This window comes from Arvicola amphibius, chromosome 4, assembly GCF_903992535.2.
Source record: "Arvicola amphibius chromosome 4, mArvAmp1.2, whole genome shotgun sequence".
NCBI lineage: Eukaryota > Metazoa > Chordata > Mammalia > Rodentia > Cricetidae > Arvicola > Arvicola amphibius.
The window spans coordinates 37705139-37827034 of record NC_052050.1 but is presented as its reverse complement, the minus strand read 5'-3'; the positions used below and the strand labels follow the sequence as shown (position 1 = coordinate 37827034).

The window sequence follows — 121896 nt, the reverse complement described above, 5'->3', positions numbered from 1 at the left end:
ACAAGGGCTCGCTGGGCAGTGGTGGCGCACGCCTTTAATTCCAGCACTCGGGAGGCAGAAGCAGGTGGATCTCTGTGAGTTCGAGACCAGCCTGGTCTACAAAAGCTAGTTTCAGTACAGGCACCAAAAACTACAGAGAAACTCTGTCTCGAAAATCAAAAACAAACAAACAAAAAACCCAAAACATACAAACACACAAAACAAGTGCAAGGGCTCTTAATGACCGAGCCATCTCATCAGTCCTCACCCCCCCACACACATTAAAATTCCATAAACCCCAGAATTACCCCAAGAAAAATGAAGGACAAAGAACTGTTGGGTAGATTGGGCCTGGGGAGGCAAGTAAGATTGGAACATTTGTGTCTTAGTAAGATGTTGCCTAAGTCACAGGCTGGGTTTGTTGGTTTGGGTGTGCCCACCAAGGGATACTGGGGCTTAGAGAATGACTCAAGGAGCTAACTCCTGGTGCCCACATGTAGGTGTCGCCCCCAGCAATGGCCTGTTAAAATGGTTTTTGCTGAAGGTCTGACAGGTTTTATATTTATGTAGTAGAGCTGGGATTTGAACCCAGTCAATCTGGGGCCAAAGCCATTCTCTATTCTCCATTGGACTCCTCCTTAAACAAGGTAGGGAACATGAGGGTTTTGAGTCTGGAGATTCTGGAAAAGGCATCGGTCCCTAAGCAGAGCTGAGGTTCTAACCCCACCCCCCTATGATCCAACAGAGGCCCTGGAAACCATATGGAGTTCTATAGGTACTGGGTGTCCCTTACATCCCAGTCCCTGACCAGAGGGAACAGACAGTAACTCCATTACCAAGAATGGATAAGCATGGTGAGTGGGGCTAGAAAGGGTGCACACCAAGATAGGACCACTTGATCCATCTTAGACCAACTAGCCCATCACCATGGTGACATTAGAAAAACCTGAACCTTTTCTCAGTTCCTCATTCATGTTGTTTTGCTACAAGCCCTCTGCTTTGTCCTTCCTAAATATTCTTATTCTCTTATCTTCACTTGTTCCTGTTCAGACCTCGCTTCCCCTTCTCTTCTCTGGCTTTGATGTAAGTGGAAGCGTCGTTGCAGCATCTTGGCTGCCAGCTTGTATTCAGGGTGGGTCTTCCCACAGCAGTTAAACCAGCCTAGAAACTCCTTCACACAAACTCTCTTAGGTGGTTTTTGATCGTTTCAGTTTAACAGTTAAGATTAACCAACACAGGGCTGGAGAGATGGCTCAGCGGTTAAGAGCATTGCCTGTTCTTCCAAAGGTCCTGAGTTCAATTCCCAGCAACCACATGGTGTCTCACAACCATCTGTAATGGGTCTGGTGCCCTCTTCTGGCCTGTAGGCATATACACAGACAGAATATTGTATACATAATAAATAAATAAATAAATACATGAATAAATAAATATAAAAAAGATTAACCAGGCCGGGCGGTGGTGGCGCACGCCTTTAATCCCAGCACTCGGGAGGCAGAGGCAGGCGGATCTCTGAGTTCGAGGCCAGCCTGGTCTACAAGAGCTAGCTCCAGGACAGGGTCTAGAAACTACAGGAAAACCCTGTCTCGAAAAAAAAAAAAAAAGATTAACCAACACAGTGCCCAACACACACACACACACACACACACACACACACACACCCCTTCTTGCCCATTGTTATCATTCTATTCCATTCCTAACTTGGGGGAAAAGATGGACAGTGGTCTATAGAAATTGTCCTTTCACCTTTCCAGGGCAAACCCCAAGTGCTGCTCTCTTCTTTGCGATGTAAATCTAGCTGTCTTGGGGCTGCCTGTGTGCTAATGGATATCTCCCGGAGAAGACCTGCTTAGTTTCAGCTGAGGAACTTGCTTCAGGTCCTGAATTACTTGCAGTTATGATGTCTGTCTGTCAATTAGAAAGGGGGTCATGTGGCTGAAATCCACTTGCAATCGGCCAAGCTTGAGACCGGTTTCTGGTTGAGTTAGTTATGCCTACCCAGTGGGTCTCCAGTGACACTGGGCTTCGACCCCCAGGGAAAGTCAAAATCTGGCGGCAGAGGCAGGCAGGTATTTGTGAGTTCCAGGTCAGCCTGGTTTATATGGTGAGTTTCCTTGTCAGATAGAGCTACGTAGTGAGACCGTATCTCAATAATAATGTTAATATTAATAATAATAGATTATGATAATTGTTTAAACGACCATAAACGACCACCTATTGAAATGACAACTGATGTTTATTAACGTTGGGTAACCCTCCTCCTTCCGTGTTGGTAATACGTGTTCGCTGATTCCTTGCACAACGGCAAGCAGGAAACTGTGTGCTTTACCCAGATATTATCTAGAGTCAGCCTCACAACCACTCTTGAGGTAGGGGCTACTTTTCCCACTTCAGAGACGGAAAAGGGAACATGATGGAAGCGAGGTGACTTGCTTGGAATCCTCAGCAAGGAAGCTCAGGAGGGCGAGAACTCGGCAGCAGTCCGGGAATCTGGGACTCCGAAGCCCTTTGGCAGGCAGCATCTGTCCAGCGGCATCTCCCCCACGTAAGCTGGATTCAGGCTCCTGCAGCAAGCAGCCAGGACAGCCGGCTGCACTGACTCCCTCCCCGCCTACAGGCGTGAAGACCCCTTTGTGGAGGAAGGAGGTGGAGGAGCCCGAGGCCAGGGAGGAGGAGCTGGAGGACGAGACGTCGTCGTCGTCGTCGTCTTCGTCGTCGTCGTCGGAGGTGGAGAGGACGGACCCCGAGAGCACGGCGGAGGTCGAGGAGGATGGCGACTCGGGGGAGCGCGAGGCCCGCTCGGTGTCCTACAGCCCTCTGCGCCAGGAGCCGAGCAGCCAGCAGGTGGCGCTGCTGCGACGCTCGGACAGCAGCTTCTGGGGCTGGCTCAGCCCGTTTGCGCTTCTGGGTGGCCTTGCGACCCCCGCGGAGAGGTGAGATGCAGGCACCCGGGGCCGAGCTTTAGGGAGGAGGGCCGCAGGGCCACTGAGCACTCACGTCCTCGGCCCGTAGGAAGCGTGGTGCCCCGGAAGAACCGTGCGTGTTGGAGACGCGGCGGCGGCCACCGCGCCGCGGGGGCTGTGCGCGCTGCGAGATCCTTTTCTGCAAGAAATGCAAGAGCCTGCATAGCCACCCAGCTTACATTGAGCACTGTATTCTGGAGCACCCTGACCCGGGTAAGGCGGAGGCCGCCGAGAGCTCTGAGCGCATCCACTCCCAGCCTCTGCGCCCGCAAAGCTCCAAACTCTTCTATCTCTAGTGCGTTTCACAGAACTGTCCTTTCAAGCCGCCGTCCTTAGCGCCTCCTTCCAGTGAGATGGCCCACTGTCGGTTCACGGTCCCACCTGTTGTCTCTCTGAACTACAGCAGGCACTACTCCCCAGACTGTGTCCAGCACCTACAGCCCTCCTGACCCACGCCTTCAATACAGCCTCACCCGCATCTTTTTAGGTCCTTCTGGCCAGGCGAACAGAGGCATCGCTTGAAGAGAAATAGCTTCGGGGTTCCATCAGCCCTCGAAGAAATAGCCTCTTTCCCTCTAACCCCCCAATAAAGTTTCTAATCAGAGTCTCCTGAAGTGGAGTGGAGTGATAAAAATGGGACCCTCCTTTCTCTCTCCTGGGTACAACCCAAAAAGCAGGGCCTAGCAGGGAGGTTCTTCTGTGGTCTACCCAGGACCGGGCAGTACAAAGCACTTGCATCTAAGGGCAGTCAAAGGCCATTTTGTCCACTGCACAGAGAAGAAAGGAGGGCACAGGGCCAGCAATGCCTCTGGGGAACTGCAGGCTGCTCCCCTGCCAAATCATTCTCCAGTCCCTGAGAGCTGGCTCGTGGTGGTCACCGTGTGTGCGCAGCAGCGGCATTGGTAGGTGGAGGAGGAGACAGGGTGGGATGGAGATCCAGATGCTAAAATTAATACCGAGACTGGCTCCGACAAAAGGGGTAAGCTGGGGAGCTGGTTCCTTCTCCAGGAATCCCAGCTATTCTTGGCTAGACAGAATGGGCTTCGGAATGCTGCTGCGTGTGTGGCCTGGAGAATGGGGCCATTGAGAGCAAACAGGCCTCACCCAATCTGCGGAGCTGCATGGAGGCTGCATTCCCAGTGCCTGCAATGGGCAGACCCCGAAGGACCCTCGGCCATTTTCCTGCTGCACAAGTCCGGTCATCTGGAAGGCAAACTGGGTGAAGATGGCCGGCATTTCGAAGAGAGGTGCACCCCCTCTCTCCATGACAACCATACACACACAGCCGGCTGTCCCTTAGTTGGATGTGAGAGCATGGTCTCTGTGTCTCAAGTACCCCGTACCCATCTGCTTCTACTGAGAAGGGTGGAAGGTTCTGCCCAAGGAAGGCTGCTACACCTCTAGGCTGACCAGCTGGGGGCGCTTCTTCGTCACCCCAGACAAAAAGTCAGGTCCGGAGGACCACGTTCCTTTTTGCTCGGCCTCTTGATCCAACAAAGGGCCTCTGACAGTGGAGAGGAGCCTTCACCGCACCCCAACTTGCTAGTGGTGGGAGGTAGGGTGAAGTCTCTGATGGAATAATCCGTGATTTCCCAAGAAAGGAGCCTGAAAGGCCTAGAAAGGGCGGTTCCTGCAGAGTAGTCCTCCCACCCGGTTGAGCGTTGCATCCTCTTTGGTGGGACTCAGCCCTATGGGCTTGGGACTGCACCTTCTTCGGAACAGAATCCCCTCAGGGGTGGGAAGGAAAGAGGTCCTTGTAGGAAAAGGGCTCTGGGAACCCTGTTTTTGTTTCTCCTTCGACCACGGGAATAAAGGCAGATTTCCTGCTGGAGGCAGTGCTACTGGGAAGTTCCTGCGAGGTTCAAGGGCTTCCTAGACAGGCCCCGCCCCTCAGGTGGGGGTGGGGCGAGTAACCACGGTTCAGCTGTACATTCAGTACCCGGAGCCTTCAGAAGAGGGCACCTCCTGAGTTGGCATTCCAACAGCCCATCCAGGGCAGCTCTGTGGCCCAGCGGCCAGAGCTGGTTACCCGCAGTTTGGCTTGATCTAGGTGCCAGTAGTGGTCATCTCTGAAGAAGACGACGGAGCCATCCGGCCTTGGCAGGGCGCCACTGACCTCCTCAGGGACCCCGGCCCAGTCTCTCAGGCTGCGGGGATAGTAGGGCTCCACTTGCATCGCCCCTCGAGCCAGCACGTAGTAGCGGGCGCCCTTGAAGAGGACAAGGCGGCGCAGAGGCGGGAAGAAGAGAGCTGCGTCCGGGTGACGGGGCAGACCTCTAGCCCGGCACAGCTGTGAGTTACCCCCCACAGACTTCGTGCCCTGGAACCTCCAACATCGACTCCCTGTGGGGCATTGAGAGAAGCAGAGTGAGCTGGAGGCGCTCACTCATTGGCCTTCCATCCCATCACTGTCTCCTTGTTTTTTTCTCTTTCTGAGGGCCCCAGATCATTAGTTACCCTTGGAGTCAAAATGTGGCTAAGAACTAGGGAGTACACGGTAGAGGGGAACCGGTTATGGCCTAGACTCCCAGCAGGTGCCAGCAGAGAGCAGACGTTGCTGGGGAGCGTAGGAGGGTGTTAGGGAAAAGGGTAGGGGCGGGGTGGCAGGAGACAGGATTCCCTGCCTCGGGAGTGAAACGGAAGATTGAATAGATCGTGTGCTGTCCACCCTTCAGCCACTGCCTTTTATCCGGCTTCCTCACACCTGAGCATTGCTTTCCCTATCCAAGAAATGCAAGTTCCAAAAGCTAAGCGGCATGCCAGCCTCACACAGCCAGGATGGCAGGGCAGACACCTCCAGACTTTATGCTGACCTGCGGACTGGAGAGCAATCCTCCCCCTACAGTTTCTATACCGGCGACCACCGGGACACTTGCTGCTACCAGCAGCTCCATCCCTGAAAGGAGTCCTTCCTGGGCCACAGGTTTAACAATGAGTTCCTCCAGGGACTCATTGCTGGGGATCCTCCCCTCTCTTCACTTCTGGTAGGACCTCCCACATCGCAATCTCAGCTGACTCAGGGATGATACCTTTGAAGAAGTAGAAGTCTCCATCTTCCAGGGACACTGCAGCAGCCTCAATATTGGGGGGCAGCCCAGGCCACCTTTTCTGTAGTGCACGGGGCTCTGAAACATTGCCATCCGCTGTGACTTCCCAGAAGTGGCTCCCTTTAAAGACGTGCAGCCGCCATTGCCCATCTGTCCCCAGACAAGAGATGACAGGAAAGGGCATTGGCCTCTTGCTGACTTTGGGAGAGGGTGCTGCCCTAGACCCGGTTTTCCAGACAAGCCGAAGGTGGGTCGCACAAGGGGGCTGAGGGAAGTAGGAGTTCTAAGGTGGGCCTGAGCTTGACACCCCCCCCCCCACCACCAGGACAGCACGTGTTTCCAGATACTTCCATTCCCTAGTCATTCAGCTATGGGAGCCCTAGAGATGCGGAGAAGGGAAAAAAGACCCCAGACATGGTTGGAATCATCTTACCTACAGTGATAGCATCAAAGGAAGAATAGCAGTATTTAGGACCTCTGGTTTCGGGGCGTATCATTCGGGAACTGTGAGGGTCCCAGGCTTCAAAGTCAGTGTATAGCTTTCCGGGGAGTTGAGTGGCCACTGAGCGACCCAGAGGCTTTCCTTAAGATTCAAGAAGAGAGATAGCAGACATGGGTGGACATACATACATAGAGGGCTCAGGACCCTTCGTCTGCTCTGCCCATGATCTGAGACTCAAGGAGGGAGAAGGGAGAGGTGAGTGCAACCCTGGTTCTTTGTTTTCACCGAGAGTGCACTAATCCAGGAATCTCCTCTCCCACCCGACAGCCCAGAAAAGAGATAACACGAGACTGGAAGACCAAAGGGTTCTGAGCTAAGGGCAGAGGTTTGCACTCATGAATTGCTTGAAACTGATGGGGAAATGGGGAAAAGCAGAGTCTGCGGATATTCAGATCTCAAGCGTGCCTGAGGTTTTAAGACAGAGAATATTGGAGCAAGGAAGTGACGGGAATGGGGGGAATCCTGTTTGAGGAGCCAGAGACTGGAGACCATAGGGGACAAGCGCAGAGTCAGGACCGGGCTGGGGGCTCACCATACAGGTTCTGCACTGCTAGCACGTCGTCCCAACTGAGCAGGGCGTCGCGGCCCAGCTTCTTGTAGTAGGGCGCCATGAGCGCGCGTGGCGCGGGCGAGTGCGCGAGGCCGAGCGTGTGACCAATCTCGTGCGCAAGCACGACGAACAGGTTGCGCCCGCGGCGGCGGCTCAGAGTCCAGCGTTCATCCCTGTCGAAATGAGCTTCGCCCCGGCGGGGCAGGAAAGCGTGGGCCAGGGCGCCCCCTGCGAGCGGCAGGGAAGAGGCACGGTGAGCCGGCACCAGGGGCTCCCTCGCGCAGACACCAGGCTCCTACGTGGGGTGTGTGTGTGTCATTTTCTAACTTCCCTTTCTAGTCTGATAGGCGCGGGAGTGCCAGCAGATGAGCAGATGTCTACGGGATCTTAAGGAAAGATCACTGTAGACTCAGCTAGGGGCCAAACTGCCTGGGCTTCGAAGATGCTAGATTTACCATTTACTGTGTGATCTTGGGCAGACAGCTTAATCTCTCGTAAGGAGCGTGTGTCGCTTGATTCTTAGAAGAGTGCCTATCCTAGGCACTACTGATATCGGTTACCCCTAGAAGGAGGATGGTAAAGCTTTGTGCTGTTTCCTGACCTGGCCCCTTCGTGGGTTATGTTCAGGAGTCGGCAGACTGAACACAGTGTGCTTCTATGTGCATGCACATTTTCTTTCTTAAAAAAAAGTTTTTCTTTTTGAGTCAGGCAGCGGTGGCCTAGGCCTTTAATCCTAGCTCTTGGGAGGCAGAGGCAGGTGGATCTTTGTGAGTTCGAGGCCAAACTGGTCTACAGTGTGAGTTCTAACCTCCAGGACTCAGGAGGCAAAGGCAGATGGATCTATCTCTTCAAGTTCCAGGCCAGTCTGGTCTACAAAGAGAGTTCAAGGCCATCCTGAACTACAGAGTGGGACCCTGTTTTTGTTTGGTTTTTGTTTTTTGCTCAAGGTGTGTGTGTGTCCAGTGTGTCATGTAGAAGACACCTTGAGGGGCACAATTCTCATCTTCCACCACGTGGGTTCTGGGGATCAGTCTGCACGCAGGCTTGAGAGTGAGGGCAATGTCTTCATCCACTGAGCCATCTCACCCCACTTCTTTTGGACAGGGTCTTATTTGCAGCCTGCTCTCTCTCTCTCTCTCTCTCTCTCTCTCTCTCTCTCTCTCTCTCTCTCTCTCTCTCTCTCTCTGTGTGTGTGTGTGTGTGTGTGTGTTGCAGGTGTGCTCACCTGTACAGGCCAGAGGTTGATGTTGGGATGTCTTTCCTAGTCACTTTTTTTTTTTTTTACCTTTAACACGTTTACATTATTTTTTGAAAGAGTGTCTCTATGTAGCCCTGCCTGTCCTGGAACACATTATGTAAACCAGGCTGGCTTCTGCCTATCTCTGTCTCCCAAGTGCTGGAATTAAAGGTGTGCATCACTACCACCCAGCTAAATCGTTATTCTACTATGAGTATTAAACCAGCATGTATGTCTTTGTACCATGTGTGCCTAGTACCCTCAAATGCCAGAAGGGGGCACCAGAGCCCCAGGAACTGAGGTTACAAGTTGAGCAGCCTTGAAATGATGAAAACCAAACTCAGGTCCTTTGGAAGAGCAGCCAGTGCTCTTAACCATTGAGCCATCTCTTCAGCTTCTCCACCTATTTTTTTTTTTTTGAGAGGGGCCTCTCACTGAACATAAAGCTTGTATTTTGGCTAGATTGCTAGATTGGCTGGCCACTGAGCCCCCGAGATTTTTCTGTCTCTGCCCTCCCACTCCCCCACCCCCTCCCCCGTGCTGAGCATCTGAACTCAGGCCCTCACAACTATGCAGCACTGAGTCATCCCTCCAGTCTCATGGCCACCAGAGTGCTGGGGTTGCAGGTGTGTGCACCACACCTGGCTGATGTGTATGTTTTTTTTATAAACATATATATCCTTGTGTTCCTGTCTTCTATCAGGGCTCTGCTGTGGGCCTTCTCCCTGCTATGGTAGGAGTGAGAAGGAGTTAAGGGCCTCAGTGATTCTCACAGGTGAACAGCCCATCCAGAAATGATTACATATGTAGCTTCCAGGTCCTCCCGGTCACACACACCTGCGCTAAGGTTAGCACACCGCACTGTGATGATGTTAGCCTAGAAGGCTCATCATGGGTCCTTCCAGCCTTGCAGCTCGGCAGGGACTGACAAAGGCGGAGTCAGAGCCTGGCAAATGCAGGAGGAATTCACATTTCCTGAATGTGCTTCAGCCGCCTCCAGCGCTAGCCACTCTGCTTAGCTCTCATTGGAGGGCTCAAATGGTCCTTATTCAGATTCTCAAGGTCAGTGCTGAGCACAATGGAAGAATGTGCTCATTCTTTAGAACTTTTACATTATTATACTGCAGAGGAAGCAGCAGGCTGGGGACAAATGGAAGCAGCTGTGGCTGGGATCTGTGAAGCACTTCTGTGAATGCCAGGATGAAGGCCTCTTGCGCTGGCTGTCTCAGGGCAGGGGAGGGAAGGGCTGATGGTGGCGTCTAGACACCTTGTAAGTCTGCTCTGGAGAACAATAGAAACATGGGCCTGTCTAGAAGCCGGGGTAGACAGAATCACAGACTGTTCTCCAAAAATCCAGCATGCTCTAGGGTTACCAAAAGTGCTCTCCACACCAAACCTTATCTGGCTGTCCTTTCAGCCATCAGGTACATTTTGGACAGAGCCTGTTGTTCCCATTTTACAGATGAGGGGATGGAGGGTCCTTTAGGGGAGAACCTGGCTTGGCCATGGTTTCAAGGACAATGGAAACGCACTGCACCCGCAGGCTGCCTCTCCTAGCCAGTGGCCCCTACTACTGTGTGGAAAGAGACTTTGTGGCAGCACCTGGGCCATCGAAGGCATTGGCCAGCCCATCATTGTGGTCCCCTTGGAAGAAGGTGAGGCGGATGTCAGCAGGGCCCGTGGCCGGGGCCTCCCAGAACTCCAGCGCTGACACGTTGCTCCACAACTGAAAGGCAGCTCGCACTGCCCCTCGCACAGCTGGCTCAGGCAGGCGTTCAGGCCAGTTCACCAGGCGATAGGAGAGATGCTGCTTGTACCACTTGTTACCTGTCACCCAGAAAGGCTGCATGAGTCACATCTGCTGCGGTGGAGACTGGTCCCCACAGGCCCAGTAGGATGGGTTGGCCTGGCCCCAGGGAGCGGCTGACCTGGCTGATCTGACAGGGAACACTCAGCCCTGGCCTTGGGCAGCCTCCTATTTGATAGGAGGGAAAATATGTCTCTGCTGAAGGGAGAGCGCACCTTGGGCAGATGACACTTCTGGAGAGTCTCCAATCTAGTGGCCTAAGAGATACCATCTGATGGGAAAGATGTAGCTCCTGGCCAGAAAAGAACCCCCTCAAGGATCAGTCTGAACCCCTGGTTTCAGGTCTCATTCCTTCCCACAGCCCAGGCTGAGCCTGAGAACAGTGCCTCTTGCTGACAATCACTCTGAGGCCGGTATCTTAGTGGTCCGTGGGGCCACTAAGGTCACAGCTGAGCCTGCCCCAGGCTCTCCCTCCACCCTCATGGTCTCCTGTCACCTCCCTGAGGCTGTACTCTGCAATTGCCAGAACCTAGGGCCTGTGGCTGGCCAACAACCAAAATAACCATATATTTGAGGTCTTTCCCTACCCCTTGCCCTCCTCCCTGCTTCCTTAGGGACTCTAGAGACCTCTGAGTTAAAGACAAATAAGAACAAAGGGTGTGCTTTGTCACAGGCCCAGGAAACTTTTCCATCTCTTCTTACTTAAGCTTCTTTCCCTTTGCCCCAAACCTCAGTTCCTCCCCAAGGGCTGAGACTCTGGTCTCTACCATAGCACCAGGTCATTCATTACATGGGGGGGGGGGGGGGAGAGGATCTGCCATTTGCTGTGCGGCCAGGAACAGAGCCGCCAGAAAATCTGGCTTCTGAGTTTGTTGGGGATGGCCTCAGAGCCCTGTAGCTCAGAGACTAAAATTCCAAATGGAAGCCTCAGAGCTTGCAGGCCAGATTCTCTAGGCCCAGACTTGGATGACTGGGACCCAGGGGAAGGCGCCTGCCCCCAGCTGCAGAGTGCCCGAGAAACTGAGCTGGGCCTGACCCCTGGCCCAAGTGCTGCTCCTACAGTCCACACAAAGAAGCAGTCCACCCTGCAGAGATGCCAGGACTATAAAGCTGCCTAAACATTAGGGTCAAAGCTTAGCAAGGGCTGAGATTCCCCAGATGGGAGGGAGGTTCACTCTGGCCCTCTCCACCCATAGAAGTGGGGGTGGGGTGTGCCCCACTCCATTCAAGGCAATGCATCTCCTTGGGCTTGTTTGGTCTGGCAGCCACCCAACCACTGCCTCTCAGCCAGTGACCAGTCCTCAGGGAGTGAAGAGGGAACTATTTTGAGGAAGGGAGGGAGACAGGGAAGGTGGAGACAAGGCTGAGGGTCCAGAGGTGTTCCCAGGATGGTTCATCCTTTACCAAGAACACTCTGCGGCTTGCTGTGAATCTTCACAGGGCACAGAGCAGCATGCACTTGGCTCTCCTACATCCTGTTGTGAGGGACCCGACTTCAGACTCTTCCTGAATAACATCACCAAACCTTTAACCCTCTAGCAAATGGTAGGGGGTGCTTCCTTCTGCAGTTATGACCTGTCATTTCCCTCACCCCCCAGGCGAGAAAGAAGGAGGGTGGTAGCCATTTGAGTAGCCAGGAAAGGTGACAGGTCTCAAGAAAAAAAAATCCTTTGTGAAGTGAGGTGGGGGAAGGGTAGGGAGAATGAATAGGAACAAAATTGAAATGAAAAAAAATTTAAAAAGAGTGTTTTCGCCGGGCGGTGGTGGCGCACGCCTTTAATCCCAGCACTCGGGAGGCAGAGGCAGGCGGATCTCTGTGAGTTCGAGACCAGCCTGGTCTACAAGAGCTAGCTCTAGGACAGGCTCTAAAGCTGCAGAGAAACCCTGTCTCAAAAAACCAAAAAAAAAAAAAAAAGAGTGTTTTCCTTGGGAGGGACCAGGAAGTAAGGAACTGCCTGTGTGTTGGGGTAGGGGCAGCACTTGCCCTCTACCTTGGCACCCCAGGAGCAGGCGGGCTGTTTCTGGCCCTCATCCCAAGTCCAGCCTGTGCAGGGCTGCTTTCCATAGTAACCGAAGGCGCCCAGCATGTGGTTTCCATAGTAATCGAAGGCCCCCAGCAGTGGTATTGCCCTCTATGTCCTCTCTTCTGGGTCCCAGTGGGAAGAGGCAAGGGAAGGCACTAAGGAGGATAGGGACAGAAAAGCTAGAAGCGTGGGCTAGAAGGACTACGGAGCCCTGACGCCCAGCAGGGAACTGATGATAGCACAGGGTGGAGGCTGAAATCTCAGTCCTGAACGTACAAGCTCGCAGGAATTGTGGAATCTCTCCAAGCCTCGGTTACCCCTCTGTATAGTGGAGTCGATGAGGCTCACCTTTCGGAATAACATTGTGAAGTTGCCTGGGATGTGCTGGGGGTTGAGAACCTGCACATTTGCTTTCATCTCCTTTTTCAACTCAGGTGCACCACCCAGCCCCCCCCACACCCACCAGCTCTATGCAGGAACAGGGGGCTGAGAAATCAGCCCTGCAGGCACAGAGAGGATCAGGTGCTTGACCTGAGGTTGGCTGGTGCACACATATGAATCCGGGATGCCCAGTCAAATTTGAAAAGAAAATATAAATATAATTCTTATTTATCTGACATTCAAATTTATCTGGCAGTCAGGTGCTCCACACTGCTAGCTACGAATGCACTCAGTTAGATGCTCCCTTGGGGCAGAAGATGAGCTGCAGCCAGAAGCCAGAAGGAGGTATCCCCAGCGCTCAGGCTCAAGTGTTTCTGGGCCTGCCCACTTCCCACCAAAGTCTCACAGGCTTCTTGCATTCGGTAGTCCCAGAGAGCTCTCCTGTGCAACCTGAGAGGGTCTGACTCCTCCATGAGGGAGGATGAGGGATGAGAACCAAGGTGACACGACTTGCTCCCGGGTAGTGTTCCTTCTGTTCCAGCCTGTCCCGTGTCCCTCCCCTTTCCTACCTCCCTCTTAACGCAATGGGGTGGACAGCATGCTGACACCAAGGACACTTTGACCCCAGAGCTGACTGTGGATGAACACGGTCATTCAGAAGAGGGCATTCGGATGGATGGACAAGTGAATGCAGCAGAAATGGCCTAGCATCTGCTTGGGAACGGCCACCCTGCAGCTGCCACAAGTTCCTTACCCATCAACTAAGAAATGAGAGCAAATTCTGGGCATTCAATCGTGTGTTCAGTGAGCGAGGTCGGGATCAGCAGCACAAATAAAAGTGGCCACCACCCAACATGCGCGCAATAAAATTAATTATACTTGAAAATCTGACAGGAAAAGCTTATGAGCAACCTTGCAAGCTGCAAAAATTGAGCAAAGAAAAACTGACTTAATCAAGGCAATCATGGTACCAAAGTTTCACATAGCAAAACTATTATTTGTGGGGCTGGAGAGATGGCTCAGAGGTTAAGAGCACTGACTGCTCTTCCAGAGGTCCTGAGTTCAATTCCCAGCAACTACATGGTGGCTCACAACCATCTGTAATGACCTCTTTTGGCCAGCAAGCATACAGAAAGCATACAGACAGACAGAACACTGTATACGTAATAAATAAATCTTAAAAAAACTTATCTGTGGAAAACTGACAGAAGCATCAAATGTTCATGATAGTAATTCATAATTGTAGACAGGGAGCAATGGTGGAATATTTGAGGGGGAGAGAAGAAGGAAGAAGAAGAGAGGGAGGGAGGGAGGGGAGAAAAGAGGGAGAGCAGGAGAAGGGAGAAGAGGAGGGAGGCAAGGGAGAGGGAGAGGAGAAATTTTTTGATGTAGGACAGTGGCATTCTCCTTGGCTCTGGGTTCCAATCCCAGCACTGGAGAGAAAGGAGCAAGAAGGGAGAAGAGGGGAGGGAAAGAGAAGACAAGGAAAAACTCCAACAGGAGAAACTGTGCAGCCATACAGTGGACTGTGATGAGCTGTTCGGTATGGACAGATCCCCTGAGACACAAAGCAGATTAGTGGCGGCCAGGACTGGGAGCAGGGTGCAACGGGGAGCTAACTGATTACAGGCATGGGGTTTCTTCAGAGGATAATGGAAATGTTCTGGAAAGAGGAATTAGCTTGTGGCAACGTTGCACAATTCTACAAATAAAATAAACCCCTCCGAATTGGATACTCTAAGTTGTAAATTGCACGGCAAGTGAATTCCATCTAAATAAAACTGTTTTTTTTTTAAAGGTGCTATGAACAAAATAAAACTCATCAACAGGTCACATCTTGGTTGAATAAGTGTTATAAAAAGTCTAGATTCTTATGGTAATAACGTCAATAAAATATGAACAAGAGCCATTGACAACTGTTTAACTGCCCTGAGTAGAATATTGATCAGAGAATTAAGTGGGCTTGATGGGGCTTAATCTGGAGAATACATGTACAATGAAAATTCATCAATGCAGATATCTAGAGTTAAATATCCGTATTCATGATTATGATCCTTAGCCAAAAGATCTGCCCCTCTTCTGCCAGAGGCAAGAGAGGATTCTCTCAGAGTCCCCGCTCAATTTGGTCACATTTCTTGGCCAGGGGCTCTCCTGGGCACCAGGGAATCCCAGCCTAATTGCATTTCAGTGCACTCACCTGGCTTTGCAAAGCGTTTCTTACGTCTCAGTTTGGCCCGGTGCCCAGCAAACAGGGCACTGATCCTCTCTGCCCAAGCTGCATGACTGTCAGTGTCTGCAACCCCACAGCGCGGACGTGTCATCTGACGCAGTGTGGCCTGGTCCAGCACACCACTGATGGGCAGGTGCGACACCCACTGGAACTCTCTGCCAGGAAAAAAGGAAAGGACTACAGAGGAGGGGGGACAAAGCTGGAGCTACGTATCTTGCACCCCTTCACATCCCTCCCTCATACCTGATGGCATTACTGAACTTAGCGGAGGCTGCAGCTTTGGAATCCTGCTCGCTGAAGTATCCGTACTTCTTCAGGAATGCCTGAAGGAGAGAGGAACATGCGGCATCCTTGTACCCAAAGGACTGAGGCACTTACATCCTGGCCAGTTTCCCCTTCTGTCCCGAGAATGTAAACTTATAGCAGAAAAAAAAATTCTGGGATTAAAGTCAAAAGGCCAGCCGGGCGGTGGTGGCGCACGCCTTTAATCCCAGCACTCGGGAGGCAGAGGCAGGCGATCTCTGAGTTCGAGGCCAGCCTGGTCTACAAGAGCTAGTTCCAGGACAGACTCTAGAAACTACAGGGAAACCCTGTCTCGAAAAACCAAAAAAAATAAAATAAAATAAAATAAAGTCAAAAGGCCATCAGGACTAGCTGGAGGCTTGCAGGCAAGCTCCTCAATATATCCCAACATCTGGCTTTCTTATACTCTTCTGGTATTGCCAGAAATCCAACAGTGTGCTGGACAGTGATGGGCGTTGGAGGGGGGCTGTTCTAGATTTTATTTATTTATTTATTTATTTATTTATTTATTTATTTATTTATTTATTATGTATACAATATTCTGTCTGTGTGTATGCCTGAAGTCCAGAAGAGGGCACCAGACCTCATTACAGATGGTTGTGAGCCACCATGTGGTTGCTGGGAATTGAACTCAGGACCTTTGGAAGAGCAGGCAATGCTCTTAACCTCTGAGCCATCTCTCCAGCCCTCAAGTTACTTCCTACCTACATAGGGAGTTCAAGGCCAGCCTGGAATGAATGAGACCCAAAAAGGAAGAAAATGAGGGAGTGAGGAGGGAAGGAGGGATTTTATTTTCACACCCAAGGTGTTGTTTGTGGGACTTTCTCAATGCTTTATCACCTCACCAAGTGAGCCTCATCCTCTGTGGGTCAGCTGCTTGACCTTCAGCTGCCCGTTTTTCAGCTACAGAGTAGTTATTAAGAACTATTATGAGGACTAGCCCAAAGCACTTAAAAGGCACCTGCCACACCGGAGAACCGCCCCCCCCCACACACAGAGCAGCTAGGGTGTGCGTTGTGCATGTGTACACCGTCCACAATGCGCCACACTGGAGGACCCACCCACACACCCCCCCCACACACACACACCCACACCCACACACACAGAGCAGTGAGGGTGTGCGTTGTGCTTGTGTACACCGTCCACATGCATCGCATTTGCTCTGAAACATCTGAGAGCTCTAGGAGCTGTAGACTGGCTCTGCCCTTTTGGTCTTGCATAAAATTTTCCCTCTGATTTTAGCTTCTTTTTAATTCTCCTCTCCCAAAGGTAAGGACGCTAATGTCCCTTTGATATCAAATATACTCACCATCAACCATATTTTGAATTAGAAATCTGCAACTTCCCCAGAGGCAAAATGAACATAACTGGATAATGTCCCATGATCCCCTGGCCTTTTATTGTCTGCATGCCCTCACATACACAGAAGACGGTCTCCCAGTGACCAAGTTATTGGTGCCAGTTGAGAGAAGAGGGTGACTCACTATCCTCACCCACCGCTAGTTCTATCTTTTGGGGAGCTGGTACACTTGGCTTCCTGCTTGCCCAGAGCATTGATGAACCCCATAAACCAATACCTTAGATATGAAAAACAAGTCCCTCCTTCTTCTCTCATTTTCTTCCTTCTTGAGTCTCATTTATCCAAGTCTGGCCTTGAACTTTTCCTGTCGGCCAGAATGACCTTGAATGAAGATTCAATGACCTGTCTTCCTTCCTTCACCTCCCGAGTGCGGGGATTACGGACACACAGCACCACAGCTAGTGTCTGTAGTGTTAGGATTGAATACAGGTTGTTGTTCATGCTAGGCAAGCATTCTACCAACTGAGCCTCAACCCCAGACTTTCATCTTCTTGACTCTAATGTACAGTGTCTTCAATTTTTGTTTGTTTTGGGTCAGGGTCTCACTCTGCCTAGCTCTGCCTCACCCAGAGCTTACTGTAGACCAGACTGACCTTGAACTCACACAAGTCTGGCCTGGTCTCTCTGCCTTTTGTGTGCTAGGATTAATATCTTTTTTGTTGGCTTATCTATACAGAAAGAATTTTCTGATTTCCTTGTTCTCTTATCCTCACCTTTCTTTGCTGTATTTACTAACTCGAACTAATTCCAGTCATCGCGGCTGCCTCAGGTCAAACACAGCTGGAAGAGACCAGACTCTCAAAGGACTGGCAAGCTTCCTCAATGGATTTCATTTACATTCATTTTGCATTTTCCACAGCAGTGTGTCCCAGCAATCCGAGCACTTGGGAAACAAGGGAACCATCAGAAGTTCAGGGCCAGCCTCACCTACAGAGCAAGTTTGAGGTCAACATGGGCTGTACGAGACCCTGTTTCAAAAAACAAAGCAGGAGCTGGAGAGATGGCTCAGCAGTAAGAGAACTTATTACTCTTGCAGAGGACTGAGGTTCTGTTCTCAGTGCCCACATGGTGGTCCATACCACCTATAACTCCAGTTCCAGGGAACCTGGTGCCCCTTGCAGACCTCTGGGAGCTTCTCCAGGCTTGTGGTGAACAGGCACATGTGTGCCTATACATAAAAGAAATGTTTTTTAGAAACCCAAACAAACCAGGTGGTAGTGCATGTCTTTAATCCCCGCACTCAAGAGGCAGAGGCAGGCAGAGTTCTCTGAGTTTAAGGCCAGCCTGGTCTACAGAGTGAGTTCCAGGACAGCCAGGGCTACACAGAGAAACCCTGTCTCAAAAAACAATAACAAAATAAAACAAAGAAATCTACAATATAAATAAAAATGAGATAAAAATAATTTAAGAAGGCCGGGCGGTGGTGGCGCACGCCTTTAATCCCAGCACTCGGGAGGCAGAGGCAGGCGGATCTCTGTGAGTTCGAGACCAGCCTGGTCTACAAGAGCTAGTTCCAGGACAGGCTCCAAAGCCACAGAGAAACCCTGTCTCGAAAAACCAAAAAAAAAAAAAAAAAAAAAAAAAAAAAAAAAAAAAAAAAAAAAAAAAAATTTAAGAAAACCAACAAAGCAAAGCAAGCAAACTAAACATTTGCATCCACCTTCAGCGACCTCAACTGTAAGTCTTTAATAAACAGACGCTTTCTGTAAGGAGCCCTGGTTCTGGACAGCTGACCCCTTCCCAAACCAGCCTTGCTGTTTCTCTGCTGGTGTATTAGCATCAGAACTCTGGTTTTCTCCTTTGCCTTTGTAAATGCATGTCGTTTTCAGACACATACGGGATGCAAGGGGTTCGAGTGTCTCAATCAAGAAAATCATGTGTTTGCAGAGAAACCCTGTCTCGAAAAACCAAAAAAACAAAAACAAAAACAAAAAAAAAAAAAAAAGAAAATCATGTGTTGCTCACAGGACTTGAGCTAGAGGATATTTCTAACCCTGATCCTGCTTGGTGACAGACACAGAACATCTTTGAGCCTTGGTTTGTTTGTTTGTTGTTGTTTTCCCCACAGGATCCCCAGAAGGACTACAGGCAAATTCGTTCAGAGTGTGGTAGAACACGCCTGTGATCCCAGCACTCGGGAGGATGAGGCCGGAAGGCCTTTGGCTCAAGACCAGCTTGGGTAGTGAGTTCAAGGCCATCTAGAGCTACAGTGTAAGACACTAGCTCACAAATAAATATAAATAAAGCACTGCACATCTGGCTCAGTGCCAGGCATGTTGTAAATGCCCAGCAAGCACTGGTTTCATTGGTGAGCAGGGAAAATTAGCCACAGGTTTTTGGCATACAGCCCACCTGTGCCTCTGTGTCTTCTCAAGGGCTGCTCCCTGGTATTGGCCTCACCTCAGCAAAGTTCAGGTTCTCTTCCTTGCTGCTTCCATTTCCCTCGGTGAGGCTGGAAAGAGGACTTTAGAGGGAAGCCCTTTAACTGCACCAGTGACTTTCAAGAGACCAGGTCACAGGTCAGCCCTGCTGGCGCTCCCTTGTTTCTTTCCCCATAAACCCGCCCAGACTTTATCAGGGAGTTGGCTGAGGTTCTGGGACAGCGGAGAGGAGGGGAAGTTGTATGGCTGGGGCCCCTGTTTCCTGGCTGGGCAGTATTGCCTGGTACTCTGGCAACAAGTTGAGGCAGAGGCAGGTTCAGGGGTCATCAGAGGGGAAGTTCTGGCCTCTGCAGCAGCTTAGCAGATCTAAATTCCCAGTGAGCAGAAAGAACACCCCGCCCAGGCCACCAGCACCAGAGAATGAGAAAAAGGCATTTTAAGAATTTGACATTTCATATTTCCAGAACAGAACTCAAATATTACAATGTGGATCATCTAGATTTATGAACTTTCATGCTTATGTATAATATTGCATATTTAAGCATTTAAAATGACACACAGGAAGGGCCTCCTTGCTACTGTTAGCACTCAGAAATTCTGGGCAGTAGAGGAGTGAGGAGGTAACCAGGTTCGAATCCTGCCTCTGGGACTGTCCTTAACCCTTTGCTATTTTTCTGTCCCTCAGACTCTCTGCCAAGATGACAGAAATGACCCACCTTGAATGTGAAGAAGAGCAGGAGTGGGGGGGGAGGGGACACAGGAATCTTACAAGACTCAGACTAGTGGAAGAGCACCAGACTTCCATTTCTGCCCATCACCTGCCCCTTTGAGGGTGGCATTTCTCCTCTGGCTTCCATTTTATGAGGCTAGGCTCGTGTGTCTTAGGGACTCACACTATTCAAGGTCATACCTTTTCCGCTTTCCTGAAGGTGGTGCCAGGCAGTTCCTCCCTACCCTGAAATACAAGCAAGTGGCTGTCTCTCTTCCCTGGTCTCTCTCTACCTGCCAGTTCTTTCTCCTGGGAATCCCAAGGCTATGTCTAAAGGGAGAGGAAGCTAAGGACCTTGCCCTTTAGGTGAATCACCCTGCTTTGACCTAAAAACCTGTGCCAACATGCCTTGCCCATCTTGAGTAAGGATGGGGCCATGTTTCTGGGGAATCATCTCTGAAAGTCCCGGGAGTGGCTGTGGTGTCTGAGAGAAGTGAGCATGCTTGCAGGATCAGCCAGCTGGGTGGAATGGCTTCTCTACAGGACGTCATCCAGCATGGGTCCCTACTTGTCATGAGAGGGTGTGTGTCTAGTTCAGTCTGTTTAGTGCCGGAGGGAAGGGAAAATTCTGGCCATTTCTGAGCAGGGTAACTGGGCAGAGTGAAGAACTGAGTCACTGGGCTGAGAATCGGGTGAATCCCTGTTCTGTTGCTGCTGCTGCTGTGGTCTCAGGCCTGCTATTCTCTGGGCCTCGGGTTCTTCTTCTATAAAATGGGGGACTGGGTTAGATCCCCAGGCCTCGCTGTCGTTGTAGATAAATGACCAGTGTATGTACTCTGACAGAGTTGCCTGACCAGGTGGAAGACCACACTGCCTGACCTCACCACAGCATCCCCAGGTTCAGTAAGATGCACTGGGAAAGCTTCCGGGAAGCCATCCTGCTAAGAATGTCATTTTAACTTTGGCAGTCACAGGGGTGACTCTATCAACAGGCCTTTTAAACACTCTCTGCATCAGTTTCAGAAGCAAAAATAAGGCAAAGAGGTTGGTGAGATGGCTCAATGGGTAAAGGCACTTGTCACCAAACGGGACAGCCTAAATTTGATCCCCATGGTGGAAGGAGAGAATCAACTCCTGCAGGTTGTCCTCTGACCTTCACAGGTGCATAGTGGCACACATTGGCTGAACACACATACACGTGCACACACAACAACAACAACAACAACAACAAAAGTAATACAGCATTTAAAAAATTGCAAAACGACAAACTCATGCAGAAACCATGTTGTTTTGCCCACGCTACAGCCCATCTTTTTTTCCCTTTCCTTTCTCTTGTCATTTCCTTCCTTTTTTACCTTCCCACCTTCCTACTATACCCTCCCTTTTAATTTGGTTTTTGAGGTGCTGGCTGTCATGAAACTTGCAGTAATCTTCCCGCCTCCGTCTCCTGGTGCTGGGACCACAGATGTGCATCGCCACACCGGGCTCCATCTCATATCCTATCTCATGGTTTCTGTCTCTGCATAGACACACTGGGGGTTCCACTTACCCCTCAAATACACATTTAGCTAGTAGCCAAGTTAAGATGCGAGGGACAGCAGCTGGTGTCCTGCCTTGACCTGCTCTCTGTGTAAAGAGGTTTCCATGGTGACCAGGAGCACAAGCAGTCCTTGAAATCTGTGGAGCTTTCCAGACATGATGCCTCTTTTGAATGTTACAACCATTTTGCAAGAAGACAGCCAGAGCAGGTGAACTTATTCCCATGTTAAAGGACAGTCAGTGCCAGGGGAGCACAGTGGCCTGCAGAAGTGTCCCAGTGAGGGGTAGAACCAGTGATTGAATCCAGACCCCCTTACAACTAGTCCAGTTGTTTTGCTGACATCTGCATTAGCGATTCTGCAGTTTTCATGCAGAGGAGGGGTGGGGGAGGGGCGGACAAGCTCTTCTCCCAACCCGAACCTGGGAGCAGTGGCTCTCAGCTACACCAGAGATGAAGCTGGGGTTTTTCCTTTGCAGGAAGTGAGGGTACCTTGCTTAGTGGGCTCCATGGTTGTCAGACAGAGCCCAGAATGGCTTTTTTTTCTCTTCACATCCTAACAGACTATCTGACAGGCCATAGGTTCCCAACTGCACTGAACCCTGTTCCTGCAAAAAGGCCAACATCTGGTGGATAAAGGCTTTTACACCAACTTGTGGTTGTCTGTGAGCCCCGGGACTGCTCCTTATACTTCTATCCACTCTCTACTCATGAGTCACTATGCTGAACTCCTGGGAATGGCTTCCATGCCCAGGCTTCTGGTTTCTGATTCACAAAAAGTCTAATGAATGGCCCTGGGGTATGAGAAAGAGACCCTACCTACATTTTGGCGTGGATTCTCCACAGAAGCCCGAGAGAGTCTCTGGAGAAGTAAAACAGTTCAGTTTCTGGTACTGCACACTGCGGGTGGCTGTGCAGATATGGGTAGGTCACTGAGTGGAAGGCAGGTCCTGGAACCACTTAGTCGTCTGGTTGTTGTAAAAAGACTCAAACAGGGCTGGAGAGATGGCTCAGAGGTTAAGAGCACTGCCTGCTCTTCCAAAGGTCCTGAGTTCAATTCCCAGCAACCACATGGTGGCTCACAGCCATCTGTAATGGGTCTGGTGCCCTCTTCTGGCCTGCAGGCATACACACAGACAGAATATTGTATACATAATAAATAAGTATTTTTTAAAAAAGACTCAAACAAAGCTAAGGGTAGATAGACAGATCCCTTGGGACAGTTTGTCGCCTAACATAGGACAGAACCTGGCTTGAAATGGGGGCCAGGATGGTGATGTCATTCATTAATCCAATCTTGCAATGCAGTGCTGGGGGCTCTTCCTACTTTGGAGTGTTGTGAGTGGCTCCCATTTGCCTAAGTGGACAACAATGAACTTGCTCATAATGCTTTGGAAGCAGTAAATCTTTTCCCAGACAAAACCCACTCTGGAAAGCCCTCAACGTTATCACTCTGCACACAAAGGAAACATAGGCCCGAGCACACTGGGTATAGGAACACATGTGACAATCTGAGAACACAGACATGCCCAGATGGACATGACCTACAATCCCAGCACTAGGGAGGCTAAGGCAGGAGGATCACAAGCTTGAGGCCAGTCTGGACTCCAAAGCAAGATTCTGTCTCAACAAAAAAATCAAAACTTTAAAGTAAACAAAGCTACAGACACAGATATAGCCATACAGGCAGATGCTTGTATACACACACACACACACACACACACACACACACACACACAGATGCACAGCCACATAGGCACAAACACCAAAGCAAAACAACATTTTAGCTAGAGAGAATCTTAGAAGTCTTTCAAACCTCTTATCTCCTGATTTCACGGCAGCCCGTGATCATGTAGCTTGTTTTGTTCTTTCCTTCCCTCCTGTAGCTTTCCTATCATCTCTAGACTGTAAATCTAGATCTCCCATCTAAAACCCTTCCTCCTAGACTGGGCATGGCGATGTACATCTTTAATCCCAGCCCTTGAGAGGCAGGGGCAGGTGGATTTCTGTGAGTTCATGGCCAGCCTGGTCTACAGAATGAGGTCCAGGATAGCTAGGGCTACATGGAAAGACCCAGTCTCAACACCCCCTCCAAAGGTTTTCTTGTACTCTGTAGGCATTTAAAGCTTTTTTTAAAATTTATTTATTATGTATATAGTGTTCTGGGCACCAGATCTCATTATAGATGGGTGTGAGCCACCATGTGGTTGGTGGGAATTGAACTCAGGACCTCCAGAACAGCAGTCAGTTCTCTTAACCTCTGAACCACCTCTCCAGCCCACATTTAAAGCTTTGAATTTCACTAAATGAATATTGCTTTAGCTGTATCCATAAATAATGCTGTGCCATGTGTTTTCCAGTTTTTCTTATGATTTCATTCACTTGTGGGTAATTCAGAAGTGTGTTGTCTAATTTCTAAATGTTTAGAGCTTTGTTGGGTATCTTGTTCCCAATTCCTAATTTAGTTCTGCTTTCGTCAGAAGGCATAACCTGCACTACTCCTGCTTGGAGTCTACTTGGACTTCCTTTATGACACAGTGTATGGGCGACGTTGGTAAGTAATGCACATGCACTTGAAAAGAATTCGTATTCTGGGATTTACAGAGGGCATTTTCCCAACAGTACCAATTAGGTCAATACAGTTAACATGGTTGCTCAAGCCTTCTACAACCTTAAGCATTTCTTTATCTTTTTAACTTATTGTTTGTGAGTGTGTGTGTATGCGTGTGTGTACACGCATGTGTACAGTGGCATTGGCATGCATGTGTGGAGGTCAGAGAACAACCTTCTAAAGTTGTTTCCTTTCACTGGGGGTTTTGGGGATTGAACTGTCGTAGCCAGGCTGTCAGGCTTGCTCAGCGAGTGCCTCCATCTCAACCTCCTGATATATAGCACCTGTGCTGGAAATCAAACCCCGGACCTACACATGCCACCAGCACTTCACCACTGCTCCAAATGCCCAGTTTTTTGATTTTATATACTTATTTTATTTTTGAGACTTATTTTATTTTTTAGAGTCTCTTGTAGCCTTGGCTGTTCTAGAACTTGCTAGGTAGCCTCAAACTCACAGAGATACACATGCCTCTCTGCCTACCAAGTGCTGGGAATAAAGATGGGTGACACCATGAGGCCATTGGTTCTTTGCTTGTTTTAAAAGTTTTATAGTTTTATTTATTCTTTCTTTGCTCTTTTGGGTTTTTTGTTGTTTTTGTTTTGTTTTGTTTTGTTTTTGACAGGATTTCCCTGTGTAGTCCCGGGTGTCAGGCCAGCTTTGAACTCAGAGATCCGCCTGCCTCTGAGTGCTTGGATTTTATGCGTGCACCACATTTGCATTGTTCTGCTCTTTATTGGGTTAGAGACGTTCAAAATCCCCCACTCTCCACAAAATACCACATTTTAGAGAGGGAATACTGGTTTATGCCTGTAATCCCAGCCTCGGGGGAGACAAAGGCCGAAGGGTCACCATAAATCTGAAGCCTGAGCTACACGGGGAATCTGAAGGCAGCCTGGAGCTACACAGTGAGACTTTGTCTTAGAAAGCAAAGCAAAATTTAAAAAGCGGATGCTCACCTTCCTAGACCTGGATGGAGGGAGGAGGAACTTGGACTTTCCACAGGGCAGGGATCCCTTTACTGCTCTCTGGACAGGAGAGGGAGGGGGAGTGGAGAGGGGTAAATGGGAGGCGGGGAGGAGGCAGAAATTTTTAATAAAAAAAATTAAAAAGCCCCAACTCCCCCCACAAAAGAAAATAATCCCACCACATTTTATACGAGTCCACTCATACAGAATGTCCAGAATATGCCAATATGTGGAGGTAGATAGATCTTTGCAAGGCTTTGTTTTGCTTTCTGGGGGGGGGGGGGCGGGGACGTATGGATGACTGACTTCCTTAACCTATTTTAGCCTATTTGCAGTTACTATGACACCAATATCGCACTTCCCACTTGACGTATCCCATTTTCTGTTTCACACCAGATACTTCCAGTTCACAAATCTATGAATCCATGACAGTAAAATTCCATCTTCCTACCCCTTCACGTCCTGCGCAACTGTCAGACATCTTGAATGTGGTACACAGACCAGCACATAGGGTATTTTCCTTTAGTTGGCTGTCTTTTAAAGAAGTTCCAGCAGGAGACAACACATTCTATGTGTGCTCATTCCTAAGCTTTGTTCTCACGGAGACCATTTTCAACCCTGAAGCATGGCATCACTGTAGGCTCTCATGGACACTTGGGGTATTCAGTCTTTGAACATTTTTAGGGGGTCTGGGTCAGACCTTTCACATCTTCCAGACCTGCTCCAGAGTCACATAGCAGTTGTTCTCCGTGAGCCCCACGTCCTCTCGACTTGCACACGCCAGGGAAGTCATCCCCACACAGGCTATGGCATACCCTTGAGCCTACTCCCTTGTCAGTGGTACAGTGCGCCAATCATTCAGGCCACTTCGACAGCCCCAAACTCTGGATTTTGCCCCCTCAATTCAGCAGGACTCGGCTCTGCTTTTGGTCCACTTCCCTTCGCTGCACGCCAGGGAAGTCATCCCCACACAGGCTATGGCATACCCTTGAGCCTACTCCCTTGTCAGCGGTACAGTGTGCCAATCATTCAGGCCACTTCGACAGCCCCAAACTCTGGATTTTGCCCCCTCAATTCAGCAGGACTCGGCTCTGCTTTTGGTCCACTTCCCTTCGCTGCAGTCATGGAACTGTGTCCAAATCAAGAGCTGGGGAGGTGGTGGGCTCACCCTCAGAACTCCCGTTCTTGATGACTGTATTTCCCCCAGTGACCCAATGTTCTGGTTGAGAGCCAGGGTCCACTGCCAGTTATGTCAGAGAACAGCCCCAGGCGTTCTAGAGTGCAGAGAAGCTACCCAGATAGGCCTTATCTGAAATTTTGACCCACAGTATCTGTGAACTTAATAAAGTGTTGCTTTATTTCACCAAATCTTGGAGGTAGGTTTCTTTCTTTATTTCTTTTTCTTTTTTGGTTTTTTTTTTTTTTTTTTTGGTTTTTCGAGACAGGGTTTCTCTGCAGCTTTAGAGCCTGTCCTGGAGCTAGCTCTTGTAGACCAGGCTGGTCTCGAACTCACAGAGATCCGCCTGCCTCTGCCTCCCAAGTGCTGGGATTAAAGGCGTGCGCCACCACCGCCCGGCCTCTTTTTTGGTTGTTTTTGTTTGGTTTGGTTTTGATTTTTTGATACAGGGTCTCATGTATCCCAGGCTGGCCTCAACTTCACTATGCTGCCAAAGATGACCTGAACTTGTGATCCTCCTGCATAGACCTCCCAAGTGTGGGGATTACAGGTGTGTGCCATGGTGCCTGCTTTTATGAGACATAATTTGTCATAGCCATAGTCACTGCAGAACTATTAGGAGTGGCAGTCCTCTGTTGCCTGCTGGCCGGGGCTGGAAATAAATGCTTTACACGTTCTGTCCTGTGCTATTGTTGGAGAGCTAGACTCCTGGCCAGGAGTTCTAAATCTGCAGCTCGGTGCTTTAAGATAACGATGCAGACAATACCAGCATCAACAGTAGAAGAACTTCTTTGGACAGACTGTTTTCTATGCACTAGGTACCAGGCTGAGTGTTTTAGATACGTAATTTCAGTGAAACCATACAAGAATCTTGTGAAACAGACATTACGAGTGCCCACTGATTAAGCGACTTGCCCTGGTGTCCATGCAGCTCTGGAAGCCCATGTAAACAATGGACATTGTGACCATGCCCAGAAACACAGATAGACTCTCACACACAACTATGTACCCACATGTGCTCCTGCATAGACACACGGAGATGTACACCCACTACACATTTCCAGAGCATTTACGCATTTAAAACAGTTTTAATGCCCAGAGTTTAAAATCCCCCTCCCCCAATTTATGTTAAACACATTAAGTCCCTACTCAATCTGCTAGATATTAAGTTTCCCAAGCATACCCCAAGATGAAATTCTCTCCATCTGGGGCCACCACAGGCATGGGCGGCAGAGATACTGCCTCTATTCCTCTGCCAGGGATTGCCTAGGGGGAGGTGGGGGGGGACCTCTTAGCAAGACTTGGCCTTGTAGGCAGAAGCCTTCTCCTGGGACCTCAAGATTGCACTTGACGTTGTAAGAGCAAATCCAGAGAGACAAGCGAATCCTTATATGCGAAAGCAGAGAGTCCCTCCTCTGTTGCAAAGGGAAGGGCTGACTGAGTTGGAGGGCAGATTGCCTGTTAAGACAAGGTCCTTTCCAGATATCCCCAAACTGTGGTGGGAACTAGGGAATGGAAGGAGTCAGGGCAGGGGAGCAAGGACTGGCATAGAACCTGGACTCAAGTGTTGAAAGTTTATTTCATCTTTTCTTACAATAGTGCTATTCTTGAGAGGTGAAAAGAACAGAGAGATGCTTTCGTGTGTGTGTGTGTGTGTGTGTGTGTGTGTGTGAAATTGGTATTAGTACAAAGTGGAAAACAGACCCCTTACACTAATCCTCATTCCACCTCACTAAGGTTCTCCATTGTGCTACCAGCGCCAGGAGTTGAGAAAAGTGAAATGAGAAATCTTTTGAGAAATCTCTGCCCTTTTCTCACTTTCGATCCTAAAGCACTATTTTTTTTTAAAGATTTATTTATTTATTATCTATACAGCATTCTGTCTGCATGGATGTCTGCAGGTCAGAAGAGGGCACCAGACCTCATTACAGATGGTTGTGAGCCACCATGTGGTTGTTGGGAATTGAACTCAGGACCTTTGGAAGAACAGCCAGTGCTCTTAACCTCTGAGCCATCTCTCCAGCCCCCCCCCCCCCAAAGCACTATTTAAAGCTCCCTAATACCGGCCTCTTCAGACTGTCCCCGTTTGGCCTATTAAACTAGTTTTTGAGCAGTTTAAAAGGCTTGCTTTCACTAGGCAAGCCAGGAGGCCACGGTTGCTCTGGCCAGTCAGCAGTACCCATTGCACTAAACCCAAAGTGCGTGACATTGTATGGGTGAGCGGCTTAGTCTCCCCAGCTTAGCAGTAAGGTGGAGTTCTCTCTAGGCTCTAGCCAGCCCGACCATCCCGTCTGGTGGCTGTCTCTTGACCCTGCTAGTCAGTACAGGATCGCAGGCCTGTGTGGTCCCACACAGCTCTGGCACAGGGAGAAATCCTGTCCTGTCTCTTTGTGTGCAAGTTATCAGAGCGAGGGCACGCAGTTGGTCGCTCAGAAGGGACCGCGGTTGGCATTCCCCTCTCCGCCAGGCACACACCGTACCTCTGCCTCCTGGCGCAGCTCCGGGTATCCTAGCCGGGCGGGCTGTGCATCCCGGCAGCCCCACAACACCAGCGGCAGGACGCGCAGCAGGAGGCTCACGCCAGTCACCATCGCCGAGAGCCGAGGGTCGCTAGTGGTCAGCTGTGCCCGACTCTCGCGAATGCCAGCTTGTCGTGGTCCACGGGCGGACCTGCCAGCTCCCGGGGCTCTCGAGAGCCCTGCTCCTCCGCCGGCTGAGATCGTCCTGCACCCGCGATGCCTGCCCGCGGGTCGGCCGACCGGAGGACCGAGAGGGCGGAGGGGAGGGAGTGCCGGGCGCTGCCCCACCCACCAGCCCAACAGCTCGCCCAGGACTCTTCCGCCCGCGGCGCAGCCTCGCCCGGCGCCTGCTGCCACTCTCCTCCTTGATCCCGGTCTCTCCAGGAAGGACCCGAGCGGATAGATCTCCTAGTCCTTTAGTTACCTAGGACTTTGGTAAAGAAGGGTCCTGGCTTGCGCAGGGCTTGTGTTTCAGGCAGGTGCGGGTCGAGTTCACTGAGGAAAGAGAAGCCATGGCTGGAGTCAGGGAGCTGGGGGCTTGAAGTTTGAGACCGACTCCTTTGGAAATGCTCTGAGTTTCGCCCCAGCCACTAGCAGGCTGTGTAGTCTTGGGCTACTCACCCTTTCTGAACATCTTCTCATGGGGAAATAGGGATAAGGATGCATAGATTTTGGGGTCTGGGGGAAGATTCGATGATAATGCCTGCGCATAAGCAAGCATGATGCCTGGTATTACGCGGAACACAATAAATGGCAGGATGCAGTGGTGACACCTTTGGCAAAGGACCATATACTTCAAGTGTCGCTTTCTTCATGAGTAGAAAGAGAGTATATGACATTTAGTTCCCAGAATAGCATGAAAATGAAGGGCATACATCCCCAAAGCCTCCATTTAACCTACACAGTTTGTGAGAAAGGAACGGAAAGATTTCTCTGGCAGCCTTTGCTACACATATACTGAGCGAAAGTGAACTCCATCGTATCTACCACTGACAGTGAGCGCAGGCGCTGTGTCAGTCCACTCGTCTATAAAATGTAAATGGGACCAAGAGGCGCCCTTCTGGGATTAGGTGAGAGTTGCAAAAATAATCTGTAATCTATTAAATGCTAAGCAAAAGTAACTCAGTGTTCTGAACCCTGAGGCTCAGGGCTTCAATCGCTCTCAAAGTTTTGTGCTATTAGAAAAAGACACTACTGGGGTAGAGGAGTTGGAAGAAGGTTCTTGAATATACGTCTTATAAACAGGCATTCCCTGTGTGGCACTAATTGGAAACAGCACCCTCTTCCACCATACCTTCCAACGAACTGGTGAAAAGGGGGCACCCATTTCTGGGGAGATCAATTAGAAACAAGCACTTCTCTGGGAAGACCCTTCCCTGGGGCAGAGAGTTCCTATGCCAGGGAGCAGCTGGGGGCAGAGTTGAGATGGGTTTCTTTGCTTAACTATCCAGCCGGGGTGGGGGGATGGGGGGTGGGGGTGGGGAATCCTCCTGAGAGGTGCTGCCTGAGGCCTGGGCGGGCCTTGTCCTCTGAGAGCTTCCAGTCTACCTACGTGGTCTACAGTGTAAATTCTCAGTTAAGAACAAAACAAACGGTGGACAAGCTTTGGTGGCCTGCAGGAGAGGTTCTGAAGGACAGTGGGACAGAGCTGCTAAAGACAGAAAATAAAACCTCAATTCTCAGTTAAACTTCAATATTACATTAATAGTTGTCTAATATAGATGAGTGTCATGTGGCATTTGGGACGGGCATATGAAAATGAATAGACAAAGTTCAACTGGGCATCTTATAATTTAACTGGCAACTGCAGGAGATATGTATGAATTATAGGTATGACAAGGGCAGATAGTAGTTTTGACTAATGGGTGGATTCTAACAGGCCTGGAAGCGCTTTTTAGAACAGGGAGCTTTGGGAAGTATCAGTAAGGGACACCTATGTGAGAGTAGACTCCGAGTGGAAGTCCAGTCTGAGCTGGTTCTTTCTCCACCTAGATTCTTCCCATCTAGCACATTCTCTCCATTCTAGCACACCCAGAGTCCATTTCAGCTGCACTATTGAGAAAGGGAAAGAGGGAGCTGTGGATCTCTAGATAACCAAGCATCTGGAAGAATACAGGCTTGGCCACACAGACAGCTGATTCTCTTTCTATGAATCCCAGGACAATCCCATCCACACTAGTACCACTGCTGAGTTTGGGAGCTACCTTGTTCCATTTTACCTTGTCTCCTTTGTGCTATTATGGGAACAAACAAACAACCGCAACAAGATCCCCCCCCCCCCACATCAGTGCCTAGAGTAATGGCTCAGTGGTTAAGAGCACTTAACTGCCCTTGTAAAGGATAGTAGTTCAACTTGCCGCACCCACATTGGGTGGTGCTCACAACTATCTATAACTAGAGTTCCAGGGGATCTGACACCCTCTTCTGACCTTTGAGGGCATTAGCATCCATGTGCACACAGCCACATGTACACACATAATTAAAATTAAATATTTTAAAATGAAGATCTTTAACTTTTTATATATATGGTTTACCTGTACTTATGTATGTATGTCCATCACATGTGTGCAGTGTTTTTGGAGGGCAAACGAGGGCATGAGATTGAGTAGAACTGGAGTTACAAACGGTTGTTAGCTGCCATGTAGGTGCTGGAAATGAAACCCAGCCCTCTGCAAGACAAACCAGTGCTTTTAACTGTGGAGCCATTTCTCCAGCCCCTAAAAGAAATCTCTTCTGGTGGAGAGCCAAGTGTGGTGGCATATGCCTTTAATCCCAGCACTTGGTAGGCTGAGGCAGGTGGGTATCTGTGAGTTCAAAACCAGGCTGGTCCACAGAGCCAGTTCCACACAGTTGGGGCTACACAGAAAGACCCTGTGACTTCTTTAGGAGAAAGCTACTATCCCACGTATTCTTACTTTAAAGGATGAGGAAAATGAGGCTCAGAGAGTCTATCATTTGCCCAAGGTTATAGTTCTAGTAATGGAGGCAGGATTCAAACCTGAATGGTGTAACTCTAGAACACAGCACTATCATACATCAAGTGAAATGCATGAAATATGGTTCTTCGGTCCCTCACAGAAACACTTACTAAAAATTCTGATTCCTGGGCTGGGCTATAGCTTAGAGGTTAAGTATTTGCCCAACAAGCACAAGGCCCTGGGTTCAGTCTCCATAACACAACCCCCCTTTTCCCTTCCAGAAACATTCAGATTCCTGAGGCTTACTGCAGACTTAAAGAATCACTAAACACCTGGGCGGTGGTGGCGCACGCCTTTAATCCCAGCACTTGGGAGGCAGAGGCAGGCGGATTTCTGTGAGTTCGAGACCAGCCTGGTCTACAAGAGCTAGCTCCAGGACAGGCTCTAAAGCTGCAGAGAAACCCTGTCTCGAAAAACCAAAAAAAAAAAAAAAAAAAAAAAAAAAAAAAAATCACTAAACACTAAATACCAGCAGTGCCCAAGAGGAAATCAGCTCTGAGTTTTTCCAATGGTTTTGTTTTTGTCTTCCTTCCTACCCCGTCTTTGCTGGGTGGTTTCTGATTCTGACCCAGCAGTGTTGGTAGCATTTACCACGTGTCCTCTTCAAAGAGAGCTGCCTCCCCCTTCCCTTCCTCCTGCAGAACTTGGGGTTTGGCTCAGCTCCTTAGAGCCTCCCAATCCTCCCAGAGTGGACAGAACTCTGGAATTCATGCCAGGCCTGGGCCTGCTGTGTGCCAAGGGGAGTAGCTGTCAGTGGCCATTCCTCCTGTTCTGGCAGAGGGTCACAGCAGGTCCCTTGAACCAGGCAAGATGTATAAACCAGGACATGGGACCTTTAGGCCTCAGTTTCTCTCTGCATGACAACAAGAACAGCCAGCGTTGTCTTTGCACTTTCTTCCTCCCCAGGAAGTGTGCAGAACACAATGTAGATTCTATCAGAAGGGATGGATTCAGAGCTCCCAAGTAAGTCAGCCACAGGAGGACCAGCCTCAAGGAGTCTCAAAACCAGCAAAACCTGAGGACTAGTGAGAACAGGAGAGGAGCTGGAGGGAGCTGGCAAGACTTCCCTTGGGTGGTGCGGGCTTTGGTGGAAAAATGACTTACCACTGGCTGAGCTTTTAGCGATGCAATTCCCCACTTTCTAGCAATCACCTCTGCCTATAACAGAGGGAAGCCCCCCTATCCAGCACAGTGGGCATGGCCTTCTCAGTCTAGGCACCTTCACAAGTGCACCTGCCTATGTACTTTTGGATCTCTCTCTCTCTCTCTCTGATCAGGGAAAAGCAAGACATGAGGCAGACCTGGCTTTGAATCTTGGCTATTTTTCACATTGTGTGAAAAATTAACAACTCTTGAGCTTCTACCATTCCTCAAGGGGGACGAAGAGAATTCTTGTCTTTTTCTTCCCCAAGCCCCTGACAAGCAATGAGTGAGCAGGATCATTAGTAACCTGAATCCTGCCAAGTACTGGTGATGGGTTGCAGAGACACAAGTGTTCACCCCAACCCTGTGCAGTTTCCATACCCGGGTCCGCTCACAGCCCAGACGACATACTGCAGAACAATCACAGCACTTCTTCCCAGCAGTGCTCAGTTCAGAGCAGCCCCACTGCCCCATCCCTCATCACAGCTAGTAAAAGCCTAGGCCTCTTCTTGGTTTGTTTTTTACTCACACCAGGACCCTGGGGACTTGCGAGGAACACAATAAAAGCTGGGCCAGTCTGGCATTGTGCCCCACTTCCCTTCCACATAAAGGCTGTCTGCCCGCCAGGCATCTGGCCGGCAAGACTGGGCCAGTCACTTGCTAGCAGCTGCTGCTTTGCTTAAGAGACCGGCTAACAGGAAAGTGTCTGGTTCCTTTCCACCCTAAACAGGAAGCGCCTGCCATGGTGGGAGGACTGGGTAGCCGCCTGCTGCAGCTGGAAGGCCTGCTCTCGAGGAAGGCTGCAGGAGGGTCCCAGGGACACCTCCCTTGCAAGGGGTAGAGTGCCAACAATGGGTACACACTGCCTGTGGCACTTGGCACGGAGCAGCTGTCCTTTCAGCAAACACTCATGAGACACTCACTTGTGCCTCCTGGGAGCCATAGGACAGTTCTTGATAAGCTCTTCAAGTTGGAGGAGTTCACACACAAGCCAGAAAGGCAGGCCATTTCTGTGTGGTGCTACTCCTATTTATGCATTCATTGCACACAGCCTTCCACCCCCACTTCCTTTTAAAAAATGCATACTGTCAGAGCTGGGAGAGAGAGTTGGCTTTAGTTGCTAAGACTATTGCTCTTCCAGAGGACCCAGGTTCAGTTCTCAGCACCCACATGGTGGCTCACAATCGTCTAGAACTCCCCAGTTCCAGGGGATCTAATGCCCTCTTCTGACCTCTGAAGGCACCAGGCATGCATGTGATGCACATGCATGCATGTAGGCACAATACTCAATACACATAAAGTCAAAATAAATAAGCTTTTTAAAAAATGCCTACTGTTTTAGGTATTGTGATGGGGTGCTTTAGGTTCAGAGAGAAGTATGCTACATATCACAGAACAAACTAAAAAAATTGGAAAGCCTCGAATCCTGTGACTGCCACAGGATCACACTGCGGCCTCCGTGTGACTCTTCTGAGCAATTACTTCATTTGGCTTCTACTTGTGTGTCCTGTAGTTGACTGTATTTTGAAAAAAGCAGCCAGAGAAATCCTGGCCAAACAGGTCACACCTCTGCTCAAATAGCTCTCTCTGACAGCTTCTCCTCTCACCCTGCTTAAATCTCCAGTCCTTAAAAATGTCCTTGCAAGGCTTGCATCAATGATGGAAGAGTTGGGGAGCTAACCTGGCAGCAGAGGCAACATAGAAATTATCAGTGGTAATAAGACTATAGTAGCCATGAACTGGAAGGACAAAGGGACGGGGTGGGTTTTGAAGCCAGGGATCAGGGCTCTGAACATTTCCCTTCCTCCAGTGGAACCTGAAGCTCAGCTAACTCCCCGTGGAGTGACCTCCATTTCTCCTTGTGTTTCGTCTCCAGTCTGATTTCTTATCAGTTTCCCATTGACAAATGCTATGTTTTGTGTGTGTGTGTGTGTGTGTGTGTGTGTGTATTTGGTATATGTATTAAGTGTGTGTGCACAGGTGCACATGCATATGCAGAGGTATGATGTGACAAACTTTTCCTGGAAAGATAAACACACACACTTGTTCACTCTAGAAAGGGGAATACAGACCAATGTATGGATACACCAAAGTACAACTTGGTGAGCCAATGAGTTCCACTGGGGTTGTTTACATTTACAGAAAGTATGGAGGTGGGGTTATGACTTATAGGAACAGAAATCACTTGAAGACAGCTACATCACCAAAACCCACTCTAGCAGGGGTGCCAGCTCACAAAAGCTGGAAACCTGGTGTACACTGCACAGCCTGCAGGCAGCTCAACAGGCTGGAATGTGTCTTTTCCTAGTGCCTCAGATAGTTTGAGCCTCTTCCAGGAAGCTGGGCTTGTCTGAGAATCCTCTTTGCAGCTTGGCTTGCCTGAGAGCAACACTCAAGAGTCACTTACAAAGTCTTAAGGAAAAAAAAGCCTGGTGAATCTGGCCAGTTTCCAGGACTTCTAGAAGTTGTCTGGAATTATTTACCTCCTATCTTTTTTTTTTTTGTTTTTTAATTTTTCGAGACAGGGTTTCTCTGTGGCTTTGGAGCCTGTCCTGGAACTAGCTCTTGTAGATCAGGCTGGCCTCGAACTCACAGAGATCCGCCTGCTTCTGCCTCCTGAGTGCTGGGATTAAAGGCATGCGCCACCACCGCCCGGCTTTTACCTCCTATCTTAAGAAGAGTTTCTGCAGGTAGAATGTTGAGAAAATTGCCACATAAAGAGGCCAGAGGTTAAAGTCCAATTTTTTTTTCCATTGCTCTACATTTTATTTACTGAAGCAGGGTCTCTCTCTGAAACTGGAACACATTTGATTTGACTACTCTAGCTAGTCAGCTTGCCCTGGGCTCTGGGTCTGCTTCCCAAATGCTGGATTCCAGGCAGACCATCGTAATGGCCCAGCATTTACATGGGTCCTGGGGATCTTTTTTTTTTTTTTTTTTTTTTTTTTTTGGTTTTTCGAGACAGGGTTTCCCTGTAGTTTCTAGAGCCTGTCCTGGAACTAGCTCTTGTAGACCAGGCTGGCCTCGAACTCACAGATCTGCCTGCCTCTGCCTCCCGAGTGCTGGGATTAAAGGCGTGCGCCACCACCACCCGGCTGGGTCCTGGGGATCTTAACACTGATCTTTGTACTTTTCTCCCCAGCCTCTTACGTACCAATTCCAGTGGTAGTAATTACACAATATTTAACTTAAAGTAATTTTTTGCAAGGTTGAGGATTAAACCTAGTGCCTATATCTTGCTGGGCATACAGCCAACCCAACACCCACCCATTATGGGGTGGGTGAGGGGGTTGCAGAGGGCAGGACCTTCTGTGAGGCCATGGGGAATAGATCAGGGGCAAACAGGCCCAGAAATGAGACTTCCCAGAAACATTGTGCTGAAGCCGTTGTTCTCTCCTCTCAGTGTGTAGACAAAGCCAGGCGAGTGGATGTCACTAGAGAAGGGAAAGTCACCATGAAGCATTAAATGGGTGAAGATGAAAGCTTGCTGTAGATATCATCAGGGCCCACTCAATTCGTCTATGGGGCAAATGCTTGGAAGGCAGAAAGGCACAGGGCTTCATCTGTGGTAGAGAAGGTCCTGGAACAGAGTAGACATGGGAGGAGTTTCGAGTTTGGAGAACAGGGACATTGCACAGATCACTGACCTCAGTTCAAAGGCTGGCAGGAGCTCTGCTTCTATTCCTAATTGGCCATGTGATCTTGATCAACATGTTCACCTCTCTGAGTTTCAGTGTTATCATCTACAAAATACAAATTCCTATTTCACAAGTCTGTCCTGAAAATGAGATAATGAATACAGAAAACTGTCACTCCTAAGTTAACTTCCTCAGAAGCTCCCACTTTTCTTCTTTAATTAATTAACTGATCATTATTTAATGCATGCAGAGGTCGGAGGACAATATGCAAGAGTCGGTTCTCTCCTTCTACCATGCAGGTTCCAAGGAAAAAGCTTACAGTGTCAGGTCTGGTGGTAAGTGGCTCCCCGAGGAGCCACTTCACTGGCCCTCAAGTTTCTCCCTTCTTACACTGTGATGCCCAAAGTCAACCGTAAAGCATACAAGGCCTTTCAGAGCAGCTTCTGCCTGCCCCTTCTTTTGAGACACTGTCTTTGTTGTCCAAGTTGGCCTCAAACTTAGGATCCTCCTGCAGCAGTTTCCCGTGTGCTGGGATTATACACATGTATCTCCATGTCTACATGGTGCCCACTTCTGACACGGCATTTCTTCTCATCCCCCATCCCTACAACCCCAGTGACAAGCCAATCAGGGCTCTTCCTCAGGATCACCAATGCAGCCTGTTCTGCTTGGAATATCCACCAGCTAATTCCTGATTTTCCTTCAAAGCTTGGCTCAGGAGGCACCTCATGCAGGATCTTTCCTTGATAACCCTACCTTCCTATAGAGGAAGTGTCCTGTTTTTAGAACATCTTCCAACTCTAGAACATTCAGTTCCAATAACCGGTAGGAACTATAGGTCTGCACCATGCCAATTATGCGACTGTCGTTTCTGGAGGGTGGCATCTGGGTATGTGTCTGTCTTTAGGACTTCCAAGGTTCTACACACAGAGCAGGCCTTAGGAAAGGGAGACTGAATGAATAAGTGAATAAATAAGGATATAAACGTAAGCAGTCAAAGATGAACATTTTTTAAAATAACTTATTTGTTTTTATTTTATATACATTAGATTTTGCCTGCATGTATCTCTGTGTGAGGGTGTCAGATCCTGCAGTTACAGACAGTTGTTAGCTGCCATGTAGGTGCTGGGAATTGAACCTGGGTCCTCTAGAAGAGCAGTCAGTACTCTTAACCGCTGAGCCATCTCTCCAGCCCGAACAACACTGTTTTTTTTTTAAAAATTAAAAACAAAACAAAAGCAAAAAACTAACCCAGATCTCTTTCTTCCTCCTGAGGCCTGAATCTCTCCTGCTATAGAAAAAGCTCTTCTCCTCTGGGTTATTTTCCTCATTACAGATGCTCAAGTTATATGGCTCATAGTAGTGAAAGACTTATTTCTTTAGCTTTGCTTGCTTGTACCCATCTGGATTTTTTTTTTAATCTTCTGTCTATACAGTTGAGGGCATAATGAGGAGAAATGACCTCATGCCCTTTTCTGACCTCAAGTATCAGTTCTGAACTTGTTACTCCATCCCAATCTGTTCCCCATGGTCCCTATCCCAGTGAGTGACACCTCCACCTGCCCATTTGTGTATACAGAAAACCTAAAACTCTCTGCACCAGCTCCTTGCATATGCACTGATCACCATTTCCTCCTAAGTGTGCCTGTGATTTCTGTCCTTACCTCCACAGCTACTTTGAGTCCAGTGCACTATGATCTCTCACTATGACCACTGCATTGGCCAGTGGTGTGATCTCTCTGCTTAAAATTTTGAATTTTGTTTTGAGGCAAGGTCTTTCTTTGTAGCCCTGTGTGTCCTGGAACTCACCATGTACACCAGGTTGGCCTCGAATTCAGCCCCCTGAATGCTGGGATTAATAGGCATGTGCTACTTCGATGGGCTGAAAAATTTTTTTTACCAGTGCTGGGAATTGAACCCAGGAACTCAAGCATGTTAAGACAGGCTTTAATACTGAGCAATATTCTCAGTCCCCTCTCCTCTCAACACACACACACACACACACACACACACTTTTAGACGTCTCTCATCTCCAATCTGTTCTTCATTCTACAGCTGGGAAAAACGTATCTGATCTCACCCTTCTGAAGTCTCTAGTGGGTGGATCCACTGCCTTCAGGATAAAGTTCAAACTACAAGGCCTCTGCTATTTAGCCTCCTACTTTTCTGGCATATTCTAGTATTCTCCCCTGCAGGCGACACTCCAAACATATCAAGTTACTTGTTCTACAACTCTGGACAGATCTTTTGCCCACTTCTTCAATTTGATTAACTCATCACTCAGGCTTTGGTTCAGATGTCACTCACTGGGGAAATGTCCTTCTCGTTTTCCAACCCTTTCTCCAACAGAGTTTAATGTACAGCGTTAGGTTAAAGCCCTCAGCAGTGGGGTTGGGTTACTAGACTTCCAAATTCCACCTTTGCCCTTATTAGCCACACGACCTCAGTCTGTTCGTTTTCATCCGCAAGCAGGAGGAAATATTTCATCAGTTGCTACGCGAATTAAATGAGATGATGTAAGACGCCGACGAATAGCTGTTATTATATAGGATTGAGAAAGCGCGATTCCCACACCACCTTATCCCCGGGGTTAGGTCTGTGCGTGATTTAGACTGAACTCGCGTTTCTGTCCTCGTCTCACCTTGTCTTTTACCGGACAAGGCAGTTCGAGCAAGCCTGGAGGTGATGGGGTACCGAGCTCGTCACGACTTTCGTCCCGCGCGCTCCTCAGACTCGGAACGCCCCCAAGTGGTTCAAGCTCTGCAACCAGAGCCAGAGCGAGGCCGGTCACACCATTCCCGGCGTTAGAGGAAAGACACCCGTTTCCCAGGCCAATAGTTCTGACTGGGAAAAAGGGCGCCTCCTCTTTCGCTTTCACAGCTCACAATTCTGCCCGTCCCAAACAATTAGAACTGGGGATGTAAATGGGACGGAGCGAGTCGGTGCGCCCCTAGCCCCACGAGGGCTTTGGTACTTTCCTTTCTCAGTTCCCTCTCAATAATGGTACGGTCGCGGAGGGGCGATCCTGGAGAGACTCAGGGGTCGGCGGACCGGAGCGGGGAACGACCACCCCTCCGGCCGCGGCGCGGTGGTATCGCCCGCCACGCGCTGATTGGCTGCCGAGGTCCCGCAGTCGGCCTCAGCCCGCCGCGCCGCCCTCAGAACAGCTTCAGCAGCCGCGCCGCTTGGCTTTTCGTTTTCCTTGTTCTCCGCGGGCCGTGGGGGCTCCGCGCCGCGGCTGTTAGGCATGTCGGGTAGGTGACACCTCCGGCGAGCAGCGGCAGCGGCGAGGAGGGGTTCGGCGGGTGCGGGCCGCCTTCCCGCCCACCGGAGGGCGGCGAGGGAAAGCCTCCGGCCCGAGGGAGGCTCGGGGGTGGGGGTGGGGGGCGGCCGCGGCGCCGCCATGTTGGACTGGAGGCACGCACGCTCCCAACGCTCTCTGGCTACGAATCGCGGCGGGAGAGCTCCGGAGCCCCGTCTTTTGACCCTGCCCTTGGAACCTGCGGAGACGCGCAACACCCCGGGGAGGGGGTGTGTGTGAGTTGGGGGGTGGGGGGCGGAGGCCCGCCTGCTCCATTGCAGGGGCGGGGGAAGTCGGGATGTGAGCATCAGCTCCTGGTCCTCCGCTGCGAACGCCTCGGGTCTCTCAGCGAGGCCTCTGGCCGGTTGTCTCGCCGCCTCGTTCCTCAGTTTCCCCATCCGAGAAGTGGAGCTGGGCCCTTCCCGACTCACCCGTTCATCAGGTGGGGGTCCGAGGCTTGGGGAGCCCTTTGCACAGCACATTGCCATTACACGCAACCCGCTCGTCCGGGTCATTCCCTCTGCTGTAACCACCGGGATTGATTGGGGTTGACGGGGGGGGGGGTGCGTATCCGGCTTCACCTTTGTACTCCCTTCCCCACCTTTCATCTCCTGCACCGAAAAGTGAGCCTTGACAGTTGACGGTGAGCACTTTGAGGTCTTCGTGGCATTTCTCTTAGAACAGAGAGACCAGAGGAAAGACAGCGTCTTCCTCGAAGTGATATTTATGGAGGCCACGGATGTGTGGAAGAGAGGCATTTACCCCTCCCGGACAGCCAGTTTGAATCCTGTTAAACCAGAATTTAAAAGTCCTGATTCTAACAGGTCCAGTTGATCACACAAGGGCCTTTATTGTTGGGCTACATTTACAGGTGGCAGAGACAGACCCAGATAGCCACTTGATCTTAGAAGCCAGCATGAATTCGTGCTTTCCTTCCGAGGGACATTGCCGAAAGCCATATGGCTGCAATGAAATATGCCCTTTGGTAGCTTTACATTTACCTATTTACTGGCGACAGGATCTCATTATGTATCCTTGGCTGTCCCGAAACTTAATGTGTAGATCAGGCTGGCCTCGAACTCAGAGATCCATCTGCCCCAGCCTCCCAAGTGCTGGGATTAAAGGCGTGCACCATACACCCACTAGTTTTTTTTACACTTATGTTAACTAGCAGTCCTTTTTAAAAGGTTTCCCCAGTCCACCAGGGTGTGTGTGTGTGTGTGTGTGTGTTCGTTCGTGTGTTCGTGTTCGTTCGTTCAAGGCAGCAGCACTGGGAGACGATTTCAAATGAGTAGGAAAGACTGGGCAGGGGAATGATAATCTTTCCTTAGATTAGCGTTGATTCTGAGGGGCTCTAAGCTTTTGGGGGTGGGAGTAGGATATCTGTCTGATGGACAGGGCTGAACTGTACTGAAGTTAGCTCTTCAAATTCTGTTTAATTCTTTTTCAGACAAGGGATTATTCCAAAGTAGACATTGGTATGTCTGCTACCAGGTACATAATTCATCATGATACCTGGTAAAGGTCCAAAAGAATATGTACAAATGCTTCCTTAGAAAGGGTATATGTAGGTTAACCATGACTGTAAAAAAATTAAAATTCTACTCTCATGTAGAAATTTGCCAAAATTAGTGCAAGCGGTGATCAGTAACAACTCGGGATTGTTTGGACAGGATCTTCCAGTGTATCTCCAGGCTGGCCTTTAATTCATCATCTTAAACAGTCTTCTGTGTGGGATTACAGGCTTGCTGTACCTTGCCCAAACTCTGTTGGTTTTTTTAATGTAACTATTCATATAAGACAGTGACATTTTTATAGGTTTGAGTAGTTTCAATAGAAAAATTTAGAAGCTTAAGTTAAAATCTTTTAAGATCTTTTTAGTGTTATAACTACCTAACATGTTTTGTGATGTTTGTGTAAAATACTTTGACTTTTGTGTAAAAGTGATGCTTTTGACTTGTTTTTTAATGCATGTTTAAATTAATATACTTAACAGAATAAATTCACCCCTAAGCAACTAGTAACATTAATAAGTTACATTCTTTAAACATTCCAGACTACACTTAGAAATTTGACTCAACTAATTCAGATGCTTGTGGTGTCAGAATTTCAAACATATTAAAATATAATCATTTGGGCTGGAATTAATGCTTACTTAGCATGCACAAAACTTAAGGATTTGATTGCCTGCATCAGGGGAAAGAGATGTATTCATAATATTTTGTCAGTAAGTCAAAATTATTATCAGTGACATTCAAAGTTATTTGCGAAGGTGAATTACCAGAGCTTTTGAATTAAAATCACAAGTAAAATATTAGTTATATATAAAATAAAGTCAAGCAATTAGGACAGCTCAAGATATCTTATCCTCTATATGCACCTCAAAAAAAATATAGACAAAAATTTGGGAAGGGTAAAACCCATAGTAAAAATGAAGTAGAATCCAGTATGATATGCATAAAGCTATTTTGGCAATTACCCCCAGAGTATAGGTCTTGTATGGTGGTTTTATTATCTAAGGGTGGGTGATGCAACCTTGAACTGTTAGCCCAATAATGGGAAACTGAAACCCTTATAAATCTTGGGTTTACAGGTAATTGATGTGAAGGATTGTGTCCTTCAGTGAAGAAATGAACAGAGGAAAAAAATCCTAGTGTAAGTGTTAACAAGGAAGCTTAGACACAGTAGAATCTTGGAATTTGTAGCCTGGAACCTCTCACTTCTTTTACTCATTTAGCCTTTAGGAAACCTTAAAACGATTTAACATAAAAATAAAAAATTTGGACTGATTAACATCTTTGGGTTCCTGGTTTTAAAAAGTAAAACAAAATGAAAAACTGGAGGAATTCTGATAACACAGATCACAAAGAATCTGAGGAAATGTAAACCTTTCAAAAGGTGAGTTCATGGTAAAAATTGAACACTAGGAACAGGTGTCAAATGAGACAAATGACAAATCGGATAAGAACAAATGTTTTTATGTTGAAGATTAAAAAACTGAAAGAATGAATCAGGACTGGAGAGATGGCTCAGTGGTCAAAAGCACCAGCTGCTTTTTCAGAGGACCCAGGTTCAATTCCCAGTGCCCACATGGCAGCTCACAACTGTCTATAGTAACTCCAGTTCTAAGAGATCTGACATCTTCACACCAATGCACATAGAATAAAGTTAAATTTGGAAAAAAGTTAAAAAAGAATCAATTACCGTTAAGACCCCACATATTACTGGGCGGTGGTGGCGCACGCCTTTAATCCGAGCACTCGGGAGGCAGAGGCAGGAGGATCTCTGTGAGTTCAAGACCAGCCTGGTCTACAAGAGCTAGTTCCAGGACAGGCTCTAAAGCTGCAGAGAAACCCTGTCTCGAAAAACCAAAAAAAAAGACCCAACATATTATGTGGAAAGGCCACATACATTTGAAAAAGAAACAAAATACAATTTTTAAAAATTACATTAATGTGTGGGTGTGAGTGTGTGCTTTGGTGTGCCTGTGAAAGTCAGGGCAAAGATTGTGCTACAAGATATTAAACTCAGAATGTCAAGTTTATGTTGTGTATGTTTACCTACTGAGCCATTTCCCCTCTCCCAAACATAATTTTCAAAGGTGGGAAAAATGAAATAGCAAACTTAGCAGAATTATAGATGTAGTTGTAATCTGTCTTTCCAAATTCCCTGTAGAAGGCTAGAGGTGAAAGTGAAAGTCGGTGGGTGTGGTGGGCACTGTCGTCAGTGCTCAGGAAGCTGAGTGGGGAAGCCAGCATGAGCAACATAGGAAATTCTTGCCTTAAAAAAAAAAGCTGGAAAAGTTCAATTGTTCTTTTTTCTTTCTTTCTTTTCCTTTCTTTTTTTTAATTTTGAGACTTCACTAGCTCTAGATGTCCAGGAACTCACAGAGATCCACCTGCCTCATCAGTACTGGGATTAAAGGCAGACAAGCCTAAAAGAGTTGAAAGTTTTAATCAGGCATTAATTTCAAAAATGCCTAAAAATAATTTCAAAATCTATAAAATTACAGATTATAAAATAATAACCCATAAAAAACAATTTGCAGAGGGACCTTGGAGCTGTCGCTGCTGCTCGTGGCACAGAGAACCAGAGTTGGTTACCAGTATTCGTGTCTCTAGCTGTAGAGCATCTGACACCCTCTTCTGTCTTGCATGCATGTGTGCATGCTCTCACTCATGGACACATAAATAAAAAGTCTGCTTAAAAAGATTTTAGACTAATGTCCAGAGGAAAAATAGCCAAAGACTAGAAAGGAAGAGGAATAAAAATTGCAAGGAAAATAAGGGCATAAAATTTGATTTGCATTAAGATAGTAAAGTCTGGATGTTTTAATGGAGATTGATAAATTTGAATTTTGTCAAGAAAATATGCCAAAATTTATAAGGTCATGGAAATAGAATATAAAGAGAATGTAGTAGAAAGTAGGAAAGGAGTTAAAAGGAAAAAGAAAAGCTATGGTAGATAGAAAATTCTAATTTAAGATGTCAGGTACAAGTGAAAACCGAAAAAACAACCTACCTAGAGCACAAAGGTAAAAGCACAGTGCTAAGAAATTACTTAGATAAATGCTGTTCAGAAATAAAGCATGTTAAATAGGTTGGAGGTAAGATGGAGAGAGTAACCAGACAAACATCAGCTGAAATGTCATGTCCTTGAAGCTACTGTAAATGATGTTTAAAAGGAAATTCTTAAGCCAGGATTTGTGGCTCTAGCCTACAATTCCAGTATTTGGGCCACAAGTTGGACATACCTAGTTGTCTTAGAGTTTTAGAGTTTAGAGTTGCTGTTTTGAAACACTGATGTAGCTGTAGACTTTTTTCTTTCCTGTGCATTCCCACTGGACCAGTTTCTCTCCTACCTGCTGGTTTCTGCAGCCACTTGTTAGATAATTGTTCAGAGACTTAATATTAATTGTATTGTTTGGCCAATGGTTCAGGCTTTTTACTGGCTAGCTCTACATAGAAATTAACCCATTTCTAGTAATCTGTATTGCCATGGGCCCTGTGGCTTACCAGTAATGCTCTGGCATCTTACTCCTGTAGCAACTGCTGGAGCCTTTCCAACTCTGCCTTTTTCTCTGTCTCTCTGCTTGGATTTCCTGCCTAGCTATATTCTGTCCTGCCATAGGCCAAAGCAGCCTCTTCATTAGCCAGTGGTGATAAAACATATTCACAGCCTACAGAGGGGCATCCCACATCATGACCAAAGCAACTTGAGGAAAGGGTTTGTTTGACTTACAGTATCTGTTCGTAGCAGAAGTCAGGACAGAAACTAATACAAGACAGGAACCTGGAGGCAGGAGCTGATGTAGAGGCCATGAAGGGATGCTGCTTACTGCCTTGCTCAGTCTGCTTTCATATGGAACCAAGAACCACCAGCCCAGGGATGTCACCATCTACAGTGGATTGGGCCCTTCCCCATCAATCAATAATTTAAAAAATGTCCTGCAGCTGGGTCTTAAGGAGACATTTTCTCAATTGAGGTTCCTTCTTTTCAGATGACTCTAGCTTTGTCTGGTTGACATAAAACTATCCAGGACAAATGACTCCATGCCGCTTTGACACACAAATATCACTGTTTAACCACAGCCTTCCCCCCCCCCCTCAGATCACACATTAACATCACCATCACACTATGAAACATTTTATAAACTTTAAAAGTCCTATAGTTCTTCACAAATTCAAATACTCAAAATTCAATATCTTTAAAAAGTCTAAAATCTAGGGGCTGGAAAGGTGGCTCAGTGGTTAAGAGCACTGGCTGCTTTTCCAGAGGTCCTGAGTTCAATTCCCAGCACCCACATTTTGGCTACAACCATCTATAATAGGATCTGATGCCCTATCTGGTATGTAGAGCGCACATACATAAAACAAATAACTTAAAAGTCTAAAGTCTCTTAAAACCTAAAATGTCTTTAAAAATTCAGTCTTTCAACTGTGGGCTTCTGTAAAATAAAAAAAAAATACTTTTCAAGAGGGAAGAACCAAGGCACAGTTACAGTCTGAACACAGCAAAACCAAACTCCACTATAAATAACTATCCAGTATCTGGGATCCACTGATGATCTTCTGAACTCCTCCAAAGGGCTTGGGTCACTTCTCTGGCTCGAGCTGACTGCTCCACTATTGCTGCGGTTCTAGGTAGTCAGCCCATGCTACTGGCATCTCCAAAATACTGGGCCTTTTACTGCAACAGGGTTGCACTTTCACCAATAGCCTGTCCTGTATTTTCTTGGTGCCAAGACTTCCCTTCTTGACCCCTTCAGTCCCTTCAGGGCTCCAAGTGCTACTGAGGCTATACCTTCAGCAGTGGCCTCTCCTGGCCCCTCACAGTGCCAAGCCTCAGTTACTCTATGACCCCGTCATAACTTCAAAACCAGTATCACCTCGGGGACTCTAAACAGTACCAAATTCAACTGCCAGCATAAGGTATGACCTAGGCCAGATCTAGAACACAGCTTCTGTGTGTTAACTGTCCGAAACCACTTTCTAGTTAGTCTTTTAATTTCCACAAATTTCTCAGCTGACCAGTACCAGTAAAGGAATGGTCTGGTTGAGTCTTTTGTTTTTAAATGATGAATTTTCAATGATTTCATATTTACTTTCTTGTGACCACCAGCATATACTTTTAAAACAGTGGTTTAACAATGCATACATTTAATTTCTAAGTTTTCTTTGTGTGCATGTGTGTGTGTGTGTGTTTGTGTTTACTTTTTTATTTTATTTTGTCTTTTTGAGACAGGGCCTCACTGCACCTCTCGCTCCCTGGAACTCACAATGTAAACTAGGCTGGCCTTGAACTTATAGAAACCCCCGTTTCTGCCTTCTGAGTACTGGTATTAGTACTGGTATTAAAGGTGTGTGCCAGCAGGCCTGACTTTAGTTTTTCTTAATGTAATTTTTGACAGTTGCTAGTTTTATTTGCATAAACTAAAGTTGGTCTTCAGGGGAAGCATAAATTTTAAATATGATTTAAAATTTTTTTTATGTGTTTTAGATTCTGGAAGTTACAGTCAGTCTGGGGGTGAGCAGCAAAGGTAAAGTATACATATGTTTTCATAATATCATGAAAGGCTGAAACTGAGAAAAATAATGCAATTTTCTCTCTAAAATTTGCTATCTGGATATCTTAAGATAATAAGGCTAGAAGTAGTACTTCAGGCTTGTAATCCCAGCACTCAGGAACTTGAGGTAGGAGGACTATCAAAAGTTTGAGGCCAGCCTGGGCTACATAGAAAGACCCTATCTTAAAAATAAGGGGTGGGGTGGGGGGGATATGTGACTAAATTGTTAAGGCTTGGTAACAGGGAAAGAGCTTGCCTTTATAAATGGGTATTTGCAACATTTCTTTTTTAAGTAGTCTGTTTGATTAATAAATATATGCCTTGAGGATAAAGACAGAAATCCTAGGTATTGTAGAAATTTTTCTTTAGAAATTCTTTTAGATATTAAGAATTTAAATAATTTTAAAAATTTTTATTGTTATTTTTTAATTATGTGTATGTCTGCGTGTGGGTATGTACTCATGAATACCAGTGCCTTTGGAAGTCAGAGGTGTCAGATCCCCTAGAATTATAGTTACAGACGTTTGTGATCTCCCTGATGTGAGTGCTGCGAGTTGAATCCAGGTCCACTGGAAGAGTAGGCAGTGCTCCTAACCTCTGAGCCATCCTCTGCCTAGAGAATTTCGTAAAACTCGCATCAAACAGGTTCTTAGAAAAAAAATTTACTTTTCCATGATATATAATATGCTAATGTGATTTTAAAAATAATTTGTGTGGGTGTTCTGTCTGTATGTATATCTGTGTATCATGTACATGCTGTGCCCATGGAGGCTAGAAAAGGGTTTTGTGACCTTGTGGTACTGGTGTTAGATGGCTGTGAGCCAATATATGAATACTAGGAATCAAACTCAGGACATCTGATTCCGCAGCAAGTGCTCTTAACCACTGAGCCATCGCTCTAATCCCTAGAGCAGATTTTCTTCCTCTCTCTCTCTCTCTCTCTCTCTCTCTCTCTCTCTCTCCCTCCCTCCTTCCATCCCTGCCTCCTTTCCCCCTCCCTCCTTCCCTCCCTCCCTTCCTCCCCCCTCTCTCTCTTTCTTTCTTTCTTTCTTTCTTTCTTTCTTTCTTTCTTTCTTTCTTTCTTTTTTTTCTTTCTTTCTTTCATTAAACCATTTATTTGAACAAGAAAGACAACTGAACCCTGCCATCCTCGGTCAGTTGGCAGCCTCCAGTTTCAGTGGAACTTTAAGGAAGACCCAGAGCAAGAGTAGATTTTCTTAAATCACTACAGTACATTGTTTAGCAATTCTTAAAAGTCCTAAGATGCTCAGAGTGAAAGTTTGTTTTTATGTCTATATGATGGTAGACTGTTCTTCGCTTACGTGAAGTAACGGCTCAACCTAACTACCAACTGTTGTTGAAGGCTTAATGTGAAATAGTCAGAAGCAAATCAGAAACAAAATTGATGTGATTTTACTCCTATAAGAGAGTGCTAGCCTCTTAGTAGGTACCTGGCAAGTGTTTTTTTATTGCTTGTATTTTTAAAAGTTATGGGATTCTGGGGAAAAAAAATAGTTGAGGAATTTTAGTTTTGATTGCTCTAAGATAAAAGGTTTTATTTTGAAGATATTTTTCTTTGGGTATTAAAGAGCCATATATTTAGAGTTGTTTTTTGACTTGCTAGTACTTACATGATAAAATTTTAAAAAGATAAGTCTTAGGAGGTATATTTATTCAATAACACAATGCATGTTTATCAAACTACATGGCAGTTTTGATACAGAGTAATTTCATCCTGTTGGAACTTTGGAGATATATCTATATCTATCTATCTCTACACATACACACATGTTTCAGTAATTAGAGGCATGCATAGATATAATTACTGAAGCATATGTACTGGACTTTTGTTCCATATTTTGTTTTTTCTGGAAAGTTAAAGGAATTCAATTCAAACAAATAGTATGAAGAATTTAATCTGTTCAGATTTGGCTTAAGAAGTATTAAAAGTTACATTTTTTTTTCCTTTTTTTTGTTTTTTTTTTTTTTTTTTGGTTTTTTTTTTTTTTTTTTGTTTTTCGAGACAGGGTTTCCCTGTAGTTTCTAGAGCCTGTCCTGGAACTAGCTCTTGTAGACCGGGCTGACCTCGAACTCACAGAGATCCGCCTGCCTCTGCCTCCCGAGTGCTGGGATTAAAGGCGTGCGCCACCACCGCCCGGCTTAAAAGTTACTTTTTAAAACCATGCATGGTAGCACATGCATTTAATCTCAGCACTCGGGATCTCTGAGTTGGAGGCTGGTCTACAGAGGACAGCCAGAGAAACCCTGTCTCAAAAGACAAACAAAAAAGGTACCTTTTTTTCTCTCTCAGATTACTATGGATTAACATGCAGTTTTTGGAAATAACACATTCTTAGTAATGCTTGTTTGTTTTTGTTTTGAGACAGGGTCTTACTGTGTAGCTTTGGTATGCTTGGAACTTGCTATGTAGACCAAGCTAGCCTCAGGTCTGCCTGTTTCTGTCTTGTGAGTGCTGGAATTAAATGCTTGGGCCACTATGTGATCATCAGAATGGTTATTTGTATAATCATTTTTAGCTACAAAAAACTATATGTTCTAAGTATTAGAAATCTGTGTACCTGATATTAAATAAAAGCCTGTTTATAGAATGATACTGTTCAGTGCCTTTCTGTTTTGTTATTTATCCCAAAGTATAATTTTCTTAGTTTTGTAGCTCTGGAGAAATATTATTTGTAAGAAATTTTGACAGCAACATTTGGTACTGACATTCAGGAGGTCTGGGAATGACTTTATTTGTGTTTTTAGTTGTTGGTCATCAATTTTAAATTCTAAGAAACAGGCAGAATTGTTTAAACCTAAATGGTCTTTTATTTTGAGTCATTCACTAAGAACAAAAAAAAAATAACTTTTTATAATCATTAGACAGAAAACAGTTCAGATGTAAGCAGGACAAACACTAAGTTCTTTTGAAGACTGTTTTTCATTAAACTTTTCAATATTTTTAAGCATATATCTTTCAAGTATTAACTTTTTTTTACAGTTATTCTTCCTATGGAAATCAAGGCAGTCAAGGCTATGGACAGACATCACAAGTAGGTTGAAAAATTAGTTGTTTTCCTTAAATAGTTATTTAATAACTAATAAAGTTTATACATAGTGATTTTATCTAGTACGTAATAAAGTTTGAATGTTTACCTGAATTTCAGAGCTATTCTGGCTATGGGCAAACGACTGATTCTTCGTATGGACAAAACTATGGTGGTTACTCCAGTTATGGACAAAATCAATCAGGTTGGACTGGTTTGTTAAATTGCTATTTTAGAGAGTTGGATCAGAGCCTTCACTAAATAGTATTCTTATCTAATTTTTAGGTTATTCACAGTCCTATGGTAGTTATGAGAATCAAAAGCAGAGCTCATACGGCCAGCAATCATATAATAACCAGGGACAACAACAAAACACAGAATCATCGGGAGGGTAAGGAAACAGTAAACTATTGAAATTGTATTGTACAAGCCTGCCTTTGTATTTCCGTTTGATTACTTTGTAGTGCTGATAATAGAACCCAGGACTTTACTGTGCTCCATAAGTACTCTACCACTGAGCTCTGTGTTTAAATCCTACATTTTTTTTGTGCTATTTGGATGCATTACCTTTAAAATATATATAAATATATTTTTGATGCATTTATTTTGATTTATAAGTATTACGTGTATCTGTATACCATGTGTGCATGGTTCTCACAGAGGTCAGAGGCCAGAAGAGGGCATACATCTCTTAGAACTGGGTTTGCAGATTTTTGTGAGCCATCATGTGGTTGTTGGGAATTGACATTGGGTCCTCTACAAAAGCAAGTGCTCTCAAACGCTGAGCAATCTCTCTAGCCCTACCTCCCCTTTTTCGTTTGGAATAGTGTTTCACTATGTAGCCATGGCTGGCATACAACTATGTAGGCCTCTGTAAAATGGAAATAACTACTGGTGTTATTACATAGTGGAGTTTTTATTGCGCTTTGTTTGGTCGACTAATTCCACATTCCCTAATGTTGTTGGTCCTCAGACACCACTATGAAAAAACATTAGTAGTTATTTCTATTTTATAGAGGTGAAGAAGGTTAAAAGAACCAGAGCTTGAGGTTTCCAATCATTCCTGGCAGCAATGACAGAGTACTTTAAATGAAATTTAAGTAAAACTCGGGAAAGAATTGTGAGGTCAAATTATTCATCTTAGAGTTATAAAAGTGCTCTGCAAGTAGAAAAGACCGTATGTAGGGAATAATATCTGGAAGCCATGCTGTATTAGGAAAAAACTTTTATTGCTAAGTGTGATCATAGGATAAATGCTCTATAAAGGCTGTATGTTTGAAAGCATGAAATAAACGTAAAGCAAAGAGAAATGTTTGACTGTTTTTAAGTAAAGAGTTAGTGTTCAAACTATAGTTTTATGATGCTTTGAGTTGGGAGTTGGAATAGGTTGTGTAGTATTCTGCAAAATTAGGTGTGGCTGTTAAGAACTGAGACAATTCTCCATTTTTCCCTCATTTTTTGAGATCAGTGTCTACGTAACCTAGGTTGGCCTTAAGGTCATGATGCTCTTGTCTCCCCAGTACCAAAAGGACAGGCATCATGTGTGGCTATTAAATACAAAAGACATGATGTTGAAAGGAAGTAACAGAACCTTTCAGTGTAACTAATAAGAGAACTCATCACTTAATGGCCATGTTTGCTAAAGAATCATACATATCACTGTATTTTGGTAATATCTTACTTTTCTTTTAACTCAAGAAAGTAAAAACCAGTTACTTTATTAATAGTATTCAAAAGTGCTTGTTTTTCCCCAGTGTAGTGCAACAACCTTTCTTCTCCGCTTTTTAGTGATAGTGAAATTGTTTTTGGAGGGGTGTTTCATTGATGAGCTTTCTTAGATTGAAGAACCAAATAATTACTGTGAGAACATAGTATTAGACACTGCTGAAGTCTAGCTGTCTAGGCCTTTTATATTAGTGTTCTTTAACTTGCTGCAGTGAACAATTCTATAAGGTCTTATGTTCTTGATATTTCTGTTTAGCCAAGGTGGAAGAGCACCTTCATATGGCCAGTCTGACTATGGTCAGCAAGATTCTTATGGTCAGCAGTCAGGCTATGATCAGCATCAAGGCTCATATGATGAGCAGTCAAATTATCAGCAACATGATTCCTATAATCAAAACCAGCAGTCTTACCATTCACAAAGGGAAAACTACAGCCACCACACACAAGGTAAGATTATAATGGCCCCTTAAGTTTTTCTTTATTCCTTAACAGAATTGTTTATTGAGTTTGGATTTTACTCATTGTTTTAAAATTTGGGATGATAGGACATAGATTTCTCATGGTCATCCACACTATTTTTTTTTTGTTGTTGTTAACTTTCTAGAGATCGGCAGGTCTTGTGACGACTGATAACATTTCCTCTGTTGTCTCAAACTCTGAGCATCTGACAATGCTGTTGTCAGTTCTTTTTCTTTCCTTTTTTGTTTGTTTCATTTTTGAGAAGGGTTTCTCTTTGTAGCCCTGGCTGTCGTGAAACTCACTCTGTACATCAGGCTGGCCTCAAACTCAGAGGCCTGTGTCTGCCTCCCAAGTATTGGGAGGCTTGTTGTCAGTTTTCTTTATTAATTTATTTATTTTCTAATAATTTTAAAGATTTATTTTATTTATATGGTGTTCTTTTTGTTTTTGGTTTTTTGAGACAGGGTTTCTCTGTAGCTTTGGAGCCTGTTCTGGAGCTAGCTCTTGTAGACCAAGCTGGCCTCAGACTCACAGAGATCAGCCTTCCTCTGTCTCCCGAGTGCTGGAGTTAGAAAGGCGTATATGGTATTCTATCTGCATGTACACCTGCATGCCAGAAGAGGGCATCAGATCCCAATATAGATGGCTGTGAGACATCATGTGGTTGCTGGGAATTGAACTCAGGATCTCTGGAAGAGTTGCAATGCTCTTAACCATAGAGCCATCTCTCCATCCTTTGTTGTCAGTTCTTTTGATGATGGAATACTTGATTTGGGAAAGTTGTTCTATGCTAGCCTCTAATCTCATGTAAGAAGGAATAGTCATTAATTTCTCTTGTCCCATAACACATTATATATCTTATGATGCATAGAACTCAAACCACACCATGAAACTCAGTGATTTAAGGACAGAAGTCTTTCCACATCCCCAACTCGCAACACCTCCCTCACTCCCATAATGCCTTTATTATCTAGATTGGACTTGGCTCCTAGTAAGTTGTCATTAAACATTTTTGCTGGGGAAAATAATTTGGAGGTGCTAGAAATTGAATCCCAGCACTTTCGTATATGTCAGGTAGACAATTCATCACTGAGCTATATTCCCAGCCATATAATAAATAGAGTGACTAAAAGCAGATAGTCTGAATAACTGTCTTTTCAGTTTGAAAATGTTTGCCTATGCTTGACTTGAATTTAATGTGTTTGAGGTGAAAAAAAAATAGAATTTGATAGAGTTCTGTCTTTAAGTTATTAAAGTTCTTGAATTCAAAGTTCCTAGCTTAGTTTAAATCATTCCATTTGCTCTAGGATTTTGTAGTAAAATGTAATCTGATATAGATATAATTCCCAAACACATTTCCAGATGTGTGATGGATTTTATTTTGGTGTATTAGTGTCTTTTCTTAAAGGACATACTATGTGGCTTAAAGTGACAGTTAAAATTATATTTGAAACAATAAGAAATGACAGTAGTTTCTTGGTATGGTGGCATATATCAGTATTCCTATATGAGATTAGAATTATTTAAGATCAAGAATTCAAAATCAGCCTATTGTAAGGAGATGTTTGTTGCAACAATATAAAAAAATTGAAGTGACAGTATTTTTGTGTGTTATATTTTCCTTTTATAGATGACCGTCGTGATGTGAGTAGGTATGGAGAAGATAATAGAGGATATGGCGGGTCACAGGGAGGAGGTAGAGGGCGTGGGGGATATGACAAGGATGGAAGAGGTCCTATGACAGGACCAAGGTAAGTGTTAGATACGGATACCTTCATTTTCTCTCTTTCTCTTTGTGGTTTCCTTATTTTTGTTTTGGCATTTACTTAAGAGACTTTCAGAGATTATGTTGTAGAAAAAAGAATAAATTAAAACTTTATTTTGAAATCTTTATATGTTGTAAATCACTTCAGAAGAGGCTGTGTTGATAGTATTTTATATGGTGTATGTTAAACACCATTAAAGCTCCCTACCATGATTATGATTTGATTAAATTACTTGATTGGTTTTCTTACTGGAGCTAGACTCAAAACTCCTTTAAAAGATAACTGGAAATCAAAGTATCTTAACAATGAAAAGGTAAGCTAATGTATATGGAAGTCAAAGTTCCCTTGGGCTGGGAAAGTATTAGGCAGTAGCGGAGTAGAAAGATGGGATAGACATGTAAGAAATTTTTAATGTATGTCTCTCCTTAAACACAATTATTGAAATAATATATCACATAACATTCTGTAATTTTAATGATTGTAGCTGTGGTGTATGAAGCCTTAAATTTAGCTTTTCTCGTTGCTAATTTTAAATTATTAATGTTGGTTTCATAACAATACAGGTTATAAAAGCTGATTTTACCATAATTTTTAAATATATTTGTAAAGTTAGTTTATTGGTCTTGAAAATATAAAGAAAAACCAATTGGTCTATGTCCTGAGATGAAATTTATAGATTGTAAATTTATGAAATACATAGGCTTTGAAATAATTTGTTTACTGGGAATTGAAATTGTCAGTGGTCTGATACTTAATATGTTAGTAGCAGTTCAGTTCTGTCCTTAGGGACTGAATGTCCCTTAAGGTGACATGAAAAACAACTTATATGTAATGTACTCCTATTTCAAGTGAGCCACAAATTTGCTTTAATATCTTTTTTTAATATACTATATTCTTTGATATTGTAGATATCCCAAAGTCTCATAATTTTGAAAATTTTTGTAAGAGACATTAAAGACTTTTTAAAAAATTAATACTAGGTTTTTTTTTTTTGATTGTTTGGTAGTTATTCACTTTACCAAGATAAATGATGATATTATATGTGCCTTCATTATCAAAAAGAACAGTATGTCAACATCATTTATTATTTGTATATAAATTAGTATTATAAGGTGAAATGGTACTTAATTTTTACCTAGTGGCCTCTTCCCAACCTAAAACTGAGTCCCTGAGATAACAATTGCTAGATACTTAATTTTCCAATGGAATTGTTGTAGATGACTGGCTATTTGAAATTCTGTAAATGTTATATGTGTCATAAGTTTAATTTTCTACTATTAATAAGGAAGTTACAATCTAATAGATTACCTATTAAAACTCTGTCTTAATTGAACAGTGGAAACTCACCTTTTTAGGAGGAAGGGAATGGGTAGAGAGCCTATAACATTTTAGTTCGTTAGCGAGCATCCCACAGGTGCTTTCAACCCCACAGGAATTGAATGGGGTTGAATGATTCTTCCCTGCTGAAGGAGAAGGACCTTAAACAGCCTAGGACCCCCCCTCCCTTTTTTTAAAGCAACATAACTTCCTTGACAATATATTTAAGTATAATTTGTAGCTCAGATAGTAATTCATGAGCTAAGTTTTTATTTTTAAATCTCTGTATGTAGAAACTCAGTACAAAGAGCTTGTGTAGAAGCCTTTGTATATGTTAGGTCAAGACGATGCTGATTTTGTTAGAGTGGAGAGTTTTTAGTCTTGACTACTTTCTCTTCTCTTCCCACAGTAAATTAGTCCTCCACATAAAACCTGTTTAGAAATCTCAGTGGCCATTACTCTTTGTATTGAGATGGCAAAGTTTTTTTTTTTTTTTTGGTTTTTGTTTAAAAGCAAGATGCCAGATGTTTTAGGCTTTGCAGCTCTTCAGACTTGCTCTTAGAGCTTTAGAGCACCAAAGGAGGCATAAATTAATGTAAACAAACCAGGCTCTGTTCTAATAAAACTTTATTTATGAATACTGAAATTAGAACTCTGGGCAGGGCATGGTGGTGCACGCCTTTAATCCCAGCACTCGGGAGACAGGCAGATCTCTGTGAGTTCAAGGCTAACTTGGTCTACATAAAGTTCCAGAACTACTGTCTCAAAAAAAGGAAAAAATAAAGGAAAGGTCATATAATTTTTATGTGCTGCAGCATCCTTAAGATGTACTCTCACTTACGCATTAGGGTGCAGCATTATGAATTTGACTATAAATGTCTCCTTTGCTCTTTTTTTAATATATATATATATATATTTATTATGTATACAATATTCTTTCTGCGTGTATGCCTGAAGGCCAGAAGAGGGCACCAGACCTCATTACAGATGGTTGTGAGCCACCATGTGGTTGCTGGGAATTGAACTCAGGACCTTTGGAAGAGCAGGCAATGCTCTTAACCGCTGAGCCATCTCTCCAGCCCCATCCTTCGCTCTTTTTTTAAAGAACACTTAGTTTTGTACTTAAACACCAAAATACACAGGAATTTTAATTAGTCTTCAGCAACCCAATTTGTGTTTCTCATTATCTTAGTCAGTTGAAATTTTTGTCTGGGCGGGTGTAGAAGGGTAGAGGGACGCAACAGTTTGAAGACTACCTGGCATTAATTAGATTATTATCTTTAAAGAAGGGTCATAGTTTGAGGGTGAGATTTAGATAGGCGATAAAGAATGAGATCTTATTCTGTGATTGGTTGACTGGAGGAAGAATTCACACCAAAAAAAGAAGCCATTAATTTAATTTGGAGAGAGATTCGTTCATAGGGACTACAGGAGACAGTCTTTTCATTAACAAGAGCTAGTTTCAGGACAGGCTCTAGAAACTACAGGGAAACCCTGTCTCGAAAAACCAAAAAAAAAAAGTAAAAAGAAAAAAAAAAAAAAAGAAGCAATTGTTGCAAAAAGAGTACTGAATTTCTTGTCCTTTGACATTGACAACTTAGTGGGCTAGAAGCCAGGACTCTTTTCCTTCCTTTCTTTCTTTCTTCCTTCCTTCTTTCCTTCCTTCCTTCCTTTCTTTCTGCATTGATTACTGTCATGCAGAATATCTTTTTTTCATTGTATGTGATCAGGTTAAATGTTTCAGGCTCTTACAGGTAAATTTCAAAATTGTTCTGAAATTTTGAATATTTTCTTCCTTTTGCAAGAGAATTTTAGTTAGCACCCCCAAAAATATGTGTAGCCAAGCACAGTGTCTTTAATCATAGCACGTAGCAGGCAAAGGTAGATGGATCTCTTGAGTTCTGGGACAGCTGGGACTACATGAAGAGACCCTGTCTCAAACAAAATATGTCTATATCCTGAGTTAAAGAAATATATAGCTCTATGGTAAAGCATGGTTAAAAATGTTGGATTCTATCCTGCTGTGGTCGTACATGCCTTTTATCAGAGATAAAAGAGATAGCAGAGATCTCTGAGCACAAGGCCAGCCTAGTCGACAGAGTGAGTTCTAGGATAGCCACACAGAAACCTTGTCTCAAAAAACAAACAAATAAATAAAAGTTGGCTTCTATTCCCAGCACTTGGATGTGATGGAAAGTATATATGGTCTAACTGTAGTCTAGAACAGCACTTCCTCCATAGAAAACTATGTAGGTCATTAATTTGGACTATGTATGTAGTTTTAAATTTTCTAGTAGCTACATTGAAAAGAAAACAGAAAATCCAGATATAGTCTCTTGGGTTCAGTTTCTAGGACTGCAAAAGAAAGAGAAAACTTATATAAATAAAATCAGTGAAATCAGTTTTAATGATATACTTTATTTAACCCAGTACGTCTAAAATAATCCATGTGTAGATAAGCTGTGATGCTAAAACTAGAAATTAATTTCATTTTTGACATTTAGAGCTCATCACATTTTAGTCTACTTACATTTTAAATACTCTTGCAGATATTAACTGTATATTGGACATTGCAGCTCACAAAGAGAGGATTCTTGTCTTTTTGAAGTTAGCCTTTTGCCACACATGTATGACATGAGGGAAAGTCAGAATGATGCGCAAATTGATTGAATCATTCACATAAGATATTGTTGGTTTTTTCTTCCCACTCCCAAAATGTGTATTCTGGTTTTAATAGTATGAAAACTCAAGCACGGTGCAAGGTTTTAAATTCTTTTGTTGCTTTTTAGCTATGCCCTTTTTTTCCTAAGTGAGTTTTCTAATATGAAAGATTCCTGCAGCTGGGTTCATGCCTATGCCCAGCTACTTGGGAGGTAAAGGCAGAAGAATCAGAACTCAAGCTGTACACTTTATAATTTAGCAGTTGTTCTGGGTTCATTTCCTAGTACTGAAAAAGTGGTGATGTGATAGTATTTCTGCATCATCCTGTGACTTCCTAGGAATTTTAGAAACATGAGTTATTGGATTATTTTGTTTCTTTTTTTAAAGTTATAGATTGAGAGCTTAATGTGATGGCTTGTGTTTGTTATCAATCCCAGTACTTGGGAGCATTACCATGAGTTTGAGGCTAGCTAGGACTCCCTTGTTCTAGGCTGACCCAAGTTATATATATATCTGTCTTCAAACAAGAAAAAAAAAAGCCCACAAACCCCTAAAAAAAAAAACTTTCAACGGATTTGATGGCACACACTTTTAATTATAGTACTTGGGAAGAAGAGGCAGGTGGATCACTGTGAGTTCCCAGACCACCTGGTCTACAAAGCAAGTTCCAGGACAGCTCGGCTGTTACACAGAGAAAGCCTGTCTTGGGAAGGGGCGGGGGACCTCAAAAGTTTTCTTCAAAAAAATTTTTTTTAAAACTTTGTTTTAATGTTTGAGTATTCTTCATGCGTGTATGTCTGTATACTGCATGCTTTGCCCATGAAGACCAGAAGAGCACATTAGATCCTCTAGGACTAGAGTTCTAGTGAGCTATGTGGGTGCTGGGAATTGAATATGGATTCTCTGGAAAAGCAGCCAGTGCTCTCAACCACCAAGCCATTTTTCCAGCCCCCAGATTTTCTTTTCTGTTGAATCTTTCTTTTCTAAATATATGAAACCTCCACAGTCTACCCTAGAGTCCTCTTTTCATTATGGTTTTGAATTTGAAAGACCCATCTCTTTGTTTCCTATGTAGTGTACTCTGCCAACTAAGTTGAAGATGCATATGTCTCTTAAATACCTCTACTGCTTTACCTTAAAATGATATTGGGGAATATTCTTTATGTGCACATGTTTGTTTCTATTTCTGGGACTGAAAACAAATTTGTAGCATCTTGACTCAGCTATTGAAATATCTGTCTTGATTTGCTAATGAGACCTTACTATAGAAGAAAGAATTTTGTAACTTAACAGCAAGTTTGAAAGAAACACTTACCATAGGAATATCTTCTTTAGTACTAATGAATATGCATTGTAGTCTGTGTCTCGAGTTAATGACAATAAATTTCCTAATAAAGAGAATGTAATATAATATAAAATTTACTTAATGAGAGAAAATGGTTGAATGTCATTTGGATGTACAGGTGAACGTTAGATCAGTACTTCTCAGATTTAAATATGCATATGAATTACTTGGGGCTCTTAATGCAAATTATCGTTGTATGGAGACTGAGAGCCTGAGTTTTTCTGAGAAGCTTTTAAGCTATGTTTATGCTGTGCTTACCCTTTGAATAGTAAGAATGTAGAACTGAGTTTTGTAAAGAAGGAAACTCAACCTTTATGTTTTTTATATTTTCTTTAGAGGATGCATTTTTAAAATAACTATTTATATTTGTGTAACTATTTGCCATATGGGGTGTCTGTAGACAGAAGAGGGTATTGGATTCTCTGAAGGTAGAGTTATAGGCATTTATATGCAACCGCTGAACATGGGTATGGGGAAACCGAATTTGGCTCTTATGAAAGTATAGCAAGTGATCTTAATCTCTGAGTCATCTCTGTTGTTTTTGTTGTTGCTCAGCCAGGCCACAAAGTGGTACACACCTTTAATCTCAGCACTTGGGAGTCAGAGACAGGCAGATCTCTGACTTTGAGGCCAGCCTGGTTTATAGTGTGAATTCCAGGACAGTCAGGGCTATGTAGAGACCTTGTCTCCAAAACAACCACCACCACCAAAATTGTTCAAAGTTATATTGTTGGCCGGCATGGAAATGAGAGTTTACCTTATATAAAATTGTGTGTTTTCCTTTCACTGTGGGCCAGATCAGCACTTTTGTTGACAACAAAGCAGTTAGGATATATCTTATGAACACATAGCTTCTAGTTTCCTTATAAAAGATTTGCCTTCACTGGGCAGTGATAGTGCACACCTTTAATCCCAGCACTCGTGAGGCAGAGGCAGGCGGATCTCTGTGAGTTCGAGGCCAGCCTGGTCTACAAGAGCTAGTTCCAGAATAGGCTCCAAAGCTACAGAGAAACCTTGTCTCAAAACAAAAAACAAAACAACAAACAAGTCTTGCCTTCATCTTACACACCCTAACTGACCCCCTAAAATGGGTGTGACGGCACACATCTGTAATCCCAGTATTGGGAAGAAGGGGCTTGAAGATTTTAGGGGCTGAGTAGCCAGCCAGTCTAGCTGATCCATAAGCTTCAGGTTGAGTGAAAAAATCCTATCTCAAAATATAAAGTGGAGAACAGTAGGAGACTACTGATAGACATCTGGCTTCCACATGCAGGCACAGCTGTCTATACATACCCATACATTCAGTGGGTAGTCACTCATATTCATATACAAGACAATAGACACCAAACAATTTTTAAGTATTGTGGACTTGATATTTTCAGTAATTCTTCATGTCTGCCATTGGGATTTTGAGGTTCATCTTTGAGGGACCCTTGACTTCTAATGTAATTTCCAAGGGGCTTGGAGTATAGCTTAATGGTGGTAGACCACCTACTTAAGCAAGCATGAGGCTCTGTGTTCAATCCCCGGTACTCCCGGTACTGCAAAAGAAGGGGAATTTTTTTTTTTCAACAATTTAACTTCAGCTTTATTGGGCTCTCATGGAAAATACACTTGAGGAAACAAAAGGATGAATTCAAGGTCATCTTTATCTGCATAGAAAATTCAGGACCATCATTAAGAGCCTGTCTCAAAATGAAAATAACCAGCTCCTCTTTATTACAGAGGTAGCAGTGATATACCTGTCATTTAAAGTATAGGGAAGACTTAGGTACTGTGCTGACATAGTAATTTTAAATACAAAGCTGTGTCTTTTTCAGGTTTTTTTTTTGGGGGGGGGGAGGGAAGGACCTCAGTTTAATACTGTATCCATAGCTTTAAACTAGCCTTATTCTCCTGCTAGAAGGATTTCCTGGGATTTACACAATTTAAAAGCAAGTTAAAACACTTGTGTCTGTACCTAAGTTGATTACAAGGCAAAATATCTTTATGTCAGGCTAATAAAATAGAAGAGAAAGCTTTCTTGTTTAGTCATTGGATGATTCAGAAAAGCCATCTAGAGTTGGGCAATCACTGGAGCAGAAGTTTGTAAGCAGATAGCTTCTAGCATCATAAGATGTTATTTATCAGCACCTATGTTTTAGAAAGATTATCTATTTCAGTCAAGTTTTTTTTTTGTTTTAATTTCTTGATTAGTATGAGCTGCTTAGATTTGTTACATAAAGCTGTGTGTATGAGGACCATTGACTTAACTGATACTGAATTTGCTAAATAAAATCATTCTGTGGGCACCTGCAGTGTTGGAGTATTTGCATTCTTTAGCATATTCTGTTGCTTTGATACTTGTAGCACTTGGCAGCTTGAACCTCTGCTATGATATGAAAAGATCTTATATTGTGGAGATCAGTTTTGAGTTTAGCTGTTTTTTTAGTCCTCATTAATTTTCTTTAAAGTTTCAAATATTTTTCAGATTCATTTTTTGTTTAAATTTATCACTTTAAAGAAGTTCATCTTACAAAACCCATAATTTTATTATCACAGCAGAATTTATACTCAGGATTTTATATTTCCTGTTCTGCTATCAAAGTCTAACTTTGCTTTTTATTCCTCTGGTCTTTTAACTTTTTCCCATATTTCAGACATACCCCATGGGAAAGAATACTTGCTCTAATTTCACATACTTCATGCTGTGCCTTCAGCTTTTTAAGTTAATGGTTTGAGTAGTAACCTTTTGGCTTGGGGTTGGGAAGTTTTTTGTTTTTAACATAAAAAGTATAATAAATGTAAAAAAACAACTTGTAGAAATAAATCCTTGAGAAAACACTTAGATTGAGTCATTGAACTCTGAAATGGAATTTACTGGAAAGTTAGTGGTGCTACTATTTTCCTAGGCACTCTACTTGTGACAGTTAAGTGTAGATTGAGCCCAGGGCTCAGCACATTAGAGACTTAAGGAAGAAATCATTTCTTCAATTTTTCCTCTGCAGTGGTGGTGACCGCGGTGGCTTCAAAAATTTTGGTGGTAAGTGCTGAGTATCCCAAAATGTTTCAGTGGAAATGCTATATAAATCTAAAAGCCACCAATATCCCACAGATGCAGTCTAAGCCCTTTCTTACAATGTTGAGGCTGGTGTGTTGTGTGCATTACAAAATACTCTGTATACACGTTTATATCAAAGTAAATACTAAAAGCCAAAACTGATCTCAAATAGTCCAATGGGTTTTCTACACAGTGAATTTGCATGAAAGAGTCTGACCAATGAATAAATATTTCACTGGGTTGTGACAATAGGGTTTTTTTCTTTTATAAAGGTAGCTGACATGGTGTTTTAAAATTATTAGGGTTTTTAATCAGCATTGGCAATCAATCAGTGTTTGACAAAAGTGATGCTAGAATAATAACAAAAGTGGTGGGTGCCGTCTTGGACAAGTTTAAAGAAATGTTGACATTCGTCTTTGATTACTTACACTTTTAATAATAAAAATTTATGTAGTTATTTTATAAATCTGTGATGGTTGACTTTCAAGGATTTGGAAGTATTGATTTTACACGCTTGGTATCACCGTCTTCCTTTTAATTCCAAGTGGGTTGCCTTACAGCCTTTTCTTTTCTTCTCTGTTAGGTCACAGGGATTATGGATCCAGACCAGATGCTGGTAAGAGTCTTGATACTTTTGTTTTACAGTTACAAAATATCAGTTTTCTAAAGAGGAATATGTGTTGTAGGAGTAAATACTAAAGGGAAGTTTAATTTAATTTAATTTAATTTAATGGTGCTGGCAGTTCTGGGCAGTTTGACTTTTTTTTTTTAAATACCAAAATTAAAAATTCAGGGGTCTGATTAGAAAATGTGCTAGTGAAATCGCTGTTTGTCCTTTCCTGTATTACACTTTTTCTTATTTGAACAAACATTCGAATTTTGCTATCTTAGCAGCATAGAGGTTTAAAAAAAAGATATGTGTTTAAAAAACTCTCAGCCAGGCAGTATTGGTGCATGCTTTTAATACCAGCTTTCAGGGGGAGGGGCAGCCAGTCTTTTGAGCCTGAAACCAGCCTGGTCTACAAAGCAAGTTCCAGAATAACCAGGGCTACACAGAGAAACCCTGTCTTGAAAAACCAAAAAATAAAAAATAAATAATAATAAAATAAAGCTCTTACATTAGATTGGTACTTTTAATAGACATAAGAAATTAAAGTTTATGCATATGAGAATTGTCTTTCTCTGGGTGGAAGGCACTAATTTTATGTGGCTTTTCAATTTTAGATGAATCCAAGACTGTAGATTTGCTTTTGGACCCTTTTTAAAGTTATGGTTTAGAGGTTAAAATCTATTTCAATAAAAAATATTTAATATATATTGAAATCAGAACTTTTGTTTTTATTAAGATGCCAAAGTATTCTATATGGATGGCAATTTCTGAATTATCCCTTGATGGACTGAATTTTTATACAACTTTCTTACTTTGTTGTACTAATCCAAAAGTGTGCGTGTAAGGTAAGGTGTGTGTACCAGGTGCTCTTACCTTCTGATATATACAAGGCTTTTTGCAGTGAATGGGAACCCAGCATTCTGCTTGGTTGGCTCGCTTGAGAGTCAAGTATCCAATTTGGGGGAATTTTGTACTAGAAAGCCTTTTTTAAAAAAGCATTGGGTAGTCAGTTGTATGACTATATACAATTGAAAGTTCTTCAGAGAAAGTTATGCTAGTTAGCTTTCTTCATCTCTTCATGAGCTTTAGTCCTGGTTCTGAAGAGTGATACTTTTAACCTCTCCCTTAATTGGTTTATGTATTTCAGAGTGTAACCTGCATCTTATCTAAAGTTGTATTGTAATTTATGGTCTTCTATAAACTGAATACTTTGCATGTTTATATAAGATTTTATATTGGTTTTTCTATTTGGGGCTTAGAAGCAATCCAATACTAGTCAATAAATGGTTTTGATTACTGAGCAGGAGTAGTAAAACCAAGTAATATGTACATGAAATTGATCATAATTTTTTTCCCTTAGATTCAGAGTCTGATAATTCAGATAACAACACAATCTTTGTGCAAGGACTTGGGGAGGGTGTCTCTACAGATCAAGTGGGAGAGTTCTTTAAGCAAATAGGAATTATCAAGGTAAGTAAAAAGTGTCACGTTGAAGATTTCATAATTGTTAATATTGTAATTAAGATACATGCATTACATTGTGAGTCTGTATAATACTGTAGTGAGCATTATTAAATCCTGTAATGCTTGTGCTCTCCCATGTCAATAGGCCTGTGTGTCTTCTTTAGGTTTCTATTGCTGTGATAGACTATTCTGACCAAAAGAATCTTGGAGAGGAAAGGGCTTATTTTACTTGGCTTATCACAATCCATTTTTGAGGGAAGTCAGGCAAGGAGCTGAAATGGAAACCAAGGAGGAACACTACTTGCTTGCTCCATGGTTTGTTTGTTCATCCTGCTTTCTTATATCACCCAGGACCACCTGCTCAGAGGTACAACACCTCCAGTGGCTGACCCTCCCACAGCAGTCAACCAATCTGTTGGAAACATTTTCTCAATTGCAGTTCCTATTCCCAGATGACTTTAGAGTCAAGTTTACCCCCCTCAAAAACGAAACAAAACAATAAAACCTAAGGAGCACACTAAGTACATTTTATTTTATTTCTTGTTCATGTTTATCTTTCTGCCTGTGCTTAAGCTTCATTCCTAGATTCTGAAATGCCAATATATGCTTTAGAACAGGACTAAGTAGGTATTACTTGTTTGATGTTTTTGCATTCATTGTTCCTTGTTTTGGTTGTTAGTGAAATTACTCATGTTAGTGAAATTACTCATTTTTTCCCTTGTTGAGTAATTGCTGGAGCTTTTTTGTTTGCTTGTGTTTTTAATTTATACATGAAACACACAAGTTCAGAGCTTTTCTTCGTTCTTTTGAGATACAGCCTGGACTAGCCTCAAACTCACATTCTGTCTGCCTCAGCCTCCTGAGTACTGGGGTTAGAGGGGCAAGACACCATAGCTGGCCACACATTTTTAATAAAGTAGAACTCTGTCTTCTACCCTGTCCCAGCCAATACCCACTGTATTCCTTAATAATAATGTATTGATTTTTATTAAAAGATTTTTTCCTGGCCTTTAAATATTTTACAAAACATTTTTAATGAAACATCTGCATTTGGTTTTTATGGGTTTAAATAAATTGCACAGAAATAGCATACTATTCTTTTAGAGTTTTTTTGCCTTTGGGGTAGTTGGTTCTTTTATTTTTTGTTGTTGGGTTGTTGTTTTTTTGGTTTTTGTTTTGTTTTTTGCTGGTGCAAAACCTCACATTTGCTAACCCTTGCAAGATTTTTTTTTTTTTTTAAAGTTCTGGCTATTGTGGAACTCATTGGGTAGACAAACCAAGCTAGCCTCAAAACTCTTAAGCTCTGCCTCCAAAGTACTGGGATTGAAGTCATGTGCCACCATGTCTGGCTCCTTACAAGATTTTTAAAGTTTGTTTTTCACTTACTCTTGCCTGGAAAGTTTTCATTAACCACACCTAGAGATAACTTTTATTTTTATAGTAAGCATATAATATTTTATAGTGTGAATATGTGGATTCCTTTTTAAAAAATCTTTACCTGGGGCTGGAGAGATGGCTTGGCTGTGAAGAGCATGTACTATTCTTCCATAGGATCTGAGTTTAGTTTTGAACACTCTTTGTTGGGCTGCTTACCCACTACAGTAGTTTTCAGCTACAGGGAACCTGACGGTTCTGGTTTCTAAAGGGACTTGAACCCTTGTGCACACCACATACATACATATATATATATATATATATATATATATATATATAGACAAATAATTAAAAATAATAAATCTTCAAAAAAAATCTTGACCTGAATGATACATGATCACTTACTTATTCCTGAAATACAACACCAATTTGGTCATTTTTTTTTCCCTTAGACTAACAAAAAGACTGGAAAACCAATGATAAATCTTTACACAGACAAAGACACAGGAAAGCCAAAAGGGGAAGCAACAGTATCATTTGATGACCCTCCATCTGCTAAGGCGGCCATTGATTGGTTTGATGGTATGCTTCATTCCTATATTTAAAATTATGTATGTGTTTGGGTGTTTTGCCTGCATGGATGTATGTGCATACAGACCCTTTGGAGGCCAAAAAAGTATATCACATCCCCTGGAAATGGAGGTATAGATGGTTGTGAGCTGCCATGTGGGTGCTGGGAATTGAACTAGGGCCCAGTGCTTGGAACTGCTGAATATTTCTCTACTTCCATTCATATACTTCAGAAGTTTTTCTTTCTAATCTGAAAGTCAAAACATGTTCTTTGAGATAATGGCAATTGTTTAATAGCAATCAAGAATACAAACTGGTGCTTTTATGTGTGTGTAGAATGTGATTAACTCTGTCATTGCTTGTTAGAGTGTTTTTTTAATCTTACCTTCCAAAATAGTGCCACAAGCTGAGGACTAAATATTTAAACATGACCCTGTTGTAGACAATTTTACATTTACATCTGAACCCCAACTTTCCTTCTCTCCCCCCAGTTTGTTTATTCTAAATTATGAGCATACTAGGAACCCCATATTCAAGAATATGTGTGGGTGGGCAGTGGTGGTGCATGCCTTCAATAACAACACTTGGGAGGCAGAGGCAGGTGGGTCTCTGTGAGTTCAAGGCCAGCCTGGTTTACAGAGCGAGTTCCAGGATAGGCTCCAAAGCTATAGAGAAACCCTGTCTCAAAAAATAAAAAACAAAACAAATCAAGGATATGTGTGGATATATAGTTAACTACATGTGTATACACATGCACATACACCAATTCCCTTTAAGAAGTAAATGGTGGGGGGAAAAAGTGGTGACACAGTTGACAGTACTGCAAATTAGATCTTTATATAAAATATAAAGTCAGAATTAGGAATATAGGTCAGTGGTATGTAGAGTGTTTGTATTAGGCCTTGGTTTCAGTTCTTAACACTGGAAAACTTTCGCCTTCATTTATTCTTAAAAATGTTAGGTGATGGGCTGGAGAGATGGCTCAGAGGTTAAGAGCACTGCCTGCTCTTCCAAAGGTCCTGAGTTCAATTCCCAGCAACCACATGGTGGCTCACAACCATCTGTAATGGGGTCTGGTGCCCTCTTCTGGCCTGCAGGCATACACACAAACAGAATATTGTATACATAATAAATAAATAAATAAATAAATAAATAAATATTAAAAAAATGTTAGGTGATTCTCTTTGTCTTTAAGCTTAGTAAGAAATAACTGTCTCCCCATGGAAGGTCTGTTCTGTTGAGTAGATTATGGGTTATATTCTAGCGCTATTGAAACACAGAGCACTAGTATGTTTGAGTTTCTGTAGGGATGTGTTTATTATTTTTCTGAAACTGAAATAGCCAAGACAATCTTACTGTTTTGTCAGGAGGTAATGTGACATTGTATGATATCTCTCCTCTTCACTTCCCTCCTTTTCTTCTTGGTCTTACTGTCTATCTGAAGCTGGAATCTCAAAATCTCAGTGATCTTCTTGCCTCGGCCTCCAGAGTGTTGAGATTATAGGTATGTACCACCTTGTTCAGCCTCAGAACTGTTTTTTCTTCTTAGGAAAAGAATTTCATGGAAACATCATAAAAGTGTCGTTTGCCACCAGAAGGCCTGAATTCATGAGAGGTGGTGGAAGTGGAGGTGGACGACGAGGTAGGATATTTACAGTGTTTCCCAGCACTATTTAAATAAATAAGAAGGTTCAAGAGCTATACATAGCAGTTTGAATTTGTGTCTGTTCTGTCCTTGCTTGCATAAAATTGCTTGTTAGCCTTTTTTATTTTAAAAAATTTTGTGTTTTATGTACATAAGTGTTCTATCTGCATGTACACCTGCATGTCAGAAGAGGGCATCAGATCCCATTAATGATGGTTATAAGCTACCATATGATTGCTGGGAATTGAACTCAGGGTCTTTGGAAAAGCAGCCAGTGCTCTTCTGAGCCATCTCTCCAAACCCATAAATTTTATTACTACTTTTTTTTATATTTTGGTTTTTCAAGACAGGGTTTCTTTGTGTAGCCTGGGTATCCTGGAACTTGCTCTGTAGAACAGGCTGGCCTCAAACTCAGAGATCACCTGCTCCCTGCTAGTATTAAAGGTATGTATCACCACTACACCCCCACACACACACAGAGAGAGAGAGAGAGAGACGTACAGCTTTTGGCTTTTGCATGAGTGGTTTGCTTGTTTGTACTCGAGTTACAGATGGTTGTGAGCCACCATATTGGGTACTACAAAAGCTAGTGCTTTTAACCACTGAGGCATCAGTCTCCCGCCTTTCATCCTAAAATGAGGATGTTCCAGTAGTTAAGAAAGTGGTAGGAAAGGTTGTAGAAATGTCTTTGCAGTGTTCTGCAGCAGTAGTAAAGGAGCTTTGGAATAACTGTTTAAATGAAACCTACTTAGGTAGTTCGTCTAACTTTTTAAAAGCATTTATTTCTGTTGGTACATGCATGCTTTGGTGCACAAACTCAGTGTTTTAGGCTTAGAAAAAGTAATTTGCCTGCTGAGTCTCACTGCCAGAGCTGACCCAAAGTTTTAAGTTTCCCAGTGCAGCTTCTTGATTTTTTTTTTTAAATGGGTCCTTTTGGGCTAGAGAGATGGCTCAGTGGTTAAGAGCACTGGCTGCTCTTCCAGAGGTCCTGAGTTCAATTCTCAGCAACTGCATGGTGGCTCACATCCATCTGTAATGAGATCTGGTGCCCTCTTCTGGCCTGCAGGCACACATGGAAGGAATGTTGTATGTATAATAAATAAATCTTTTAAAAAATAAAATAAAAATGGGTCCATTTTCTCAACTTTGGAATTTACTACTTAATTTTAATTTTTATGACTGAGATTCTTAAACTATATCAACTATTATGAAAAGCATACTTTGAAGGGTTTTTACTATAGTATTTATATTGTAATGTCTTCCAGGTCTATTCTTAATGTTTGTTGTATTTTTAAGTGAAACCTCTATGTCTTGCTGTAATGGAAATTAATTTTGAAGTTGTCTGTCCAGGTATTAATGGACACTTTATTCTTTTATTTCTTTCATCTTTTGTTATGCCTGTATATTGTTAATGTCTGTTGCTGAATTTTCACTTCTATCTTATCTCTCCCCCTTCCCTAGGCCGTGGAGGATATAGAGGCCGTGGAGGTTTTCAGGGTCGAGGTGGAGACCCCAAGAATGGGGACTGGGTTTGCCCTAATCCGTAAGTATGTCATTTACTTTGGTGGGTGTAGAGATAGAGTTGGAGGGTTTATTGGAGACTTAGGAACATTTTATTTCCCTCCTTCAGGTCATGTGGAAATATGAACTTTGCTCGAAGGAATTCCTGCAATCAGTGCAATGAGCCTAGACCAGAGGACTCTCGTCAGTCAGGGGGAGGTAGGCAACTCTTTGTTGAGTTAGTCCTTTAACAGCATGTGTAAGTTGTTTGTCTTCTAACTAGCACTGGGGAGACTTTGTATTATTAATACTGGCCTTATTGGTTTATAATTTTACCTTGCAGATTTCCGGGGGAGAGGCTACGGTGGAGAAAGGGGCTACAGAGGTCGTGGGGGCAGAGGTGGAGACCGAGGTGGCTACGGTGGAGACAGAAGTGGGGGTGGTTATGGTGGAGACAGAAGTGGGGGTGGTTATGGTGGAGACAGAAGTGGGGGTGGCTATGGTGGGGACAGAGGAGGTGGCTACGGTGGAGACCGAGGGGGTGGCTATGGAGGAGACCGAGGAGGCTATGGGGGTGATCGAGGCGGATACGGGGGTGATCGAGGCGGATACGGGGGTGATCGAGGCGGATATGGGGGTGATCGAGGAGGCTATGGAGGAGACCGAAGCCGGGGAGGCTATGGAGGAGACCGTGGTGGTGGAGGTGGTGGCAGCAGTGGCGCCTACGGTGGAGACCGAAGTGGAGGCTACGGTGGAGACCGAGGTGGGGGTTATGGAGGAGACCGAGGAGGCTATGGAGGCAAAATGGGAGGAAGGTGAGTGAGTACTCAGGTATACTTGTGAACTCTTGTGTCTCACTGCTTCTAGGTTTTAGGGTTCAAGCCATTTTTTGTTTTGTTTTGTTTTCTTTAATTCCAATTGATAATCTTTCAGAAAAATGTTTAGTTCTGTGTTTAATAAGTTCAAATTTTGGTTTTATTTTGCAAATTAATAAGTCTTTGGCTTAAGAAAATTGGGGTAAAGAGATAACTTGATAATATTTAAATTAAGAGTATCTTGGAGGATTTTCAAACCTTGCACTTGTTCCTTACTCAAGTTCCTCTATTTGCTGGAGGTAGTATAAGCTAGTGAGAATTAGCATAGTATTTACATGTTGTAGTGTCAAACTGCTGTGCCTCTGTTCCACATCTTAATGTGATTGTAGGCAAGTTCTGTTACCCTTTAGAGCATCAATAGCCTCATCTGTACAGTGGAACAAATAATACCTACTTTGTAGAGTTTTAAGAGATTGTAACATTTGCTTGCCCATAGAAAGCATTGTATAATTGTTAGGTATTACTTATAGCTTAAATTATCACAAACTTTGGTGTGTCCAATACTGTAGTGTCTTTATACAACTTTAGTTCTGGTCCTTCTGTCAGTCTCCTAACAGAGTCAGATATTTAGTAACTTTTCTGAGATTACATACATAGTGACAGATACAGAACTCATACATGAAATGTAAATTTAAAAGGTTTGCTTATTCACTATGCCAAGGTTCTGTGCCATAGTAGGTACTTGAATTATTGGCTTAGTAGACCATTGAAAGTATTTACAGTGGTTTTGTAGTCCTTTGTCTAGGTGGAAAATTACTAGAGTTGATGGATAACAAGGCCTCTTTAAGAAACTTTGTAAGTCTTAAAAGCGATGAATTAGATTTATTAAAAATACTTTTTTTGAGCTAGGCAGTCACAGCACATGCCTTTAATCCCAGCATTCAGGAGGCAGAGACAGGTGGATCTCTGAGTTTGAGTCCAGCCTGGTCTGCAGAGCAAGTTTCAGGACAGGTTCCAAAGCTACACAGAGAAAATCTATCTGTCTCTCACACAAAAACAAAAAACAAACAAAAAAAGAAGCCAGCCTGATCTCAAAGTTCCAAGACAACCAGGCTATTTAGAGACCTCGCCTCAAAAAAAAAAAAAAAAAAATACTTTCTTGGGTTACAGAAATAAAGAGCATTGCCAACTTTTATAGAAAGTATCTAGCTGGTATAGGTCACCAGTACTCTGAAGAAATAACTGATGTTCCATTGGTTAAAAACCCTAGAATTTAGTTTCTTTATTTTTCATCCCTAGAAACGACTACAGAAATGATCAGCGCAACCGACCGTACTGATGACTGTTTTGAATATTCCTTTGTCTCTGACGTGATCCGTAGTGGAATTGTCAGAGTTTGCCTGCTGCTTTCCTCATGGCCTCTTGGGTAGTGAAATTGACATTTGGGTTTTTATTTGGGTGGGAGGGCTGGGGACAGTTTTCCTTTTAGAAATGTCCATTGAAATTTTCCTTTTTAGTTTTTCACCTTCTCTTTCCCAACCCTTAAAGAAAAGTGCGTTGTAAAATATTGCCAAAATGAAAAGTGTTTTGTAATACTGCAATAAAAGCTGCTTGTTTTTTGTGGACATTGAGTGCATTATTTATCACACTTAGGACTCAGTCACAGCAAAGTAACCCTACAGAATTAGAAAATTACTACTACCTAAGTAAATGTAAGTATAATTTATTTCCAACTATTAGTTATTACGCTCCTGCTTTGTTTAGAATAGTGGTTCTCGAGGATGACTGAGAGTCAGAATCACCTGAGTTTAAGATTCCAGTCTTTAAACTTAACAGGTACTGAATAGAATATTTGATCTTCCAAAACATCTTTTTCTTAGTCTTCCTAACCTAATGTCTTTACCAGCCCAACCCAGGTCACATCAGATCAAAACTTAGAATTTCTTGATTTCTAACTTACATCCAGTATATATACAGGCCATTTTGATTCTACCTTCAGAATATAACTAAAATCATCTATGCTCTTGACAGTTCTGATAACAAGCTACATTTGTCTCTTTCTGACAGTTGCAATAGTGTGTTCACAAATCTCCTTACACAACTAAATGATGTAAAGGTGTTATAATATTGTATGTCAGTATTTTTTAATGATTTTAATTTTAGTGACCTTAATTTTGTAATATTTAATGTGAATATATCTGTACCGCATGTGCAGAGGAGCCTATGGAAATCAGAAGAGGGCTTTGGATCCCCTAGAACTTGAGTTTTGCGAGTTGCTATTTGGGTGCTGGGAACCAAACCCAGATCTTCTGCAAGAACAGTAAGCACTCTTTACTGCTGAGCCATCTCTCTCCAGCCCCTCTTAGAATTGCTTTATATTCCATATAGACTGTAATCTAAATTCCTCGTTCCAGTTTACAAGATCCTACAGGATTTGTCTTTCTCACCAACCTCATGCTTATTTTGTTCAGCTACAGTGATCGTCTCTCCATTTTTTTAAGGGTGGCAGTATTGAACCCAAGAGCTTTATTCATGTTGGGCAAGCATTCTTATCACTGAGTTACATCTCAGTCTTTGGCCCTATAATTCTTGGTCATATCAAATAGGCTTCTGCTTCAGTACCTTTGCACATTCCTTGTGTAGTGTTTTCAGATACTCATATGGCTTACTCCTTTTACAGTACTGCATTAGATTATGGTCTACCATTTTCTTCCTCGTTTTTCCTGGCCATTTTATCTAAAATACTGTCTGCACTTAATCATTTCTTTTTGTCACTTTTTGTAATATCTTCATTACACATATTTGCAAATTATCAATCAACTAGTAAGTGGGAGTTGAGAATAGATACAATTAAAGTTGCCTAGAGCAGTTGTTTTCTATGTTAGCTGTATACAAAAGCTAGAAAATTTTGAAATTAAAGATGCCTAGGCTCTACTCCATACCTGAATGAAGCCTGGGCGTTTTTAAAAGCACCCAAAGTAATTAGTTTGGGAAAGACAGATTTTAGGACAACTCAGACACATTTAGAAGATGAGTAGAAGAGGATCCTGAAACTAAGAAATAACTTACGTGGCCAATGAAACCCAAGGGAAGAAGGAATTTTTTTTCACATTTTGTGGTCTCTAGTTTCATAACCTATACCAATACTCCCACTTACATACAGTAAGCACCTTGTGAACTAGTACCTACATATGAGAAAGAACATAATTTTTGTCCATCTGAGTTAATATACTGGGAAGAGTGAATTTCAAGAAGTGAGAAGCTGCTGTGTGTGGCGATACATTTAATCCTAGCACTTGGGAGGCTGAAGCAGGAGGATCATAAGTTCAGAGCCAGTCAGGGCTACATAAAATAAAAGATCCAGTCTAAAGATGATAGATGATAGTTCAGCCATGCTGCTTTTCCGGAGAACCCAAGTTCAGTTCCTAGTACCCACCTCACGTGGTTTAGAACCACCTCTTTACTCCAGCTTCAAGGGATCTGATGCCCTTTTCTGTTCTCTGCAGATAATCCCACACGCTGGTATTCACTTACACAAAATAAAAAAATAGGGGCTGGAGAGATGGCTCAGAGGTTAAGAGCACTGAGTGCCCTTCCAGAGGTCCTGAGTTCAGTTCCCAGCAACCACATGATGGTTCACAACCATCTGTAATAAGATCTGGTGCCCTCTTCTGGCCTGCAGGCATACATGGAGGCCAAATGTATACATAATAAATCTTTGTTATTTTAAAGTAAATAAATTAACACTCTAGGTTATATATTCTCTCCACACCATTGTTTTTTAGACAGGGTCTTTGCTATGTAGCTCAAGTTAGCCTGAACTCTTCTCTTTCCTTAGCCTTATAAGTTCTGGGTTTATAGGCATATATGCCAACATGTTAGGTCTTGTTCTTTTTTTCTGAGACAGTCTGTGTAACTTCAATGACTTGGAACTTAGAGATCCTCTTGCCTCTGCCTACTGAATACTGGGTTTAAAGGTGTGCACCACTGTGTGCTGGTGGGTATTTTTTTTCTATAGTTGTCCTGTGCATCCCTGATACCTTCTCACTGGAAGCTAATAATAGCCCTTCTGCACACCAATTCTTGTCTACTAAATGTGTGCAGACACTGTTAGGAACTACTGCCTCAGTAAAAGTTTTGGAAGAGAATTGAATTCTGAATGCAAAGTAAAATAATTAATTATAGAGAGTATGGTTTCTCCCTTCTGGAAATATAAGCACTTCCTAGGCTCTCTCCTGCCAAAGACAGGAAAGATATTCTTTCCTTGGCCATTCTTGGGGTTTTGGATGAATAAGAATGTAATTCTTATTTCCCTGGGTTTCAGCAGCCTACAGACAAAAACATTGCTTTCAACTTGTGTAAAACCCTGCCCAGATCCATAACCCCCCTTTTTCCATATTTATTGTGCCTTAGGAGGCATGTTTTATTACTCAACCAGATAACTACTCTCTACATGATAATATCTCAATCCTAATTTCACCAATCCTCAGCAGAAGACTTAATAGCACTAAGCAAAAATGACTTCACACAGCACCTACCATCTATTTGGGTCTATCACCAGAGTGTCACAACCTCCCATTACCTCCTCTCAGAGTCCCAAGATGCCCACTCAACCATCAGAATCTATTAGAACTGATTCTAGGACAACATCCAAATGTAATACACCCCTCTAACAAATCTTGGAAATGGGATCTCTGCATGCCCCCTAATAGTTAATAAAGGGTATCTGCAAGCCCCACGTCAAACATTCTCATCTCTTTGCTTATCTGAAATCTGTTTTGATTTAGTCACTTGCCAGAGCTCTCAGATGTTGATCATTTATTCTTTATATTGTCACCACTGTAGTGCACTTTAGGAAAAAAAAAAAAATCAGTGTTTCTCTGCTGAGCTCAAACTTCGGTGACACTCATACTTCATCCCAGCATTCAGCAGATAGAAACAGACACGTCTCTTTGAGTTTGAGGCCAACCTGGCCTGCAGAATGAGTTCCAGGACAGCTAAGGCTACGCAGAGAAACCCTGTCTCCAAAAGCAAAACGAAACAAGTGTTTCTCCAAAGGTCCCACACTCCACACTACCTTCAGCTTTCCCATTTCTTCTCTCTCCCTCCTTCCCTTTCACCATTTTTTTTTCTTGCTGTATATAGCTCAGACTAGCATTAAACTCACTATATAGGGCTATAGACACAGCTCAATGGTTAAAAAGCCTTGTTGCCCTTGCAGAGGACTTGGATTTGGTTAAATCTTAAAACAACTCACTGTATAGAACAGGCTGACCTCAAACTTCAAATTCTTTTGCTAGCCTCCCAAATGCTGGGATTATGGATTTGCACTACCACACTGTGCAACCTTTTAATATGGTTGTAGTTTGTTGAGATTGGTGGAATAGGTTTTGTTAACAAAGGGAAATCCAAATGTCAATAGAAAAAAGAAAAAACTAAAGCAATTTTACAAAGTTAATGGAGTCTTTTAAAGAGAATGACTATGAGGTAGGCAGCAGAGAGTTTGATTGGCTCTGACTAAAGCTGAATAGCAGTACTAAGTCTGGGTGGGATACATAGCTAGATGTCTCAAAAAATTTTTATTTTGAGATTTAAAAAAAAAAAAAAAGGCTCAGCATCTAAGGGTACGTTTTGTCAAGCCTGACAAGTTGAGTTGGATGCCTAGGACCCACATGGTATATGAAGAGAAGTGACTTTTCCAGTTATGCTACGGTGTATGGATTCATATACATACATATATAGGTACTCATGAATGAATGAATAAATGAAATTTAAAAGTTAAAATTCTCACCATTTTAGAGAGATTTAAGTTGGGGCAAAGTTAGTAAGAAAATGAAGCAAACTTCCCAGTATCTTCTCTGTATTTTTTTTTGGCAGCTCACTAATTTTGTTGCCAGATTCTGGGCACTAACAAGGGACTTGATTTAGGGAAGTGTCCTACTTTTTTGTTTGTTTGTTTATTTTTTGTCAGCTTGATACAATCTTAGGCTCCTGGGAAGAGAAAACTTCACTTAAGGCATTACAGATCTGATTGGACTGTGGGCCTGTCTGTGGGAAGATTGTATTCCAAATTGATACAGGAGAGTCAGTTCCACTGTGAGTGGTATCATCCCATGGAGGTAGAAGAAAGCTAGGTAAGCATAAACCTGCAGGTAGTGTTCATGCCTTCAAGCTCCTGCCTTTAAATCCCTGCTCTGACTTCCCTCAGTGATGGGCTGTGACCTGGAAGCATCAGCCAAATAAATCCTTTCTTCCCGAGTTGTTTCTGGTAATGGTAGTTGCCACAGCAGCAGAATGAAGCAAGAACGAGAGGAAAACTAGCCACAGAGAAAGAACTTTTAGCTCTGTCCTCCCTTCTTTGCTCTGATGAAAGGAAATATGGCTGCATAGAAAAAACACCCAGCCATGAGAAGGAGGATGTTCCAGGGCAGTCTGCGGAGTGAACAGCCGTGGTGCTTCCGAAGCTAGGTAAAGTGACAATTATTTATTCATGAAAGAGAAAACAAAAGAGTTAACAGGAAGCCATCCTGAAGAGACTAGGAATTAGACCCAAAAAGCAAAGCTATTTTGAGGCCTCACCAAGTTCCGGAGTTGTTCCCTGATTTTTGGCTCCCAAGGCCCTGTGGCCTGTGGCCTTTGCTTTCTTGGTTTGGAGAAATAGAATGAGAAAGCAGGCGCCTCTTGCTTTTCACCTTCTTTGTTGCAGGACTTTGCTATGAACAAGGGGCTCAGTTTAGCACGTCGAAAGTCTTTGATACACAAGTCATCTATGGCCTCAGGCTCCTTCCGGAACCTTGTAGGCTCTACCTTCCCAGTTTTAGGCACATCATACACGAAGAAAACCTTGTTCTTCAACTTTTTTTGGATCCAGGGGTTGCTTGCGGCCCAAACAAGTAATGTCTCTTGTATCTGCATGGAAATAAAGACCTTGAGGCTGGCTCACTTTGGGCTGGAACTGGGAAAGGAGGTAGAACCTGAGAGGAGATTCTAGACATGGTTACTATGACCCCAAGGAATCAAGTCAAGCGACAGTGTCTGAGGACTTTTGCCCTAATTCCCCATCATTGACTGTGAACAAACAGTAAAATGGCCGGGCGGTGGTGGCGCACGCCTTTAATCCCAGCACTTGGGAGGCAGAGGCAGGAGGATCTCTGAGTTCGAGGCCAGCCTGGTCTACAAGAGCTAGTTCCAGGACAGGCTCTAGAAACTACAGGGAAACCCTGTCTCAAAAAAACCAAAAAAAAAAAAAAAAAAAAAAAAAAAAAAAAAAAAAAAACCAAACAGTAAAATGAATGGGAGGGTATGTGACAGGAATGTCTTACACTCTTCTTCACAGACTGGGTCTCTTCTGCATCCAGCATATCCAACAGCAAGTGGAACACCTGTTGGTTACGGATCCCCAGGGCACCCTGGGCAGAGAAAATGAATCTGCCTAAGTAGCCAGCTCCAGGAAAGTTAGATGCCCCGTCCTCTTTCCCATTTTACTCACTTTGAGTTGACACTATGGCCTACAGAGATTTGGTTTCCCTTGCCTTGGCCTTTGGGGATTTGTTCCCACCTATCAAGACCTTTTCTCTAATACCTAATAGCATCCTTCATACCTAATAGCATCTATCATTACCCTACTGATTCCAAGGCTTGAATCTTCAATAGAACTAGAATTCCAAAGTAAATAGCCTTCCCAAACCACAGTTCTTTCTTATCCTCAGTAACTGCAAAGTCATTTTCTCCCTCACCATCATCAATACGCCTCAAAAATGGATTCAGGAAAAAAAAAAATAGCACTGCTTACCAAAGAGATGATTGCCTCCTGGCGGTCACTGGCATCTGGGCTCATCAGTTGCCTGTGTAGAAGGGAGTATGTTGTTCAGTTACAGGGAAGGGAGAGGGAGGCTGCTTATGTCTCAGGCCCAGAGAGAGAGGGCATGATAGTGAATGCTGCTAATTTCATTCCCCTCTCATTCAAATCAGAGAAGCTGGGAGACAGATACTATAGTTCACCATCAAACACTCAAATGATGATCAAGGTTTGATCCTCACCACAACTCTTGACCTTCTAAAAGTTTCCTTGGGGTTATAATGTAGTTTAATAGCAACCCTGAGTGGTATTACTAGCCTCTTTTCTTTTTTTTTTTTAAATAACAGATAGAAGTCTAGAGTTAGAATGACCTGCCCAGAAGTACAGATAGGATTTTCAGCCACCCCCGCTGTTGCCTTCTGGCCCTATCTAGTCCAACTCACGCCTCCATCAGTTTCATTATTAAAGGCTTCATCTTGAGAACTTCTGCTGTTTCAGACACGGCCTGCCTCATTGCCTGCAGAGTGGGACAACAGAAAGAGGGAAGGCAGGGATGTACCTTCATATACCTTTACTACACACTTAGTTTTGTTACAAAGGATATCTGTCTTGAGCAACTGAATAGATGAAGGACAAGCAGACAGGCAGTTACAGTACTCTGAAAGGTGCACGTCCATAGGATTTCCTTATGCAGTCTTGGGTTCTGGGATGTTTTCTGGCAGGAAGTGATACCTCAGCTTGTTGAAGAATGGCGGGTGGTGGGGAGACAGTTGATTTTCTGTGGTGGTCAGACCAGGGCTTTTCAGAATTGCACTCAGTAATTACACTGGTAGAGGAGGGCCAATCAGGATCTAGCCACCCTAAGCACAGCCGGTGTGTGGAGTAAAGCTGGAGAAGCTCCGAGTAGGGTGGTGCACACTGTAATCTCAGCACTTGCGAGGCAGAGGGAGAAGGAGTGTGAGTTTCAGGCCAGCTACAACGAGTCTTCAAAGAATCAAGGCCTGAGACACAGCTTGGTAGCAGAGCACTTGCCTACTGTACACAGGGGCCTGGGTTTGGTCCCACTGGAGAGGGAGGAAACTAAAGAGCTAAGTACGTAGAGCTTGAGATGGTGCACGAAGTAAGCCATCCTGAGGGCACTGGAAACCACGGGGAAGTTTTTTTTTAAATATTTATTTATTTATTTATTTATTTATGTATTTACTTATTATGTATACAATATTCTGTCTGTATGTCTGAAGACCAGTAGGGGGCACCAGATCTCACTACAGATGGTTGTGAGCCACCATGTGGTTGCTGGGAATTGAACTCAGGACCGTTGGAAGAGCAGGCAATGCTCTTAACCTCTGAGCCATCTCTCCAGCCCCCCACGGGGAAGTTTTATAAGAGTCGAGACAATCTACATTTTAGAACGATGTGGACATGCTACAGGTCTGTAGAGTTAAATGCAATGGATGTGAGAAAGGCAAGATTGAGTCTGGTGGTTTGGAAAAGCTCCCCTAGGGGGTGCTGTTTGGACCACCCTTGCTTATCACGTCGCATGTTGCCCACAGGGTCCCCAGGCTTGCTCTGTGGCTGAGACTGACTGGCTTTGAATTCCTGACTGCTTCTACTTTCCAAGTGCTAGGAAAGCATGTACTACCACACTGGACTTGCAATAGTCTAGAAGGAGCAATAGCATTTTCATAGGAAGGAAGAAGAAATGAATAGCAGGAAGCAGTTTGGGTAGCATTTTTGTGCTGAGGAACTTGACCAGAAAAGGTAGATTAAAAACATGGACTACATGAGAGGCATAGGGTAAAACCAGTGTGATACTAGAGTCTGGAGTTTGTTGGGAATCAGCATCTAAAGAGAATAAAGAGGAGAGATTTAGGCCTGAGAACTATGGTCTTACAAGGAAGGGTTCATTGTGTATCTTCCTCTTGAGCAGGTCAAATGTGAGTTCCTCCAGTCCCTGTGCCTGGATCTTTTCTAGTCCAATGGTCTTGAGCATTTGGGTAGCTTCAAAGCGGTCCTAAGGAAAGGGACAGGGAGGTGTGAAAGAAAGACGATGCCTTTTCCAACCCTCCTCTTTAAGTGCTAAGGCAAGTAGCCTAGAGCTTACGTCAATGACGTCAGAGTGTAGCTGTTCCAGAATGGCCCTGGTGACTGCAGCTGAGTGAACTTTCATCATCTTGACCAGCATCCTAAGTGCCTGTGAAGGATGGGATGGGGCAGGGTATATGGTGTACCCAGAGGTGTACTGATAGCCAAGCAGACTTTAGGGCTGAGCCTAGAACTCAATGGGGAGTAGGGAGAGGGTGCTTCTTTCTGCCTCTTGGCCTTTTCAATGAGAGTATAAGTGAACGTGTGCACACACAAATAAATGAACAGTCATACCAAATATATGTGTGTGTGTACACTTATCTGTCCATATATCCTCATAGTCATATATTTACATATTCATAAACACACAGAGAACTGTGCTGTGTACCCAGATGAAACTTGTTTTCTTTGGGATGTGATGGTAGGACCATACTCCACCCAAGTCAACACTGGCCACTGTTTGCCAAGCATTTCCCAGGGATCCTGGCTTCCTGCCTCTCATACCTTCATCCTCTGAGGCATGGGCCCTTGGCACAGACATAGTAGCAAGAACTCTTGGACCATGCTGTTGCTGGGCCTCAGGAAACCCAAGCACAGGGCTGCCTCTAAGGACACTTCGTTCAGCGACTTGTCTATCAGCTCCTGCAGGACAGGCACCAGCTCTTCCTCATTTTCAACCTCAGGTCTCTTAAAGGGAAACAATATGTAAAATGAGCAGCAGGAGGCGCTATGTCTTCAGCGGGCAGTCACCTTTTAATGTAATTTTTTTTCCTTTTTTGAGCTAAGATCTCATTTTATAGATGACCCCAAACCCAGGGCCTTGTTGCCTCGGTCTCACAGGAGCTGGGATATCAGGCACATGCTGCCGTCCCTGGCTCAGGCTTCATGTTTCCTAGAATGTTGCTTTCGACCATTTTTCTCTAAAATAAGCCCCAGGCCATCACATGATTTTTGCTCTCTTTCCCTTACTTCTGCTGTCATCTACTCTTTCCTAAGTCATATTTTTTTTCTCCCTTCGAGACAGGGTTTCTCCGTGTTGCCTTGGACTCACACTCTAGACTAGGCTGGCCTCAAACTCACAGAGATCTGCCTGTTAGAGTGAACGTTTTGAAATGAAAACTACATTTTGGTGAAGTTCCTTATCCAGAGTAAGAGCCCGGGTACTTAAGCCCACGAAGCCACATACATTCTAGTCTGTGAACTTCTTGGACAAGACCTTCATTTCCCGTTGCTTTCTCTTTTCTGATTCCACTTCAACAGCTCTGTCTTTTCTGGCTGATCCTTGACCATGCCCGGCATGTCCCTGCCTTTGTCCTGGGGAGTCTTTCTGCTGGAACACCCTCTCTTAGGTGTCTGGAAAGCATCTTCGTGTCTTGCTCAAATGCACTGTTCCTATTGGACCTTCTCTGTCTACCATGTCTAAATTACAGTCCATTCTCATCCTTATTTGGCAATCTTGGTGCTACTTACTTCCTCCCACCACATTTGTACCACTAACAAAAATATATACTTCTGCATATTAAATTATTAAATTATTTAATATTTTTGTGAGTCCCGCAACCAAGGCAGGATGCTTTGCCTTTTTGGTTTTTTGATAATCCTAAGGGACCAACAGTGCCTGGCACATGGTAACTGTTTAATATGTATTTGCTGAATAAATGGATGAGTAATGGATTTTTTTTACACGAAGCACTGTTTGAAGTAGAGGATGAGGGCTCTAAAGAGATCCCCATAAGTGAGAGCCATATCAGTGGACTCCTTAGTGTCTTTTACTTTTTGTTTTTGTTTTTTTTTTTTTTTGGTTTTTCAAGACAGGGTTTCCCTGTAGTTTCTAGAGCCTGTCCTGGAACTAGCTCTTGTAGACCAGGCTGGCCTCAAACTCAGAGATCAGCCTGCCTCTGCCTCCCGAGTGCTGGGATTAAAGGCGTGCGCCACCACCGCCCGGCAGTGTCTTACTTTTTGACAGAGATTTTGCTTCAATGGTGATGATAACGATGGCACCCACTTAAAGAGCGCAGACATGCTGGTTTCTTAAAGAATCTCACCTACTCTTTTCAGCTTTACAGAGCTCGTCTAACTGTGAGTTTATCAGCCTATACTTCTGTTCAACTTTAGAGGGAACTCCACAACGACAGCGTCTCCTATTAAATCTAAGGGTCAGGCTGCCTTCTTTTGGACTCAAGTCCGAGCTGAAATCACCAATTGCCTTGACCTTCTTTTGCCCCAGTTACAGATTCTCTTCCCAGTCACCTTGCTGTTCGGGACAGCAGCCCAGGAGTTCAGAGCTACGCGTAGCCCCATCAGGGTCTCTCTCCTTTGTTCCTCATTTTGTCCCGTCAACTGTTTGATGAGAGCCTGGATCACAACTTTATTCAAGCAACCTGGATAGGGAGGGTGCTCAGGTCAGGTCAGAGCCTCAAGGATTGCCCATTTAACTGCACTTTACTCTGAAGACAGGAGATCCAAGTACTGGTTTCCAGGGGGGTTGCCCATTCTCCCACTGTATCAGAGAGCTGGTGAAGCATGAACGCAACTTGTAGAGCCTTCTCTGTCCTCTCTGCCCAACAGTACCTAGGGTAGTTCCCAGCCCCTGCAGAACGCTAGGTTGGAGTGGGGACATACTCCCTTCCCTTCCTTTCACCCACACCCACAGAAGAAAGGGGTTGTGCTTTTATACCTCCCACAAAGGGCGAGAACATACCTAGGATGGCCAGGGCTCTATAGGCCTCATCCTTCACTTTTGCTGAACCAGTTTGAGCCTGATTTAAGGAGGAAATAGTGAAAGCATACCATAAAGTGATGATTGTCAAAGCTTCAAGGATTGCTTCAGTGTGACTTCTACAGGATAGAAATCAGGGAACTAGAGTGGCCTGTTGATGGTCACACAGAGTATATTGATAGGGTGATGCCAGGAAGCAGCACCAAGCCAGGGAGTTGGCTTCTGTGCACGTTCTCTGTGCTCCCGGTATCTCATAGTCACTTGGCTTAGTGCAAGCACTTGGATTCCCAGAGCTTCTATGTGTGAGATACTATTAACTCTTTTTTATTTTATTATAGATTTATTTATTGCATATACAGTATTCTGCTTGCATGTATCCCTGCAGGCCAGAAGAGGGCACCAGATCTCATTACAGATGGTTGTGAGCCACCATGTGGTTGCTGGGAATTGAACTCAGGACCTCTGGAAGATCAGTCAGTGCTCTTAACCTCTGAGCCATCTCTCCAGACACAACTCTTCTGAGAGCTCAGTAAGATTGTAGATGTGACTATAAAGAGTGATTAGGCTCAAGCTGGGTGTGGTGACTCATGCCTGTAATTCCAACAGTTGGGATCAGGAAGCAGGAGTGGGCAACATAGCAAAAATCTATCTAAAAAAAACTAACAACAACAACAAAAATCCCAGCAACACACACACACACACACACACACACACACACACACACACACACACACACACACACACACACACACACACACAACTGACCTCCATCAATAATGATAGCAGGATGCTTAGCTTAACATATGTAAGCCTGGGGTGATGTTTTAAGTCAGAGGATGAACTCAGTCCCAGTGTGGTGATAGAACTCAAAGGCCTGGTATATGCTAGCCAAGGCTTTAATTACTGATCTACCTCCTCAGTCCTTAGTGTTTTAAGATGGTCTTGCCATGCAACCCAGGCTGGTCTTGTAGCTACTCATGTAGCTCAAGCTCATGGAACTTGCAGTCCTCCTGCCTCCACCTCCTGAGTGCTAGGATTACAGGCATGAGCTGTTAAGCTACAACTCCAATTCTCTTCTGGCATTTTCAGTCCAAAGTATTTTCATAAACAAGGAGGAGCTTCAGATTCCCGCTGTCCTCAAGCTAAAGTCTAAAGAGGTCAAAGGCACAAATGGGGACTTTACACATGGTGAACCTGACCTTTCCTGGTACTCTGGAAAGCCTTATGTGCCCATGCTCCCATCCTCTACATACCCCTTGAACTCCATGCAGCCCCAGAACTCACCACCTGCCACAGCGCTTCTATGACAAACTTGTTATTGATGCCCAGATGGCCTAAAGCCTGGAGGAAAGGAAAAAGACCTTGGACGCCGGCTCAAGATTTATTGTCTCCCAGACACAGCTGAAATTTATACCTGGGGTGTCCCCGCCCCCTACCGTCCACCTTTAGCTGGTTTTCCCTTTCTATCTCAGTTACCACCCCCGGAAGCTGCCCTCCCACCCCCTTGCTGCTTCTCACATAGGCTGCATAGCACTGTTCATCCTCTCTTGGAGATTTCAGGCTGTTTGTGAGCTCCTGCTCATCCGAGGAGGGCCAGTTGGATGGAAGAAAAAAAAAAAACAGAACTCCAAATTGAAAGCAGTCCAGCCAACCCCATCCCCATTCTCCCTTCCCTCCATTCTGCAAAGGAGGACTCAGGGCTGAAGGGTAGGTAGTCTGAACCCAAGGTAAAGGTATCCACAGAAAAGGAGTGTCCACAGTCCTCATCCTACCATGGTCCTGACCTTTAATCTTTGGCACTTCAGGGGGTCCTTGGTGGGATCTAATGATCCAGTTCCCAACTTAGGTTTTAAAGTCAACTTGCTGATGGAGACACGAAGGTTCTGTATTTGGGCACTGTCTTTGAAGTACCTGTGTGAGAAATTGCACAGAGAGCCATGGTCCCCTTCTTCCTCCACTCCTACGTGTATCAAGACCCTAGCTGTGCCACAGAGCCTCAAGAGAGGAGACCAGAAAAGGACTCAACGATACTCACTTGATGGAGCTGCACTCCCAAAACCCCAAGATCCTTTCTATCTGGGATCTGATTTGTCTCGCCCTTGGCCCACCCCACCCTGATTCTTCCTCTCCTTTCTTGGAGGAGTTGTATGGTGTGAAGAACGTGGACACGGGCAAAGCGCACCTTGGGAGCTTTCTCCTTCTCCAAAACACCTTCTGTGACTCCCGCTCCTTGCGTCGATCATCCAGGGTGCGCCAGTGTATGAAGAGCTCATTCTTATTAGTATCCATGGCAGGAGTTGCGTCTGGCTTGCTCGAATGCACCCTCCAGCACTCTGGGCTCGGGGGAAATGCCTCCTTTGGCAACTGACAGGGAGAGAAAGTGGCAGAGCAGTCAGAGGCCATTACTAGGCCATTACTGGAGTGCTGGGGCCAGAGAAAGGGTATGAAGGGGAGGAAAAGGAAACATGAGAGATACCACTTTAAGTCTAGGCTGGAGCCACAGCTAGCATCTCCCCCGTTTATATGACTTGGAAAAGCTACTTTACTATCCCAAGACCTCAGTCTTCTCTGTAAAACAAGTCTAATTCCTTGTTCTGCTCCTCTCCCAAGATAGCTGTGAAGCCCAGAAGCGTCCTAGTTCTTGAAGGGATCTGTAAATTGATCTGGTTCATGGTTTGGTTACTCGAAAATCTCAAAGCCTTCGAAAGGTCATGTGGGCAGGGAGGAGGCCAGGGCTGGGGGAGGTATAAAGCTAGGGAAAGGAGGTCACTGCTTATTCAGACAAGAGCACCTACCATATGTTACATAGTCATCTGCCTCCACGAATCTCACAGGTTACTCGAGAAAACAGGCTTCCTTCAAGTACTGTCTTTACTGTGGGACAGCTTGGCTATGTGTGTTGCTGAGACTACATGTAGGGCCTTGTGCATGGTAGATCCCAAGTCCTTAACTGCATGGTACAGTTCTGATTGTAGCAGAGGGGGTCGTGTAGGCCAGTGGTTTTCTGAGGATCTGGCCAAGATTAGGGCATCTCTCAAACTTTTCTATCTTTACAACGGATCTCTCTACACACCAGGGAACCATGGGGGTCAGCCAGGAGCTCTCAATTTAGTGACTGATAGGATCTTAAGGGTTTTCCAGTGATTGTCATGACTTCAAATCTTGGAATGTTGACTTCTAGATTTAGAAAGCATAAATAAGAAACTTCAAAAGGATGACAGCTTAAATTTGGATTTCAGGTAATGAATAAAATATTTAGGATATTATTTATATGCTTTTAAAAATCCCATGCATTGTTTATGAAATATTTAAAGTTGACTGCGCAGTCTGTGTTTTTTTTCTGGCAACCCCAAGTAAGGCTTGCTACATTAGCAAAATGATTCATTTTAGCAAGCGCTCTGCATAGCCCAGGCCTTACAGACTTTGTCTCATTAGAAACTCTTGTACAAGGGGGCAGGCACTGTTGACGTATTAATGAGGAGACTCTGAAGGCTCACTCTGAGAAGGACAGTAACTTGTCCGAGATCACACAGCATTAACCGCAGACCCCCAGGTGAACGCCAGTAGTGCTGTGAGCTGGCTTGAACTGGGAGGGAGTTTGGTGCCCCTAGACACAGCTCCTAAGGTAACGAAAGTTACTTACCTTGTAACAGGACAAGGGCAGATGAACAGGAGCCATGGCCCTTCTGAATTCTGGCAAGAGCAGAAAGGATATATGATATGCGTGGTTCAGATGAGACAGGAGTTTAAAACGTGGGGTCAAGATCTTTGTGGAAGTACTCATTTGTTCTACAGTTAGTAAATATTAGCACTAGCTATTTCCCCAAGACCCAGGGTGGCACTTGTCAGCTATGCCTGCGAGCCTTTCAGAAACGCTGCTAGGAGCTTCATTTCAACCAGCCCCCCAGGAGCTTTCCATGTCATTGACATTTAAGGAACACAGGAAGTAGAGTGTCCTCAACCCTGGCTGCATAACATAATTATTGGAATGATAGTTGAACACGCCTAGGCCCTGTATCAGGTTACTCTGCATCTTATCTGTGGTAATAGAGCCTGGGCATTTTTGACCCCGTAGTCAGTTAAAGGTGAGGACTGTTGCTCTCGCTCAGTCTCTCTTAAACTCGCCTGGAAGGCATGTGAAAGTCCAGAGTTCTGGCACTCCTTCCCCTAGTAGCTGATTCTTCAGGCTTTGATCTGATCATTCTCGGACATTTTGGGAAGGACTGGTCTAGCATTTGAGGCAAAATTCCTGGTGTGTATGATTTACAAAGGGAAACTCATACGGAAACACACACAGGCAGTATGGCTGCGAGGCACCCTGGGGGCTGGGGAGCAGATATTTCCTAGAGGAGATGATACAGACTACTAAATCTTGCATGTAATCAAGAGTTAGCCGGGTGGTGGTGGCACACACTTTTAATCCCAGCACTTGGGAGGCAGAGACAGGCAAATCCCTGGGGTTGAGGCCAACCTGGTCTATAGAGCGAGTTCTAGGACAGCCAGGACTACACAGAGAAACCCTGTCTCAAAAATTAAAAATTAAAAAAAAATGTTAACCAGAAAAGTCGGGCGTAAGAACAGTGGACTTAGGGAAGACCTTATGCAAAGAACTGGGGTGTGAGAGTTGGTGCAGGGAGCAAGGCACAGGTATGGGAGAAGCTGGGGGCACACAGCTGTCGCCACTTGAATAATCCAGTAAGTCTTTCTGAGGAAACAGACTTACTGTGAGGGCTGTAGGGAGTCACATGTTCAGAGGCCTGCCCTGGCCTTTCCCAAGGATTCGCTAAACCCAGTGCCGAGTCTGAGATTGGGTCTAGATAGCTAGCTTTACTTTATCAGGCCCCGCCCCTGGCTCCAGTCCTTCCATTCCGGTCCTCACTTTTGTTCCGGTTTCGATATTCCAGCCATGGGTAGTTGAACATTGACTTGGGGACTTGAAAGAAATTGGCCTGGTTTTGGTGGCCCATCCTCTTTGGTGTAGGGCAGAGGTGAACCAGGACAGCCCAAAAATTCAAGGACGTGAAGCAAAGTGGGGCGCTGCTTGACGAGGCCCTTGCTTCCGCTGTCAAAGAGAAACCAGAGAGACACTGGACTTCTGGAGAGGGGAGCTTCTGAGAGCTGAGCAACCAGGTTGCCTATGGAAACAGAACCCGGTTCCGTTGTTGAGCCCCGCTGCTGGCCGCTGTTGGCCTGCTGACTGAACTGCTCACCCAACTCCATTTCCCTCAGCAGGAAAGCGGCAAAGTCACATAGGTCTGCTCGCCTCCAGCGGCTTTGATGGGGCCCGGCGTGTGTTTGTGAACCACCAAGCTCAAATCAGCCCATGTGAGGGGCAGGAGTTGTTCACAGGACTGCCTTCTTTAAACCCTGTCTCGAAAAACCAAAAAAGAAAAAGAAAAAAGAAAAAAAAAAAAACCTCATTTATTCGCACATCCCTCCTTGCTGGTAGAAGGCTGTGTGGTAAGGAGCTGCCGTTCATATCTCTTCTGTTTGCTTGTGTTGTTCCATCTACCGTGCGGCCTTTTCCCCTCCCTTCCTACCTGACTCAGACCTTTCGAATGCATGTCAGTCAGTGCTATGCCATTTCTGAAGGCTTTCCTCCCCAAGCTTCCTTCCCCACCCGACTCCAACCCGGTATCTAACAGTGCTGGCGTGTAGTAGGTCAACACACAGCAGGAAGCCTACTGTGCGTCTTCTTTTTCTTTTCTGTTGCTGTGGTTAAAATGCCCTGACAGAGGCAACATACGGATGAAAGGGTTTATTTTATTTCGTGGTTCAGGTTGCAGTCCATTATGGCAGCAGCCTGTCAGTCACGGTGCTTATCATAGTCTCTTTGTTCAGCCCAGGGCCTAGCCCTGTGGTGCTGCCCTCATTAAAGGTAGATCTTCCTGCTGTTAATAAGCTGGTCAAGAGGCTGGAGAGGTAGCTCGTCAGGTAAGATCATTAGTGAAGACCTGGGTTTGGTTTCCAGCACCTACGTGGCTACTTACGATGGTTTATAAGAACACACAAGGTGCACAGATATGCAGGTAAACACTCATACACATAAAATAAATATAATTTTTTAAATTTATGCTAAAAAATAAAAAGGGAAATCCCTTCCAGGTATGCCAGGGGCTTGATTCCATACTCATTCAGGGTTTCTCTGTGTAACAGCTCTGGCTGTCTTAAAACTTGCTTTGTAGACAAGGTTGGCCTTGAACTCATAGAGATCCACCTGCCTCAGCCTCCCGAGTGCTGGGATTAAAGGTGTGTGGCACTACGGTCAGGCTGGACTCATTTCTTGACAACCAAAATTAACCATGACACGATGTATCAAGAAAATATGGATCATTAGGGCTAGAGAGGTGGGTGGCTCAGTGGTTAGCACTTGTTGCCCTTGCAGAGGACCTGAATTCAATTTCCAGCACACTCGTGGTGACTGACAACCATCTGTCACCCCACTTACAGGGAATTCAGCAAGCACGCATGTGGTGAACATGCGTGCATGCTTGCAAAACATTCATACATATAAAGTGGAATAAACAAATCTAAAAAAATTTAAAAAGCATGGAAAATTGAGTCATCGCACTTAATGGAAGTCAGGTGACATGATAAACTTGTATTGCTACACAGATGAAGACAATGTCGCCTAAGTGCAATTCCCACCAAAATTAGTTCAGTATACAAAATACAAAAATATAATCTAAACATCTAAGCAATTTCAATGCTCTTAAGGACCCCCCCACTGCTGTTCAGTCAGGTGATGAAGCCCCCACTTGTAACCCCAGCCTGAAAGCTCGAGGCCAGTCTGGGCTGTGTACTGAGATATTGCTCAATAAACAAATGGCTGGGCATGATGGGTCAGCCATGTAAGCTCTGCACCAGAGACAGAGGGGATTACCCTAAATTCCAGGCCACCCTAGTCTACACAGGGAGTTCCAGGCAACTTAGGGCTACATAGGATCCCCCCCCCCCCCGCCACACACACACACTCAAAGCCAAAAAGTATGTTAAAGAACACTCAAGAGGCCAGGCATAATAGCACGTGCCTTAAATCCCAGCACTCAAAAGGCAGAGGCAGGTGAATCCCTGGGAGTTCCTGGCTACCCTGATTTACATAGCCGGTCCTAGGCAGCCAGGGCTACACAGTGAGATCCTGTTATTTTGTTTGTTTGTTTGTTTTAAAAATAATGCTAAAAAGATATTTCACTAAATATAGTGTGTATACTGAATTAGTTCCACTACTTCCTGGCCTGAATCAGAGTCTTACTTTAAAAAAAAAAAAGGCTGAAGAGGGCATTATTGAGGCAGTGGAAGGTGTGATAATGTATATTTGATGACTATGTTTTAGAAAATAGTAGTGTCAATGTCAGTTTCCTGTGTTTTCACTCTGTGGTTATACGAAGTGTTCTTGTCATTAGGAGATGATACTGAAACCCTTAGCCTTGTAGTGGTTTTGCATATGCTGCTTTGAATGACTCAGAAAAAAAAATGTGTATACCAGAGGAAAGGGGAGAATTTTCAAAATTTATTTGTAAGTTTTTGTGTTTAAAATTTTGTAAATTGAGCATGGGCAAACATAGAGGCCTTTGTATCAGATCTAGTGGGTTTAGAAACTTTTAACTTTGTTTTCCTTTTGTTTGGGGAGCTTTGGGAAAAGTCCATGTTCCCATGAGTTTTACTGGGTGTTGAGCTGATGAGATGGCTCAGGGGTTAAGATGTTGGCTGCGCAAGCCTGTGTACCTGAGTTGATCCCCGTCCTCACGAGAAGATAAAAGGAGAAGGTAAAACCCACTCACATGTCCATTCCCCAATCCTGTGTGTGTGTATGTATATCTTCCTGCCTGCCTGCCTGCCTGTCTGTCTGTCTGTCTGTCTGTCTGTCTCTCACACAATTTAAAAATGAAAACATGGGCGGTGGTGGCACGCGACTTTAATCCCAGCACTCGGGAGGCAGAGACACGCGAATCTCTGTGAGTTCAAGGCCAGCCTGGTCCACAGAGTGAGTTCTCGGAAAGGTTCCAAAGCTACAGAGAAACCCTGTCTTGAAAAACCAAAACAAACAAACACAGGACTGGAGAGATGGCTCAGTGATTAAGAGCACTGGTCTCTCTTCTGGGGGGACCCAGGTTCAATTCCCAGAACCCACATGGCAGCTCATAACTGTCCTTAACTCCAGCTCCAGGGAATCTGCTGCTCTGTCCTGGCCTCCTTGGGCACCTCATATAGATCACACATACACACAAATAAAAATAAGATAAATCTTTATTACTCTTAAAAAACCAAAACATACCTTTGGAGCTGGAGAGATGGCTCAGAGGTTAAGAGCAGTGACTGCTCCTCTAGAGGTCCTGAGTTTAATCCCCAGCAACCACATGGTGGCTCACAACCGTTTATAAGGAGATCTGTCTGGTGCCCTCTTCTGGCACAAAGTCGTACATGCAGATAGAGCACTCATACATAAATAATTAAATACATCTTAAAAAAAATGAAAACAGTTTTGTACTGTAAACAGATCTAATATTAGTGGTCTGTCTGTATGTCTGTCTGTCTGTCTGTCTGTCTGTCTGTCTGTCTGTCTGTCTCACACACATAAAATGAAAACAGTTTTGACCTGTAAACAGAGCTACTATTAGTGCCTACCCCTAAGGGCATAAAATGAAAGAGGGTGATGGATGTGAGGGGCTGAGCCAATGCTTGGCACATAGTGCCCAACTAATGTTATCTAAGCTATGACTGCATCTGTTTCTATATGTGTTCACCTGAAGGGACACATAGGTGGGAAAGGTGGACTACCCCCTACCCCCCGTTCTGGTACAGCTGGCACAGTTATCAAAAACCTTATCTAAAATAATGTAGGCCTCTGAAATTGTCCTTAAGTCATCTTCTAGGGACAATAATAGGGGTAGAGGGAGCCAACTGGAAATAAGGCATGGGTCAGGAGAAGGTAGAAGGGTCAGTCAAAGCCTGAGGAAGCAGAGAGGTGTTGTGGCCGGGATCCAGGTAAACCCTTGGAGACTTATAGGTAGTACATCATGATACTTAGATTCCAACCCTAGTAGGTAAGTCACTGGCTGCTTTACCAGCTTTGCCTATCTATGCTTAATTTCCAGAGGGTGTTGGCTCCCAGCCTTGCTAACTGCACAGGTCATACGTTTGATATTGTTATCAGGTGTGTGCCTCCATCTCTGCATGCTTAATATTGTAGGGAAGAGGATTGCTTAGGAAGAAATCAAACCAGAAGCCAGCGTGGTCCTTGTATCAGAAATTTTAATGAAATGCTGATTTCTTTTTGCTGCGCAGAGCCTGTGAGGGCCTGAGACATGAACATTTGTGTATGGGGTCTCCTTTTCCCTTCTTTGCTTGAGAGATCCACAGGCTTCTTTCCTGGTCCCAAAACCAAGCTGAGAAGCCTGAAGCTCAAAGTCTGGAGACTTCCTGTTGTCATAGGCAGGGCCTCAGTAGACCTCCCAGGCTCTAGGGGAGGATACTGCTATAATCTCTAAGATATGGTAGCATCTCTGCCCTCCCAGAAATGAGTGGGAGTAGGGGGGTGATGAGTGCCATCCCCAAGCTGCTCAGGACTACAGCAAGCAAGGACAGGTAAGGGATACAGGATCAGGCTCTAGAAACCCTCTATTCTACTTCATCTCCAAATAGTTGATGTATTCCTGAACCCACTTCTTCTTTGGATTGGCGCACACTTGACGGTTCCTACGGGTGACAAAGCTGTAGGAGAAAGGAAGAGGTTAACAATGGGGCAGTTTTTGTATTTGGAGACTGAAAAGCATAAAGGGTCGTGGGAGGTGGGTAGGGCTTTGTTGTAGCTCAGGGCGGTTTTCTTCCTTTTAGAAGACATTTCTTCTTCTGTTGGAACTAAAGGCTCCCAGCTACAGGCAGAGTTTCAATCGCGTTAATTCCCTACAAACACACACAAATCTAGAACTCAGCATGGAGTAGGCCAAGCACTGGCCTTTTCTTGGCCCTTTCCCTTGCTCTAGGCCTTATGCTGAGTGCTGAATTTAAAGAAGTTGAGCATGTACTTGAATCAGAACCCGAGTTGAGGAAATTAAGAGGAAGCCCTAGGACTTGCTAGTGGCTGCTCTTGGCACACTCAGCCTGTAGCTGGGTAGTCAAAGGACCAGGATAACAACTCCCGCAGTCAGAATTTCTTGGGCTTCCATTTCCTCCTCCTTTATGTGGCATGTGATACCAAAGAACAAGTCATCTTGGGTAAGTCTTCCTTTCCTTCCTGCCTCCATTTTTGGGGCCCTTTGCTCATCTGACTTCCCTTTTACCTGCCTCATAAGAGCAGGTGTCCTCAAGGACACTGCCCCCCTTGAGTTCTCTTCTCCCCAGCTCTGGCCCCAGGCCTGGCATATAGTTGATGCTTGGTGCACATTTATTAAATGAGTGAGTGGGTGGATGATTGTATTCATTTCTAACACACACACACACACACACACACACACACACACACACACACACCAGACCATTTAGATAATTACAATAGCAGGTTGATCATTCTCTATACCCATTATGTGCCAGGGGATGGTCTAAGGACTATTATTCTCTCTGTGACCTAATCCCCTTCCCCCAAAAAAGTGCCATAATTACACTCTTTGGAAGTACTGCAGAGAGCCTAAGGGGCCCCAGTTTACCAAATGACATAACTAGGATTCTAACATGGCAGACCAGCTCTGTAGCCAGGGATGACCAAGACAATGTGGCCTGGCTGCTTTTGTTGGCAGCTCCTGGACTCTCTCCTCAGCCCTTTGCTTACACTCCATCCCACATCTCCACGGATTGTCTTGCACAACTTTGCCTGGGTTCTTCCTGTTTACACAGTTTGCCCTCTAGACCTGTGTTGTGGAACATGCTTTAACTAGGTAAATGTTAACTTTACGTTTGTTTATAATGCAGAATATTGCAGAATGTTAACTATGTGAAGGCGTGTTGCGTTTGTTTATGCTGCATTTATTAAATTATGTAAAGATGTGTTGCATTTGTTTCACCTTGCCTGCCTAAGTCACCTGATTGCTCTAATAAAGAACTGAATGACCAATAGCTAGGCAGAGAAATGATAGGTGGGTTGGCGAGCAGAGAGAAAATGAGGAGGAGAAATCTGGGCTTGAAGAGAAAGTAAGGGATACACCCAGGGCCAGCAGCCAGTCAGATAGGAGAAGCAGTGAAAGAAAGATACACAGAAGGAAAGAAAGGTAAAAAGCCCAAGGCAAAGCGTAGATGAAGAGAAACAGGTTAAGTTATAAGAACTAGCGGGGCAGTCATAAGATAAGGCCGAGCATTCCTAAGTCTCTATGCCTTGATTTGGGAGCTGGTTGGTGGTCTGAAAGAAAAGCCTGTGACAGACTTGCACACCTCTCCGTCCCTGCATCGAAACCTCAGCACCATCCTATCTCTTGCTCCTGACCATAAGTCTGTTACCCTGGCTGATCGAGCCTCCAAAGCTCCTGACTCTTGTTTCTTCTTGCCTCCAGGTACCACTCAGCCTACAAAACTGCAATGTGGGTAATTTCAACAGCCTCTTATCTAGACCCCCTTCTTCTAGGCTTTCCCTGTTCCAGGCCATTTTAACTCTGGCCAGATCTATGCTTTTCTTCAGTTTTTTGACACTCGGTGCTCCGTTCTCTTCCTGTGTCCCTATAAACCCAAGTAGAGGCCCGTGGACATGTTCTTAGATACACCCCACCCCACACTTCTAATCTTTCCATGAATAGCATTTTACAGTACTCACTTCTGAACTGCCCCCCTCACTCCTGAAGCTGGACACACCTCCTCCTCTCTTTTAGTAATGTTTTATAGGGTGCTTTAGTCATTCTGTGTCCCACTTACCATTCTTACTAAATAAAATCTCCAAAGCCAGCCGGGCGGTGGTGGCACACGCCTTTAATCCCAGCACTCGGGAGGCAGAGGCAGGCGGATCTCTGTGAGTTCGAGACCAGCCTGGTCTACAAGAGCTAGTTCCAGGACAGGCTCCAAAGCTACAGAGAAACCCTGTCTCGAAAAACAAAACAAAACAAAACAAAAAAATTCTCCAAAGCCAAGGATCACAGTTTTATTCATCTTTGCCTGCTCATAATAGATGCTCAAGGGATGGTTTTTAAAAATGCTAATTTTTAGAGCTAAGTTTAGTAATACTAAATATTAATATTACACTTTTAGAATCAGGGTCACAAAACATTTTGGATTGGGGCTGGAAAAATGGCTCAGTAGTTAAGTGCACTGGCTGCTCTTCCAGAGGTCCTGAGTTCAATTCCCAGTGACCACATGGTGGCTCATGACCATCCATAATGAGATCTGGTGCCTTCTTTTGGTGTGCAGTCATACATGCAGGCAGAACACTGTATACACAATAAATAAATATATCTTAAAATATTTCTTGCATTAATTTCAATCTTGTATTGTCCCATTTTCTTCTTTTATTTTTGGATTTATTTTATGTGTATATTTCATCTCCATGTCTGTGTGTGTACCATATGTGTGCCTGGTGCCTGAGGAGGTTAGGAGAGAGGGCATTGGATCCCCTGGAACTGGAGTTGCAGATAATTGTGAACCATCATGTGAATGCTGGGAGTTGAACCTGGATCTTCTGCAGGAGCAGCGAGTGCTCTTAACCATTGAGCCATTTCTATAGCTCTCTGTCTTCATTCTGTGAATCATTAGCATCTTAACTGTCTCTTCAGCTTTTGTCACTAATGACTTTGCTTTGTAACAGGAAAAGGGAGCCCTAGAGACAGGCTCCATCCCTCCCTTACTGTGCAGCACTGAAACAGACGCCTCAGAATCTGAGCTTCATTACACGGAGAGACTTGCACACACCTGTCAGGGCTACACACAGTTTAGACGTGTGTACATAGATGTGACAGATAGGACACATGTCCTTGACCCTGCCTGTTTCCTCAGAGGATTAGCTGAGCTGGGTTGGGTGTGAACTATGGAAACTTTGGGCTCTTAACTGGAGAAGGATTGTGGAGTAGACCTCCAGGAAGTTTCAGCTTGTGCTCACACCAAAGTTTGTGTCCTACGAACTGTGTCCGTCAGGGTAGGCAGGATCCTCTAAGGCAGTGGTTCTCAACCTCCCTAATGCTGTAACCCTTTAATACAGTTCCTCATGCTGTAGTGACCCCAACCGTAAGATTATTTCCGTTGCTACTTCATAACTGCAATGCTGCTACTGTTATGAGTCATAATGTAAATATTTTTGACATAGAGGTTTGGCAGAGGGGTCGCAACGGGCAGATTGAGAAGCAGTGCCGGAAGATACTGTGTCCAGTTCTTTTTATGTTACAGCTGGGGACTGAGCTGGAGGTGAGGAGCCATGGATCCTTGAGGAGCCTAGAGGGTGGGTGGGGATGATAAGGGGCACTCTCCGAGAAAGATCGTGACAGGGCTGTAGTTAGAGCACGGTGGGGGTGGGGTGGGGTGGTCCGGGCTTCTGCACTCCAAAGGGGAACCCATAGGGCTGAGACTCACACGACTGCGGAGTTGGAGCACTTGCTGCTGGTGTAGAAATACTCCTTGACATGGGCACGAGGCAGCGTGAGGGAGAGGTAGGAGAAGCAGCAGGGAGTGGTGTCTGCGCCATCTGGGGAAGGAAGGGAGGGAGAGGAAGGAGAGCCTTTTATTAAAGGTCAGTTGCACTGGACACTGCTGGGCCCTCGGCGTGATTTATCTCGAAAGCAGTGTCATCTATCCTGGCAGAAATGGAGGCTCAGAGGACACAGTTGCCACAATGGAGATTTCACCAGCAGCCTGAAAGGATCTGTTCAAACCCTACGTGGTCCCTGAGCCAAACTTGTGCATTATCCTCTGTACCATCACCCTGCTGGGCACCTTTTCTGCTCTGGGCCCTCTGCCTTGTTCTTCAGCTCCCCTAGTGGATTCCAAGCTTGGTTTCTTTGGGGTGTAGAACACAATCTAGGGAAGCATCCAAAGACTATAACTTATGATCCCATATGTGGCCTGAAAGCGCCTATCACACCCCAGGGTCTGGCTGGGCTGTAGTGAAGAGCCCTAAACAGAGAAGCTCTTGGTGGTCAGTCAATTCAAGATGTCACACAGTGCAGAATTGTCACCTCGCAGCAGAGCTGTGGGGCTTATCTTTCTAGCCAGATAGGGCTGCTTGGGATGCCGGTTTCCAAACTCCAGCAGCGTGCACCCTTAGACAAGAATTTGTCTCCCTGGTCCTCTGTTTCCCACCGTAAGTCAAGAACAGCCACTGCATGCCTAGTGAAATGGGATGGCACAAGTAAAGGAATCTGCATGATGCCTGACCTGTATAGGCACTTAGCTCACCTCTGTGTCTCTGTCTCTGTCTGTCTGTCTGTCTCTTTCTCTCTCTCAGCCCATTTCTCTTCTATCTATGAAACAAGAGACTATCACACCTCACACACCTCGGGCACTTTAAAAAGTATTAGACATTTCTTAGAAACTATTCTGGTGACAGATATAAGTGAGTCATTTTCCAAGGTCAGCCTGAGCTACCCTGCCTTACCAGTCCACACTTAAGGGCTGCCTGCAGAGTTCATAGTGTAGACTGTGGAGACACAGACAAGTTCACTGTGGGGGAAGCATCCTGCCATGATGTGGCGTGGAGACCCAACAGGGATGACAGGATCACTGTCAGTAATATATAAGAATGACATGGGGCTGAGGCAGCATACATACTATGACTGAGGTGGCAGGATGGAGTGGGCATCTAGACAGAGCGTGAACTGTGGTGGTCAGAGCCCTGGACTTACGTGGAGAGGCAGATGCAGGAGCGCAGAGGGTGGCAGCAGTGAGGATGACGGCGAGGGCAATTGCGGAGATCTTCATGGTACCCAGGGCAGAGGCTGTGGGAGATGCCTTCGTTGTCTCGGGATGCTCTGCGGGGATGCTCTGCAGCTCAGGCAGACCTTTTATAGACGCCAGGGCAGCAGAGGAAGTGCCCCCTCCCTTGGGTTGGGGGAGTTTTCACAGTAGACACCAGACACTAGTAGTGAAATACACAGAATGGAAACGAAAACTGAAATCTCCTCCAGAAGTGTATGACTCTGCCTGTACTGCCCTCCAGTCCAGGGATGACTGTCGGTTTCCTCTCTGGACACGCACAGTGGGGGGAAAAATCCCCCACATCACCCTTCCTCTGCGGCATCCTCAGGTCGTCCTTCCCAAGCAGGCCCTCCCCAGACAGCAGGGAGCTATTGCCTTAAGGCAGATGGGGGTCAGTTATGGTCAAGACCTATTGATCTTATCTTGGCAACTTCCCAAGTTCTTCCTATTTTCTCCATGGAAGGGTGTTTGTCATGCATGCACTATATCAGAAACAGAGCACACTTGTGCCGTTCTACAGCATCAGACTTTATTGATAGTAAATTAACAAGGGATAGTGGGTTTGCTGACAGCAATTTGTCAAGTAATCCTGATTGCCTTGATAACCAGGTAGATATAGAGGTATTTACTGAATGATCTGAGGGTTAATCTTAGTAGTTAAAACAGGAATAAAAGAGCCTGTGTCTTGTCTGTCCATCTATTTATCTATAATATCTATCTATTTATCATCTGTATATCTACCTAGGCGCTAAGGGAGCTGATAGGGCCTCAGAAGAGTCTCTATGGTATTAAAGATTAAAACTGTTGAGATCTGCTGGAGGTGCCTACGGCGGAATCAAACTTCAGGGCCACATGTCAGAGCCAAACCTCAGAGTCCAGGCCCAGCTATAGGAGCAAAGTCTAAGAATGCGGATGCTCAAGCAGTGAAAGGAGGACTGGGTCCGGATGGACGGCGCACAAGCAAATGGATCGTAGAACTAGCGGATGGTAACTCCAGTAGGCCGTGCCACAGTCGGAACGGATCTGAGCTCAAGTTCTGGGCAATCTGGAATTCCTTGTCAGCCCTTTGACACATGTACCATGCGGTCAGATGACAGGAGGGTGGAGGCTGTTACCATCATGTTAAGCGTTATGAAGCCACCTGTCCCGTGTCTCACTTTGGTCCTCTGTCTATAAGTATAACTAAATATTAAAGAATAGGGACTCCTTGAACCACAGGGTTAGACGTAGGAGCCTCAGCCATTCCGAAGGATTTGGTGCACCATCAATTCAGAATTAGGGACAATTTAGCCAGGGGATAGGGACTGAAATTGATTTCTGAGTAGGAGATAAGTACTTATCAGCAGTGACCAAATTGAATGTTGAAGAGTAACCAAATACTGAAAACACTTTTTGCTGTTGCTTGCTTGCTTTCTTCCTTTTTCCTTCCTTCCTCCCTCCCTCCCTCCGTTCCTCCCTCCCTCCGTCCCTCCCTCCCTCCCTCCCTCTCTCCCTCCCTTCCTCCCTCTCTTCCTCCCTCCCTTCTCCTTCCTCCTTCTTTCTCTTTCTCTTTTCCTTCCTTCCTTTCTCTTTTTCTTTCATTCATTCTCTCCCTTTCTTCTTTCTTTCTCCCTTCCTTCCTTCCTTCCTTCCTTCCTTCCTTCTTTCCTTCCTTCCTTCTTTCCTTCCTTCCTCCCTCCTTCCCCCCTCTTTCTTTCCTTTTCATTATTCTTTTTGAGGCAGACCAGTTCTTTCTATGTAACCATGGCTGGGATGAACTTATTATATGGACAAGGCTGGACTTGAACTTGAAGCAATCCTCCTGCCTGTGCGCTCTGAATACTGGAATTTATGAATATGTACCATAACATCTACCTTGAATCCAACACTTGGGAGGCTGAGGCAGGTGGATTCTGAGTTTCAGCTTTTGAGATGGTTGGTTCAACTTTAGAGGACTTAAGTGTGTAGCTTATGGTTATAACTTGCAATGATAGATCTCACTGAGTTAGTGACCCTTCATTGTTTCTAGAGAAGCAGCAGCTCTTGTTATGGCTCTGAGATGGAGTGGGAGGAGTGAGACAGACAGTACACAAGTAAATATATACTCCGTCATTGAGAACCACCTCTTCACTGCCTTGTCTCCTGTCCTTTGTGTTGAGAAAGGGCTCACACCGTAACTCAGCCTGACCTTAACCTTCATTCTTCACAGTGCTGGGATCTCAGACTTGCCTCTTAATTCTGTGTGCACAGAATCTTCTAGAAGTTCATTTTCTTTTATGTGTATGTGTGTGCATCTGCTTGTCAGGATGTGTACCATGTGTGTTCAGTGCTCTTGGGGGCTGGAAGAGGGTGTTGGGTCTCCTGGAAATGGAATTACAGGCAGTTGTGAGCTGCCCAGTGTAGGTGCTGGGAATCAAACCTAGGTCCTCTGTAAGAGTAACCAGTGCTCTTAACGATTTCTCTAGTCCTGAGCACAGTATCTTATCACGCTTGGCTTCTGTTTGTCCTTTGTATTCTCCTTCTTTTCAGCAAATGTTTTGGCTAGGATAGATACTAAATCAGCAGTGAGTTGGTCTCAATCATTTCTTATGGCATGTTGACTAAGCACCTGGGCTCCCTAGAGCTGAAAATCCAGATCTATTATTTATTTCCCATTTTAAAAATAAAACAATGTATATTTATGGTGTATCATGAGGTTTTGACATAGTGACATGTTCACAGAAGACATATGAACATGCTTATCTCCTCATATAGTCGCCATTTTGAATTTATGGAGTATGAGCATCTCAAATCTCCCATCAAATTTCCAGTGCCAGACATGGTGTGACTAACTGCAGTCCTCACGCTGTGTTTTAGATCTGCAGAATTATTCATCCTGGATTACTGCAGCTCTGTGTACCTGGGCCACCGTCCTTCCATGCCCCCACCTCCCTGCCGCGTATAAAAGCAGATCTGCTCCTTGTTGCTTAAGACTGTGTATATTCATGAAGCCATGGTTTTCCCTGTCTGCTCTCTATTGCTTATTAGTGACTTGGAGCAACTTGTTATGTCTTCCTCTATGAATTGAGAAACTGCACAAAATCTATGTTGGTTAATCAAACTATTTAAGATAAGATGATTTTTTTGACTATTTTTTAGAGACCTGAACAGATAGACTGTGGGCTTCTAAGTTCTTTGGCCAGCTCTTATCAACGCTGACACTGTGGTGTGTGTTTACACAAGCCTCTCTGATAGCCCACAGCCCTCCAGCCACGCGCTACTCATCCCCTAGCCTGCTCTAGTATTTGTTTTGCTTTCTTTCTTTCATTGGACTCCTTTCCCAAGCTGAGCTGGCTCTCGGCCCAGTCAGACTGATGTTATGAAGCAGTTGCAGCCAAAGAAAATGAAATCCCATTTCCCACGAATCCCAGAGCTTTACTCAGACAAGGGGTTTCCCCAGGTCTATGTGGGTCAGCGCTGGCTCATCGGGCCACTCCTATCAATGTGTCCGAAGCAGGGAAAAGTCCAGTTTCTTCTAGGCATCTGGCTCCCAGGAAAGCCAGAAGCAAAGCCGTTTCGCCCCAAGGGCTTTAGTTTCCCCATATGTAAATTGGGAGTATGCTTCTTGATTGGATCCCTTTCTCCTTCCTTATGTCTGAGACAGCAAGCTGCTGGCTCCCACCCTCTGCTTCCAGCGCGTCCTGTTGGACAAGGCCATAGTCATTACCCCTGTTTCTAAAGCCGGCTCCTCAACCACATTCAAACTCGAGGTTTGCAGCCTAGCCCCGGCAGCTTTTCTCACCTTCACCACACAGGCTCTGAGCACGCACTTGCTTTCTGCACTGGAGACCGCATGCGGTGTGTTTGCTGATGAGCATGTGTGTGGGTCAGAGAGGAGCCCCCACGAGGGTCACAGGAGCGAGGCCAGGGTGGTGGGAGCATGTTTTCTTCCAAAATTGCTCATCAACAGATAACTTTAGGCCTCCTCTGCCATGAGAAGAGTGCATTTTCAGTGTTTTCTTCTGCACGTCGCTTCGAGGATTCCCTTTTTTTGTTTCATACCCCTGGTGAAATTCTTTATCCTTTACTCTTTCGGAATGCTTACTGCCAGAGCGTGGCCCCTTGGTTCTGCTGCCCCTCCCCTCCAGAAGGAAGGCTAATGGAGCAAGGCAGACTTGAATTTAAAATCAGATAGCCCTTGCTGTCTCTGCATATTTGTTAAATCTACTCTTTGGTTTCTCTTATGGAACCTGGGCTATGAATGGGTACCCAGTCCTAAGAGACCCAGGAGGACCAATGGAGGCAATCAGGCAATGACCATTGCTGGCTCTCAGTAGACATATACTTAAAAACCACTCCCCAAACTTCCACGTTCCAGCACTCTTTCCTTCCATTCTCTCCTCCCCAGGAAAGAGTTCGTGTCAGCTGAGACTTTGGAGGCAGAGAGTAATGCCCCATCAACTCCAAGCGTCAGGCTAGACCCTTTAATAAACTCCAAGTCTCACGCTAGACCCATGAGAGATTATTCTGCCTAGAAAGACATCAGTCCTGAATATTCTGCCTACCATGCCTCTTCTCCCTTCCTGGCTGCCCTGCCCCAACAGGCAGCCCCGCCCCCAAGGCTGCCCGTCCCCAATGCCGCCCCACCCCATATGCTGCCCCACCCCCCACAGGCTGATTTTGACAGATGGGCTTCTAAAGATAGTGACAAAAGTCCCCGGATTCTGTCCCTTTTTTGATCTGGCCCAGATTGAAAGTCCCTGGTTCCCTACGACCTTCTTCTGGTCTCATAGGTGGGCATCTCGGATTCCTGGTTATTCTATGCTGCCTCCCCTTCCGCCACTGCCCACTCCATCAGCACCAAAGCCGTCAATAATCTTCTCCCCTCAGAACCTCCCTAGGTTTGTAGTATTAGGGATGCTCGGCTGGGTAGGGAAGTCCCCTTGGGGAATTTCGTTAAGTTGGAGTTTGGAAATTCTACATCTTAGTCATTCTTCCTAACATGTGCTTTGGATGTGGAGTGAGCAAGGGACCCGGATGTAGGAGTTCAAGCGTCTAGTCCCAACCGTGTGCTAGACCTTGCTGTAATAAGCTGCGAGATTTGGCAAGGCTTTTGTGAATCTTGGTTTCTTCAGCAGAGAAGTAGAGGGGTAACAGTACCGCCTTGAGGCCCTTTCCTTCTCATTTAAAAAATAAAATAGTAGGTGATTTCTAGTACACTGGAGAGAGTTAGAACTGGATGCCCATTTCCCTGAAAGTCAGCACATAGTACTACTTCTGTGGAAGGCTGGAAGGGTTTTTTTTTAATCCCTTCATTTTCTGGATCCTGGAGACTCACTGTACCACCCAGCTAGTGCAGCTCCTTCCATAGCAGTTCTGTGGTCCTCTGTTTACCCTCTGTACCACCCTGTTAGTCACCCATTCCAGCCTCCACCCGTACAACCTTTCGTCTATGCAGTGGAGACATCTCCTGTCCGTTAATGTGCCTTGTTCACAGGATAAAGCAGCATTTGCTGACTCAGTCAAGAAGGTGATGTGTTAGGGGTGATGTGGAGCGGTTGATAGAAAGGTCAGAACATAGGAGGAGCGGCGTGGAAGAGGGGCAGGTGGCAGAGTGTTGTCTCTCAACTGGATCCACGTTGTTCTTGTAACACCGAGGATTCCCAGTTCTAGGAGAGGAAGTACTAGCCTTGTGATCCTCATATGGGATTCACCAACAATTAACATACACGAGTATCTGTGTACTTGGAAGGTGTGCCTGAAAGCCTACTGCTAGAGACAAAGCCACTTTCTTCTAGGTATGGGACATTAAGAGATGAACATACCAGAGCCCCAGATGGTTGCTTATCATGGGGAAGCCCAGAATGCAGCTGGGATTCAGCACACGGGGGACAAGGTGTACCTCACTTCCCACATCCATGGAATGGGAAGCATGAACATAAGAATCGTTTCCTTGGTTGCCTTCAAACACTGCAGTGGAGGTGAAGTGAGTTGATGGCTGTGGAGTCACTTTCCAAGTGGCAAAAGGGGAAACTGAGTCCCATAGTTCCATGCATCCAAGTGTGGCTCCTGTGTCGGTGGCTATTGCCCACCACCCACTGGTGACACTGGAGAGGATTTGGAAAGTGGTTTTGATCCTTTGGTAGGCGGCAGAGAGCAGTCAGTACTAGCCACCTCAGAGAAGTTGAGAGCAAGGCTCTGGCGCCTAAGGTGGGTTGGGAAGGGCAGTTGGATAAGGATGTAGGTGTGGGCCTGGGTTTGGTTTCTTGTGGATTCAGATGGCCTCAATAATCTGAACTCTGAGCCCTTTGGGAGTCTGCAATTATTTCAGCTCATTGTAGAAAGGAGCTGGGTTCTCTAAGCTGTAGCCAGGTCAGCCCAGGAGCTGACGTCAATGGGCCTGTGATGAAGCAGCTGCGAAGGAATTCACCAAGTTAGAAGGAGGCAAAAGTAGAGTTTGTAGACATAGTGCAGGGCATCAGCCAAAGCAATAGAGAGAAGCTACTGGCAAAGAGGGAGCCCAAGGGGTAGTTTTTATTTTAATTAAAAAAATTTGTAAATGGACTTTTAGAATCATGCTTAAAATAAAGTAACTTAGCTCTGTGCCTTCCTCTCAAAGAGCAAGAGTTGAGAAGAGAGGGAGGGGTGGGTTATAATCTTCTCTGACCAAGGGTGTTGTATAGGGGAAAGAGCTCTCCCCAGAGTTGCATGAACTTTGGTTCTGATTCTGATCTCTGCTTTTGAAGCTTCAAAAACTCCAGAAAATGCCACATTCCTGCTCATCTGTAAAATGGGATGGTTTCTCCTTGGTTCCTGGGAAGAGAAATGGTCGTTTTATGTGATGCCTGGCACATACTACATGTTTAATAAACAAAGGCACTTGTGCTCTGTGGCCTCTGTGATGCCCGACAGAGAATTCCCATGGAGCTCAGTTCCAGACCCAGTGAGAGACACAGCTGCTCTCTGCAGAGGCTCTCTGAGGCCACATGACACACGGTGGCTCCTCCCTGACTCAGCCCCTCACCCCAGTCCTCACCTACTCTCTCCTGTACCTGGTAACATATCATATGAGCATTTCCCTTGTAAGCCTCACAGTTGAAAGTACATAGTGTTATTTTCCCCATGTCACAAGCAGGATGGCCTGGACTAGTTGGCACAGCTACTGAGGTCACAGCCCAGTGTTAGTTTTTGTTTCCAGCTGCGCTCCTGTGAGCTGGGCAGGGACAGGGCTGCTGTGTCAGAAATGGGGACAGAAAGTGGCAGGAAGAACCACAGGCTGGAAGAAGGAAAGGGGGCGCAGAAGGACTTGGATGATCGAGGACTTTCACAAGAATATCCCTGCCATTGTGAGGTGTCCATAGCCAAGACTCAGCCGAACCTGAGGGATTCTGGAGCTTTGCTGGAGGGGAAAAGACCCCCTTCTCTGAGCTGACAGGAGCTGTAGAGCAATGAGACACAAGAAGAGCCAGGTGGGCCGGGCGGTGGTGACGCACGCCTTTAATCCCAGCACTTGGGAGGCAGAGGCAGGTGGATCTCTGTGAGTTCGAGGCCAGCCTGGTCTACAAGAGCTAGCTCCAGGACAGGCTCCAAAGCTACAGAGAAACCCTGTCTCGAAAAACCAAAAAAAAAAAAAAAAAAAAAAAGAAGAAGATCCAGGTGGGCAGTCACAGCAGGGAGGAGAGCAGCAGGCCAGGGGAAACCACTGTGGGGGCACCTCAGCCTTCCTCATAGACCTCCATCTAGGGCCACAGGGTCCCAGGGTAATGACAACAGTAACGACAAGTGACAATTAGACAAGAAAGCACAAACATACACAGAGATTCAAAGGAAAAGATACAAATCATTATAAGAAATATAAGGGCTGCGCTGGAGAGCGGCCTTGGCAGTTATGAGCGCTGGTTCCTCTTGCAAAGGAACTGAGTTAGAATCCCAGCACTCACATAATGGCTTACAACCATCCATAAATTCAGTTCCAGTGGCTCCAATGCCCTCCTCTGATCTTCATGAATGTCAAGCACACACATGGAACATAGATGCACATGCAGGTAAAACATACCCATGAATTAAATAAATCTTTAAAAAAAAGACAGAGGCTTCAGAAGTGCACAGTCATAGCAAGGATCTACGAGTGCATACTCACATGGACAGGACATGAGCATCTGCTCCCAGAACTTAACTGGATGTGTATTTCCCCTTGTACTTTGACGGCCTGGTGGGATACCCATGTTAGCCTTTCTGGACCGTGTCCAGGTATTTGGGGGCTCATAGGGCTGTCTGTATCTATAGGTTCTCGTTGAACTACCCTTCCCACAGTAAAAATGGCTGTGAGTCTGTCTGCTGACTTTCTGGTAGTCTTAGGTTCCCCTTGAGAAAGGACATGGCTCATCAATCTTGGGAGTCCCTACAGCCCTTCCTATCTGGGCCTTCCTGTCAGCTGGGATACATAAGCAGCACCAGGAACCCCCTCCCCCCCCAGCCTACACCAGGGTCTCCTGTTGGTCTGGAGGACATCTGCTTTCTTTAATAATTTGGGCAAAGACGTTGTATGTTTCCTCTTTGGTCCTTCCTGACAGGGTATGTAGCAAGACTCTACTCTCTGCCTGCCTCGTGAACCCCGAGTGTGCTTGAGTAACAGAAGAGATAAAAACAGGAAAATACGATTTCCTACCAGGAAATGGTAGAGCCTATCTTGTGATAAGGAGCACTTTTCCACGGTCAACACCACGCACAGTGTGTTTATCTGCATGTGAACATGCCGCCTGTGCTAGTCCCTGAGAGGGAGCATCCTGTACCCCAGAGGCACTTCTCCACTGCTCCCCAAGACCCTCCTCCCTACTGAAAAGATGCTGCATTCCACGCAGTGGACCCAGCCGAGCCCTCAGAGCTGGGTGCATCAGCCTTCCTGTGCCTTCACAGCATAACCACACCCAAGGAAGACACACTGACACCACCACCTTTACTTTGTCGTTGCAGATAACCACAGCGCTGTGAGCTCATGAGCACAATGACCGTGTCATGTACAGCAGACAGCATTGCACAACACCCCCACCGTCCTTCAGCTCTTACGTTCTTCCACCCACTTCTTCCATGAGGCCCTTGGAGCCTTGCTGGGATTGCTGTAGATGTTCCATTTAGAGCTGAGCACTCCACAGCCGTGGATTCTCAGCTGTCTGACCAGTTATGAGCTTGCATTAACTCTTGTCCACTGCAAAAGGAAGCTTTTCTGACCAAGGCTGAGAACAGTACTACTCTGTAGATATAAATATATAAATATTTAGAAGGCAGTTTGCCAGCATGAGTATTCAGGAAAGTAACTGCAGTGGATTTCCTACAGTCTATGATCTCCCTAGCCATCAGAAAACCAAAAATTTATTTTTTATTTTTTGTGTATAGGATTTGTATTTCCGCTAGGCTGGGGCCCTGCATCCCCCTGTCTCTGCCTCTTTTGGAGCTGGAGTTATAGGTGTTCGTGGGGTGCATGGCTTGCTACATGGGTGCTGGAATTCAAACTCTGGTCTTCATGATTGTGGAGAAAGTGATTAGTCACGGAGCCATCGCTCCATCCCAAAGACATTCCTGATGGTGACTTTTTGGAATCCCGAGCCCCAGGCCTTGGCTTTTTGGTCTGCCTGGTATCGAGTATCTTTTGCCCTAAAATCCTTGGGGAACCACTTGTATTCATTTTCTTTTTTTTTTTTTTTTTTTGGTTTTTTTTTCGAGACAGGGTTTCTCTGTAGCTTCATTTTCTTGTCACTGGGACAGAAATAACGTAAGGGAAGGAGGATCTGTTTTTGTCTCATGGTCTTAGAGGCTTAGTCCATGGTCCTGGGACCCCATTACTTGGGCAGAGCATGGCAGCGGGGCCATGTGACAGAGGAGAGCTGTTCACTAAAGGGCTTGCCCACACTCTAGGGATGCTTCCTTCTCCCACCAGTGTTCATCCCAAGGGACAGTGCTGCTGCATTCAGACTGTCTTCTTCCCTCAGCTGACTCTCTGGAAATGCACACTCGTGCACACACACACACACACACACACACACACAGACACACACACACACACACACCTTCTTAATTTAGGTGATTCCAAATCCAGTCACATTAAAAATTAAGATTACTCATCATACGTGAGCAGACTTGGCCTTGCCAATCCCTAGACATTGTCTGGCCATCCAGAGAAGTTTATCATTGGTTACTGCTGAAGTGGGGCTCTTGAGTAACCAGAGTTAGCCAGACAGTTGTCCTGTCTAACTTTTGGGACAGTAGATGGGTAAGGCATGACAGAGAGGATGAATTTTATTCTACCGTACGTCTATCAGCCTACTTAGCTGAGAATCCTCAATTCTTGGCTGGTCTGTAATCCCCACTGCTATCCTTCCTCTTTCTCCTCCTTTTTGTGAAGTCAGTGCAGACTCTTGAAAATGACAACCACAAAAACTCTAATAATAATACTGTTAGCAAAATCCATGGTTGAGTGGGGCGGTGGTGGCACAAGCCTTTAAATCCTAGCACCAGGGAGGCAGAGGCAGAGGCAGGTAGATCTCTGTGAGTTTGAGGCCAGCCTGGTCTACAGAGTGAATTTCAGGACAGCCAAGGCTACATGGAGAAATCCTGTCTTGAAAAACCAAACCAAACCAACCAACCAAACAAAAACTATGGTTGAAATTGGCCAAATATTGATTCACTACTCCAAAGACACTACACGAATGTTTTAAACAGATTATCCCATTTAGCGCCTACAAAAGTCCTGTGGCAGGGGTACACAGAAATTACTATTTTTGTGTTATCAACTGTGTTATCAATGCATACTGAAGTTAATTAAACTAAAGCCACATAAAGCTAGAGCTATGGCAATACGCTCTGTGGCAGATATATTTTGTCTTATGTAGACTAAAGCAACACCTTTGAGATATTGTTATTATGCCTCTTATCTACATGCAAACTAACTGAGATGTGATGCATAGACAGAACGTAAATAAATAATAAAATATTAAAAAGGAAAGAAAGAGAAATCAGGCTGAGCAAACCACGAAGAAGAAACCAGTAGGCATCATTCCCCCATGGCCTCTGTATCATCTTCTGCCCCCGGGTCCTGCCCTGACTTCCTCAGTGCTATGACCTGAGAGTTGTAAATTGAAGTGTGGCGCTAAGTTGGTGCTTCGCCATCAATTAGGATTTCTAATATAGAGATAAGACACCTTTATATATAACATCTCTTCTTTTGTAGAGATGTGAATTTCTTCTATAAAAGGGTGCTGTCTTCTCCATTGGGACTTTTTCTACGCCTACTGTCTCCCAAAATAATAAGATCATAATAATTCTTGTGTCAAAATGTTTGGGATAGCATGCATATTTATAAACATGTCCTGCACCTTGTTTATATGTTTTCCAACTTCTGTCCACAATCCTGTCATCTAGAAGCTGTTTTTAAGATCGGGGACAATGAAACAGAATGCAACAGATTTTCCCAGGCTCTTACTTTGTGGTAAATAGATTATTGTTCTGATTTATCACCCTTCTTAGCAACTGGCTAATACATCTATACCTTGTACCATATAACCCTGTGGTATAATATTTCATTTGTGAATCAAGGCCGCCGCACTTGGTTTGGTCAGTGATACTTTTGCGGGTGAGACCAAGTAGAGGCTAAAAAAGTACATGCAGAGGTGAGACTGCATCTCCCGTGTTTCTGACACCCCCCAAAAGATATGCCTTGGCTAGCCCACTGTTGAAGGAAGGTGAGAGGCACTGAGTATCCTCTCAGAACCAAAAGAAAGTCATCCTGTTAGTGACTAGACCGTGGCAGACATCAACACGGTAAGTCACAAAGTTGAGAGAAAACTATTTCTCTAGGATCACAATGCAGCCTAAACCATGTTGCTTATAGGCAAGAGACAACTCAGCGCCACTAAGCCTGGTGACCTTAGCTCTGTCTCCCAAACTCACCTGGCGGAAGGCAAGAACTGACTCTTCTAAGTTGTCCTCTGACCTTCACAGGTGCACTGTTAACACTGTCCCGACCCCAGCCATAAACAAACAAACAAACAATGTAATTTATAAATGATAGAAAATTTTAAACAAACAAGTTGCAACAATTTCTTTTGAATGACTGTTATTTTTCCTTTTCTTTTTCTGAGACAGGTTCTTGCTGTGTGGCTCTGGCTTTGAGCTTATGATCTGCCCGTCTCAGCCTCCTGGTGCTGGCATGTATGCCACCATGCTTATTTGGTTACCATTTTCCCAGCTTTGACTAGTTTCTTCTATTCTGGACAAAGATAACTGCGATTATTATTAAATGAATCCCAGCTTCTTCTTGGTTCCTCAAAATATTCAGCAGAAGCCCAACCCGTACAAAAGCTCCTTTCTACTTCTTGCTTTGGTGACTTGCATCTGTTGTTGTGTATAGCCTGCTTGGAAGCAAATTGAATAAAGTTTTGTTGGTGTTTTCCTGGTTGTCTTTATCATATGAGCTCTTCTGGGCACAAATAACAGTTTGGCCATTTGGCCGAGTTTAGTTTAGACCATGCGACCTGTGGTCAGTGAAGCGAATCCTTGTTGTCAACTGAGGTTTCATAGTCGCTGGGCTTCACATGCCGAGTGACGGGGCTGGGATCTGAACAGAGGTTAGTGTGATCCACGGCTGCTGTGCTGGGCCTCACTGCCGTATGGGAGCTAGCTCTCCAGCTTCCATCCTTGCCTAGGCTGTGTTTTCCAACTTCTGTGTATAACTCCACCTCAAAAGCCACACGATCATTGAGACTGGGACCTGACCTGGCATGGCAGGTCGCTTGGTATTTGGTTTCTTGAATGGGCAAAGCATGAGAGTCTGTTTTATATTTTTAATCCTTCAGGAGGGTCTGTGGTAGACTTCAGATGTAAGGGTGATTTTTCACATCTGTCTGTCTGTCTGTCTGTATTTACTTGCATATCACAGCAGGAGGTCAGAGGACAATCTGCAGGTAATTGCTTCTCTCCGGCCACTGTGTGGGCTCTAGGGATCAACCTTAGGTCGTTAGGTTTGGGGGCAGGCGCCTCGATCCAGCGAGCCATCTCCCTGGCTGGATCTTTGGTTCTTACAGTAGCTGCTTCAAAGTCCTTCTCTGGTGATGCCATTATCTGGTTCACCTCAGAGCTGGCCTCTATTGCTTGAGGTTGGATCTCATTTCCCGGTGAGTCATTTTGGAATGTGTCTTGGACACTATGCATATTATGTTGTGGTAACTTGAGGTTCTGCTCTGCGACCCCTTTGAGTTTTCTGTCTTTGTTTCAGCAGGCCATGAGCTTAGGTTCGAACCGCGAGCTGTCATGGATAGCAGCTCAGATCTTAGTTTTATTCGTTAGCTGCCAAATGATTTTAGTCTAACCGAATTCCTATGGCTTAATGGTCAGCCAGAAACCTGCATTTGTACAAAGACTTTGGGATTCCCCTCTGGTGGCTTTTCCCCTTTCTGTGGTTCCCCTCTATTCTTCCTGGTGACTGTTGCCCCAGGCGCCTTCCTCTGCTCCGTGGTCCAGAAACACCACATAGTTTCTGTTGGGTTTTAATGAGCCATATCCATCGTCAATGGCAGCTGCTGTTGACCTCATGTTACTAAATGATTTTAAAGATCACAGCCTAGGTCCTGGTCACCCTACAAAGCTCTCAAGACACCCGTTAAAGAGGCAAGTCATAGTGAAAAGCAGAGTGGCCACTGGGAAGAGATCAGTGACAACCCCTCCCTTCCAAGTCCTATTTTTTTTTTTTTTTGAGACAGTGTAACTTTGGCTGACCTGGAACATGCTCTGTAGACCAGACCAGCTCTGAACTCAGAGATCTGTCTGCTTCTGCCTCCCTGAGTGCTGGGATTAAAATCGTTCAACACCACAACCAACCCAAGTCCTTCTTTGGGGTACTGATATGTAGTTTAGGTTTGAGTAGAAGACAATAGGTATTGGTAACTGAGCAGTCCTGCTCAAGGTGTGGTCTGTCCCATCATTGGCCATCATTAACTCTTGTCTGGCTTGCAAGGTGGCCTTACAATTTGTCAGAACTGGGAGGAAAATTTCTCCTCTAGTGGCACCAATCTTTGGATTTCCCTCACCCACTCCCCTTCTCAGATGCCTGGGGAAATTCCAGTTCTTCGGGTTCATTATCTCAGTAATCTGATCGCCAAGAGGAGGAAGTCCTAGTGTGCTTCCTTGCTGCTGTAAACAGACACACTGAGCAAAAGCAACCTGCGAGGAACTCAGGCAGGAGCTTGAAGCAGAAGCCAATGTAGGACAGCTACTAATTGGTTTGCTCTCTGGCTTGCTCAGCTAACCTTTTACAGTCAGGCCCATCTGCCTAAGGGTGGTGCTGACCACAGTGATATGGGCCCTCCGATATCAATAACCTATCAAGAAAATGCCCTCCAAACATGCCCATAAACCAATCTGCCTGAGACAATTCCTTAATTAAGGGTCCTTCTTCCCACGTGGCTCTAGTTTGTGCCACATTGTCAAAAAGTGGCACTGAGGGATATAAATCTCTCTTTATAACATCTTTTATTCATTTATTGTTCATTTGTTTGTTTTATTGAGATAAGATTTCACTTTGTAGCTTTTTGTAGATTGTCCTTGCTTGGGCCTGGAGAGATGGCTCAGTGGTTCCTAGCACCAACTGCTCTTCCAGAGGACTTGGCCTTGCTTCACAGCACCCATATGGCAGCTCACAGCTCACACACAACTCACAGCCGTCTGTAACTCCACTTCCAGAGAATGCCCTTTTCTGGCCTCAGTGGTACACAGACAAACATGCAAGCAATGTAAGGGCCAAAGTTAAACCTGCAAGCCCCACTTGTCCAAGGACAGGTAGCTTTCTAGAATGCTGGAGGCTGTTGTTTATAGGTAATAACAAACCATGTGTTTTCGGTCCCGTAAACAATTTTTTGACTCAATTGCACCAGATATGCTTGATTATATGTAGGCAGGAGGTATGTGGGCAGGAGATAAGTCAGGATGTATGCCCCTGATTGGACCTGATAGGAAATATGGTGGCTTTATGGTTTTGTCTTTCTAAACTTCTGCACAATGTGACTCAGTGCCATTTTCTGGGAACCCAACAATGGACTTGGTCATCATCCTAGCCAATGTTTAATTAAAGCTTGCTTCAAATTTGACTCAAAATCATGGTCATGGGCTTGTTCTCGCCCAGTGGGATTAACAACAAAGTACTCATATGCATAAAATAAATCTTTTTATTCTATTTTTAAAATGTTTTTATTTATTCTTTTAGAATAGACAACGTATTTTGATCATATTTGTTTCTCTCCCCAAGCTCCTCTCAGCTCTTCCTTCATCTTTCATGGAGTCTGATTTCCATTGAGCAAATACTCCCAAGCATGGAGTCTGCCCTGGAGTGTGGCAGATGTACCCGGTGTTACTCCTCTGAAGAGGACTCCCCTGTCCCAGTGGCTATCAGTTGTGTCGTTTCTCGGCTAGGGGTGGGACTTGGTGCCCACATTTCCTTCCCTGTGTTGGGATTTTCACCTGGTTTGAATCTGCAGTTCTTGTGAATGCCATCACAGTCTCTGTGGATTCACACGTGCATCTACTCTGCGTGTCTGGAAAATGCTGTTTTCTTGAAGTCATGCACCACTCCTGGCTCTCCCAGTCTTTCTGCTCCCCCTTTCCTACAGATCCCTGAGCCTTGAGGGGAGGAGTGTGATAAAGACATCCTATTTAAGGCTGAGCACGCTAAAGACTCATTGTCTGAAGAGCCCTTGCAGGCCCGAGCACGGCATGTACAATACTGACAGGTTTTGCCTTTTACCCTTCTCTCCCTTACATTCCAGAGGCCAGCCACTAAGGCCTCTTTCCTTATTTGACCACTTCCTTCTCCTAAGATGAACCACCAAGGTCCAGTTATCAAAGTATTGAAGCCCAGCAATCAAAAGCCTCCTTTTGGCTACCATAATTAACATGCCCAGTCAAAATAAAACAACTTATCCTAACCCGGGGCTTCCTCCTTCCCACTTCCTTTAGAGCCGCATCTGTCTCCTCTCTGTCCAGAGGCAGTCATTTGTCTCTCTGGGGGAAATATCCCTTCCCCCCCCTTGTCCTTTTCCTTTCCCCCTCATCCTCTATCTCCTGTCTTTGTCTTTTATTCCCTGTCCTCTGTCCCTCTGGGGTAAACGTGGTGTGCCCTTTGCTGACTCTAGTTTTTTTTAACTGTTGTCTAGATGTGGGTCTCTGTGGTAATTACCATCTGCTATGAGGAGAAGCCTCTCTGATGAGAACTGAGTGACACACTGATCTATGGGGATAACAGTATGTCATTAGAACTCATTTTATTTCTATGTTTGTTTAGCAGAATAGTAGTACTAGGCGTTTCCTTAAGTCCACGACTGATCTCGTCTCAGGTTCTTAGCTCAACAACAGTATCAGGAATGGGTTCCGTGCCGTGGAGTGGGCCTTAAGACCAGTTTTAAAAAGTGGTGGCCCTTCCCTAATGTTCGTGCCACTCTTGCACCAGGCGACGCAGGCGGATCATTATTATAGCTTCTGGGTTCACAGCTGGGTTGGACTGATGGTGACTTCTCTCCTCCGGTTCCACCTTCAGGACATGAATGCTAGCCAGATGAGTGCCAGTTTGGTTTCCTCATGATCTATGCCATAAATGTGTGGTGTCCTCAGCAATGGCACCTTACTATTGTAAAGGGTAATCAATAGCACTGGCATTAACCTGTAATGTTTGGGGAAGTCTATGGGACCCCTTTGGCCAACTACTCAAAAAGATGCAACCCATTCCTGGCACTGGGGTTTTTATTTGGTATCATGTGATGCCAAGTTGGGGTATTAACTCTGCTATTACATGCTATCTCCACTTAAACTCCATATATATATGGTTTCCATATGACTTTTTGTTTTGTTTTGTTTTGTTTTGGTTTTTCAAGATAGGATTTCTCTGTATAATAGCCTCAACTGTCCTGGAACTCACTCTGTAGACCAGGCTAGCCTTGAACTCACAAAGACCTGCCTGCCTCTGCCCCCCAAGTGCTAGGATTAAAAGCATGGACCACGGTGTCCAGCTCCGTGTGACTTTTAAAAAGATCTTTAGTGCTAGTTGTCCCCCATGTTAAAAGCATGACGAAATTAGTAGGGAACCAAAGCTTCAAATTATTATTTAAAGTTAGGCCTTTAAAATTTTTATTAAAAGTAGGTTAGCATTCGCAGAAGTGTCTCCTCACCTCATTTTCAATCCCGCAGGTAGACCAAACACACACACACACACACACACACACACACACACACACACACACACAGAGAGAGAGAGAGAAGAATTGTTGCACGCCTGCTGCTCACTTCTATTTTCAGTGCCCCGCCAAAGTCCACCTGCTTCTGTATTTCAAGTTCTCAGTCATATTTTCAAAACTGCTCCTCAGGGTTTATTGCTCTTCCTTGTGGAGCAGTTAGTCAGGCATTTTAGGTGCTTGGGTCTCTGGGCTGGAAACCTAATCCAGGGGGATTGGTGAATCAGGACCTGAAATAGGGTTCTGCTAACATTACGTTTCTTGGGGGGCCTCATCAGATGGGACCAAGCTGTCCTTTCGCAGTCTTCCCCTTTACTCACACCCAGCTTCGTCAGGTTTTACGGAAACTCATGTATGCTAGTGTATGGTCTCTCTATTCACTCAAAGTCGAGCTCTGTGCAAATGGGATTTAATCTCCATGTCTGTAGTTTAGATCAAAAGCCTTAGTTCCCTGACCAGGAGAGAATGCAGGCAGAAGAGGGGAGATGTGCGTCAGAGGAGGTGCCTTGGTAACTGGACGTACAGACACACCCGTGTTCTGAGCTTGCGAGCCCTTTGGAAAGAAACTAATTGCCGTGCCTTTTAGCCACTGGGTGGCAGCATCTACCAATTTTCCCAGGATTAAGGTAGTTCAATTTCTCCAGGATTGGGTTGGTCCTAAATTAGCTCCAAATCCTTTTCTTTTCTCCAGGACACAATTTAAAATGCTTGTGGTGGCTCATCTAAACCCAACCCCTGTCTCGCAGCCCAAATGGCTGTATAACGACTACCATGACCCACCCCCAAGCTTTGTGTGAATCTCAAGATAGATGTTTAGTGAGCCTGCCAAATACCAAGGGCCTTGGCTAGGAGCAGAAAAATGAAAAGGAGCAGTTGCTCCCGACCAAGGGAACCGGGCAGCTGAGTTCAGCCGGCTCGAGCTGTGCCCTGAACGCAACGAATTCACTCCTCTCCTGTGCATTTAAGAATGGGGTCAGGTTATGCATTATCTTTACAAGAACTGAGAAAATTGTTTGTGCTTAGGGTCCAGAGGCAGATAGTGTTGTAGCCAGGCAGGGTCAGGTTCTGAGTGTGTGTTCAGAGCACCAGGTTGTGTGCTGTTCATGACAAGACTCCTTTTCCATCGACTTCTTTGTTGTCATAGACAATGTGGGGACCGGACACCACCCTGTGCCTCTGCCTTCCCTTTCCAGTGAGTACCCGCTGATAACCAGCCTTTCCCTGGGAAGGTGCCTGGGAGTGTGGGATCCGCTGTGAGTGGGGCAGGGCACTGAACCCTTCACACACGTGAGCTGGTACTATTCTCCATAAACCTACCACCAAGAGCGCCTCGGGCTCCACTGTACAGCAGTGTCCCCTGAAGCCAAGAGAGGCCGAGACCTTTACACACTGGTGTACATGCGTGCTCTACATTCTCACGACCTGGTGTGGTACCATGAGCCTGCAATTCTAGCACTCAGAGGCTGAATGAGGCAGGAGGATCACCAAGGCCAACCCGGACTGGGGAGCATCTGCCTTTTTCAATAACCAAAACCAAACAAACATCCTCCCTTGAGTCCACGTCTGCCTCTCACTCTTGCTGAAGTTTTGCTTCATTTCATAAAAAACATCTTAGTGCTGTTTACAATGCTGGGCCAGCTTCCTCCCCACCCCTTCGGCTGGGCTTCTGTCAACACTTCCGCTGAAACTTCTCTTCTCACAGTCCCTGGCCAGTTTTGATTCACTTCTAGTGGCTATGTCTCTCTTCTTCCATAGGTCACGGTTCTGCACCTCCTACCTCCCGCCCCTTGGCTCCCAGCCACACTCTCCTGAGACTGGCCACTCAGCACTCTGTTCTGGTGCCGGCCCTGCTCAGCACAGGTTCAGATGCTCCCGGGGCTGTGACGCATGGCACATCCTTCTCCGATGACACCCGCGGCTCCCAAACTTTTTTTTTTCTTTTCAACTTGACTCTTTCCTGGCCCTGCAGAAGCACAGAGTCCACTCTCTCCTCAACATAACTGCATGGCCATCGGCAAGCGTTTTCAAATTAACACTGAGTTCCTAACTACCCTCAAAGGGCTTTCCCGTCATTTCTGTAAATGATACCAACACCCAACTGTTAAGTTGGGAGCGGAGATCCCAGCCCCACGCATCTATCCCAGCCCCCAGGCCTGAGAGTTGTGTTGGTCTGGACTCCAAATCCCAGCATGCTAGGTCCTGACCCCTCCGGAGGTCAGGACCACTCCCACAGGGTATTAAGTGAGCTCCCAAAAGAGGAACGTGTGTTCCCCGCCTCTGAGTTCCCCCTCGGGGCCACCAGAGAATGCAGGAATCCCATTAAACCTGGATATATTTTAATTTGGCTTGTTGTGATTTGGCTTGATTGGGATTTTTGCGTCGGCAGAGAGCTCATGTTAGGAAAAATTCCTAACACCACCATGCTGCTTAAACCTGTGTTTCTCAGTGTGTTTCCAGTTGTGCCCCTCAACCCATTCTCTAATTTCCCACACTCTTTTTACACCATCTGTCCATCTTTGGTCCAAGTCACCATCCCCTCTAGCCTCGATTGCTCCAGGAGTCTCCTAACTGGTCTCCAGGGTCCTCATCAGTCCATCTCAGCATGGAGTCGGTGCTGCTTTAGACATGTATTATATCAGATGACATAGCAGTGGCCCCAGCATGCTGGAGATGAATTCCTCACGCCTTACCCTCGCTCACGAAGCTCCACCACACCTCCTCTGTCCCTCAGCACTCACACAGCTGCTTTCCCCGCTCTCCCTACCAAGTTAATATTTCTGCCTCAGGACCTTTGCACTGGCTCCACCCTCTCCCAGGAAAGCTTTCTTCCTGTACTTCTCTCATAAATACTGCCCTCATCTCATTTAGCCCTTAGGTTAAAGATCATCTCTTCAGGAAGGCCTTTATAACCACTCTCTTCTGAAGTTAGCCAATCACATCCCTGGCTTTTGAGACCTGTTGTAATTCTTTACATCTTCCCGGTTCTGGAACCCAAACCCTCCACACAGTGCCTTCCAGTCTTCAAAGACTTGCATCGTAGGTCTCAGTTTCTAATTCCTTGCTCTGGGTGCTGCCCATCTCTCTCTCTCTCTCTCTCTCTCTCTCTCTCTCTCTCTCTCTCTCTCTCTCTCTCTCTCTCTCTATTGTATGTGCATTGGTGTAAAGGTGTCAGATCCCTTGGAACCGGAGTTACAGGCAGTTGTGAGCTGCCATGTGGGTGCTGGGAATTGAACCTGGGTCCTCTGGAAGAGCAGCCAATGCTCTGAACTGCTGAGTCATCCCTCTGGCTCTGCTGACTGTATCTCATGTGATGCTGTATGTAAGGGTTTTCACATACAGAGAGAGAGAGAGAGAGACAGAGACAGAGACAGACAGAGACAGAGAGAGGAGAGAGAGAGAGAGAGAGAGAGAGAGAGAGAGAGAGAGAGAGAGAGAGAGAGAGAGAGATCTGAGGCTGTCAGCTCAAAGGTGCATGCCTGGTGAACTCCTTAATGGAGAAAGCTAGTTAAGAAAGGAATTAAATCATCAGGAATTCTAGAGAGAGGAAGGTTAGTGCACTATGCTACATTTTTAGATGGTTAGTAAGGAGCTAAAATGTTTGTTTTCAGTGTGCTGCTTTTTTTCCTCTCCCAGCTTGCATAGAATCAGGTAACCAAGGAACCTACATAAACAGTCAGAGAGAAGCCAGGGCTCTTGATCAGATAGCACATACACCAGATGCTGCAGTTTCTATGGGCCTACAGGTCTGGAGTACATACCTAAGCAGTAGAGACAGGGGTGGGGGGAGCCAGGACTCTAAATTATCAGTTCCTGGGAGTAGTAATTCTGTGTCCTTGGAGATCTGTGAATATCTTAAATGGAATGCTGTTGGCTTAACCTTAAGCACTGACCAACTGCCTGTTGATAAAGAGAATTGCAGGAAAGCTGAGCTCTGTGTTTATGTAGGAAAGAGAAATGGAGGCCTGGCAGTGAGAAACTGTTTTCACACATAGTGAGGGAGAAACAGTTCTGAACTGTGGGAATTAATCCCCAAATATGTAACACAAGAGAAGGCAGCTACAGAGAAAAAAAATCTACAGCAAAGGACAGTCACTCATTCACAAAGCAATAACGCCAAAAAGCCTTGCTTCTTGGTTTAAAAATCTTCACCAAAGGCCTTGGCTGTGATAAGTCCCTCGTGAAAAGGCAGCTGAACAATTACTGTATAATGTTGCAGCTTGCAGCACTCTTCACTGCACAGTCTCTCGTGTCTTTCCTTGATCTTTTCCCCTCCCCTTAGATCCCAGGGGCGAGCCAGTTTCTTCTCTTAGTCCACTCAGGAGTCCTGCAGTCTCTGCCCCAGTCTATGCCCACATCCTGGGAAGGAGTTTCTTGCCTTAGGTGTGGTTGCCAGTGTGTTTTCTTGATAGGGTTTGTGTTGCCGGTGGGATCTTGTTTTAGTTTTTAAGAAGACAACTGTGCTTTCTACTTGCTTGTAATGCTTGTTCCAGACCCCATGAGGGTCCCAGCACCTCTGTGATGCTTGTTCCAGACTCTGTAAGGGTTACAGCGCCTCTTGATGCTTCAGTTCCATTTTCAGATGAGAAAACCAGGCTCTGAGAGTTTAAGGCTGTTGCTAATAAGTGCTTCACTCTGGGGAGAATTAAAAGTATTTTCCCCCCTGTATTTTGCATATTGCTTCTTCAAAGCCTTTTAGCAGGCATTGGAAAATAGCTGAGTGGAGACCAAGTCCCAGGCAGCCCACACCATGGGCCAGAAGACTTCAGGCACAAGCTCAAGTGTCCCTTCCTTTAGTTAGATGACCCCAGTCTGCTCCATACTTATATGAGGCTCAGGTTTGCATAGATTTAAGATTTCTTCTGCTTAAAATATGCTTCCAGGAGCTGGAGAGATGGTTCAGTGGTTAAGAACACTGGCTACTCTTCCAAAAGTCTTGAGTTCAATCCCCAGCACCCACATGGTGGCTCACAACTGTCTATAATGGGATATGATGCCCTTTTCTGGTGTGTAGATGTACGTGCAGACAAAACACATATATATGTGTATATAAAGTACATAAATAAATAAATCTTAAATAAAATAAAATATGCTCTCAGAGTTGGAGGAGGATGGGGCTGACTGTAGTAGCTTTGGATGTGATTGGCCTCCATAAGCTCATAGGGAGGGTCACTATTAGGAGATGTGGCTTTGTTGGAGTGGGTATGGCCTTGTTGGAGGAAGAGTGTCACTGTGGGAGTGGGTTTTGAGGTTTCCTATGCTCAGGATACCACCCAGTATATCAGTTGACTTCCTGTTGCCTGCAAGATGTAGGATGTGCTATTCCTCCAGCACCATGTCTGCTTGCATGCCACCATGCTCTCCATGATGATAGTAGACTGAGCCTCTGAAACTGCAAGACAGCCCCATTTAAATGTGTTCCTTTATAAGGGCTGCTGTGGTCATGGTGTCTCTTCACAGCAATAGAAATCCTAACTGATAAAGACACTGATAAAATATTCAGACAAAAGCAATTTATGAATGAAAGGCTTTGTGTTCACCAAGTTAAAGGTACAGTCAGTCACTGCAGGGAAGTCAAGGACAGCAGGAGCCTGAAGCAGCTGCTCACATCACATCCATCATCAAGACAGAAGCAGCTGCTCACATCACATCCACCATCAAGACCGAAGCAGCTGTTCACATCACATCCACCATCAAGACCAAAGCAGCTGCTCATATCACATCCACTGTCAAGACTGAAGCAGCTGCTCACATTACATCCATCATCAGGGAGCAGAGAAGGAAGAATGCTTGCTGCTGCCCAGAGCCCTTCTCCATCTCTACGTGCCAGGACCCCTGCCTAGGGAATTGTATCCACCTACAGTAAAGTCTTCCCACATCAAATAAAGCAATCAAAACAAACAAATAAAGCCCACAGGTGTGCTCAGAGGCCCGTCTCCAGATGACTGCAGATTCTGTCAAGCTGACAATGAACAGTAACTGTTACCTGACCTGGATGGAGTCTGTGCTCTAAAAGAAAGTCACACCGGAATAACAAGGCCTGTTTGGTGAGCACTAAGTACTTCTTCACATGGCTTCTTACTCCTTTCTATACGGAGAGGTGGGCTATTACTGGTCCATTTTACAGATTAGGAAAGCGGACCTTTGAAGGACTTAGTATATTTCTAAAGCCTTACAAAAAGTTGCAGAGCTGGGATTTGAATCTGGGTTTGCCTATGTGACTTTAGAGCCAGTGACTTTAAATGATTTCTGTTTATTTATTATTCTGTTCTTATGTGTATAAATGTTTTACCTTCATCAATGTCTGTATACTATATGCATGCCTTTGGACCACAGAGGCCAGAAGGGGGTGTTGGATCCTCTGGGACTGGATCTATCTCCTGGGTATTGACTTCACAACCTTGGTGTTCTTAACCACTGAGTCACCTCTCCAGACCCTAGAAACAGTGATTATATTTTATTATTTTATTTTATTCTGCTTTTTAGAGACAGGGTTTCTCTGTGTAGCCCTGGATGTTTTAGAACTCACTCTGTAGACCAGGTGGCCTCAAACTCAGAGATGTACCTGTCTCTGCCTCCCAAGTGCTGGGATTAAAGGCATGTGCCACCACTGCCCTGCTGAGACAGTGATTTTATTTATTTTTCATAAATTTATTTATTTTACATCTGGGCTTCAGTTTACCCTCACTTTGCTCCTCCTATCCCCCCCTGTCACCTCTTTCTCTGTTCACATCCTCCAATCCACTACTCTGTTTCTGTTTAGGAAAGGACAGGTCTCCCACAAGTATCAATAAAACATGACATATCAAATTGAAGTAAGATTAAGCTTCTCCCTATGTATTAAGGCTGGGCAAGGTGACCAAGGATGGGAAGTAGAGTCCCAAAAGCTAATAAAAAGAGTCAGAGATAGCCCCTGCTCCCACTATAGGAGTCCCACAAGAGGACCAAGCTATACACTGTAACATATACAGAGGGCCTAAGTCCGTCCCATGCAGGTTTCCTGGTTGTCAGTTCAGTCTCTGTGAGCCCCTATGAACCCAGGTTAGTTGATTCTGTGAGTTTCGTTATGGTATCCTTGACCCCTCTGACTCCTACTATTCCTTCCTCCCCTCTTCTGAAGGATTCCCTAATGTTTAGCTGTGGGTCTGCATCTGCTTTCATCAGTTGCTAGATGAGGCCTCTCTGATGAGAACTGGGTGAGGTATCTGCCTGGTCATATATCTGCTGTTGCTAGGAGTCTTAGCTAGAGTCATCTTTGTAGACTCCTGGGAGATTCCCTTGCACCAGGTCTTTACCTGAGTCTGAAATGCTCCCCCCTTTCCAGTGGTCTCTTCCAGTACTCTCTGCTGTGGGATAATCCTCTCGTACACTGTAAAGATTTGTCACTAGAATTGGTTTAATAAAATGCTGACAGGCTAGAAGCTGGACAGGAAGTTAGGTAGGAATGCCAAACTGAGAATGCTGGGAAGGAGAAGGATGGGGTGAGGAGTCACAAGCCAAACACAG

General features: G+C 44.8%; 5 protein-coding genes and 1 long non-coding RNA gene across 6 annotated transcripts; 2 read left to right on the top strand and 4 right to left on the bottom strand.

Moving 5' to 3' along the window:
- The first annotated feature begins 820 nt into the window (after positions 1–820).
- Positions 821–3241, top strand: C4H17orf50 (chromosome 4 C17orf50 homolog). The gene is made up of 3 exons (XM_038327695.1): positions 821–833; positions 2597–2912; positions 2992–3241. Exons 1-3 carry the CDS (start codon positions 821–823, stop codon positions 3236–3238), a joined length of 576 nt encoding a protein of 191 aa, XP_038183623.1. The 3' UTR covers positions 3239–3241.
- On the bottom strand, positions 3123–28516 carry Mmp28 (matrix metallopeptidase 28). The gene is made up of 8 exons (XM_038327693.1): positions 28247–28516; positions 14964–15043; positions 14688–14875; positions 9881–10105; positions 7024–7269; positions 6423–6572; positions 5972–6139; positions 3123–5285 (listed from the first exon to the last, which is right to left on the bottom strand). The coding sequence occupies exons 1-8, from the start codon at positions 28355–28357 to the stop codon at positions 4891–4893; spliced, it is 1563 nt and encodes a 520-aa protein (XP_038183621.1). The 5' UTR covers positions 28358–28516; the 3' UTR covers positions 3123–4890.
- A 6909-nt stretch (positions 28517–35425) lies between these two features.
- On the bottom strand, positions 35426–38996 carry LOC119811371. The gene is made up of 3 exons (XR_005284980.1): positions 38686–38996; positions 36054–36149; positions 35426–35840 (listed from the first exon to the last, which is right to left on the bottom strand). It is a non-coding gene; the product is annotated as an uncharacterized LOC119811371 (long non-coding RNA).
- A 185-nt stretch (positions 38997–39181) lies between these two features.
- Taf15 (TATA-box binding protein associated factor 15) lies at positions 39182–71374 on the top strand. Its single transcript, XM_038325312.2, has 16 exons — positions 39182–39298; positions 46345–46384; positions 49413–49464; positions 49579–49663; positions 49744–49849; positions 51440–51630; positions 53273–53393; positions 61719–61753; positions 62355–62387; positions 63742–63851; positions 65672–65801; positions 67339–67431; positions 68896–68977; positions 69065–69153; positions 69278–69749; positions 71049–71374. The coding sequence occupies exons 1-16, from the start codon at positions 39292–39294 to the stop codon at positions 71086–71088; spliced, it is 1686 nt and encodes a 561-aa protein (XP_038181240.1). The 5' UTR covers positions 39182–39291; the 3' UTR covers positions 71089–71374.
- A 4918-nt stretch (positions 71375–76292) lies between these two features.
- Positions 76293–87318, bottom strand: Heatr9 (HEAT repeat containing 9). Its single transcript, XM_038325374.2, has 15 exons — positions 87231–87318; positions 85995–86044; positions 84534–84715; positions 84136–84262; positions 83870–83926; positions 83636–83692; positions 82334–82391; positions 81883–82013; positions 80137–80319; positions 79652–79741; positions 79442–79561; positions 77991–78064; positions 77542–77593; positions 77072–77158; positions 76293–76658 (listed from the first exon to the last, which is right to left on the bottom strand). The coding sequence occupies exons 1-15, from the start codon at positions 87316–87318 to the stop codon at positions 76293–76295; spliced, it is 1722 nt and encodes a 573-aa protein (XP_038181302.2).
- A 4268-nt stretch (positions 87319–91586) lies between these two features.
- Ccl5 (C-C motif chemokine ligand 5) lies at positions 91587–97253 on the bottom strand. Its single transcript, XM_038325596.2, has 3 exons — positions 97096–97253; positions 95828–95939; positions 91587–92062 (listed from the first exon to the last, which is right to left on the bottom strand). Exons 1-3 carry the CDS (start codon positions 97169–97171, stop codon positions 91975–91977), a joined length of 276 nt encoding a protein of 91 aa, XP_038181524.1. The 5' UTR covers positions 97172–97253; the 3' UTR covers positions 91587–91974.
- Positions 97254–121896: the final 24643 nt, after the last annotated feature.

Bases quoted from the DNA above. Each gene is read 5' to 3' on its own strand.
- C4H17orf50 (XM_038327695.1), top strand. The intron at 2,913-2,991 runs GTGAGATGCAGG...CTCGGCCCGTAG, and splicing joins CTTGCGACCCCCGCGGAGAG to GAAGCGTGGTGCCCCGGAAG.
- Mmp28 (XM_038327693.1), bottom strand. From the start codon at position 28,357: ATGGTGACTGGCGTGAGCCTCCTGCTGCGCGTCCTGCCGCTGGTGTTG. The intron at 14,876-14,963 runs GTATGAGGGAGG...TTTTCCTGGCAG, and splicing joins AAGTTCAGTAATGCCATCAG to AGAGTTCCAGTGGGTGTCGC. The intron at 10,106-14,687 runs GTGAGTGCACTG...TCTGGGTGACAG, and splicing joins GAAACGCTTTGCAAAGCCAG to GTAACAAGTGGTACAAGCAG.
- Taf15 (XM_038325312.2), top strand. The intron at 49,465-49,578 runs GTAGGTTGAAAA...CCTGAATTTCAG, and splicing joins GCTATGGACAGACATCACAA to AGCTATTCTGGCTATGGGCA. The intron at 62,388-63,741 runs GTAAGAGTCTTG...TTTTTCCCTTAG, and splicing joins TGGATCCAGACCAGATGCTG to ATTCAGAGTCTGATAATTCA.
- Heatr9 (XM_038325374.2), bottom strand. From the start codon at position 87,318: ATGGGCCACCAAAACCAGGCCAATTTCTTTCAAGTCCCCAAGTCAATG. The intron at 82,014-82,333 runs GTATGTTCTCGC...CTCCCTATCCAG, and splicing joins TAGAGCCCTGGCCATCCTAG to GTTGCTTGAATAAAGTTGTG. The intron at 79,742-80,136 runs GTATGAGAGGCA...CATCCTTCACAG, and splicing joins CCATGCCTCAGAGGATGAAG to GCACTTAGGATGCTGGTCAA.
- Ccl5 (XM_038325596.2), bottom strand. From the start codon at position 97,171: ATGAAGATCTCCGCAATTGCCCTCGCCGTCATCCTCACTGCTGCCACC. The intron at 95,940-97,095 runs GTAAGTCCAGGG...TTCCTTCCCCAG, and splicing joins TCCTGCATCTGCCTCTCCAC to ATGGCGCAGACACCACTCCC. The intron at 92,063-95,827 runs GTGAGTCTCAGC...TTTCTCCTACAG, and splicing joins TGCTCCAACTCCGCAGTCGT to CTTTGTCACCCGTAGGAACC.